Source organism: Anoplolepis gracilipes, unplaced genomic scaffold (assembly GCF_047496725.1).
Source record: "Anoplolepis gracilipes unplaced genomic scaffold, ASM4749672v1 Contig21, whole genome shotgun sequence".
Taxonomy (NCBI): domain Eukaryota; kingdom Metazoa; phylum Arthropoda; class Insecta; order Hymenoptera; family Formicidae; genus Anoplolepis; species Anoplolepis gracilipes.
The window spans coordinates 42,755-186,933 of NW_027328671.1; the positions used below are offsets into that span (position 1 = coordinate 42,755).

At 26.2% G+C, this 144,179-nt stretch overlaps 9 protein-coding genes and 1 pseudogene across 30 annotated transcripts; 3 read left to right on the forward strand and 7 right to left on the reverse strand.

The window, feature by feature from the left end:
- Nucleotides 1–19,438: 19,438 nt before the first annotated feature.
- LOC140675851 (serine/threonine-protein phosphatase 2A 65 kDa regulatory subunit A beta isoform-like) lies at nucleotides 19,439–23,251 on the reverse strand (annotated as a pseudogene).
- A 3,642-nt stretch (nucleotides 23,252–26,893) lies between these two features.
- On the reverse strand, nucleotides 26,894–42,260 carry LOC140675843 (aminopeptidase N-like). Of its 9 annotated transcripts, XM_072910470.1 has the most exons (14): nucleotides 41,924–42,260; nucleotides 40,441–40,542; nucleotides 36,084–36,695; nucleotides 34,108–34,572; nucleotides 33,401–33,587; nucleotides 32,733–32,880; nucleotides 32,469–32,547; nucleotides 31,871–32,256; nucleotides 31,136–31,416; nucleotides 30,065–30,258; nucleotides 29,634–29,948; nucleotides 29,468–29,537; nucleotides 27,235–27,336; nucleotides 26,894–27,086 (listed from the first exon to the last, which is right to left on the reverse strand). In XM_072910470.1, exons 2-14 carry the CDS (start codon nucleotides 40,458–40,460, stop codon nucleotides 26,946–26,948), a joined length of 3,000 nt encoding a protein of 999 aa, XP_072766571.1. In that variant the 5' UTR covers nucleotides 40,461–40,542; nucleotides 41,924–42,260; the 3' UTR covers nucleotides 26,894–26,945. The 9 variants fall into 9 exon arrangements, with proteins under 9 accessions (XP_072766571.1, XP_072766572.1, XP_072766575.1 ...); XM_072910471.1 differs by lacking the exon at nucleotides 40,441–40,542; XM_072910474.1 differs by lacking the exon at nucleotides 40,441–40,542 and having other exon boundaries at nucleotides 36,084–36,173; nucleotides 41,924–42,259.
- Nucleotides 42,261–45,949: 3,689 nt separating this feature from the next.
- Nucleotides 45,950–63,422, reverse strand: LOC140675840 (aminopeptidase N-like). Of its 10 annotated transcripts, XM_072910457.1 has the most exons (16): nucleotides 63,081–63,421; nucleotides 62,563–62,747; nucleotides 61,689–62,444; nucleotides 61,476–61,533; nucleotides 55,318–55,932; nucleotides 53,103–53,567; nucleotides 52,393–52,582; nucleotides 51,847–51,994; nucleotides 51,579–51,657; nucleotides 50,981–51,366; nucleotides 50,246–50,526; nucleotides 49,154–49,347; nucleotides 48,722–49,036; nucleotides 48,557–48,626; nucleotides 46,309–46,410; nucleotides 45,950–46,160 (listed from the first exon to the last, which is right to left on the reverse strand). In XM_072910457.1, exons 3-16 carry the CDS (start codon nucleotides 61,768–61,770, stop codon nucleotides 46,020–46,022), a joined length of 3,126 nt encoding a protein of 1,041 aa, XP_072766558.1. In that variant the 5' UTR covers nucleotides 61,771–62,444; nucleotides 62,563–62,747; nucleotides 63,081–63,421; the 3' UTR covers nucleotides 45,950–46,019. The 10 variants fall into 10 exon arrangements, with proteins under 10 accessions (XP_072766558.1, XP_072766564.1, XP_072766557.1 ...); XM_072910463.1 differs by lacking the exons at nucleotides 45,950–46,160; nucleotides 46,309–46,410 and adding an exon at nucleotides 48,177–48,462 and having other exon boundaries at nucleotides 55,318–55,410; nucleotides 63,081–63,422; XM_072910456.1 differs by lacking the exons at nucleotides 45,950–46,160; nucleotides 46,309–46,410 and adding an exon at nucleotides 48,177–48,462 and having other exon boundaries at nucleotides 63,081–63,422.
- A 2,779-nt stretch (nucleotides 63,423–66,201) lies between these two features.
- Nucleotides 66,202–69,096, reverse strand: LOC140675845 (uncharacterized). Its single transcript, XM_072910479.1, is given in 2 exon segments — nucleotides 66,202–68,382; nucleotides 68,385–69,096. Coding segments are annotated over 2 exon segments (2,577 nt in total). The 3' UTR covers nucleotides 66,202–66,517.
- Nucleotides 69,097–69,226: 130 nt separating this feature from the next.
- Nucleotides 69,227–71,707, reverse strand: LOC140675846 (uncharacterized). 2 transcript variants are annotated; one of them, XM_072910481.1, is made up of 5 exons: nucleotides 71,613–71,707; nucleotides 71,140–71,533; nucleotides 70,965–71,039; nucleotides 70,829–70,888; nucleotides 69,227–70,743 (listed from the first exon to the last, which is right to left on the reverse strand). In XM_072910481.1, the coding sequence occupies exons 2-5, from the start codon at nucleotides 71,462–71,464 to the stop codon at nucleotides 69,233–69,235; spliced, it is 1,971 nt and encodes a 656-aa protein (XP_072766582.1). In that variant the 5' UTR covers nucleotides 71,465–71,533; nucleotides 71,613–71,707; the 3' UTR covers nucleotides 69,227–69,232. The 2 variants fall into 2 exon arrangements, with proteins under 2 accessions (XP_072766582.1, XP_072766581.1); XM_072910480.1 differs by having other exon boundaries at nucleotides 71,140–71,701.
- A 2,160-nt stretch (nucleotides 71,708–73,867) lies between these two features.
- Nucleotides 73,868–85,128, forward strand: LOC140675848 (aminopeptidase N-like). 3 transcript variants are annotated; one of them, XM_072910485.1, is made up of 13 exons: nucleotides 73,877–74,139; nucleotides 75,082–75,696; nucleotides 77,443–77,907; nucleotides 78,428–78,617; nucleotides 79,124–79,271; nucleotides 79,481–79,559; nucleotides 79,774–80,159; nucleotides 80,614–80,894; nucleotides 81,794–81,882; nucleotides 82,104–82,418; nucleotides 82,514–82,583; nucleotides 84,687–84,788; nucleotides 84,937–85,124. In XM_072910485.1, the coding sequence occupies exons 2-13, from the start codon at nucleotides 75,113–75,115 to the stop codon at nucleotides 85,075–85,077; spliced, it is 2,850 nt and encodes a 949-aa protein (XP_072766586.1). In that variant the 5' UTR covers nucleotides 73,877–74,139; nucleotides 75,082–75,112; the 3' UTR covers nucleotides 85,078–85,124. The 3 variants fall into 3 exon arrangements, with proteins under 3 accessions (XP_072766587.1, XP_072766586.1, XP_072766585.1); XM_072910484.1 differs by having other exon boundaries at nucleotides 73,883–74,139; nucleotides 81,794–81,987; nucleotides 84,937–85,120; XM_072910486.1 differs by lacking the exon at nucleotides 75,082–75,696 and having other exon boundaries at nucleotides 73,868–74,139; nucleotides 81,794–81,987; nucleotides 84,937–85,128.
- A 2,837-nt stretch (nucleotides 85,129–87,965) lies between these two features.
- Nucleotides 87,966–99,190, forward strand: LOC140675849 (aminopeptidase N-like). Its single transcript, XM_072910487.1, has 13 exons — nucleotides 87,966–88,115; nucleotides 89,118–89,732; nucleotides 91,478–91,942; nucleotides 92,468–92,657; nucleotides 93,176–93,323; nucleotides 93,545–93,623; nucleotides 93,838–94,223; nucleotides 94,678–94,958; nucleotides 95,843–96,036; nucleotides 96,156–96,470; nucleotides 96,566–96,635; nucleotides 98,737–98,838; nucleotides 98,987–99,190. Exons 2-13 carry the CDS (start codon nucleotides 89,149–89,151, stop codon nucleotides 99,125–99,127), a joined length of 2,955 nt encoding a protein of 984 aa, XP_072766588.1. The 5' UTR covers nucleotides 87,966–88,115; nucleotides 89,118–89,148; the 3' UTR covers nucleotides 99,128–99,190.
- A 5,040-nt stretch (nucleotides 99,191–104,230) lies between these two features.
- On the reverse strand, nucleotides 104,231–106,222 carry LOC140675854 (probable ribosome production factor 1). The gene is made up of 3 exons (XM_072910492.1): nucleotides 105,281–106,222; nucleotides 104,733–104,997; nucleotides 104,231–104,508 (listed from the first exon to the last, which is right to left on the reverse strand). The coding sequence occupies exons 1-3, from the start codon at nucleotides 105,873–105,875 to the stop codon at nucleotides 104,331–104,333; spliced, it is 1,038 nt and encodes a 345-aa protein (XP_072766593.1). The 5' UTR covers nucleotides 105,876–106,222; the 3' UTR covers nucleotides 104,231–104,330.
- A 199-nt stretch (nucleotides 106,223–106,421) lies between these two features.
- On the forward strand, nucleotides 106,422–109,600 carry LOC140675853 (tRNA (guanine(6)-N(2))-methyltransferase THUMP3-like). 2 transcript variants are annotated; one of them, XM_072910490.1, is made up of 7 exons: nucleotides 106,422–106,607; nucleotides 107,185–107,297; nucleotides 107,388–107,916; nucleotides 108,143–108,333; nucleotides 108,630–108,809; nucleotides 108,907–109,044; nucleotides 109,184–109,600. In XM_072910490.1, the coding sequence occupies exons 1-7, from the start codon at nucleotides 106,514–106,516 to the stop codon at nucleotides 109,382–109,384; spliced, it is 1,446 nt and encodes a 481-aa protein (XP_072766591.1). In that variant the 5' UTR covers nucleotides 106,422–106,513; the 3' UTR covers nucleotides 109,385–109,600. The 2 variants fall into 2 exon arrangements, with proteins under 2 accessions (XP_072766591.1, XP_072766592.1); XM_072910491.1 differs by having other exon boundaries at nucleotides 106,423–106,607; nucleotides 108,155–108,333; nucleotides 109,184–109,597.
- A 512-nt stretch (nucleotides 109,601–110,112) lies between these two features.
- LOC140675847 (ero1-like protein) lies at nucleotides 110,113–115,357 on the reverse strand. Its single transcript, XM_072910482.1, has 8 exons — nucleotides 114,830–115,357; nucleotides 114,307–114,510; nucleotides 114,049–114,206; nucleotides 113,212–113,397; nucleotides 113,080–113,126; nucleotides 112,394–112,742; nucleotides 112,029–112,319; nucleotides 110,113–111,275 (listed from the first exon to the last, which is right to left on the reverse strand). The coding sequence occupies exons 1-8, from the start codon at nucleotides 114,953–114,955 to the stop codon at nucleotides 111,224–111,226; spliced, it is 1,413 nt and encodes a 470-aa protein (XP_072766583.1). The 5' UTR covers nucleotides 114,956–115,357; the 3' UTR covers nucleotides 110,113–111,223.
- Between the last annotated feature and the right edge of the window lie 28,822 nt (nucleotides 115,358–144,179).

The window sequence follows — 144,179 nt, forward strand, 5'->3', positions numbered from 1 at the left end:
TCTTTATAATAATCATATATTAAGATATATGAGAAAAGTATATATTCGTCAATTTCGACTACTTTTTGCTCCGATTGTAGGTGCTAAATATCCTTAAATGAATTTTAATTTTTTTTTATTTTTATTTTTGTTACAAAATTACATTGTAAGAAAGCGACGTCCGTCGATTAAACAAATTTTTTACAAGTTTGTCCAAGAATACCGAATTAAAAAAAAATCCTAGCACAATTTTATTAATTATTAGGTATTAAAGAGCAGAGTTTAGGCTTTTTTTTAACGAATGTTCTATAATTTTTTTTCGCCGAGATATTCATTATTAAAGCAAAATCAAGCTATTGACTTTGAACGCTTATAATTAGTAAAAAAATGATCCTACAATAATCATTAATTTAAGTTTTTGAAATGTACAAAAAAAGACATTTAACACTTTGGCCTTTTGTACGAGTAACTGGAATGCTTTTTACTTGTAAATGTTGTAGAGTTTATAAAAATTTTAACGTTTTTTTGTTAACTTTCTAATTGATTTAAATAATTGATTTAAATAAAAAAGATAAAAGTGCAATTTTTACTTAATTTTTAAGTAACAATTACGCTTTGAAAATGAATAATAAAAAACGATCAGAGCATTTTAAAGTGCTAACTTTTTTCTTTAAAATGCTTTTTTTAATGATTATTGAACGGTCATTTTTTTAATTGTTATAAGCGTTCAAAGTCAATAGCTCGATTTTGCTTTTATAATAAATATCTTGGGGAAAAACCATCATAGAATATTCGTTAAAAAAAGAAATTGAAGCTAAAACTCTGCTCTTTAACACCCAATTAATAAAATTGTGCTAGTATTTTTTTTTTAAATTCAGTATTCTTGGACAAACTTTTAAAAAATTTGTTCAATCGACGGACGTCGCTTTCTTACAATGTAATTTTGTAATAAATAGAAAGAATTGAAATTCATTTAAAGATTTTAAAATTAGAAACTTCAAGCTTTGAAACACTTTTTTATTGATCTTATTTCGATAATTTTTAAGAAAATTACAATTATTTGAAAATTGCTTTTTTTTTATATGGAAAAAAGTGACTCTTCAATTATTTTTTTGCGTAGTGTATTTAAAGATGATGTACCTTTTTATATTAAATTTTATACTCTACGAAATAATTTCGCGAGAACATTAATCCAGGAAGTCTATTCTGGGTTTGCGTTAAATATTATCAGGAACATTTGATACATGGAAATCAATATTTATTCAATATTAAGAATAAAATATAATAATTATTCAGAATAAAATAAATTTAAAACATTCATTAAAACAACAATTTTACTTCTTTCTAGGAAAAACGACTTTCGATTAAGATTATTAAATAATAATCTTAATCATTGAAAATCATTTTTCTAGATAGAAGTGAAATTGTTGTTTTAATTTTTAATGAATGTTTTTAATATATTTTATTTTTTATAATTATTATATTTCATTCTTAATATTTATTATACAGGGCGAATATCTCAACGAAAAAAAATTGTAGAACATTCATTTAAAAAAAATTAAAGCTAAAACTCTACTCTTTAACACCCAATTAATGAAATCGTATTAGGATTTTTTTTTTAATTCGGTATTCTTGGACAAATTTTTGAAAAATTTTTTCAATCGACGGACGTCGCTTTTTTACAATGTAATTTTGTAACGAATAGAAAGAATTGAAATTCATTTAAAGATTTTAAAACCAGAAACTTCAAGCTGTGAAAAGTGGTCCTTTAATTTTTTGCGTATTGTATATATTAATGTAAAAATGAATGGTAATTTATGTTTTTAATATATTTTATTTTTTATAATTATTATATTTCATTCTTAATATTTATTATACAGGGCGTCCCGTAAAGATTGAATCAACGTTCGTGAGCAGGTAGAGCGCATTAAATTGAATAGAAAAGTCCTTTACCATTTTGTGATTTTCACAATAATTATTAAAATATTAATTAAAAATGCTCAGCGAAAAGCGCTTGATTCAATCTTTACGAGACACCCTGTATATGGTGTCTCTCTCTAGGGTGTCTATTTATTACATATGATGTTTATTACATATGGTTATTATATATGGTATGGGAAAATATTTTTTATTCTTAATATTTGTTATATAGTATATTTTCTCTAGAAAACTCTGAATTTCTCAGGCTTTTTTTTAATGGAAATTCTCATAGAATTTTATCGAGACTCGAAAATTAAAAAAAAATTTTTTTTTTGATAATTTTGCTTTTATATTGTACTTAAACTAATGATTCGCTAATAAAGCAAAAAAAAAAGATTTTAGATTTTTAAAGTACATTATAAAAATATACCTTTATCTCTGTTTACATAGTAAAATAACAAACTATTGAATACGCAGTATATATTTTTTATTGTAATTACAGTGATAAAAAATGAAAATGTTATCCAAGTGAAAAATATTTATATCAGTTTTGAAAAGCATTGGATAAATAAAAAAAAGAATATATATAATAAAAAATGTTATTTTCTAGAAAATTGCACAAAAAATCCTAAAAATATTCTCTTTACCTGAAATTTTGAATAAAAAACCTAGGAGAATTTTCAAAGATCTTTTACAAAGTTTGAGTAGACAATCCTGTTGAGCTTTATGAAATATTAAAAAAAAAACAGATTCTTTCTTTATTTCTAAATCGAAACCCGTTAAAAGCAGGTTCTTCCATATCGCATAAATTCAATTATCCTCGTCAACAACGTCGCTCCAAGTTGCAAATGCAAAAGAAAAAAATGCGCAAACACAGAGGAGGTATTATTTCTGGCAACGACTAAAAACTCTGACGAGAAACGCCACTTACCTCTACGTTACATCCTCATTCGTGCCCGCGATAAAAAAAGAAACTCCGACATCTCTCGCTTAATGGGATTAGCTTCCTTGCGGGATAGATCCATCCGCATCAAAGAGAGAGAGAGAGAGAGAGAGAGAGAGAGAGAGAGAGAGAGAGAGAGAGATCGGCGTCGCCTAATTAATAAAATAAATCAGCCAGTGCGACGACCCCGGGCATCAGAGGCGAACCTGACTAACTGGCTGACTGACATGGCACCTGACGTCGGCCGATTGTCAAATTACAAGGAGATCGCGAATATCTGATGGCCCATGTGTGTGTATATATATATATATATATATGTACATGATCGGAGGAGGGGTTGGGGAAAAGGGGGGCGGGCGTCGCGACGCCGGCGTCGAGGATCGCGCAGAATCCGACGTGGATCTCCCACCCCGAGTGGCGCGGGCGCCGTCGACCCCTACCCCTTTTTCCCTACCTACCTACCTGCAACCCTTCCGCGATGGCTTGACGTTACGTCATTCGAGTCCCGGACTCCGACGACGGCGATCGGCGTGGTCGGTCCTTCGACTTCCGCTTCCGGCTCCCGCTCGCACGAGACTTGCGAGGACGTGGAAGGATCCAGTTCTGTTACCAGGTAAAGCCACCGGCTCTCTCGCTTCTTATTCCCTCCCACGAGCGTGTTGTAGCTTCAACTTTATATCCGCGGGGCGATATTATATTATAGTTTGGATTAACTGAGTGTCTTTCCATCAGTTTTATATCTGTCATATTTTTCGCGTAGATAACAATCCTATTTATCAAAATTTTAATTTGCCCTCGACGTGTCAGTTTCTTTTCAATTTTGAAAACACTACAAATACACAATTCCCTAATGACGTCATTCTTTTCTTAAATGTCAATGTGTATATATATATATATATATATATATATATATATATATATATGTATTAACTAACATTAATTATCGTGCATAAAGAAATTTCATTTTTTGACATTCCAAAATGTGACTTGTCAAATGTCTGACTGTAGATTTTATTTCTTAGCTGTTTATCTCCAACGCACTCGACTTTATAATTGAGTGCTCTTACACTCTCATACATTCGAAAGAGAGAGAATGGTAGAATTTTAGACATTAATCGATACAGAGTTGAATGAAAATGTGTATTGTGAATGTATAGGATACACATGTGTTAGTGACAAAGGAATTTGAGATCATTTTTTCGAAACCGAGATGAAAGTGAAGAAATTGATAGTGGAAGGCCGTAAGATACCTGTTGCACGTTGCTTCGAAGCAGCTGTGACCGGCAAGATTGTCCCGTAATAAGACGGCACTTTTCCTGAAATAGCTGTTTTATTCAAATATAATGGCATACACACGCACACACGTGCACGTTGTTATTACGTCAAACGTTGTCTAATCTGTCAACCTACAGCTGCGTAGTCATCGTGTGTCTCGAAGCTAAATCTTTTTATTTAAACGCAAAGAACATTTCTGTAGAGAAAATCTGCCAAGACTCCATAGTTTGAAACTGTGATTGATTATCTACCAAACGTATTATTATCTTGGATATGTATTGTATATATATATGTATAAATCAAAATGCATTGATACAACCATTGAAAAATGCATTGAAAAATTGCGGCTTCGACAAATTTCAATTTTTCTTGGTCGATTTTTGTCATCGATCAATGTTTACGCACTTTATGCAATTTTGACAACTGATTTATTTTCTGCAAAATCAAATATTTGCAAAAAGGCTGTTCAAATATTTATAAACTGCAAAGATATTTTAATTTCTTTTTTATGTTTAATAGAGCATTTATATTTTTCTTAGTAGAAATTATTTAATGCAAATAATCAAAGAGAAAGAGAGAGAGAGAGAGAAAATATAAATAACATATTTTTTAAAAATCTGAAAACAGAAATATATCAAGAACTATTAACGGTACTGGAAATGAGAGGATTAAAATTTCTGAATCTCTAAATTTGATAAAAATCACATATTTGCAGGCTGCAAAGTTTCAAGATATTGCTAGGATATTTAAATAGGAGGCCACAAATGGATGACTAACATTGCGGTTCTCATAGATTGCAATATTCGAAAGCTGTAATAGAGATAGAATTTCATATTAATATGATGTTCTATAAGCATTTGATACGTATCGCTTTTGTGGAACACTCATAACGGTTCTTAGATTGCATACAGCGTTCTGATATAATAAATAATGATAAGAGAACAGTCGTTATCAGGATTCGGAAAATGAATATCATGTAAATTTTCCGTATCTAAAATATCTCTTACTTAATTTAACTCTTTAATTCAGTGCAAAAAATAGTGATAGTTCACAATTTTACATTTATAATATGTTTCTAAGATTCCACCTCAAAAGCTTACCATATTTTTCTTCTCATACATTTTTATACTCATTTAAAACATTTTAGAGACGTTTCAAACAGCATGGCGGATGAAAAAAAATAGAAAGTAATATTTCGATAAAAAAAAAAAATCGAGGTAAGTGAGAATCCAGTGGGAAAAGTTCCGAGTGGAAAGGGATTTACTTTTCGTAAGACATCGATTTAAAATTGAACGTGAAACGTAGTTACCGATATTGCCTCTCGACCGGTCGAGAGAGAGAGAGAGAGAGAGAGATTGCGAAAGAGAAAGAAAGAAATCACAACCGGAGTTCCCCCTCATCTCTCGACGTCCGATACGTGCGATGTAATAAAATTATGATCGGCCACTGGCCCTTCCATCCATTCGTCTCAATCATTTCCTCGCGAAGATTGACGAGCGCGATTCCATCCTCCTTGTCTTTCCTCTCCTTGTTTTTCTTCGCCGATGAAATTTACATCGTCACGCGATTGATTCTAAAATCCCACCGCAACCCAATCTGGAAAAATCTGAAATTTTATCGGAGATTTTTTTAAATTTTCTTTGATAATTTTGCTCTTCTATTGCAAGTCAAATGAATTATGTTTAAAATATATATCTATTTCTGTTTATATATATATATATATATTTAATGTGCCAACGAAATATTAAATGTCTAATGCACATTTTTTAATTGCTTAATTTTTAATAATAAAAGAGTAAAAATAGAAAATTGCAATAAAAAAGTCTTTAAAACTATTCTCTTTATCTGGAATTTTGAATAAAAATGGAGGATCAGGAAGAATTTTGTAGAAAATATTTTTACAAGATTTTGAACAGATATAATCGCAATTGTTAATCAACATGCATTTTTATTACAGGACTATGCGAGATTTTTGCTGAAACCTGCGCTGGAAGTGTCTCGGCGACCTTGTGACTTGGAGCTCTTTATGCTTTTGATTGTTGCTCAGAAAGCCTTGTTTACGCTATTGGCTTTCGGGCAATAATCATAATCACGGAAGAGCCGATTATCATCGCTACCTGCTAATTGCGTGTCATCGAATTACAATAAATTTGTATCGTAATTTTATTGCAAGAAAGAAAGTTTTATATCTATTTATAAATTAAAGGCCTTTTCAGACGATCTATAATTCGTAACAAAATTCACAAGACAATTTTATTTATAAATTTTATACGTCACATAACATACAAAAACTCATTTACGATACATGTAAATAAAAAAATATATACATATCAAAACGTATATATTAAAATATGTGGCACATAAAATTATAATTATTGTCTTGAATTTTGTCGTAAATTATAGAGTCTCTAGAGACCTCAATACATTTGTATTGCATTAATTTTGTTTATACGTATAAGCTTAATGTATATTCTTATTATTTTTTAAATATTTTATTTATATAATATATATGAAACAATAAAATATTTATTTATATATATTAATATTTAGAATTTTGTGAATCTAATGAAGGTATTATAAAAAATTATAAATAAATGTTACTATAAAAAATAATAAAAGTATTATATTTATTTTACCTATAAAAATAAGATACATTGCAATCTTCAGATAATTATTAAAACTTTGTAACGCATTTATACGAAGATATATTATTGTACAATATTCGCGAATTCTCTCGAATTCAGTCGTGTGTATCAATCTTGTTCTATCGAGAGTTGCAGCGTGGGAATTCCTTGACGAGCATTATATCGCAGGAGGAAGTGCATTATCCTCAGATAGTTATATGATCCCTTTAATTACGATTATTACCGCGCATTATAAGATACGACGTATGACTAATATTTCTGTAAAGATATGAAAAGTAATTGCAGTTTGGGCTTACGTAGCAAAGCGAGTAATAAGCTAGCAGACAATGGATTACGCTGATAAAATAAATTAGGATTGATATGACAGGCAGTGATATATGTATATGTGACGTCTATCATATCTTCTTGTATTTTTATTTTTTTTTATTCACGCTTTACAGGGTATTCAGTAGAATGTGTTGTCACAAAAAAAAGATCTTTTACGTAAAGATAACGTGGTGTCAGAAAAGGAATAAACAGAAATATTTTTTTAAAGCTTAATTTTCGAGAGAATAATTTTTCTTAAATAAGAGTTTTTATATAAATTTATAAAAAAATATAATTTATATATATATATATATGTATATATTTCTATATATGTATTTTCATATTGATAAAAAGTTTTTACAATTAAAAACTTCATCATTAATCTAGAATTTAGATTTATAGATAAAGTTACACTGTTAATGCAAAGGATTAAAATGATAAAAAAACTATAATGATATTTCATAAGAGAATATATTATTCTGTCATATATATATATATATCTAATATGCACAATAAATTATTATTTTGCAAAATCATTCCTCAAAAAAGAAAATTTTCATATTCAGTTTGGAAAATAATTTTACATAAATGTTCGACAGTATTTCAGTACGAAAGAACAGAATGAGTTTTTGTACAGAAAATCGAGTAACGAATTTGTAATAAACACATATGATATTTTAATTATAACTTTAATAGACGGAAAGCACACAGGGGCAGTCGATATTGATTACGAAATTGTTTAAAAATTTAATCCGGGGGAGTGAAAGAGGATATATATTGTTTCCGCAGATTTTAATGGACCGAAAACTGCGCGAATATTGTTTCAATACTATATATATGTCTAACTTTTGAAATTATAAAACATTATTCTGGAGGGGTAGATATTCCAATCGATGTGTTTTGCTTGCTACTAATAAATATAAAAGGTAGATAATAAACCAAAATACTATAAAGTAGTATGTGTGCGATATACAATATCTCTTTCTTTCTCTCTATATATGTATATAATTTAAATAAATATGAAAGGTAAGTAAACATCTTTTATAAAGCATAATTAAAATGTTTATTTTCATATTGTATATAATACTACAAGAGTAAAATATTGACTAACTTTCATATTTATAATAATTGTTTTTTAGCACCATTTTTTATCACTATTATAATTTCTTCTTATAATTTTATGAATTTTTTTAAATATTATTTTTGTAATATTTTTAAAATTTAAGTTAATTTAATGTTGTAATATACAATGCTTATGACAATAATTATAAAACTTGTTTATAAAATAAATTCGAGAATTTACTTGATAAATTTATTTTATTGTTTATCTTTACATTTATATAGGATATCACAATAAAATTCATTTAAAAATAAAATTTATTTCAAAAATTACGAATATATATGTACATATATATAAAACGTAAGTATCGAAAAATATTCTCCTCTACAACAGAAAATATTTATTTTTATTTCATCAACTTTCCAATAAACTCTCAATATTATTTTTAAATTAACAAATATATAACATAAAATGTTTTAATATTCAAAATAAAATTATTAGCAAAATTACACATAAGTGATATTTTCAATATAAATAGTTTCTTTACTTCTCTCTCTCTCCTCCTCCTCTCTTTCTCTCTCTGTCTGTGTCTTTCCTTTCTCTTCCTGTCGCTCTTTTCTTTCTAATTTTCATAATTTATGATATTCTACTAAAGCTTAAAAATATGTAATTTAGATTATATTTTTCACATTATATATATTAAAAATATATATATATATTTAATAAAATAATACTATAAAATAATATGTCATAGTATACGGTTATACATCATAAAAATAAATTTATATATAGTAATATACATCATAATATATTGTTCTATAAAAAAATCATGTGTGTTATTTTCAATATAAAAATAATCACTTATCTGTTTTTCTTAATTCTTCTCTAATTTCTTTAATTTGTAAAATTCAGCTAAAATTGAAAAAGACATATATCTAACTTAAAAAATAAAAATAAATATATATATATACTGTAATATCCATATAATCCTATAATATATATCATATAATATATCGTACCATATTAAAAAAAACATATTCAAGAGAAAAAAAAGTTTAACACCGTAAATCACTATATCCAATTTATCACGATGTCAGAAATCGCAAAGGATTAATTCTGAAAGTTGCATCGGCCCACGTCTCAGGCGAGTCGGTTCCGCCGAAAGTTTCTTCCGTTTCGCGTTTTCTCTGCGAGATTACACGAATCTCCGATGCGTCTCGATGTCGACGGCGATAGTGTTACGTCACGAGAACTGCCAAAAAGTCGAGGCGCAACGAGGGTTGACAGCCCGAGCAGCAACGAGCAGTTCGCGGCGGAAGGCGGACAATGGTTCCGGCAAAACACAATGCATTATTTAAATTTTAAAAGCCCCTCAAAGTGTCGGCTTAATTCGCCAGTCTTTTAGCCTCACCTTCGTCGTTTTATGCGCGGCCGAAAACCGCGGGAAAGCCAGCTCCTCACACGTGCGTCGACACGTGCGTAGACGTGCATGATGCGCTCTTCCCAGACATGCTACACAATATTTATAAAATACGTACGAAATATTTATAATATTATATTTAATATAATAATTTAATATAATAAAATATTTAATATAATAATTTTTGTAATCTTAGATTGTAATAATTTATTATAAATATCCCAGTAATATTTGAGAAAATATTTTCAAAATATTACTACAAATATTTATTTTTTTTTTACTTACTGTAAATATCATGTACAATATTTAATTTATATTTTAATAATATATAATCGAATACAGTTGTTATGATTTTTTTCTTTTAATATGTATATACAATAAAATATGTATAAAATATTAATATTAGAAAAAATATTTATTAATATTTATCATAAATATCATGCGATGCCTAAGTTATAATTTTGCAAAGATTTTTTTTTCTCTTTCTTTATTCTTGAAATATTGTAATTAATCATAATACTGACATATATATTGTAATTAATCATAATAAAGACATTAATATTATCGTGAGAAAATTGAATAGTAAAATAACTGCCACGTTTATATGACATTTTATGACGTTTATACGACGTTTTAAAGATAAGACGTGAATAATAGAGTTAATTAAGTAGACATGTATAATGTGTGCTTTTTAAATTTTATTATAATATTTTCAACGTTACCTTGTTTATTCTGCTCTTTGCTTATTTTAGCCAAAACCTAACCCTGGCAAACTGAATCGGAAAATGCTTAATCGAGTTACTTCTTACACGAGATATTTTTAAAACAAAAAAAAAGGTAACCGTATTTTCTTAATTACAATACAACTTTAATGAAAAGAATTTCAATAATTTAAATTTAAAAAAATCAATTTTTAAATAAAATTTTCCTAATAATATATAAATAGAATACATTGAATTATATATTTGTAACATACGTATAGTCGCGATGACATTTGTCATACACAATAAGCTAAGTCTAATGAAAGATATTTTTCATCCTAAATGCAATTGTCACCTTTCAGAAAAAAAATTGCAATATATATTCGCCACCGTTAGATTCGCGAAATCTGCATTCGTCGCTGAAAATAGATCTCGTTTTTCCATATAATTGCTAATATAACCAGCGGCGAGAAGTCGCGTCTGTGCACATTTACATATGTGTGTGTGTGTGTATGTCGCGAGAATAATCGAGTATCCTCGCGAAAACACACACATATTTAGAGTGCAGGATACATAGCGAGGATGGAAGCAGGTTGACAGATTGACGTTCGGTCGCGCTTGGTGTTCAACCGAGGGTCCGATGAATATTTCAGGTGCCCGGCTTCACCTGTCAGCCTGCAGGATGCCACGCGGCGCGGCAGCAGGGGAAGGAGAGCAGGGGGAGGGGAAAGGAGAAGAAAGAGCGAAAGAGAAAGAGCGGCTGCTTCTATGTATAGGGGGGCCGTGCCCTGGCGAACTTTCGACCCGAAATGACCTGAGAGAGTCGAAGAAGACGTAGACTCCGCCGCCTTCGCGAGGTAGATTTCCACCTTTTCTCGCTTCCTCTCTCTCTCTCTCTCTCTTTCTCCGTCTTTCCCGTATTGCGATTCGCCATCGGCGATGATGAGTCTAATTCCAGAATGCCGATCGATTGTCTATGAATATCAGAGAATTACGTATTTATTTGTGCACGTGTCCCAGTTCTTAGCGCGCGCCCACCGTTTGAGCCATGGAGGGGGTTGAAGAGAGAAGACGAAGAAGGAGGAAGGGGGATGTACAAATTATCGTCATCGTTACTTCCGATTAAAATTTCAACAGTGTGGTGGTTGCCCCTCGTAACTATTGATACAATTAATTTTACGGTCTGAATAGCGCGTTAATTTATTATATATGTTTACAGTTTAATCTACGTTAATTAATTGAAAAGAGAGAAAATTGTCACATTAATGCAAAACAATGTTAAATAGCTGCAAATTTTTAGTATCGAAAATATTCGAAACCGATATGTCTTCCTCCTCTTCACACCTTCCGTTATCAATTTATAATCAATTTTTTATTAAAATTCAGGCTCTAAAAGCAGATTTACAACGCTTTTAAAATAAACGCTTTATATCTCATACGAGATCTCTACCGCGTTTTTGAATATTAATTTCTCATTGATCTTTCGATGTAACGTTCTATTATTAAAATCTGCCGGAGATTTGCACGTGGAATCGTCCTAAGTAGTTCGCCGATTATTCTTACTTAAGTGCAAATCATATTAGATATAATTATTCCAAGATGATATACGTCAAGACTGATATGCAAATTAGTATACAAGATAAATGATATTTCACGGATGTCTTGTACGACTAATGTCAGATGATTTTGTACGTTGAATCCTACAGTATTAAATTACGATGACAATTTTGATTATGTAAAAGAATAATAAGAACATGATATTTGATCTCAAAAATTTAAATGTCAAATTTTCCCAAAATGTTTGACGCCATTTCGACGAAATTGTAACACAAGTTATATATATTATTATATAATAAAATTCAGACAAAATACATAATATTTATAAAATATATATAAATATTTATAAAAATTATTTGAATATTTTAAAAATACTCTATTTTATAAATATTTTTGTAATCTTAGACTTAATAGATCATAAAGATTTATCATAATATCTCAACATATATTTAAAAATGTTTGCAAAAATATTACTACAAATATTTATTTGTTTACTTATCATAAATATTATGTAAAATATATTTAATTTAGATTTATTATTATATTTATATTTTAATATGTCGAATACAATTTTTAGGATTTTTTTTTCTTAACGTATATAAAGTATGCATAAAATATTTATATAATATTTCAAAAAAATACATAGTTAAAACATTTGTGAATATTTGTCATAAATATCGTGTGCTGTCTGGAAACATAAGTCATATATGTATACATATAAGTATGTAGGAAAAAGATAGAAGGAAAAAATCTGTGATTTATAGTTACTCTCGGATCTTCCTTCTGTCTGAGATTTGGTCTTCTTTCTTACGATGAGGGAACTGAAATATGAGCCTTCACGTCGCGGACGTCCAGCCAGTCCGGTCCGATGAAGTGGAGGAACTGGATTTCAGTCATAGACGGTGAGCGCAAAGTTGAAATTGGCACTTACGATGGACGCCCATTGCGCTTTTGTTGAATATTCATGCGCCATCCGCGGTAAAGGGTCGTCGAACCCGGTCAAAGCCTGGGACCTCGTGAATGAGTCGCCTAAGCTACATTAAGGATCCTTGCCGATTGAAAACAGTGCACGATTTCTGCCAGATATCATCCGCTTCACATGCGGAGGATATATGTATGTAAATCGCTGGCTCGTATGATATTTTATATACATATTAATTTACGTGTCATTATATTATATTATTATATATTAATTTACGTGTCACCATTATTATTTTATTATATTATTATATTTTATCAATGTGTTATATTACGTTTCATAAATATTTATTTATATTTCATATTTTATGAATATTACTTTAAATTGTTCACATTTAATATTTTGTATCAATATTAATTTATTAACGGATGAATTAATAACAGAAATATGTAGAGGATGCAGTAAAATGATTGAAAAATAACTCACTTTTGTAATCATAAAGATTGAAAAATATTTACGTTAACTCATATATTTTTGGGCTCTGACAAACATCGTGCATCAAACTAATTTTTAATTAATTATATATCGCGCGGAGGCCAACAATAGCGCATTTGATCTGTACGCTTTATCCGCTATATCCGTGCGACACTTCTATCGGTATCGAATAAAATAGCAATTGATCGTCCGTCGTCGCGGAATTGTATACTCGGTCGGCGTTAATTTTCCTTAATTAATGAAATAGATTAAAACACGGGAAAGCGCTTTCGAACGCCACCGGACGCGGTCACCGTTAGTTGACAGCGCGAAAAGTCGTCTGCATATCCGATGCAAGTCCATTTATAACGTCTATCGCATCGCTCGAGTTTATGCACAAAAGTGTGCATACATACTTACTATATAAAAATACTTATTGATGTGATATCGGCAAAAAAAAAAAAGAAAAATTTTTGTCTACCTCTAATTGTATCTGATTTGTCATTTGTTTAGCTTATTTATAGAAGAGACATTTTATATTTTTATTGCATTATAATTACTTATATAAATCAAAATATTGATTTTATATATTTAATAGTTTTTCTCGCGCGCATGACGTTTAATAGACTTAAAATCTGAATATTAAAATTTGTAAAATATTATTCGTTTAGGAAAATATTTACTTAAAAAGAGATAATCATAAAGATATCATCAAACTATAATTACACATAAAATATATAAATACAATATATAATATAATTTATACATGTATTTTTTAAAGCAATTATAAAAAATATGAATATGATATAAATAAATATTTACAGAATATTATATATAAAAGAATATTATATATATTGTATATACGAAGATTAAACTATAGCTGCAATTTTAATTTTTCTTTAAACTTTTCTGATAATATACAAGGTGTTAGAAAAGTCTGGAAACGGTCAAATATCTCGAAAAATGTAGAAAATTCGAAAAAATGATTCAGACAAAAGTTGTATGATTTCTAGGGGGACGTAAGATGGTGCCATTAGTTTGACCTTGAAGAGTCATGTGAAGGTCATTTTGAATTTCTTAAATGGAACACCCTATATATTTTTGCATATTCTTGTAGCTTATCTCGAGAGTTTTCCAAAACACTATAATAAAATGTTTCTTCATTAAATACTTTTCGAGTTATAAGGCTTCAAAGTTGCAAAAAAAATACAAGATATCTCGTAAAATATTTATTTTTCGATTATCTTACCCTAATACTTTTATGCACAGAATAATGAGATTTTTTCATATTTTTCATATTTTTCGAGATATTTGACCATTTCTAGACTTTTCTAACACCTTGTATATACGTACTTTCTTAATCAGAATGTAAATTAAAATCATAGGATATCACGGTAAATACAAAAAAAAACACAAATAAATATAAAGCTTATCATATTGTATATATATATATATATATATATATATATATATATATAATACATTATATTTTTATTTTGAGTATATTTCAGTTATCTTTATCATATCTTTCTCTAAAATAAGCGCCAAAAAGAATCTCGTAGTTTAAAAAAGAAATCTTCTAAAGAATAAAGTAGGTTCAGATTCTTGACATGTAAGAATATATATGAAGGGGATATTTACCATTATATTATTTAAGTTACTATTATTACGTTTATATATTTAGGATTATTAACCTCATGATAACAAAAGACGATTTTATAAAAATAAACATTTGTTATTTATTAAAACTTTGACAAATAAAGTATAATTTTTACTTAATTTATAAATAAGGTCTTTCAAAAAATATTGCGAAAATATTCAAAAAATATTATTAAATGTTATTAAAAATTATTAAAAAAAAGAAATAATATCTTTATTATTAAGAGAAATTATAAAGCATACATTTCGAGAATACAATTTTTTCAGTGATATAGAGATCGGGTACACAGACTGGTATTCTTTAACAAAATAAATATCTTTTTTTCCTTCGGCAAAATTTCTGGAATTTTATTGTTTTCCGAGATCAAGATATTTTATTTTTTAATTAATCAATAAATGTAAATAGTAAATAGTGTGTACTTGCTATTTGTTTAAATTATTGATATAAAAATATTGGTGGTTCTGTTATAATTAAATACAATATTTATATTACATATAAACGTTAATGTTTATTTATATCAGAGTTGGTAAATATATTTCCCTGGAGCCTTAAAAGAATTTGTTTTATGTCAATTCGAATTAAAATTCTTTTTTCAGAGTAATTTATTAAAAGTATAAATATTAAATTTAATTGTGACAGAATTAAAGTTTCTATGAAGAATTTTACTTATATAAAGTATCAAGAAATATATTATTGACATATTAAAAAATGAGATTTCTCGAAAACGCATTTCCAGAAATTCTGCCGAAGACAAAATAAGATATGTATTTTTTTTTACAAGGAATATCGATTTGTACTATATTTATATGAGAACCCTACGTATATATTCCTCGAAGATTGATTACACACAGGAAAAAAACCTTGCTATGAATGACGACAAAATCTTTATATATAACTATAACTATTAATATTTGTACGAAATTATGGAGTATGGATCATTTTGAATACAGACACAAAATTGTTTACAAATTCTTGTCTAATTGATCAATTTTGATTTTGATTGGGAGACGATCGACGCGATGCAAGAAAAAATTGGACAAAAATAAATGACCAAGCAATACGAAAAAAACAGAGAGAGAGAGAGAGAGAGAATTTAATTTTTAATATAGATTATAGGAAATTTTGCGAACTCGGAAAGTCTAATTTTAATAAAATTTTGCACACATGTAGGAGGATAAATAGATGAATTTAGAAATGTTCAGTGGGGAGGGGGGGGGGCGATAAAATGCTTTTAAGGGGAAAAGACACCCTACATAAAGCGACTTTCTATTTTCTCAATATATCTCGAAAATTATTGTAGATTAAAAATGTTTTATACAAAAGTTTTATGATGAAAACGTTTCTATTTAATAATATTATTAATTTTTTCAATAAAAAAAATAATTTCTTAAAGATTTTTGAAAATCTCTTTTTAAAAATTATTATTAAGGAAGGATTATACTCCCTTAGAAGCGTTTGCCGCCTCAACTGAAAATTTTTAAATTCGTTTATTTATCTCCCCAGTTTTATCAGAATTTTCCGGGTTCGCGAGAGTCTTGTTGAGATTCAGATTTTATATATATATATTTATGTATATAAATATATATATTTATATAAAGTTCAGATCAACAAGGAAAAGAGTATTTTTGCAAACTAACAAGGGACCCTCGCGAACCCGGAAATTCTGACGTTGAGGAAACTTTAAACACATATAGGGGAGATAAATAAACGAATTTAAAAATTTTCAGTTGGGGCGGAAAACGTTTCTAAGGGGTGTAATTACTCCTTAACAATAATCTTTAAAAAGAGATTTTAAGAAATCTCTACAAAATTATTTTTACAAAATTTTATTAATATTATTAAATAGAAATGTTTTTATCATAAAACTTTTGTAGAAATAATCTCATTAAAGAAACAGTACTTTTACAAAATAAATATAATCTATATTAAAAAATAAATTTTCTCTTTTACTCTCTTGCATTACTCTCTTGGCCATTTATATATTTTTATTTTAAAAAAATTATATATCTATGTATATAAATGCGTTAAGAAGTTCACGTTAAATCGGACAAAAAATTACCACATATACTTTAATGTCAATCGAAACTTTTTGACAAGAAATATACACAAAATAAGGATAGGGTAAAAATGCCAATTATGAGATTCTTTTTTTAGAAGCTTATATTTTCTTTAATTGTAATTTTTAACTCAAAAACTTTATAGCTAGTATACATTTAAATTTTTCACTAGAAAGTATTAATGGCTCAAATGTGTATTTTATTTGCTACAATGATTTTTCTTAGACTTGAAAAATTCGTTTGTTTTGAAAAAGGTTTCCTAATATGAGAATTATATTAGAAAATTGAATGCAAAATACTTTTAATTAAAAACTGTTTTATTAATTATTATCACATAAATATAACACCACATATAACAGCACTTGCTATTATTAATTAAATGCTATAGAACTGTACTACAGAACAGAAAACAAAAACTTTACTTTTTGGCACAAAAAAATTATAAAATATCTTTAAAATATTTTTTATATCTTGTATCTATAAAAATCTATAAAATTAAAACAACATATCTTAGAGATTCAAGTCAAAATTTATCGTCTCAATAAAAGGCACACAAAAAGGTATGGTAATTAACGTTATAAATATTTCAAAATAAAAAACCAATAAAAAAATTAATTGGGGGTCTCACATATTAAATATATATATTAAGAACCCCTCTCATATTATAGGTTACTTTACTTTATACATATTTTTTATTTTACATAGGTAGTGCATATTTGTATTGTAATATTGTTAGTAATTTGGAATCACGAAAAATTGTTTTTATAGTATCATTTATCAACAAATATGTGAATTAGAAATCTATATAATAAAATATATAAAAATGCCGCCAAATATGTTAATATTTTATTATGACCGTGAGAGTAAGTTTGTGAAAATAAAAATTTTTAGGTATTAAATCTCTTATTATTGTTTTAATATTAAGTAATTTTATAATGTATATGCGTTATTTATTTTGTATGTAGATTATTTTTTGATAATAAACTTTTATTTTTGTAATTTATTGTTTTTTTTTTATTTTTGGATTTGCATAAGTAAAATAATGTACAGGGTGTCCTGGTAAAGGTGGACAATCTCTCGTGGGCATGTAGAGCAGGTAAAAATAACCGTACATCCATGATTTTTTTGCAGAGATACACTTCACATGTCAACACTAGAAATGTTAATATTAATTGATGATTTTTTTTTATAACATGTTAAAGATATGTACAGTAAATAGATAAAAAAAATTTATAAAATTTATTACTTATTTATTTTTAAAAAATTTGTAAAAATAGCCTTTTTTCGGTCACAGTAGTTTTTAAATTTTTTATTCCGATCTTCTAAAGAGTAAAAATTAAGTTTCTATTTTTTTTATAATAAATGATTTCTTTTTGTCTATTAAAAGAGTTTTGAATTTCATCAAAATGTACAAAAAACCTCATATAGTTTTTAAGCAAATTGGATTTTGGTGAAATTGGTTGAAACTCTATAGTTTATATGGTGCTGGTCAAGAGTCACAATGGTGCGAATAATTTCTATGAACTTGTTTTGTCGCTACAAGTTTAAAAGTCAAGATAAGCATTATTTCAGTACTATTGAGGAAAAGTAAATAATGTATTATTAAGTAGAACCACACAGTTGATCATTTTTTTAATACAAATATATATTTATAGTACGTGGAAAAAAATATATACATATACGTGTTTTTTATATACAGGATGTCTATAAAATTTGTCTCCATCTTTTATATTTTGGTTCAAAAGTACGAAAAACTAAAAAATAGTTTAAATTAAAATTACACAAAATTGCTAACGTAATTGTTAAATAATTACAATGTTTAATAATAATTTTAAAGTGTATTTTTAAAATTTTTTGAAATAATGCTACTTCATTTCATTTTAAAAGTATACATATTTGTTATTTTACGGAGAATTAATTTTTGATATTATATTTTTAATATATATGACGTAACTTAAACCGCTTGTAAGATTCTTAAAACTTCAAAAGATTTATTTGACTGAGCAAAAATAAATATTTCAAGTATAAAATGTTTATATTTTAATAAAATGAATAAGTTAATGATTATTGCAATTTCTTACAGCCACGATTTAATTACGCTGTGTCTATAACCAATACAAAAAAATTTCTTTCATACAATTAATAAAAACAAATTAGTCTAAGAATTTTCATTTTCAAGCAAATATTCTACCGTTAATGTAATAAAATAATCTTGCTCCATTTTCGATAAACATTTGTAATCAGTAAGGGAAGTACAGTATATTTGAGATATTGTTGGAAATTTGGATATCACAAAAATGGATGTTTTTATAATACCATTTATTAATCAATATTAGAAAGAGAAATAGAAATTCATACAACAAAATATCTAAAAATGTCGCCAGAAGTACTAATATTTTATTATAACGATGGCGAGCTTTGAAAATCAAAATCTTTTTTTGATAAGTTTTAAATCTTTTATTATTTTAATATTAATTATAATTTTTACAATGTTTATGCATTAATTAGTTTAATTTTGACGATTTAATTTTTGTGATTATTTAATGTAATTTTTTCTGATTCAAATCTATTCGGATTTGACGTGAAATGGTATATATTTCTAATTTGGAACACCTAAAGTGCTAATGTAATGTATATGTAATGCATGTAACATATGCTTTAAATATTCAGTAACATTATAACTTCTCAACCAAATCAAGAGATATGTATTTCTTTTACGAAAGATGCTTTAGAGATAACGTGGGAGTAAATTAATAAGTGATGTTTGTAGCCTTTGGGTGCACAGTAAATGTATTTCGATAAAAACACTTATATATGTGATCATTACAAATAAAAAATTTTGTTATAATTTTTTAATTATAATAAGAATAAAATAATTAAGATATTATCAATCATACATCTCTCAAATTTTGATCATTTAGGTATTGGTTAAAAATTTTGGACTATGATTATCTAAAGAGTAAGAAATCTGTTAAGTTTCTATTAAGTTTTTAATACTAAATGATTTGTTTGTCTATTAAAAGGATGTTTTGAATTACGTTAAAAAAGCACAAGTTTAATTCAAGAACTATAAAATAAAACTAATATTTTAAATATCCTGTACTCTACAAAGACTGTGATTTATTTAATATATATATTGGTTTCTAAATAAGGGTGACAAAGTAATCGATGCTATTTGATTGAGCCACTGAGAATGGTGCAAAGCCTCATTTATTTATAATATAATATAGAAAATTGATTCTCTATAAAATAACAATTATGTACTTTTAAAATAAAATCGAGACTGTAATAGTATTGTTTCAAAAAGTGTACTTTTAAAGCAAATTTTATTAAACATTTCGATTGTTTAAAATAATTGGAATTAGCAATTTCGTATCACAAACTACTTTTATATTATTTATTTTTATATTATTTTTATAAAACAAGATGGTCTTCTTATATTTTGAAATGGATTTTTTAAAATACTAGCATAATCTCTGTTTCAAAGTCATGTAGCACAATAATGTAGCTTATATTAATATAGAACAAGCATGTCATTCTGAAGATAGTTCTGATCCATAGCCAAGACTTTGGGTATCACTGTATTCTGTGCCCATTCGGGACCAAACTTTTCTACCAGTTTTTTCGGATTTAAAATAGCAGCTTCCCAAATTGCGTAAACATGATCTACTAACCAAGTCATACACAAAGAATTTAATTTCTCATCAAAAAATTCTACTCCAAGCTGTCCAGCTAACAATGGCATGTACCTAAAATGCCAAATCAGTAGTACAAATATCTTATTGCAAGTATCTTATTCTTTTTTTTTTAATTTCAATTATATAAATTAGATAAATTAATAAAATATAATTACTCGATAATAGCTAGTCGCACATGCCACTTAGAATCTTCAGCTAATTCCACAATGGCAGGTAAGAGAGATTGTGAAAGTTGTTGTATGCCAATAACTTTGTTAACGCATTCTAGGTTGCTAGTAATATGAGTCGCACCTCTGGACATTTATTTCTAAGCTGGGATAAGAATAGAAGTAATAGATGTTCGATTGTGCTGCAAAAATATTAAAATGTGATTATCAATCAATTATTATATTGCAACATCAAAATGTGATTGATTTTTACTTGTGCTTTCCAAGTATAGGACTCAATCCTATGATCACGCTTGCTAAAGCTGACTTTACATGTTGGTTTGATCTGCCACTAATTCTTTAATAATGGGTAATATATTTGTCATTATTATAGACTCCTGATTGAATTGATCAAGATTTTGGCAGAAATTGCGAACTTTATCAGCAGCTGCTGCTTGCACTTCTGCTTCAATATCCTTTAATAATACTTGAAATGTTGGTACAAGATCTGTTTTTGTTATTTCTGGACCAACAGCCTTTTGAAGCTATAAAAAAAATGTTCATAGATAATATATATATTCATAGATAGAGAGTAAAATATTATTTTGTAAGAATACAGTATTTTTAGTCTCAAAAAATTTTTTACTTGTATTTAAATTTTAAACAGTAATACATACATCTGTAAATTTGTCTACCACCACATAACGAACACGTCATGATTGATCACTAGCACACTGCTGAAGTGTAGGCATAACTATTTGTTCAACATCTTCTTGTTGTAACAAGACTGCAATATTAACACGAGCTTCGACAGCCAAAAGACGAACTGAATCCTGTAAAATTATTAGTGCATGTGTGAATATAATCTACAATGAAAAGAAAGAATTGTGAAATTTCAGTTTTAACGAACTTATTTGTTTATCCTGAGCAAGAATAACAAACATAGAAATTAAATCTTATTTAAGATATTTAATTTCCACAACTTTTGCCAATTCACCTAATTTAGAGGTTGCTAAGCATCTTGCCATAGGTGTATCATCCTGGCACAAGCTGCAAAAGTGATTTCGCAATTCCGCTATTCAAGTTTTAATATTAATAATTATAAGTAATATTCAAGTTTTTAAAATCTGTTTTCATATTTTTTTCAGATTTATTCTGTATTAAAAATTTATTCAGCGTAAAATTCATAAAGATCAAATTATTGTACAGTTACCTTTGATGGCTGGACTCACTCTTGGATAGCAAACATTGAACAATCCACATGCTGATGTTCTTGACGTAAACCAGTCTCCTGAAGCTAAGCGCTGTACGAAAAGAACAAAATGCTCTTCCAAATCTGCAGGACTGTGTTAACTTGCAATATTTCTTAAAGATTCCGCCGCTTTATCACGAACCATAGTTTCTTCGACAATAGCCAGAGATTCTAATGGTGGCTAAATTAAAAATTTATGATTTATATTTTTTTGAATAGAAAAATTATTAAAATATATCTGACGCTCAGTAGAACTTGTGTTAAATACTATTCAAAATAAATCCATTGTTATTACCAATAAACAATGCACATATTCTGGCCCACCAATGAGAGGAATAAATATGCTGAGTTGTTCAGCCAATGCAAGGACTTTATCCTCATCGTAAATAGTCTTCATTAAAAATGATATTAACTCACTCCGTGTATGTCCGATACCAAGTGTAAGTGCAATCGCTGATAGTTTCTTGATAAAATTAAGACATAGCTGTAATAAAAAGAATAATATACTACTAATATATATCAATGTATGTAGAAATAGAGCAATTTTCATACTTTAAATGTCCAAATGCAAAAAGTGGTTAAAAATTTAATCAGACTTCTTTCTCATAAACAATTGCACGAACGTGTTCTCAATTGTATTATACGTATTATCTTTGAGATATAGCGCTCACAAACTCGACGAAGAATGTTAGCTTTTTTTTCAAAAATTGCCGCTATGTCGGCAACGCTTTATTTAGCGATTGAATAAGAAAACGAACATTTCGGAAGACGAAGAAATAAAAAAAACTCGCTCTTAATCGTCGTAAGCAACAATTACCTGGACATCTTCGTTTTCTAGCTCGTCGATCAAAACCGCAATCGGATAAAGACTGTCGTCCGTGGTAGAGTCACTCGCTGTCATTTTGCTGCCGGACAAACTGTCAATTTGATGTTTGATGCGCCGCACGTTTGTTAGGCTTTCTCGTGTCGCGTTGATGCGTCGACGACGATGCTTACGTTTTCGGAACTCGAGCTGGATACCGTTTTCAGAATGGCACGTATAATTACAGCATAATTGTAAGGAACGTTTAACAATGCAAAAATTCGCTCAACATATATATCTCACAACTCCACGCGACTCCATGAGTCACTGACACATGACACGTGACACACTGACAATAAGGATGACCCAATTCGCTGGCAGATGGCGACATCTTACGCTCATGAAAGCGCGATCTGTCTGTATTGCTACGCAATTGGGTGTGTAATTTTTTTTCAAATAAAAATCTTTTTATATAGAGCACGTTCGGGGAGACACTATTAGCGCTAACAGCGTCATTCTATCTTTGTTACCCATTAAAAGTTGAACAAAGATAGAACGACGCTGTTAACGCTAATAGTGTATCCTCGAACGCGCCCATATAGTATAGTATACTATAATATTTTCTTCTATAAATATCAATTAATGTTACACTGATTGTTCAGCTTTATATTTAAATTACTTACATAGAGAGAAATGTAATTCCTTTTTATATGCGTAAAAAATATAATTTTTATATTACAGACTCGGGAAAAAAAAGTCCATATACATCTGGCGATATATAGATTTTGTCAATATTTGAGCATATCTTGCCAAATATACAGTCGGACCTCTTATCCTACGATATTTTCGGTCCGGAATCTTCCCCTTAAACCTCTGATCGTACGACAAAAATTTGAGAGTGGGGATATAATTCCCCTTTCGCGGTCGTAGCATAAGAAGATTTTTTGTCGTAGGATAAGAGGTTTCGTAGCATAAGAGGATCATAGGATAAAAGGTCCGACTGTAGTTATATATAATAATATGATAATTAAATAAAATCATATATGATATTATACGACTTTATATTTAATTATCATATAATATCATATATGACTATACTTGATAAGACATGATCAGATATTGACAAAATCCATATATAGCCAACTTTTTTTCCCAGGGAAGTAATTATATAGAGATATATATATGTCACCAAAAATTCGAATGCGTGTATTATCGTGTCAAACATCCATTTTTACGTGATGAACTTTTCAAGAGAAAATATTATTTTTTCGATATATCTCGCGAATTACATCTATTCTCCATAATTACTTATTTAAATAATTTTAAATTCTCGCATCAAAATTATTCAAAACTGCTCGGCGGTTTTCGATAGATTTCGCGTGATCTTGCGTGCATCTAGAAGCACGACTGTTCATTGAGCGGTTATTCATGATTGGTGTAACTTTTAGAATATAAGATAAGAATATATGCTAATCACGAACAGTTGCTCACTCTTCATTTGAGATTCTGCATGCATTCGTTGATTTGATTGACTGATATTAGTTTCAAGCGAACTTTGATAATATTTGCACAAGTAAGCCGACAAAGAGATAATTAAGCATTTTTTAAAAATAAATTGGGGGAATATTTAATAATTTTATGGCACATTAAGATGAGAATTTTAAGAATAAAAAATTAAACAACTATGTCAGATTAAATAATGGATCATCATGAATACTCTCATTCTTCTGAATTATTTATACATTACGCGTCAAGTTTATACTTGAACATGTATTTATAATCAAATTATACTGTGTCTAGTGTCATTACTATCAAAAGTTTGTTTAAAAAATTTGCTTAAGAATTAATCGTAGAATATCTAGTTAGAGTACTAATAAGTCAACAATACGGCGAATTGTCATATTAGTCTAAAAATAAATATCACGTTGAACAGATTAAGGTCTATATACAAAAGTGTGATTAGTAAGTATCAACCAAAAGTTATAAGACTTAAAAGTTTCAGCATTTTGACATAAAATACAAAATATCTTTTAAAATATTTGTTTTTCGATAATCTTACTCTAATACTTTTATGCATAGAATAATGCAATTTGCAACATGCAACTACATACTTTTTTTTAAAGATAACGATGCAGTTTCCTTACACCAATTGATTTGTCTCATTATTCTATGCATAAAAGTATTAGGGTAAGATTATCGAAAAACAAATATTTTAAAAGATATTTTGTATTTTATGTCAAAATGCTAAAACTTTTAAGTCTTATAACTCGAAAAGTTATTAGTGAAAAAATACTTTATCATAGTGTTTTGGAAAGTTCTCGAGGTAAGCTACAAGAATATGCAAAAATATATAGGGGGTCCCTTTAAAAAATTCAAGGCGACCTTTATATGATCTTCAAACGATTATTCAAGGTCAAACTAATAGTACCATCTTATGGCCCCCTCGAAACCATATAACTTTTGTCTCAAACATTTTTTCGTGCGATACGTATTTCTTCGAATATTTAAATGTCTTAAGATAAAAAACTCACCCTGTATAACACTATATATATATCATATTTCTATAAAATATAACACATTACCATCATCCGCGCCAATGGAGCGTCTTTTCAGTTGCGGGCAACAGATATTTGTACCTCAAAGAAATCGTTTATCTGATAATATGTTGGAAAAACTAATGTTTTTAAAAAATAAAAATTTGTAATTTAAGTCTAAACCTTTAATGTATTAAGCTGAAATGTATGCTTATATTTTTTATAGTTTTCTGAAGTATATTATTTTTATATAAATTGTAATTTTGAATATTATCTTAAAAGTATCTAAATAAAACATTCAACTAATTTATTTTTTATTTAGATATATTTAAATTAAGATTATCTTTATTTTATCTCAGATATAGACGCATTATATTTTATCTTATCTATATGTAGATTATTTCAAATTATCTAAGCGCAACACTGGTAGTATGTAATATAGAATAGGAGTGTTCTTTGAGAAAGGTGATTTTTTAAATTTAAAAGTGATTTTTATGTGATCTTGAAACGGCTTCCAGGATGAATGACGTTCCTCTTAAAATTGCAAAACTTTTATATGAGACATTTTTTTTTAAATGCTTTGTTTTTGAGATATAATTTTGTAACATTTTGAACGACTCACACTGTATAGTTTAATCTAGCCATAGCGTTTTGGTACACACATACACGCACACACACACACATGCACATGTACAAGATATAATTATCAGATATACTTTTAATAAACGGATTCTTTGACCAATTTAAAAATAATTTTTTTTTCGAAAATGTCAAAAGAGGTCATCATTATTCTAAAACAAATTAATTTTGTAAAACATTTAATCGAGAATACATTTATTTCAGAATGTATATAACAAATAAATAAACTATTTGTATAGTGAAAATAATAAACTAGATAAGAGAAATATTGATATTATAAAAATTATAAGAAATATTTTGATATTATAAGAATAGAATTGATTATAGGAATATAGGAACCTTTAAACAAAAGTAATAATATTACATAATTTATTATAAATCGGAAAATGCACACGTGGATACATATAAAAAAAAAGTTAACTAATAATATTAAAAATATAAATAAATATTATAAATTCTACAATAATTTTCAAGTTCGTATAATAACTATTAACTAATTAATTAAATATAAATTATGTGACAATATATGTATATTCAAAATCATATTATTAAAATATATTATATATAATATTATTGAACAGTTGTCATTGCTACATATTTATTATTTTATTTATTTTATACACATATATACACATAGACAATAATTAAAAGTAATTCTTATAATAATATATTAAGAATAATATTAACAAAATATTATGCTTAATAATATTAAACTGTAATTATATTTACATGTGTAAATATATATATATATATATATATATATATAAATATATATATATATATATATATATATATATATATGTATGTGTATATATATGAATATGTATATTATATATTTAAGTATAAATATTATTTATATATGATAATTTCTTAATATAAAAACAATATTATATATACATATATTTTGTTGTAATTATGATTATTCAGGATTAATTTCTTTTGAAAACTTCTTAATATTTTAAGGAAAGAAAGAATATATCTTAAAATATTTCTTTATTTCTCCGATTTCAGATAAACGTCTTTGTAGTTTTTTGTAAGCACCCGACATCCATTCTTCCATAATATTTTTATACTTGTAAAAACTAGCTTCAATATTTGCCTAAGTCAGATTATTTTGAATTAATGTAATAAATTTGTGCCATCTTAAAAGACTCACATAATTAAAGGACAAAATACTTGTGACATATATTACAGATATAAATATTAATAGAAAACTTAATATAAATGTAATTTTGAATAAAGTTTACCATTTCAGGGCGAGTTCCATTTTTCTTGTATATACGCATAAAATTAGTTTTGTACGCTTCAATCTCAATGATATTTCCGATAATATTTCTCAAGTTCAAGATCTATGTAAAATAACTTCATCAATATTTATTGTCAATAAATAGTAATTTTATTTAACAAAATTTTTTAAATTTAATAAGATTGTGTAACGGAATAGTATTTCGGCAATTAGCTTAATAAAAGCATAATTTGAAAAACCCTTCTTAATTTTTGACAAAAAATTATTTCCTAAAACTTTGCCAAAAATTTCTCTTATTTAAAATTATATGTATGCCTATATATCATATATGCATATATTTTATTTTAAATATGTTGAAAATAATAAATAATAGTAATTATGCATAATATAGGGTGACTTCAAAGATTTAAATGACCTGGACATATGTTATGACCTCACGGATTTGAATGATCTTAACGTAAAGTGTTATGACATTAAGTAATCGATAGCTTTTAGGCGTCACTTATTGTTTATTAAAAAGTTATAAAAAAAGGATTTTCACAAAATACAATAATTTTCAGATTTTAGGGTACACTTTTAATATGTAAAAATGTATATTAAGCTCGATAATCTAAACTTTTTCAGGTATAAGACCAACATTTTCCCACTCCTTGTACATTTGAGAAGTAAATATATGATGTATGTTATACAAAAATATATGCAACATAATTCAATCTGTACATAACTGTTATACTTATATACGTTAATAATTTTGATCTCGCGTTGCATAAACAGTTCAAAACCCATGTAGAATCGTGCAGTAATAAATCTCGTTTTGCACTGAAAAGAGAGGTGACGTCGTAACAGAATTCGCTTCGCTAAAGATTTTGGAAATCCAGAAAGTAAAAAGTGTGATAAAATTAAGTATGGTTTATTTATTCATGTGTAGGTAATTAGTAAATACTAATATATACTAAAAGCACATTTTATAAAATGTACATAGTTTCGAAAATTATATGAAATTTGTTAAATTTACTTGTTCTTTTGCTTATAACTTTTTAATAAACAACGAGCGACGAATAAAACCTTTTGAATGTTATTCAGGGTCAAGACCCATACAACATATGTAAAGGTTATTCAAATCTCTGAATATGCTCTTAATAGGCTTTTAATATGCATAATTATCATTATTTATCATTTTCAATATACTTATAATAAAATATTATATATATGTATACATGATATATATATATATATATATATATATATATACATATATATGTATATATATATATATATATATATATATATATATATATATATATATACAGATATATAGATATATAGATAATAATTCTAAATGAAAGCAATAAATTTTAGAAGTCGAAAATGCGTCGAAATTAAAAGGGGTTTTTATACATATAAGCATATACTCCTCTCTGAGCAGTTACATTCCTCTAAATAGAAAAGTAAAAATTAGGTTCTTATTTTTTTTCCTTAAATTTTAGACAAGTTAAAAGAAATGAAATTTAATGGACATTTTTTACTAAAAGAAATACTTATATTTTTTAAATTTTCTTGTAATGTTATAAAAGAATAAACTTATGTTTTTTCTTATTAAGCAATCCTTATTCAATTTTTTATTAGGACTTTTTAACAGCCTACAATGTCATCATTTAAAAATATACGTTAGAAAACTTGATTTCTTTAGAAACTTTTTATTTATTTTATTATTTTTGTAAAATCAATAATTTAAGTACAAATTTTGCATGTAAATAAATAAATACAATATTATGCACAATTTTATTCTTTTATTTAATGATGCGAAAAAATTTTAAAAATATAATTAAAAGTATCCTTGTTGCCAGTTGTAACTTACCATCAAATTTCATTTTTTTAATTTGTCCAAAATTTAGGAAAAATAAGTAAAAACTTAATCTTTACCTCTTCTTTTAGAATAGTGTAATTCTCAAGAGAGTGATATAGGAATATATGGTTATATGAAAGATCATTATTATTTTTCAACAAAAAATTATCTTTGGTAGTATATGTGTTACAGACACTTTGTAAATCTTTAAATGCTAACTTATAAAGATTCGGCGTTTTATAAAAAGGCTGAGTTTTTTTTTATAAAGAAAGTTGATTTTACAAAAGCCTACAATATATACATATATATATATATATATATATATATATATACATTAGATATAAATAAGCTTAATAATGAAAAAAATAATCAGGTTTATAATATTTACCGCAATTAATTGTTCTTCAGAATACATATGATTAATAATGGCAATAATAATGGCAAGTCCATTGACACCTCTATAAAAAACAAAAACACACATATAGTTATTATGCGTAATTAATTTTCGTAATTGTAAACAGTATTAGTTCGAAAAAAATACTTTTAGTTATTACCTTGGCGTTAATTTATCAAAATCGTTTAATATTTTCAAAAACACATTATTGTGCTTTACATGTTTTGCAATAATAAAAAAAAAACTAATCATATTTCTCTTGATTTGTATTTCATTATATGTTTCGTTATGTTTGAACATTATTGATTCTAAATATTCTTCTATAATTTCATTTGAAGCACAAGCTAAAAATTCTAAAAGTCTATCATTATTAATATATTTTTCCCTTGAATTGTCCTTCACCATACGCCAAATATGACTCTCTGCTGACATCAAACCTTTACAGTATAACCACTCTTGCCACCACGGTAAAACTCTACAACATCCAAAAATAAAAGTTTGATATAAACATATTTAGCGCTATATTGTATCTTGATTCAATAATTGAATGTACGAATAATGGTAAAAAACTGTAATACTTAGAAAAATTACTTATTTTTATCCGACATATATACAATATGCAAAATCAATTTGTCATAAGCTTTTATGAGGCAATTTGGGTCATCGAGAATACACAACCATTTAATAGCTTCTTGCCTTAAACATTTAGTAAGATCACTTTCCTTAGGCTCTTCTTCGTATTTTATTTTCTCAAGTAGATTGGTCAATATATTTTTTATTTTCTCCTAAAAGTTATCCAAGTCAAATAATTATATCGGTTTATAGTAAGCGTGTAGCGTTGGACATTCAATTTCTGAACAAGTAGATTGAAAGAGAAGCAGGCAGATTGAACAGCCACTGCAAAGTCCTAACATTACATCCCTTGATGTCTCTTCATGTGAAAATAAGTTAAAAAGTTTGAATGTCTAGTTTTGTATGGACACGATTTGAGTGGAACTCTATTTTGTTGGAGAAGAAATGAATCTCGTTTTATCCTCAACATTATCCAACATATTCTACCATCCAATATTATCCCACATTATGTTAACGTAAAATATTTGTGTTTATACGTATAAAAACTTTTGAAGTTACTAAAAAACGCTCGACCAAACAGAATAAATGTATCTCATTTACTGAATCAATATGAATCAATATTTCATTCAGTAAGTTAATTTTTACAATTCCAGTGGTTTTTCATAAACATTCTAGATACATATATTAGTATGTGTGCATGTGTATATATATATATATATATATATATATATATATATATAGCTTATTCTCACTTCTCAAACGTTCACTTTAATTTATTAACATCTGATACTCTTACAAAATTACCGATCGTTTTTATATTACTATACGTACATATTATTTTAAATTGAAATTTTGATAAAAAATTACTTTAAAATATGAGAAAAATATATATTCAAAAATCTAATGTATGTTTAACAATTATAATACAAATCTGAAATAAAAACTTTTCTTAAATAAAAAAGATTTTATCATAAATAAGAATACAGAAAAACATACTTGAACCTTTTTAGCTACATATATTTTATTTTCTTGGAAAATATGACATAAAATAATTTAAAAACTCTTTAACTTATTAATTCTATTATTTACCTTGATATTTTGAACTTCTTTATCTGGAAATGGAAATATGCTCGACATGTGTTCAAAAGCTTTTATCATAGGATACCATGCTATATAATTTGTCTCTTGTCCAAGATAGCTCGTCAAGTTCCAGAATAGGAAAGAATTGAGTTGGCCATTTATCATAAAATAAAATGCATCGTCGATGATTTTAGCACGATTAAGAACATGTATTTTTGTATATTCTATAGAGTTCAAATATTCTGCAATTTTTTGCCAGTTTTCAGGATCGTAATTAACGCGATAGTATCCTGTAGTAAATAATTTTTATATTATTAAATTGTCACTTAATTGATTTATTATATTTATTAAAAAATATTTTTAATTATCTGCATTTTAAATATTTGAGTAATTATCCAAGTATTAAAAGAAGAAAGACAATTTATAATAATTAAGAAAAACATAATTTTAGAGTTATATTTGTAGTAATATTGCGTAGAATGAAACTATATAAGAAATTATAAATCCATTTATATTTATTTTAGCTTAAATAATAACACATGCAAAATTGAATTTATTTCACGTTAATCGATAGTAAAATGCAGAGAATACGTCATACAATATTTTTTAAAATATTATATAATGTTACTATGTATTTATTTATATATTGCGTAATGTTATTAAAAAAGAATATAGTTAACATTATATAATGATTTAATATTTTAATTATGTAGAAATATAATAAATTTGTTAATCAATATTCACCAGTTTGTCGTAAATTTAATATTACCCAACCATTATCTTTCACAGAAACTTGGCAATTTGGCTGGGACGACGACAAAAGTATTAATCTTTTGTCGTAAAGCGGAATTCTAAGCTTGCTAAAATTTGGATTATACTGGGAGGTATAAGTTACAGGTATCCAGAAAGCGTATTTTTTAAGTACTTCATAATTTTCTATTGTTATATTATATACATTTGCTTTATTTGAAATATCTCGCGTTATTTTCAACACAGGATAATTTATAGATTTCATCCAATCATTTACTATTGTTGAAGGAAGCATTAGTTTTTTCTGAGGATATAATTTGCTTAAAATATCTTGCATAGTGAGCCATAAATTTTGGAGAAGATTCTTCGACTTAAACTCACTATATTGGTTAAAAATTGGCATTATTGACACAATAAAATCAGTACTGATCGTAAATTACGTATAAAAAAAATATCAAAGTGTTATTTAATTTATACACTTTATACATCTTACATAATTGCAGTATTTAGTATTTTATATGCTAGGTTCTATAATGTATAAGTAAATAATATATTAAAATGGTGTATACAATATATTTCATAATATACTCACATATTTAAATGTTCATGAACCTTCCGATGAAACATGTTATCGGTAATTACATTCTGCAGCATACGTAATATTAAAGGTGCTACAATTCAAATAATAAAATGTGATTAATATATAAGTTTTCTTAGAAGTCTTTTAACTACATTTTTTATAATTTTTTAAATTTTAATTTACTAATATGTACATATGTAAATATATATATATATACTTATATTCAAATATAATTATTGACTTGATTCATTCAAATACATTTATTGATGTTTTTACCTTTAACGTAACCGTAAAAAGAAGAAAATGCATTATTTTCGGAAAAATTGGCTTCCTTTATAAAAGACTGATTGTCAGTCTCCAAACGAAGTGATTCATAATAAACCTGAACTACAAATAAATCCAACATTTCGGAATTTTCGTAATCCTAAAGCAGAAAGATTTAATATGAGCGAATGAATATTTTGTCGAATGAAATATACACATTTAATGCTTTTATTAAATATAAATTTGTATTTTATCAATATGACCAAATATAGTAAAATTTTTCTATAATAATGTGTAGTGTTTGAAATAGTAGTGTCATTTAAAACTATTTGAAAAAGTCATGTCATTTAAAACCATTTGAAATAATTGAAAATTATGGTATTATTTTTTTCCGCATTGAAAATTTTATAATTTTAGAATATCGAGAACCAATATACAATTTAGTCTTTCCAGATACGACAAAGATTTATAAATAGCTTTAGCAATTTTTATACGACACATTTAATGTTAAAAATCGTTTAAAACCTTTTTATTTTCTTATAATAAAGATTATATCTACTTATACAAATAAAATAATATTTTATTTAACATAAAACCATAAGAAATATAAAAATATATAATATATACTTTATACATAATTGATACATTAAGAATATTACTAAAACAATATAAAAAATTACCATGATAGTATTGATAGCATAAAGTCCATACATAGTAGTAAGACCATCGATTAACCATAACTCAAATGACCAAAATGGATTTACATCAGCAAACCATTGATGTGCCACTTTGCGCCCTATCAACCGCGCTACTTTTATTTTATGCGCAACAGAATCCAGATTTCTATCGTAAATAATATCTGTTTCACTAAAAAATATGAAAATTAAATTTGCAAGAGCTTAGTAATTACAAAAACTTGGCCAAATAATAATTTTGACATATTTTCTGATTTAAAATTAAAAATATCTTCTAACGGATAATATAATCGATATGGTATAATTGTATATTGTTTTTTATATTGTTTTGTACCGATTATATAAAAATTGTGACATAAATTATTGTCATATACGTGATATACATATGTATATATGATGTATTGAAGTCAACCTATAATTATATATATACAGATTATATACAAATTCTAACATAAATTATTGTCATATACGTGATATATATATGTATATATGATTGAAATCAACCTATAATTAGTTATAAAAATATATATATAATAATGTACATGTATAAAAGTTCTACATTAAAACAATTATATTTTAACGTATGTATTACTAATTTCTAATTTTATATTTTTAATTTAATTATTTCTAATTTTGCTTTATATATAAATTGTATTTGAATAATTTGATATTTTTTAAAATTTTTGAATTACCTATTTAACAGAAGGCCCCACATCTCATTGTCATATAGCAAACTATGGATTACCACAAATTGTACTTTTGGTACTTTCAATTTTTTCCATACACCTTCAAATATTATTATTGCTTCGGTTGCTATCGTTTCAGCAAATTCAATATGATCTGATTCAGGTCTCCGCCATGTAATGATTCTAGATCCTATGGTCTCAAATTTAAAGAAATCTGCTGACGAGATTACAACCGTCATGATATAAGTGGACATTGGAGGAGTAGTATTAAAGCATGTCCACTTCATATATATTTCCGTTTCATGCACTTTATATTTGCATGTTTCCTCTTCTTGTGCCGGCATATTTGAAAAAACTTGGTATTTACAATGATGTTTTATGGAAATATTGAAAGTGGTCTTGATTGTCGGTTTGTCCCAGCATGGAAATAATCGTCGGGCTCTAATCGCCTGAAAATGTATTACGTCCGACCTATGACATTTTAATAATATTGTTATAAATAACAATGATTTTTAATAATCAAAAGCATTATATATACAGAGTGTCTGTCCGTAAATGTTCAAACAAATATCGCAGTTGATTGAAGTTAGAAGAAAGTCGAATAAAAAAAGTTTACATGAATTTAAGTCCGTTACATAGTGCACATAAATAAATTTTTGTTTACTCGTGACTTTTTCGAGTTTTAAAGGTTATTTTCATTTTTTTTAACTATCTTAATTTTTTTATGTATATCATTTATTTACAATTTGATAAAAATAAAAATTTGTAGTTACATATTTTTTTAAACACAACTGCGTTTTTTTACACCAATTGATTCATCTCATTATTCCGCACATAAAAATTTTAAGGTAAAATTATCGAAAACTAAATGTTTTGAAGTATTTTGTATTTCATGTAAAAGAACTATAACTTTAGAAACTTACAACTCGAAAAGTACATAAAAAACACTATTATATTATTTTAAAAAGCTTTTGAGATGAACTATAAGAATATAGAATAGGAGTTTTCTTTTAAAAAAATGATTGTTTAAAATTAAAAGTAATTTTTATGTGATCTTGAAACGGCTTCCAGGGTGAATGAAGTTTTCCTTAAAATTGCAAAACTTTTATATAAGACATTTTTTTCTAAAATGCTTTGCTTTTGAGATATAAGTTTGTAATATTTAAAAAAACTCACACTGTAGTTTATTCTAGCCATAGCGTTTTGTACACACAACATACACACACATGCACATGTACAAGATATAATTACTAGATATACCAGATAAACGGATTCTTTGACCAATTTGAAGATAATTGTTTTTTGGCGAAATTGTCAAAAAAGGTCATCATTATTTTAAAATTTCTCATTTTTGCCAATATATCTGCTTACTTAATTGTAAACTTTAAATTAAAATTTTTTAAAAGTTAACTGTAAAATTAACTGAAGAATGTAATTATATATGTTAATCTCTTAACGCCACAAAGTTTAATTTGCGAAAAACCTTTTTTGTTCAATCATAACTTGAAAATTATTAAATTGATGTCTTAATATTTTTGTTAAGGCGAAATTATCTTTAAATTGATTAAAGAAATCATAGCTTTCACATAAAATTTGGTTACGATACACTCTGTTTTATAAATATATATATATATATATATATATATAGAGCACAGGCGCGTAAAAAAGTACAGAAATATTTTATTTTTTATTTCATGCACATATATAATAAAATGAAATAAAGTATAAATTATTGCATACTCATTAAAACTATTCAATTTTCCATGATAATACATTTTTTAAATTTATATATATCATGTATTTAATAATAAATAGGACTGATTAACAATTCAAAAATAGTATAAAACGTTAAGTAATATAAAGTAAAACAAACATAGTAATATAAAGTAATATAAAATTAAATATTATAAAAAGAAATAATAAAAGATACGAGAACAACAATGACAAAAATTTATATTTATTGTACTCTTAATATTACTCACATTTCGAATGAGTCTCCCCTTGCGACTATAGTCTTCAAAGAAGTAATGTTTTCCGTGTTATTAATTGCAGTGACAAATTTTGTAATTAATCTGTAACGTCCACTTAAAGTTTCATTGAAATATAAGATGCAAATTTGCTTATTATTTTTATATTTAATATTTTGCGCACGTAAATATTTAACATTGGCATCTACAGTCTTATTTTGTAAGTCTGCAGTATACATGGATGAATCATTTGTCAACGCTCCAGATAAAAGAATCATTAATGCCGTTGAATTTAAATATATTTCTGTAATTGGACGAGAAATATCGATAATGGCACTTAATTCGCCGTAAAAAACAAAGTTGCCTTTTTTTTTATACGCTTCTATATGTAATTTGTAATCTTGATATTTATATATTTCATGTTCCTGGTCTTCTTTGAAATATGGTATTAACTTGACGTCATAATGCACTGGCATTATATCGTTAAAGTAATCATTAAATGTAATCGATGGGTTTCCCGTGTTTTCATTAATTGAAAAAGTTATTATAGTAATAAATATAAGACCGCTATAAAATGACAGTCTTAGAAATGCCATGCCAATTTTTAGGTATCTATAACAACTGTCCCTGTTGAAAGAAAGACAAATATAAAATAAAATTTAAATAATAAACTTTACTGCAAATAAATTTATAAAGTATTTTTTTAAATTAGTTTTCTTGAGTAATTAGAAATTTTATCCGTGATGAATAACAAACCGATCTACGTATATGAACATGCTATTTTCAAAAGATGATTATATTTTTAGTAAACTAGCAACGAATAATCAACGGAATAGTCAACAGAAAATTAAATTTTTTTCGATTTTTTTGGTATATCTCTTCAGGCATGTACAAATACATACATATATGTGCACGCGCGCGCACGTGTGTATGTGTATGTGTGTGTGCGGGCAACTAGATCAAAGACAATTTGATTTTATATATATTATATATTATACACATTTTTTTTAACGAAATAAACGTTTAATGTTTGTTCATTATTCGTTTAAATATATCGAATCAGTAATCGATTTTAAAGTAAGCTTGCAAATTATTATTGATATTATGAAAAGATATAGAATAAACTTGTGCACGGTATTATATAAACATGGCAATTTTTAACATTGTAAATGTATTATCCAATTTTTTATTATCTATTTAAAAATATATGGATTAAATATATAATTTTTTTTTTTAAATACTTCTCTTTTTTAGTCTTTTTTCTAATTTGAAGACATTCTATAACAATATTATAATAAAAAAAGATTTATGTTTTTGTCAGATATAGAATATATGTACATAAAACTTAAGAATATGTATAGGTTTTGTAAAGAATAAAAAAAAAAGAAATGAAAGAAATTAATAAAATGTTCAACAATTCAACAATTTTGAAAATAATTTTTAAAGGAAATATATCTTTATCGTGTGTTTATATTTTAGTACGATTTAAATTACGTTTTATCTTTTACGTAACTTTAAAAGGAAAGTTATATAATATTATGTTTCTAGTAACTCACTCTGTATATTAAGAATGTTATGTTAATTATAACACAATTCCTTTTCTTATCAGAATTAGTTGCAGTTGATACTTTATCACCGTGAATCGTTAATCTGTACTATCGTGATCTTAACGCTTCAAGAGGTAATCGAAAACTGGCAAGGTCGATGTAATAGACATCATAATAAATACATATATAAATACACATATATTTACAACTTATATGAGGTCATCAAATTCTACAAAATTTAAATTTAGAATTATATTTATGATATTTTATTGAATAATTATGATATTTTAAGATTCATTGATTATGCTAATTTTTGATATTTATTTATGTATTATATATTTTGTTAATTTCATATACAATTTAATAAGCAATGTAGAAAAATAAGTATTTATGTTTTCCTATGTCTATAAATAATAATCTTTACATGTTGAGAATTAAAGATTTTCCATATCAACGTACTTTCATATATTTATTTTTTATGTAATACGTAAATAATATATTATAATTATTCTAATTAGTATATGTTAAAGTCATTTTAATCGCGTTAAAATGCTTTGTGCTTATTTCTATCGTCTATATTAATTATAAAAGCTAAGTATTCATTAATCATACAAACATTTTTTTTACAACGTGAGAAAATAAACCTTTATCGGTTCTTCTTTACTCGTTTTGAATAGGTACATTGAATCAATATTCGAATTAATCTTGCAAATCATTGATTATGTGCCATAACGAAAAAGTATAGAATAAATGTGTGTACAATATTAAAAATTGTAATTTTTAACATTGTAATTGTATTATTTAATTTTCTATTATTCATTTAAAAATATATGAATTAAATATAAAAAATATTTAAAAAGTTTCCGTTCTTTAATCTTTAAATTCTTAATTCCAAAACATTTTATAACAATATGCAATATTATATAAAATGAAATTAACGTTCTTGTCGCACACTGTTGTATGAAAATTTAGAGAATTATATAGGTTGATGAAAAAAAGAAAAACGAAAAAAATAGAAAAAATTAATAAAATGTCAACAATTTTGAAAATGATAACTTAAAAAAAATTAAGATAAAGATTAAGATGTATTAGAAATTAAGATACTCATCGTGTGAGTTCATACTTCAGTACTATTTAAATTATACTCTATATATCTTTTTTATATATATCATTAGAATTGAAATATGATATATCTTTAAAAAGAAAGATACATCATATTTTAATTCTAATGATTCAAAATTCTTGGATATAAAAATGTTATGTTATTTATAATAGAATTCCTTTTCTTACGAGAATTAGTTGCAGTTGACACGGCCACACACTGCAAACCGTTAATAATGTTATACCTATTGTTATATATCTACACTATCAAAATCTTACCGTTCCAATAGATAATCGGAAATAAACAATGGCAATAACATATGTTAGATATTATAATAAATACATCCATAAATAAAATCCTACACAATGTAAGTAGTTTAAAGTAATATTTATATGCATATTTTAAGAATTATTGATTGTGAGATATTTGTGTATTTTATTTTGTGAATTTTGTATACATTTAATAAACAAAAATAAAACAATTTTTATGTCTTCCTATGTCTGTAATTATTAATTTTTAATCTTTACACGTTGGAAAATCTCCATATCAGAGTACTTTCACATATTTATTTTTTACGTAGTCCGTAAATAATACTTTATTATTATTCTAATTAATATAATATATTAAAGTCATTTTAATCATATTAAAATCTCCTGTCGTTGTACGATAACAGAGCTGGCAAAGAGAACATTAGCGTACTATAACGTAAATACACCACGTTATTATTAATTTATTGTCAAAATATTTGAAGTACTATACACACATGTACATACGTGAAATATAAAATTATATAATATTAAAATAAGTATTTTAAAGCATAGATTAATTATCATTTGATGAACGTAATATGTTATAAGACTTTTTGTTACCTAAATTTTAATTGCTTGACTATTATTTCATTGTTTATTTTATTATTATTTATTATTTAATTGTTTTGCGTTCTCACTCTGACTTGAACTTAAATCATCGAACAATACAACAAAATATATTTTAGTCTAAATATTATTAAGGAAGTAATTGTGGCCTATAAGGAAATAATTATGGCAAGTAACAACAACTTAAGAATATTAAAATTATAACTTAAAATTATTAAAATTACGAAAGCTGTATATGTAATTGCAATATCAATATTATGATTGTTATATTAGTAAACTAAAATTTTATAATTTTGTGTTAAAAATTATTCTAAAACAAATTAATTTTGTAAAACATTTAATCGAGAATATATTTATTTCAAAATGTATATAACAAATAAATAAACTATTTGTATAGTGAAAATAATAAACTAGATGAGAGAGATATTGATATTATAAAAATTATAAGAAATATTTTGATATTATAAGAATAGAATTGATTATAGGATTATAGGAATCTTTAAACAAAAGTAATAATATGACATAATTTATTATAAATCGGAAAATGCACACATGGATACATATAAAAAAAGTTAACTAATAATATTAAAAATATAAATAAATTCTAAAATAATTTTCATGTTCGTATAATAACTATTAACTAATTAATTAAATATAAATTATGTGACAATATATGTATATTCAAAATCATATTAATAAAATATATTATATATAATATTATTGAACAGTTGTCATTGTTACATATTTATTATTTTATTTATTATATACACATATATACACATAGACAATAATTAAAAGTAATTCTTATAATAATATATTAAGAATAATATTAACAAAATAAAGTTTACCATTTCAGAGAGAGTTCCATTTTTCTTGTTCATACGTTTATTATAAGTTTTGTATGCTTCAATCTCAATGATATTTCTCATAATATTTCTCAAGTTCGAGCTCTATGTAAAATAACTTCATCAATATTTATTGTCAATAAATAGTAATTTTATTGAACAAAATTTTTTAAATTTAATAAGAATGTGTAACGGAATAGTATTTCGAAAATTAGCATAATAAAAGCATAATATAAAAAACCCTTCTTAATTTTTGACAAAAAATTATTTCCTAAAGATTTGCCAAAAATTTCTCTTATTTAAAATTATATGTATGCCTGTATATCATATATACATATATTTTATTTTAAATATATTGAAAATAATAAATAATAGTAATTATGCATAATAAAGGGTGACTTTAAAAATTTAAATGGCTTATTCGTTTAGTTTTCTAGTTGCTTGTTTATAAAAAAATAAGGTACATAGAAAAAATTTAGTATAAACTTCACATACTGTTAACGTTATAATCGCGATAACATTTGAGTTTTTCGCAACAATGTTGTCGATTATAAATGCAGACATCTATCACGAGCTATCTACCTATCTGTCTATCTATCTATCTATCTATCTCTTTCTCTCTCTCTCTCTCTCTCTCTCTCTATATATATATATATATATATATATATATATATATATATTTATACATATAGAGTATCCGGTAATTTGTAAAAAATCTCTCGTGTACAGATTAGTGATAATAATTAATTTCGCGAGAGATTTCTTATTTCTAAATTAAGTAAAATTAAGATTACATTTAATTCTTAATTTTCTTATTAAGATCTTAATTTTAATATATTTTAAAATAATTATTATGTATGCTTAAAAAAATTTATCAAAAAGTAACATTATTGATATATATTATATAAATATATTTTTATAATTTTTAATATGATTTTCATATAAATAATGGCTTTTACTAGGTAATTTATAAAAACAAATAATTAATAAGATTTTATTATTGTATTTATTATCATTGCAAATTTAAATGTAAATTTATATATATTAATAATTGTCAGAAAATTACTTTAAATTATTTAGGTCAATTCTAATATTTGTAATCTTATAGATACATTTTACATATAGATAGTTTCTTGATAGAATTAAGACGTAGCTGTAATAAAAAGAATAATATACTACTAAGATATATCAATCTATGTAGAAATAGAGCAATTTTCATACTTTAAATGTCCAAATGCAAAAAGTAGTTAAAAATTTAATCAGACTTCTTTTTTATAAACAATTGCACGAACGTGTTCTCAATTGTATTATACGTATTATCTTTGAGATATATCGCTCACAAACTCGACGAAGGATGTTAGCTTTTTTTTCAAAAATTGCCGCTATGTCGGTAACGCTTTATTTAGCGATTGAATAAGAAAACGAACATTTCGGAAGACGAAGAAATAAAAAAAGCTCGCTCTTAATCGTCGTAAGCAACAATTACCTGGACATCTTCGTTTTCTAGCTCGTCGATCAAAACCGCAATCGGATAAAGACTGTCGTCCGTGGTAGAGTCATTTTGCTGCCGGACAAACTAGCAATTTGATGTTTGATGCGCCGCACGTTTGTTAGGCTTTCTCGTGTCGCGTTGATGCGTCGACGACGATGCTTACGTTTTCGGAGCTCGAGCTGGATACCGTTTTCAGAATGGCACGTATAATTACAGCATAATTGTAAGGAACGTTTAGCAATGCAAAAATTCGCTCAACATATATATCTCACAACTCCACGCGACTCCATGAATCACTGACACATGATACGTGACACACTGACAATAAGGATGACCCAATTCACTGGCAGATGGCGACATCTTACGCCCATGAAAGCGCGATCTGTCTGTATTGCTACGCAATTGTGTGTGTAATTTTTTTTCAAATAAAAATCTTTTTATATAGAGCACGTTCGGGGAGACCACTATTAGCGCTAACAGCGTCATTCTATCTTTGTTACCCATTAAAAGTTGAACAAAGATAGAACGACGCTGTTAACGCTAATAGTGTCTGCTCGAACGCGCCCATATAGTATAGTATACTATAATATTTTCTTCTATAAATATCAATTAATGTTACACTGATTGTTCAGCTTTATATTTAAATTACTTTACATAGAGAGAAATGTAATTCCTTTTTATATGCGTAAAAAATATAATTTTTATATTACAGATTCGGAAAAAAAAAGTCCATTTAAAATTGGCGATATATAGATATTGTCAATATTTGAGCATATCTTGCCAAATATACAGTCGGACCTGTTATCCTACGATATTTTCGGTCCGGAATCTTCCCCTTAAACCTCTGATTCTATGACAAAAATTTGAGAGTGGGGGTATAATTCCCCTTTCGCGGTCGTAGCATAAGAGGATTTTTTGTCGTAGGATAAGAGGTTTCGTAGCATAAGAGAGTCATAGGATAAGAGGTCCGACTGTAGTTATATATAATAATATGATAATTAAATAAAATCATATATGATATCATACGACTTTATATTTTATTATCATATAATATCATATATGACTATACTTGATAAGACATGATCAGATATTGACAAAATCCATATATAGCCAACTTTTTTTCCCAGGGAAGTAATTATATAGATATATATATATGTCACCAAAAATTCGAATGCGTGTATTATCGTGTCAAATATTCATTTTTACGTGATGAATTTTTCAAGAGAAAATATTATATTTTCGATATATCTCGCGAATTACATCTATTCTCCATAATTACTTATTTAAATAATTTTAAATTCTCGCATCAAAATTATTCAAAACTGCTCGGCGGTTTTCGATAGATTTCGCGTGATCTTGCGTGCATCTAGAAGCACGACTGTTCATTGAGCGGTTATTCATGATTGGTGTAACTTTTAGAATATAAGATAAGAATATATGCTAATCACGAACAGTTGCTCACTAAGCGCTCACTCTTCATTTGAGATTCTGCATGCATTCGTTGATTTGATTGACTGATATTAGTTTCAAGCGGGTTTTGGTAATATTTGCACAAGTAAGCCGACAAAGAGATAATTAAGCATTTTTTTAAAATAAATTGGGGGAATATTTAATAATTTTATGGCACATTAAGATGAGAATTTTAAGAATAAAAAATTAAACAACTATGTCAGATTACATAATGGATCATCATGAATACTCTCATTCTTCTGAATTATTTATACATTACGCGTCAAGTTTATACTTGAACATGTATTTATAATCAAATTATACTGTGTTTAGTGTCATTCTTATCAAAAGTTTGTTTAAAAAATTTACTTAAGAATTAATCGTAGAATATCTAGTTAGAGTACTAATAAGTCAACAATACGGCGAATTGTCATATTAGTCTAAAAATAAATATCACGTTGAACAGATTAAGGTCTTTATACAAAAGTGTGATTAGTAAGTATCAACCAAAAGTTATAAGACTTAAAAGTTTCAGCATTTTGACATAAAATACAAAATATCTTTTAAAATATTTGTTTTTCGATAATCTTACTCTAATACTTTTATGCATAGAATAATGCAATTTGCAACATGCAACTACATACTTTTTTTTAAAGATAACGATGCAGTTTCTTTACACCAATTGATTTGTCTCATTATTCTATGCATAAAAGTATTAGGGTAAGATTATCGAAAAACAAATATTTTAAAAGATATTTTGTATTTTATGTCAAAATGCTGAAACTTTTAAGTCTTATAACTCGAAAAGTTATTAGTGAAAAAATACTTTATCATAGTGTTTTGGAAAGTTCTCGAGGTAAGCTACAAGAATATGCAAAAATATATAGGGTGTCCCTTTAAAAAATTCAAGGCGACCTTTATATGACCTTCAAACGATTATTCAAGGTCAAACTAATAGTACCATCTTATGGCCCCCTCGAAACCATATAACTTTTGTCTCAAACATTTTTTCATGCGATACGTATTTCTTCAAATATTTAAATGTCTTAAGATAAAAAACTTACACTGTATAACACTATATATATCATATTTCTATAAAATATAACACATTACCATCATCCGCGCCAATGGAGCGTCTTTTTAGTTGCGGGCAACAGATATTTGTACCTCAAAGAAATCGTTTATCTGATAATATGTTGGAAAAATTAATGTTTTTAAAAAATAAAAATTTGTAATTTAACTCTAAACCTTTAATGTATTAAGCTGAAATGTATGCTTATATTTTTTATAGTTTTCTGAAGTATATTATTTTTATATAAATTGTAATTTTGAATATTATCTTAAAAGTATCTAAATAAAACATTCAACTAATTTATTTTTTATTTAGATATATTTAAATTAAGATTATCTTTATTTTATCTCAGATATAGACGCATTATATTTTATCATATCTATATGTAGATTATTTCAAATTATCTAAGCGCAACACTGGTAGTATGTAATATAGAATAGGAGTGTTCTTTGAGAAAAGTGATTTTTTAAATTTTTATGTGATCTTGAAACGGCTTCCAGGGTGAATGACGTTCCTCTTAAAATTGCAAAACTTTTATAGGAGACATTTTTTTTTAAATGCTTTGTTTTTGAGATATAATTTTGTAACATTTTGAACGACTCACACAGTATAGTTTAATCTAGCCATACCGTTTTGGTACACACATACACGCACACACACACACATGCACATGTACAAGATATAATTATCAGATATACTTTTAATAAACAGATTTTTTGACCAATTTAAAAATAATTTTTTTTTCGAAAATGTCAAAAGAGGTCATCATTATTCTAAAATAAATTAATTTTGTAAAACATTTAATCGAGAATACATTTATTTCAGAATGTATATAACAAATAAATAAACTATTTGTATAGTAAAAATAATAAACTAGATAAGAGAGATATTGATATTATAAAAATTATAAGAAATATTTTGATATTATAAGAATAGAATTGATTATAGGATTATAGGAACCTTTAAACAAAAGTAATAATATTACATAATTTATTATAAATCGGAAAATGCACACGTGGATACATATAAGAAGAAAGTTAACTAATAATATTAAAAATATAAATAAATAGTATAAATTCTACAATAATTTTCAAGTTCGTATAATAACTATTAACTAATTAATTAAATATAAATTATGTGACAATATATGTATATTCAAAATCATATTAATAAAATATATTATATATAATATCATTGAACAGTTGTCATTGCTACATATTTATTATTTTATTTATTTTATACACATATATACACATAGACAATAATTAAAAGTAATTCTTATAATAATATATTAAGAATAATATTAACAAAATATTATGCTTAATAATATTAAACTGTAATTATATTTACATGTGTAAATATATATATATATATATATATATATATATATATAAATATATAAATATATATATGTATGTGCATATATATGAATATGTATATTATATATTTAAGTATAAATATTGTTTATATATGATAATTTCTTAGTATAAAAACAATATTATATATACATATATTTTGTTGTAATTATGATTATTCAGGATTAATTTCTTTTGAAAACTTCTTAATATTTTAAGGAAAGAAAGAATATATCTTAAAATATTTCTTTATTTCTCCGATTTCAGATAAACGTCTTTGTAGTTTTTTGTAAGCACCCGACATCCATTCTTCCATAATATTTTTATACTTGTAAAAACTAGCTTCAATATTTGCCTAAGTCAGATTATTTTGAATTAATGTAATAATTTTGTGCCATCTTAAAAGACTCACATAATTAAAGAACAAAATACTTGTGACATATATTACAGATATAAATATTAATAGAAAACTTAATATAAATGTAATTTTGAATAAAGTTTACCTTTTCAGGGCAAGTTCCATTTTTCTTGTATATACGCATAAAATTAGTTTTGTACGCTTCAATCTCAATGATATTTCCCATAATATTTCTCAAGTTCAAGATCTATGTAAAATAACTTCATCAATATTTATTGTCAATAAATAGTAATTTTATTTAACAAAATTTTTTAAATTTAATAAGAATGTGTAACGGAATAGTATTTCGGCAATTAGCTTAATAAAAGCATAATTTGAAAAACCCTTCTTAATTTTTGACAAAAAATTATTTCCTAAAACTTTGCCAAAAATTTCTCTTATTTAAAATTATATGTATGCCTATATATCATATATGCATATATTTTATTTTAAATATATTGAAAATAATAAATAATAGTAATTATGCACAATATAGGGTGACTTCAAAGATTTAAATGACCTGGACATATGTTATGACCTCACGGATTTGAATGATCTTAACGTAAAGTGTTATGACTTTAAGTAATCGATAGCTTTTAGGCGTCACTTATTGTTTATTAAAAAGTTATAAAAAAAAGATTTTCACAAATTACAATAATTTTCAGATTTTAGGGTACAGTTTTAATATGTAAAAATGTATATTAAGCTCGATAATCTAAACTTTTTCAGGTATAAGACCAACATTTTCCCACTCCTTGTACATTTGAGAAGTAAATATATGATGTATGTTATACAAAAATATATGCAACATAACTCAATCTGTACATAACTGTTATACTTATATACGTTAATAATTTTGATCTCGCGTTGCGTAAACAGTTCAAAACCCATGTAGAATCGTGCAGTAATAAATCTCGTTTTGCACTGAAAAGAGAGGTGACGTAACAGAATTCGCTTCGCTAAAGATTTTGGAAATCCAGAAAGTAAAAAGTGTGATAAAATTAAGTATGGTTTATTTATTCATGTGTAGGTAATTAGTAAATACTAATATATACTAAAAGCACATTTTATAAAATGTACATAGTGTCGAAAATTATATGAAATTTGTTAAATTTACTTGTTCTTTTTTTGTTGCTTATAACTTTTTAATAAACAACGAGCGACGAATAAAACCTTTTGAATGTTATTCAGGGTCAAGGCCCATACACAATATGTAAAGGTTATTCAAATCTTTGAATATGCTCTTAATAGGCTTTTAATATGCATAATTATCATTATTTATCATTTTCAATATATTTATAATAAAATATTATATATATGTATACATGATATATATATATATATATATATATATATATACATATATATGTATATATATATATATGTATATATATATATATATATATATATATATATATATATATATATATACATATAGATATATAGATATATAGATAATAATTCTAAATAAAAGCAATAAATTTTAGAAGTCGAAAATGCGTCGAAATTAAAAGGGGTTTTTATACATATAAGCATATACTCCTCTCTGAGCAGTTACATTCCTCTAAACAGAAAAGTAAAAATTAGGTTCTTATTTTTTTCCTCAAATTTTAGACAAGTTAAAAGAAATGAAATTTAATGGACATTTCTTACTAAAAGAAATACTTATATTTTTTAAATTTTCTTGTAATGTTATAAAAGAATAAACTTATGTTTTTTCTTATTAAGCAATCCTTATTCAATTTTTTATTAGGACTTTTTAACAGCCTACAATGTCATCATTTAAAAATATACGTTAGAAAACTTGATTTCTTTAGAAACTTTTTATTTGTTTTATTATTTTTGTAAAATCAATAATTTAAGTACAAATTTTGCATGTAAATAAATAAATACAATATTATGCACAATTTTATTCTTTAATTTAATGATGCGAAAAAATTTTAAAAATATAATTAAAAATATCCTTGTTGCCAGTTGAAACTTACCATCAAATTTCATTTTTTTAATTTGTCCAAAATTTAGGAAAAATAAGTAAAAACTTAATCTTTACCTCTCCTTTTAGAATAGTGTAACTCTCAAGAGAGTGATATAGGAATATATGGTTATATGAAAGATCATTATTATTTTTCAACAAAAAATTATCTTTGGTAGTATATATGTTACAGACACTTTGTAAATCTTTAAATGCTAACTTATAAAGATTCGGCGTTTTATAAAAAGGCTGAGTTTTTTTTATAAAGAAAGTTGATTTTACAAAAGCCTGCAATATATATATATATATGTATATATATGTATATACATTAGATATAAATAAGCTTAATAATGAAAAAGATAATCAGGTTTATAACATTTACCACAATTAATTGTTCTTCAGAATACATATGATTAATAATGGCAATAATAATGGCAAGTCCATTGATACTTCTATAAAAAACAAAACAACACATATAGTTATTATGCGTAATCAATTTTCGTAATTGTAAAAAGTATTAGTTCAAGAAAAAATTTCTAGTTATTACCTTGGCCTTAATTTACCAAAATTGTTTAATATTTTCAAAAATACATTATTGTGCTTTACATGTTTTGCAATAATAAAAAAAAAACTAATCATATTTCTCTTGATTTGTATTTCATTATATGTTTCGTTATGTTTGAACATTATTGATTCTAAATATTCTTCTATAATTTCATTTGAAGCACAAGCTAAAAATTCTAAAAGTCTATCATTATTATTATATTTTTCCGTTGAATTGTCCTTCACCATACGCCAAATATGACTCTCTGCTGACATCAAACCTTTACAGTATAACCACTCTTGCCACCACGGTAAAACTCTACAACATCCAAAAATAAAAGTTTGATATAAACATATTTAGCGCTATATTGTATCTTGATTCAATAATTGAATGTACGAATAATGGTAAAAAACTGTAAATACTTAGAAAAATTACTTATTTTTATCCGACATATATACAATATGCAAAATCAATTTGTCATAAGCTTTTATGAGGCAATTTGGGTCATCGAGAATACACAACCATTTAATAGCTTCTTGCCTTAAACATTTAGTAAGATCACTTTCCTTAGGCTCTTCTTCGTATTTTATTTTCTCAAGTAGATTGGTCAATATATTTTTTATTTTATCCTAAAAGTTATCCAAGTCAAATAATTATATCGGTTTATAGTAAGCGTGTAGCGTTGGACATTCAATTTCTGAACAAGTAGATTGAAAGAGAAGCAGGCAGATTGAACAGCCACTGCAAAGTCCTAACATTACATCCCTTGATGTCTCTTCATGTGAAAATAAGTTAAAAAGTTTGAATGTCTAGTTTTGTATGGACACGATTTGAGTGGAACTCTATTTTGTTGGAGAAGAAATGAATCTCGTTTTATCCTCAACATTATCCAACATATTCTACCATCCAATATTATCCCACATTATGTTAACGTAAAATATTTGTGTTTATACGTATAAAAACTTTTGAAGTTACTAAAAAACGCTCGACCAAACAGAATAAATGTATCTCATTTACTGAATCAATATGAATCAATATTTCATTCAGTAAGTTAATTTTTACAATTCCAGTGGTTTTTCATAAACATTCTGGATACATATATTAGTATGTGTGTATGTGTATATATATATATATATATATATATATATATATATTTATATATATATAGCTTATTATTCTCACTTCTCAAACGTTCACTTTAATTTATTAACAACATCTGATACTCTTACAAAATTACCGATCTTTTTTTATTACTATACGTACATATTATTTTAAATTGAAATTTTAATAGAAAATTACTTTAACATATGAGAAAAATATATATTCAAAAATCTAATGTATGTTTAACAATTATAATATAAAACTGAAATAAAAACTTTTCTTAAATAAAAGAGATTTTAATTTATCTTAAATAAGAGTAAAAAAAAAACATACTTGAACCTTTTTAGCTACATATATTTTATTTTCTTGGAAAATATGACATAAAATAATTTAAAAACTCTTTAACTTATTAATTCTATTATTTACCTTGATATTTTGAACTTCTTTATCTGGAAATGGAAATATGCTCGACATGTGTTCAAAAGCTTTTATCATAGGATACCATGCTATATAATTTGTCTCTTGTCCAAGATAGCTCGTCAAGTTCCAGAATAGGAAAGAATTGAGTTGGCCATTTATCATAAAATAAAATGCATCGTCGATGATTTTAGCACGATTAAGAACATGTATTTTTGTATATTCTATAGAGTTCAAATATTCTGCAATTTTTTGCCAGTTTTCAGGATCGTAATTAACGCGATAGTATCCTGTAGTAAATAATTTTTATATTATTAAATTGTCACTTAATTGATTTATTATATTTATTAAAAAATATTTTTAATTATCTGCATTTTAAATATTTGAGTAATTATCCAAGTATTAAAAGAAGAAAGACAATTTATAATAATTAAGAAAAACATAATTTTAGAGTTATATTTGTAGTAATATTGCGTAGAATGAAACTATATAAGAAATTATAAATCCATTTATATTTATTTTAGCTTAAATAATAACACATGCAAAATTGAATTTATTTCACGTTAATCGATAGTAAAATGCAGAGAATACGTCATACAATATTTTTTAAAATATTATATAATGTTACTATGTATTTATTTATATATTGCGTAATGTTATTAAAAAAGAATATAGTTAACATTATATAATGATTTAATATTTTAATTATGTAGAAATATAATAAATTTGTTAATCAATATTCACCAGTTTGTCGTAAATTTAATATTACCCAACCATTATCTTTCACAGAAACTTGGCAATTTGGCTGGGACGACGACAAAAGTATTAATCTTTTGTCGTAAAGCGGAATTCTAAGCTTGCTAAAATTTGGATTATTCTGAGAGGTATAAGTTACAGGTACCCACAAAGCGTATTTTTTAAGTATTTCATAATTTTCTATTATTATATTATATATATTTGCTTTATTTGAAATATCTCGCGTTATTTTTAACACAGGATAATTTATAGATTTCATCCAATCATTTACTATTGTTGAAGGAAGCATTAGTTCTTTCTCAGGATATAATTTGCTTAAAATATCTTGCATAGTGAGCCATAAATTTTGGAGAAGATTCTTCGACTTAAACTCACTATATTGGTTAAAAATTGGCATTATTGACACAGTAAAATCGGTACTGATAATAAATTACGTATAAAAAAAATATCAAAGTGTTATTTAATTTATACACTTTATACAGCTTACATAATTGCAGTATTTAGTATTTTATATGCTAGGTTCTATAATGTATAAGTAAATAATATATTAAAATGCTGTATACAATATATTTCATAATATACTCACATATTTAAATGTTCATTAATCTTCCGGTGAAACATGTTATCGGTAATTACATTCTGCAGCATACGTAATATTAAAGGTGCTACAATTCAAATAATAAAATGTGATTAATATATAAGTTTTCTTAGAAGTCTTTTAACTACATTTTTTATAATTTTTTAAATTTTAATTTACTAATATGTACATATGTAAATATATATATATATATATACTTATATTCAAATATATTTACTGACTTGATTCATTCAAATACATTTATTGATGTTTTTACCTTTAACGTAACCGTAAAAAGAAGAAAATGCATTATTTTCGGAAAAATTGGCTTCCTTTATAAAAGACTGATTGTCAGTCTCCAAACGAAGTGATTCATAATAAACCTGAACTACAAATAAATCCAACATTTCGGAATTTTCGTAATCCTAAAGCAGAAAGATTTAATATGAGCGAATGAATATTTTGTCGAATGAAATATACACATTTAATGCTTTTATTCAATATAAATTTGTATTTTATCAATATGACCAAATATAGTAAAATTTTTTTATAATAATGTGTAAGTTCATTTAAAACTATTTGAAATAGTCATGTCATTTAAAACCATTTGAAATAATTGAAAATTATGGTATTATTTTTTTCCGCATTGAAAATTTTATAATTTTAGAATATCGAGAACCAATATACAATTTAGTCTTTCCAGATACGACAAAGATTTGTAAATAGCTTTAGCAAAACCATAAGAAATATAAAAATATATAATAAATACTTTATACATAATTGATACATTAAGAATATTACTAAAACAATATAAAAAAATTACCATGAGAGTATTGATAGCATAAAGTCCATACATAGTAGTAAGACCATCGATTAACCATAACTCAGATGACCAAAATGGATTTATTATATCAGCAAACCATTGATATGCCACTTTGCGCCCTATCAACCGCGCTACTTTTATTTTATGCGCAACAGAATCCAGATTTTTATCGTAAATAATATCTGTTTCACTAAAAAATATGAAAATTAAATTTGCAAGAGCTTAGTAATTACATAAACTTGGCCAAATAATAATTTTGACATATTTTCTGATTTAAAATTAAGAATATCTTCTAACGGATAATATAATCGATATGGTATAATTGTATATTGTTTTTTATATTGTTTTATACCGATTATATAAAAATTGTGACATAAATTATTGTCATATACGTGATATACATATGTATATATGATGTATTGAAGTCAATCTATAATTATATATATACAGATTATATACAAATTCTAACATAAATTATTGTCATATACGTGATATATATATGTATATATGATTGAAATCAACCTATAATTAGTTATAAAAATATATATATAATAATGTACATGTATAAAAATTCTACATTAAAACAATTATATTTTAACGTATGTATTACTAATTTCTAATTTTATATTTTTAATTTAATTATTTCTAATTTTGCTTCATATATAAATTGTATTTGAATAAATTGATATTTTTAAAAATTTTTGAATTACCTATTTAACAGAAGGCCCCACATCTCATTGTCATATAGCAAACAATGGATTACTATAAATTGTACTTTTGGTACTTTCAATTTTTTCCATTCACCTTCAAATATTATTATTGCTTCGGTTGCTATCGTTTCAGCAAATTCAATATGATCTGATTCGGGTCTACGCCATGTAATGATTCTAGATCCTATGGTCTCAAATTTAGAGATATCTGCTGACGAGATTACAACCGTCACGATATAAGTGGACATTGGAGGAGTAGTATTAAAGCATGTCCACTTCATATATGTTTCGGTTTCATGCATTTCATGTTTGCATGTTTCCTTTTTTTGTGGCAGCATATTTGAAAAAACTTTGTATTTATGATGATGCTTTATGGCAATGTTGAAAGTGGCCTGGATTGTCGGCTTGTCCCAGCATGGAAACAATCGTCGGGCTCCAATCGCCTGAAAATGTATTACGTCCGGCCTACGACATTTTAATAATATTTTAATAATATTGTTATAAATTACAATGATTTTTAATAATCAAAAGCATTATATATACAGAGTGTCTGTCCGTAAATGTCCAAACAAATGTCGTAATTGATTCAAGTTAGAAGAAAGTTGAATAAGAAAAATTTACATGAATTTGAGTCCGTTACATAGTGCATATAAATAAATTTTTGTTTACTCGTGACTTTTTCCAGTTTTAAAAGACATTTTCATTTTTTTTAATTATCTTAAATTTTTTTATATATGTCGATTATTTACAATATTCTGCGTGAAATTTTATAAAACTATGATGGCTAAAAATTTAATTGTTTAAGTTTACGAAGTAAACATTTATACTTTAATTATACTATACAATTCAAGCATAAAATATTGATTTTTTGATTATCTAGTTTCAATATTTATATGCATAAATAATAAAACGAATCAATTCGTATACAAAGACGCACAGTTGTCTTAAAAAAATATATATAAATTTGCACTTACATATTTTTTTTAAACACAACTGCGTTTTTTTACACCAATTGATTCATCTCATTATTCTGCACATAAAAGTATTAAGGTAAAATTATCGAAAACTGAATGTTTTAAAGTATTTCGTATTTCATATAAAAGAACTATATCTTTTGAACCTTATAACTCGAAAAGTACTTAATAAAAACACTATTATAGTATTTTAAAAAGCTCTTGAGATGAGCTATAAGAATATAGAATAGGTGTGTTCTTTGAGAAAGGTGATTTTTTTAAAATTAAAAGTGATTTTTATGTGATCTTGAAACGGCTTCCAGGGTGAATGACGTTCCTTTTAAAATTGCAAAACTTTTATATGAGACATTTTTTTTAAAATGCTTTGTTTTGAGATATAATTTTGTAACATTTTGAACGACTCACACTGTATAGTTTAATCTAGCCATAGCGTTTTGGTACACACATACACGCACACGCACACACATGCACATGTACAAGATATAATTATCAGATATACTTTTAATAAACGGATTCTTTGACCAATTTAAAAATAATTTTTTTTTCGAAAATGTCAAAGGAGGTCATCATTATTTTAAAACTTTTAATTTTTGTTATTATATCTGTTTACTTAATTGTAAACTTTAAATTAAAATTTTTTAAAAGTTAACTGTAAATTTAACTGAAAAATGTTATTATATATGTTAATCTCTTAACGCCAAAAAGTTTAATTTGCAAAAAACCTTTTTTGTTCAATCTCATAACTTGAAAATTATTAAATTGATGACTTAATATTTTTGTTAAGGCGAAATTATCTTTAAATTGATTAAAGAAATCATCGCTTTCACATAAAATTTGGTTACGATACACTCAATTTTATAAATATATATATATATATATATATATATATATATATATATATATATAGAACACAGGCGCGTAAAAAAGTACAGAAATATTTTATTTTTTATTTCATGCACATATATAATAAAATGACATAAAGTATAAATTATTGCATACCCATCTAAACTATTCACCTTTCCATGAAAATACATTTTTTAAATTTATTCATCATGTAATTAATAATAAATAGAATTGATTAACAATTCAAAAATAGTATAAAACGTTAAATGATATAAAGTAAAACAAAGATAGTGATATAAAGTATTATAAGATTAAATATTATAAAAAGAGATAATAAAGGATACGAGAACAACAATGACAAAAATTTATATATTTATTGTACTCTTAATATTACTCACATTTCGAATGATTCTCCCCTTGCAACTATAGTCTTCAAAGAAGTAATAATGTTTTCCGTGTTATTAATTGCAGTGACAAATTTTGTAATTAATCTGTAACGTCCACTTAAAATTTCATTGAAATATAAAATGCAAATTTGCTTTTCATTTTTATACTTAATATATTGCGCACGTAAATATTTAACATTGGTATCTACAGTCTTATTTTGTAAGTCTGCAGTATACATGGATGAATCATTTGTCAACGCTCCAGATAAAAGAATCATTAATGCCGTTGAATTTAAATATATATATGTAATTGGACGAGAAATATCGATAATGGCACTTAATTCGCCGTAAAAAACAATGTTGCCTTTTTTTTTATACGCTTCTATATATAATTTGTAATCGTGATATTTATATATTTCATGTTCCTTGTCTTCATTGAAATATGGTATTAACTTGACGTCGTAACGCACTGGCCTTATATCGCCAAAGTAATCACTAAATGTAATTGATGAGTTTCCCGTATTTTCATTAATTGAAAAAGTTATTATAGTGATAAATATAAGACCGCTATAAAATGACAGTCTTAGAAATGCCATGTCAATTTTTAGGTATCTGTAACAACTGTCCCTGTTGAAAGAAAGACAAATATAAAATAAAATTTAAATAATAATAAATAATAAACTTTACTGTAAATAAATTTATAAAGTATTTTTTAATATGAGTTTTCTTAAATAATTAGAAATTTCATTCGTGATGAATAATAGACAGATCTATGTTTATGAACATGCTATTTTCAAAATTTGTTGTTTCGTAAATGATCATATTTTCAAAAAACTAGCAACAAATAATCAACGGAAAATTTAAATTTTTTTCGACTTTTTTCGTATGTCTTTTCAGCATTTGTACATACAACATATATAAGCGCGCGCGTGTGTGTATGTGTGTGTATGTGTGCATGCGCACCAGCAAAAACAATTTGAATGTTTTTATATGTATTATATATAATACACTTTTTTTTAGTAACGAGAAAAATTTATCGTTTGTTCATTATTTGTTTAAAAATATATATTGAATCAGTAATCGATTTTAAAGTAAGCTTGCAAATTATTATTGATATTATGAAAAGGTATAGAATAAACATGTACACGGTATTATATGAACATGGAAATTTTTAATATCATAATTGTATTACCTATTTACAAATATATGGATTAAATATTTAAAAAGTTATATATATGAAATATATAAAAATTTTTCCTTTTTTTAATCTTTAAATTTCCAATTCAAATTTTACATTTTAAATAGAAATTTCATTTTCAAATTTCATAACACTACTTTAATAAATAAAATTAGTGTTTTTGTCAAATATACAATATACAATATATGTATATAAAATTGAAAAAAAAAAATATATATATATAGGTTTTTTGAAAAAAGAGAGAGAGAGAGAAATAAAAGAAATTAATAAAATGTGTTCAACAATTCAACAATTTTGAAAATAATTTTTAAAGGAAATAAAATCTTAGTTTATGTGTTTATATTTTAGTACTATTTAGATTGCGTTTTATATGCCTTTTACGTACTTTAAAGAGAAAGCTATATAATATTGTTTTTAGAGACTTACCTTGTATACTAAAAATGCGATGTTAATTCTAATACAATTCCTTTTCTTCTCAGAACTAGTTAAAGTTGATACTTTATCACCGTGAACCGTTAATCTGTACTATCGTAATCTTAACGCTTCAAGAAGTAATCGAAAACTGGCAATGTCGATGTAATAAACATCATAATAAATACATATATAAATACAAATATATTTACAACTTATCAAAGGTCATCAAATCCTACAAAATTTAAATTTAGAATTATATTTGTGATATTTTAAGATTCATTGATAATGTTAATTTTTGATATTTACTTATGTATTATATATTTTGTTAATTTCATATACGATTTAATAAGCAATGTAGAAAAATAAGTATTTATATTTTCCTATGTCTATAAATAATAATCTTTACATGTTGAGAATTGAAGATTTTCCATATCAACGTACTTTCATATATTTATTTTTTATGTAATACGTAAATAATATATTATAATTATTCTAATTAATATAATATGTTAAAGTCATTTTAATCACGTTAAAATGCTTTATGCTTATTTCTATAGTCTATATTAATTATAAAAGCTAAGTATTCATTAATCATACAAACATTTTTTTAACGACGAGAGAAAATAAACGTTTATTGTTTCTTTCTACTCGTTTTGAATAGAACACATTGAATCAATATTCGAATTAATCTTGCAAATCATTGATTGTGTGCCATAACGAAAAAGTATATAGAATAAATGTGTGTACGATATTAAAAATTGTAATTTTTAACATTGTAATTGTATTATTTAATTTTCTATTATTCATTTAAAAATATATAAATTGAATATAAAAAATATTTAAAAAGTTTCCGTTCTTTAATCTTTAATTTCTTAATTTCAAAACATTTTATAACAATATGCAATATTATAATAAATGAAATTAACTTCTTGTCAGTTGCACACTGTATGTATGAAAATTTAGATAATTATATACCTAGGTTTATAAAAAAAAAAGAAATAAAAGAAATTATTAAAATGTCAACAATTTTGAAAATAATAATTTAAAAGGAATTAAGATAAAGATTAAAATTTATTAGAAATTAAGATACTCATCGTGTGAGTTCATACTTCAGTACTATTTAAATGTATACGAAATTCACAAAATAAAATACACAAATAGCTCACAATCAATAATTCTTAAAATATGCATATAAATATAACTTTAAACTACAATTGAGTAGGATTTTATGTATGTATGTATTTGTTATAATATCTGATATATGTTATTGAAATTATTTATTTCTGATTATCTATTGGAACGATAAGATTTTGATAGTACAGATATAATAATAGGTATAACGATATTAACGGTTTGCAGTGTGTGGTAACCGCAATGTCAACTGCAACTAATTCTAGTAACAAAAGGAATTGTATTATAAATAACATAATATTTTCATATACAAGATGAATCATTAGAAATAAAATATAATGTATCTTTTTTTTAAAAGATATATAAAAGATATATAGAGTAGAACTTAATAAACAATTTGAAATAAATCAATTTTTATGTCTTCCTATGTCTGTAATTATTAGTTTATAATCTTTTCACGTTAAAAATTTCCATATCAGAGTACTTTCACATATTTATTTTTTACGTAGTCCGTAAATAATACTTTATTATTATTCTAATTAATATAATATATTAAAGTCATTTTAATCATGTTAAAACTCCTGTCGTTGTACGATAACAGAGCTGACAAAGAGAACATTGGCGCGTTATAACGTAAATACACCACGTTATTATTAATTTATTGTCAAAATATTTTAAAAACTATACATACATGTACATACGTGAAATATAAAATTATAATATTAAAATAAGTATTTTAAAACATAGATTAATTATCATTTGATGAACGTAATATGTTATGAGACTTTTTGTTACTTAAATTTTTGAATTGCTTGACTATTATTTATTTGTTTATTTTATTATTATTTATTATTTAATTGTTTTGCGTTCTCATTCTCACTTAAACTTAAATCATCGAACAATACAACATCAAACAAAATATATTTTAGTCTAAATATTATTAAGGAAGTAATTGTGGCCTATAAGAAAATAATTATGGCAAGTAACAACAACTTAAGAATATTAAAATTATAACTCAAAAATATTAAAATTACGAAAGCTGTATATGTAATTGCAATATCCATATTATGATTGTTATATTAATAAACTAAAATTTTATAATTTTGTGTTGAAAATTATTCTAAAACAAATTAATTTTGTAAAACATTTATTCAAGAATACATTTATTTCAGAATGTATATAACAAGTAAATAAACTATTTGTATAGTGAAAATAATAAACTAGATAAGAGAGATATTGATATTATAAAAATTATAAGAAATATTTTGATATTATAAGAATAGAATTGATTATAGGATTATAGGAACCTTTAAACAAAAGTAATAATATTACATAATTTATTATAAATCGGAAAATGCACACGTGGATACATATAAGAAGAAAGTTAACTAATAATATTAAAAATATAAATAAATAGTATAAATTCTACAATAATTTTCAAGTTCGTATAATAACTATTAACTAATTAATTAAATATAAATTATGTGACAATATATGTATATTCAAAATCATATTATTAAAATATATTATATATAATATTATTGAACAGTTGTCATTGCTACATATTTATTATTTTATTTATTTTATACACATAAATACACATAGACAATAATTAAAAGTAATTCTTATAATAATATATTAAGAATAATATTAACAAAATATTATGCTTAATAATATTAAACTGTAATTATATTTACATGTGTAAATATATATATATATATATATATATATATATATATATATATATATATAAATATATATATATATATATATATATATATGTATGTGTATATATATGAATATGTATATTACATATTTAAGTATAAATATTATTTATATATGATAATTTCTTAGTATAAAAACAATATTATATATACATATATTTTGCTGTAATTATGATTATTCAGGATTAATTTCTTTTGAAAAGTTCTTAATATTTTAAGAAAAGAAAGAATATATTTTAAAATATTTCTTTATTTCTCGGATTTCAGAAAAACGTCTTTATAGTTTTTTGTCAACATACGACATCCATTCTTTCACAAGATTTTTATACTTGTAAAAACTAGCTTCAATATTTGCCTAAGTCAGATTATTTTGAATTAATGTAATAAATTTGTGCCATCTTAAAAGACTCACATAATTAAAGGACAAAATACTTGTGACATATAGTACGGATATAAATATTAATAGAAAACTTCATATAAATCTAATTTTGAATAAAGTTTACCATTTCAGAGAGAGTTCCATTTTTCTTGTTCATACGTTTATTATAAGTTTTGTATGCTTCAATCTCAATGATATTTCTCATAATATTTCTCAAGTTCGAGCTCTATGTAAAATAACTTCATCAATATTTATTGTCAATAAATAGTAATTTTATTGAACAAAATTTTTTAAATTTAATAAGAATGTGTAACGGAATAGTATTTCGATAATTAGCATAATAAAAGCATAATATGAAAAACCCTTCTTAATTTTTGACAAAAAATTATTTCCTAAAATTTTGCCAAAAATTTCTCTTATTTAAAATTATATGTATGCCTGTATATCATATATACATATATTTTATTTTAAATATATTGAAAATAATAAATAATAATAATTATATATTGAAAATAATAAATAATAGTAATTATGCATAATAAAGGGTGACTTTAAAAATTTAAATGGCTTATTCGTTTAGTTTTCTAGTTGCTTATTTATAAAAAAATAAGGTACATAGAAAAAATTTAGTATAAACTTCACATACTGTTAACATTATAATCGCGATAACATTTGAGTTTTTCGCAACAATGTTGTCGATTATAAATGCAGACATCTATCACGAGCTATCTACCTATCTATCTGTCTATCTCTCTCTCTCTCTCTCTCTCTCTATATATATATATATATATACATATATATATATATATATATACATATAGAGTATCCGGTAATTTGTAAAAAATCTCTCGTGTACAGATTAGTGATAATAATTAATTTTGCGAGAGATTTCTTATTTCTAAATTAAGTAAAATTAAGATTACATTTAATTCTTAATTTTCTTATTAAGATCTTAATTTTAATATATTTTAAAATAATTATTATGTATGCTTAAAAAAATTTATCAAAAAGTAACGTTATTGATATATATTATATAAATACATTTTTATAATTTTTAATATGATTTTAAATTAAATAATGGCTTTTACTAGTAGGTAATTTATAAAAACAAATAATTAATAAAATTTTATTATTGTATTTATTATCATTGCAAATTTAAATGTAAATTTATATATATTAATAATTGTCAGAAAATTACTTTAAATTATTTAGGTCAATTCTAATATTTGTAATCTTATAGATACATTTTATATACATATATTCAATAATTTTTCTAAATCTATTTCTCACAATTAAAATAAAAAAAAAAACAGTTTATACTCACCGATATGGCGTAGCAACGAAGTTCCACAGCGTAGTATATAATGTAGTACTCAGGTAATCTATTAAATATACAATATATTTAATTAATGTAAATTAAAGCAAATGTCCAAAGTATATTTTATATCTCAAAAAATAATTATTGTGTGCATTTAACAAAATTTTTCTTTTATTAGATTTTTACAAATAATAAATTATTCATCTGACATTTACTAACAATAACAATTAGAGTAAATCTGGGTGTGATGATCATACCCAGGCAGCAAGCACATGTCATTTTGACATCGAAAACTGGTCATTTCTGGTTCAATGACGTCACGTGATCAAATAATGTCTAATTTAAAACGTCTTTTTGTGTAGTAATGATGGTTTGAAAAACCGTCATAATATCGTCATTCTTAAGTCATTATTATAAATAGCCTAAGTATTATTTTTTTTAACTAAAAACTCATTTAATTTTTTATAATATCTTAAATTATTAAAACAATTTTGTGTATAATTTTGATATTCACAATTCTCTATATCTCAGGGCCCTAACATGAATTTCCTCTATAACCTGGGACTTGATCATGACATTTAATCATGAATCTTTTCCTCTAGCGTGAATTCGTGAAAAGTGTAAAGTTTCATTAATGAATTCAATATTTGTAAATGAATTTTTCATTTTTTACGAATTCACGCTAGAGGAAAAGATTCATGATCAAATGTCATTAAAATGTCACTAATAGGTCCAAAATGGTCATGAAGTCACGTCTTTTTAACGTCTTGAAATGTCATCATCGGTCTGTGACATTAGTCCGTCATTTTTACACCATTACATCACGTCATATTTGGTTCAAACCGACCATATTTTGACATCAAATGTCGTGTCCAAATCTGCAGGACTGTGTTAACTTGCAATATTTCTTAAAGATTCCGCCGCTTTATCACGAACCATAGTTTCTTCGACAATAGCCAGAGATTCTAATGGTGGCTAAATTAAAAATTTATGATTTATATTTTTTTGATAGAATAGAAAAATTATTAAAATCTATCTGACGCTCAGTAGAACTTGTGTTAAATACTATTCAAAATAAATCCATTGTTATTACCAATAAACAATGCACATATTCTGGCCCACCAATAAGAGGAATAAATATGCTGAGTTGTTCAGCCAATGCAAGAACTTCATCCTCATCGTAGTCTTCATTAAAAATAATATTAACTCACTCCGTGTATGTCCGATACCTAGTGTAAGTGCAATCGCTGATAGTTTCTTGATAGAATTAAGACGTAGCTGTAATAAAAAGAATAATATACTACTAAGATATATCAATGTATGTAGAAATAGAGCAATTTTCATACTTTAAATGTCCAAATGCAAAAAGTAGTTAAAAATTTAATCAGACTTCTTTTTTATAAACAATTGCACGAACGTGTTCTCAATTGTATTATACGTATTATCTTTGAGATATATCGCTCACAAACTCGACGAAGGATGTTAGCTTTTTTTTCAAAAATTGCCGCTATGTCGGTAACGCTTTATTTAGCGATTGAATAAGAAAACGAACATTTCGGAAGACGAAGAAATAAAAAAAGCTCGCTCTTAATCGTCGTAAGCAACAATTACCTGGACATCTTCGTTTTCTAGCTCGTCGATCAAAACCGCAATCGGATAAAGACTGTCGTCCGTGGTAGTCACTCGCTGTCATTTTGCTGCCGGACAAACTGGCAATTTGATGTTTGATGCGCCGCACGTTTGTTAGGCTTTCTCGTGTCGCGTTAATGCGTCGACGACGATGTTTACGTTTTCGGAGCTCGAGCTGGATACCGTTTTCAGAATGGCACGTATAATTACAGCATAATTGTAAGGAACGTTTAGCAATGCAAAAATTCGCTCAACATATATATCTCACAACTCCACGCGACTCCATGAATCACTGACACATGATACGTGACACACTGACAATAAGGATGACCCAATTCGCTGGCAGATGGCGACATCTTACGCTCATGAAAGCGCGATCTGTCTGTATTGCTACGCAATTGTGTGTGTAATTTTTTTTCAAATAAAAATCTTTTTATATAGAGCACGTTCGGGGAGACCACTATTATCGCTAACAGCGTCATTCTATCTTTGTTACCCATTAAAAGTTGAACAAAGATAGAACGACGCTGTTAACGCTAATAGTGTCTGCTCGAACGCGCCCATATAGTATAGTATACTATAATATTTTCTTCTATAAATATCAATTAATGTTACACTGATTGTTCAGCTTTATATTTAAATTACTTACATAGAGAGAAATGTAATTCCTTTTTATATGCGTAAAAAATATAATTTTTATATTACAGATTCGGAAAAAAAAAGTCCATTTAAAATTGGCGATATATAGATTTTGTCAATATTTGAGCATATCTTGCCAAATATACAGTCGGACCTGTTATCCTACGATATTTTCGGTCCGGAATCTTCCCCTTAAACCTCTGATCCTACGACAAAAATTTGAGAGTGAGGGTATAATTCCCCTTTCGCGGTCGTAGCATAAGAGGATTTTTTGTCGTAGGATAAGAGGTTTCGTAGCATAAGAGAGTCATAGGATAAGAGGTCCGACTGTAGTTATATATAATAATATGATAATTAAATAAAATCATATATGATATCATACGACTTTATATTTAATTATCATATAATATCATATATGACTATACTTGATAAGACATGATCAGATATTGACAAAATCCATATATAGCCAACTTTTTTTCCCAGGGAAGTAATTATATAGAGATATATATATGTCACCAAAAATTCGAATGCGTGTATTATCGTGTCAAATATCCATTTTTACGTGATGAATTTTTCAAGAGAAAATATTATATTCTCGATATATCTCGCGAATTACATCTATTCTCCATAATTACTTATTTAAATAATTTTAAATTCTCGCATCAAAATTATTCAAAACTGCTCGGCGGTTTTCGATAGATTTCGCGTGATCTTGCGTGCATCTAGAAGCACGACTGTTCATTGAGCGGTTATTCATGATTGGTGTAACTTTTAGAATATAAGATAAGAATATATGCTAATCACGAACAGTTGCTCACTCTTCATTTGAGATTCTGCATGCATTCGTTGATTTGATTGACTGATATTAGTTTCAAGCGGGCTTTGGTAATATTTGCACAAGTAAGCCGACAAAGAGATAATCAAGCATTTTTTAAAAATAAATTGGGGGAGTATTTAATAATTTTATGGCACATTAAGATGAGAATTTTAAGAATAAAAAATTAAACAACTTTGTCAGATTAAATAATGGATCATCATGAATACTCTCATTCTTCTGAATTATTTATAAATTACGCGTCAAGTTTATACTTGAACATGTATTTATAATCAAATTATACTGTGTCTAGTGCCATTCTTATCAAAAGTTTGTTTAAAAAATTTGCTTAAGAATTAATCGTAGAATATCTAGTTAGAGTACTAACAATACGGCGAATTGTCATATTAGTCTAAAAATAAATATCACGTTGAACAGATTAAGATCTATACAAAAGTGTGATTAGTAAGTATCAACCAAAAGTTATAAGACTTAAAAGTTTCAGCATTTCGACATAAAATACAAAATATCTTTTAAAATATTTGTTTTTCGATAATCTTACTCTAATACTTTTATGCATAGAATAATGCAATTTGCAACATGCAACTACATACTTTTTTTTAAAGATAACAATGCAGTTTCTTTACACCAATTGATTTGTCTCATTATTCTATGCATAAAAGTATTAGGGTAAGATTATCGAAAAACAAATATTTTAAAAGATATTTTGTATTTTATGTCAAAATGCTAAAACTTTTAAGTCTTATAACTCGAAAAGTTATTAGTGAAAAAATACTTTATCATAGTGTTTTGGAAAGTTCTCGAGGTAAGCTACAAGAATATGCAAAAATATATAGGGGGTCCCTTTAAAAAATTCAAGGCGACCTTTATATGATCTTCAAACGATTATTCAAGGTCAAACTAATAGTACCATCTTATGGCCCCCTCGAAACCATATAACTTTTGTCTCAAACATTTTTTCGTGCGATACGTATTTCTTCGAATATTTAAATGTCTTAAGATAAAAAACTCACCCTGTATAACACTATATATATCATATTTCTATAAAATATAACACATTACCATCATCCGCGCCAATGGAGCGTCTTTTTAGTTGCGGGCAACAGATATTTGTACCTCAAAGAAATCGTTTATCTGATAATATGTTGGAAAAACTAATGTTTTTAAAAAATAAAAATTTGTAATTTAACTCTAAACCTTTAATGTATTAAGCTGAAATGTATGCTTATATTTTTTATAGTTTTCTGAAATATATTATTTTTATATAAATTGTAATTTTGAATATTATCTTAAAAGTATCTAAATAAAACATTCAACTAATTTATTTTTTATTTAGATATATTTAAATTAAGATTATCTTTATTTTATCTCAGATATAGACGCATTATATTTTATCTTATCTATATGTAGATTATTTCAAATTATCTAAGCGCAACACTGGTAGTATGTAATGCACTATGGTGCGTCAAAACAAACCCCCACCACCGATCTTTCGGGCGCGCGTGGCTCTTTGCGTCAACAGCTCGCGCGATTATCGCTTCGGTCGCGATGCATTCCTGCATCATTTCGAGTCGCTTTATTTTATCATATGTATATATATATAAAATAAAAGTGTGCGGTTCTGGCGCAGTGAGTTTAAGAGTCTGCTCACTATGCCTAAGATTTCGGGTTCAAATCCGAACAGAACCATCGAATCTTTATTCGATGTTATTTGATCGCCACCTTTCGGAAGGTGGCGATCCTCTTTCAACAATAAAAGTAATGAAACTGCTTATACGTAAAATGCGAAAAAGGAGAGGGTGAAAAAAATAGATGATTTAAAATAAAAATGCTCACTTTTATTGATACAGATTTTTAGAAAAATCAATATTCTTATATTAATTTACATTATTTTCTAATACAAATGTGGAAAAATACAGGGGTCTTAAACTAGAGAAGAATATTATTATTTTTGTATGTATCCGTACGGTAACGAGCAGCGATTATTAATAAATCGGCGTTTTAATAATACAGGCGCGCATACTTTAGTTTCGTCCCGCGTTACGATCTCATGAAACGCGGTACGACGAATCGATTTGAAATGAAGGAGTATTGAATTTTCCGTTGACACTTCTTCGGACTCTTCATTTTCACATACTCTTTCTTTAGTTAATAATAAATTTCTTATACTGTTAAAATTTACTAAACGCGAATTTTCATAATTTAGGTTTATACCCTTTACTTTACAACATTCGCGTGCTCGACCGTCTGGTGTACGAACAACGTAGGCATAAAATTTTGGGCCCCCGGACACGAATGCCTCGATATAACTACCGCGACCGTAGCTTTCGAGCTCATCCGTCATATCGCCCAAAAAGTTTCCCGTACGAGGTTCATACTCATTCGGATTACCGCTGCTCACATAAATACACGAATCGGTATCATAATATAAAACGCGACGATCTAATCGCTCTAAGTATGAATATAATTTTAAACGTGCCTGTGCCGTCGTGTACGCCGCTATCACTACATTAGTCAACGGAGAGGGAACGACCGCCTCTTCTCGCAATCGCCACGAAACATATATTACCTCATCGTTTACGGGTAATATGTCGGTTATTTCGTGCTCGGCGCTCGTTAACAGTGTCAAAAAATGTTGTCGCGTTCTGACAACCTTGGTATTCGGCAAATTGGGACGCTGACCGAATTTACCCCAAAAAGAATTTAAACACAACTTTGTGACCGAGCGTAAACCGGGATTCCGAGCAACGTTGCGTTTATCGAGTACGACACCTTCGGTTTTTTCGTACTCCCGTAAATATCGCTCTTTAGCTACGTCGTCGTTTTCCCCGCATTCGCTCGGCCAACCACTGGCTTCTTGTTTGAGTTGTAAAAAAGTATTTATGTATTCGACGAACAGTCCACCTTGCCGTTTCGTACTGTCAAGTTGAGTAACCTTGTATTGCCAAATTTCGTTTACCGCCGTCACGATATAACCTTTTTCGACGGCCTTGCGTAATTCGCAGGATACCCACGTACCTTCGAATTCACGCTCGCTGATGTTTTCATGCGTGCAGGTCTCTTGCGAAAATGTTTCGCAACAACTGCGACATAGGGCAAAAAGCAATTTTCCGCGTACGTGATACGGAAGTACAGGATGAAATAGTTCGCGCGGAGGAAGCACCGTGCACCTTATGAGACCCTCGAGCTTGTCAAAATTATAATTTGGCGCTTTACCGATTAAAACGGAACATTCATTACCGACATAAATATCTGGATGTCCAATCGGAAAAGCACCCGTTTTTAATATATATGGGTACAGAGAACATACATCCACGTAACGTATTTTCTCTGCACCCGTAATCTCATATCGTGTCACGATATTTCCTGTGCGTCCTCCGAAAAATGCGTCACGAGGATCGAGCGGTGGCGTTTCCACTAATGGGTGATTTTCAAGATAATTACACATTTCGCGATTATCCCGCATTTCTCGATCAAAAATGCACTCCCACTTTTCTATGAGCGAGTAACCACGTTGACGAAGTCGCCACGAGATCGCAAGAGTTCGTTCGTAACTCGAGTCGATTGTATCCTTACAATCTGATGTCGAAAGCGATCTATCGCGATTCGTAGGAAAGCAGGAAGGACACCCGTGCCAAAAACATCCGTGAAATTGTAATACGTGACGTTGCTTCGTTCCCTCATTAGACGTTTCATAATATCCATCGACGAGCGTGCCCTCGATCGTGCGATGTTCGCGCGCACGCCCAGCGTGGGTTATAGAATGACCGAGTTCACGTTCCATTCATATTAACCATTGCAGGGCTTTCGCGAATAATTGCTCGCCTTTCTGTAGCCTCCCATTGGAATGATACCTATCGTATTCGAGCGTAAAAAGTTTTTCCGAAAAACAGTCATGCACGTCGAAGCAATAGTCGTGCATTCCTCAAACGGACATACATTACCGCGATCTAAGAAAATTTTCCTGAATGCCACGCACGCTCGTCGAAGTATATCAACGTCGGTTCGACAATATTGTACAATCTCGCGTTGGAAATGAAACACGCTGTTTTTTTGCGTCATATTCGTGTGCCATGCAAGAAAGCGTTCGCGCTCTTCTAGTTTCATCGTGTCCGGAGAATAATAATGCACGTCGGGTAACGGACCGACGTACGTTTGATTTTCGCGAGTATTAAACAAATGCGGAAAAATACCCTTATCCGGGGTATCCTGTAGTCCAAAAGCTTTCGGTAACTCGGATAATCGCATCGGCATATAATTGATACTATCGATAAATTTCGTACGTCCTACCTTTAATTCTATTATTTTTGATCCGTTTAAAATTAGTCTCGGCTCTAGGTTGTTACAATTTTCTACGATATGTTGCAAGATAAATTGGGCGTCGAACGCTTTCGCATTATGCGCTATACAAATAAGATGCTTGAAACATTTTGTCGTTCGCGTAGCAAAATCAACAAATTGTTTTACCGGTTCGTGACGGAATACGAATTCGCGTGTTCCGCACCAACGGCATCGCACCCTCATGTCGCTTTCTTGAACGCACGCTTCGCAAATCTGTTGTGCCACGCAAAGAGTAGGAACGTGTTTTTTTACGTAGGTTGTACCTTCGAGCGTCTCATCCTGTCTCGTTTCAAAATCGTAAAATATAAAAGCTACTCTTTTACTCTAGCCCTTTTTTGCGAATGTTTGTTTCTTCATCGGGTTGTGTATCCGTTATCGGCGCCGTCGACGGTTCGATAGTCGATCTGTTTTCGCGATTAAGAGGCTGCATGTAACATAAATGATTTCCATCCTTTGGTGTTCGACATAATTTACAATACGAAAGTCCGCATTCGTGTTTTATTCTCGATTTAACGATGCGACCACATTCCCCGCAAAATCGTACAGCGTCACAAATACTCGGGGTTGATTTGCCGTCAAACGATTTTTCACTACGATGACGCTCGAAGCACACCGCCCCGAAAAATGCGCGATTACATACGTTACATTTAAGGATTTCCACGTCTGTTTGATTACACGGCGGCACAGTTAAACATCGCGAGCACTTATTTGAGCAGCGGTGACCGTTTGTATTCCAGAACCCGACATTACACGGTGCGCAATAATAGTTACATCCCGCGGCGGATTTTAAATTTAAAATAGTGTTATAATGCCGCGAATGTTCGTAATACATAATGTTTAGAGTTAACGTGGGTTCGCGTCTGAGGGAAGCGAGTATCGCGGTACCGTCGTACATAGGTTTTCCACCACGAGCAAAAGTATTAAAATCATAAACAATTATCGCGATATTGTCAACAGCGAGATGTTGTTGGAAACGTTCGATTTCTCGAATTCCGCATCCCTCCTCCGGTATCACGACACCGGCATTCCTCGTTAATTGATTCGCCAACTCTTTCTGTAACGAGGATTGAGGTGTTCTTACCGCGTTCCATTTTTCGTGTAATTCCCCTGCACGCAATTTACCGCGTTCGCAATAAATTCGCGCTGCTACGAGAGCACGGGGAAAACACAAATTATCGGTATTTTTTATCGATAATATCGAACGCTTTACAACAACATTTTCGCGTGTTAATCTGACTCGACCTCGTCCCGAAGGTACTGTCACGTTAAAAATGCGAATATTAAAGTGTTCTGCGATATCGAGTCCCCCTGCGCTCTGTGCTAGCGAACTCACGAGTTTCCAAATATCCTCGCTGTTCAAGTCGCGCGCAGGGCGAAAGGATATCCCGGCAGGACCATGCGTTAAATTTGGCGAATCGAACGTTAATCCTACGTAATCGTTGGGATTGCTCGAACGTAAAGCATATCCGTGAATTTCCTGAAATGCGTTTTCTAATGAACGATAAATATTACCACCTTCAAGCATCGGGCGTATCGCGAAACTCGCTTCCCTTCCAATTACACCGAATTTTCGAAAATGCCGCGTATTTTCCGACAGTAAATCTACATGATTAAAATTAATATCGCTGATCTGAAGACGTTCATGTTGTTGCTGTTCATCTTCCTCCGCTTCTCCCTCTTCTGTCTCTGACGAAGAGTTAGGAAGATTTTCGCAGACGCCTTTCTCTTCATTGTTATCAGTTGTATTATCACTTATTGTGTCCCCGATATCGCAAGAGTGAGATGCTTCCGTAGAACTCGCTTCTTCAGTTGGTCCTCCGCTTCTTTGCACTGACGAAAAATAAAATTTTAATAAAATAAATTTACCAATTTTAAAATTATATGCTTGTGCTTATTTTTAAAAATTGTATCTTACCTGATGTTGATGTAATATCCGAAGTTGTTTCGTGAGCATTTACATCAAATCGAATTTTTCCTAAAAATTAGTATTTTATCAGTACCGATAGAATTTTTGTAAAGATTAAATAAGATTATTTTTTACACAAACTCACGTGCAAACCGCGTCTCGAGCTCTTCTTCAGACCGACGTTTTCGACTTCCTGCGTCATTCGCGGTGTTGGCCTGATCTATAAATTATTAGAAATTTGAAAAATTTCTGTCATCGTATGTTTTGATACTTGTTACATTACAAATACTCTAATATAAAATAAAAAAACATTTACTCACCGGTTAATCGGATTCTTCTGTAATTAAATAACAGAAAGTCTACATAACCTCCTACATCCTCCTCCTTGTGATTAACCGCCTCACGTTTTTCAATTATTTCACCCGCGATATGTAACAATTCTTCATAACCGTTGAAATGACCTAATTTATACAGTAGTCCGAGTAACGTATTCGTACTGTCACGCGCAAAAGTTTCAAAAACTGACAAATTAATTTCTGCCGACTTGTCTGATAACCGGGATAAATATCGGTTACGATTTAATGTAGACATCAAATTTGATCCTATAATTATGCACTGTGATATCACTGCTTTGAGCTCTGCCATTCCGATATCACGCGTACTTTTAACCCAGGATATAAACGTATATATACGAAATAAGGCTCGGATTAAATCCTAAAAATATTAATAATTAAACAATTATATATAACAAGTACACAAATTTTTTAAGTTTTTTAAAGTAATCGGATTTTACTCTTTCTTTGGCAGAGTTTCCGTAGTCAGAATGTAATAATTTATATTGCTTTCTTTAGCAGAGTACACTTTTAAACCTATTACACAAACGATTGATGTAATACTAAAGTAAGTAATTTTAAACGCAATTACTTAGCACTACAATTGAGCTGTGGAGGGGATTATCGTCGATGCAACAGATTCCAAATGCTAATGTACGGCTGCTGATTCATCATTTCAGATTTCAATCTAATGAAATCGTACTTGAATGTTCTAAACGTACGTGATAGTGTCAAAGATAAATCCCAGCTGCATGTAATTTGAAACTGCAAATCTTCCGAGCGCCAATATACAGCTAGTCTGATTTTCATCTTCTTATTAAATCTTATTAAAATGTTTAAAGTGTACGTGACAAATCGCAAAAATTGTCAAGATTAAATGACAACTACATGTAATTTGAGACTGCAAATCTTCCGAACACCGATGCAGCCATCATTTTGATGAAATCTTACCAGAATATTCGACATGGGTCAGAACGTACGTGACAAACTACAAATTTTTGAGATGACGTATCATTCTTAGGTGGCAAAATTGTAACCAATGTCTGATGAAATGTACACGACAATCGCCAAGATAAATACGTCAGTATATGATAAAAAGAGATGCTTCAGTTGTAAGTATATCCGAGGAAAAATGAGTATAGTATGGTCATATACATAATTAAATATGAAAATATTTGATAACACATGTAATTTTATATAATTTTCATATATGATAATATCCGAAATTTTGCACAATATGATCTTATATGACTATATCTTTATCTAATCATATTTGTTTAAATCTGATTAGATATGAAAACAGATCTAACTGAATGTGATTATATAAAGTGTTATAACCCCAGAAAAGGCTATATATTAGATATATATATATATATATATACATATGATAAAATAAAGCGACTCGAAATGATGCAGGAATGCATCGCGACCGAAGCGATAATCGCGCGAGCTGCTGACGCAAAGAGCCACGTGCGCCCGAGAGATCAGTGGTGGGGGTTTGTTTTGACGCACCATAGTGCATTACATACTACCAGTGTTGCGCTTAGATAATTTGAAATAATCTACATATAGATAAGATAAAATATAAGCGTCTGTATCTGAGATAAGATAAAGATAATCTTAATTTAAATATATTTAAATAAAAGATAAATTAGTTGAATGTTTTATTTAGATACTTTTAAGATAATATTCAAAATTACAATTTATATAAAAATAATACACTTCAGAAAACTATAAAAAATATAAGCATACATATCAGCTTAATACATTAAAGGTTTAGAGTTAAATTACAAATTTTTATTTTTTAAAAACATTAGTTTTTCCAACATATTATCAGATAAACGATTTCTTTGAGGTACAAATATCTGTTGCCCGCAACTGAAAAGACGCTCCACTGGCGCGGATGATGGTAATGTTGTCTAATACATCTTAATCTTTATCTTAATTCCTTTTAAGTTATCATTTTCAAAATTGTTGACATTTTATTAATTTTTTCTATATTTTTCGTTTTTCTTTTTTTCATCAACCTATATAATTCTCTAAATTTTCATACATACAGTGTGCAACTGACAAGAACGTTAATTTCATTTTATATAATATTGCATATTGTTATAAAATGTTTTGGAATTAAGAATTTAAAGATTAAAGAACGGAAACTTTTTAAATATTTTTTATATTTAATTCATATATTTTTAAATGAATAATAGAAAATTAAATAATACAATTACAATGTTAAAAATTACAATTTTTAATATCGTACACACATTTATTCTATATACTTTTTCGTTATGGCACATAATCAATGATTTGCAAGATTAATTCGAATATTGATTCAATGTACCTATTCAAAACGAGTAAAGAAGAACCGATAAAAGGTTATTTTCTCACGTTGTTAAAAAAATGTTTGTATGATTAATGAATACTTAGCTTTTATAATTAATATAGACTATAGAAATAAGCATAAAGCATTTTAACGCGATTAAAATGACTTTAACATATACTAATTAAAATAATTATAATATATTATTTACGTATTACATAAAAAATAAATATATAAAAGTACGTTGATATGGAAAATCTTCAATTCTCAACATGTAAAGATTATTATTTATAGACATAGGAAAACATAAATACTTATTTTTCTACATTGCTTATTAAATCGTATATGAAATTAACAAAATATATTATACATAAATAAATATCAAAAATTAGCATAATCAATGAATCTTAAAATATCATAAATATAATTCTAAATTTAAATTTTGTAGGATTTGATGACCTCATATAAGTTGTAAATATATGTGTATTTATATATGTATTTATTATGATGTCTATTACATCGACCTTGCCAGTTTTCGATTACCTCTTGAAGCGTTAAGATCACGATAGTACAGATTAACGATTCACGGTGATAAAGTATCAACTTTAACTAGTTCTGAGAAGAAAAGGAATTGTATTAGAATTAACATCGCATTTTTAGTATACAAGGTAAGTCTCTAGAAACATAATATTATATAACTTTCTTTTTAAAGTACGTAAAAGATATATAAAACGCAATCTAAATAGTACTATAATATGAACACATAAAATAAGATTATATTTCCTTTAAAAATTATTTTCAAAATTGTTGAATTGTTGAAAATTTTATTAATTTCTTTCATTTCTTTTTCTTTTATTCTTTACAAAACCTATACATATTCTTAAGCTTTATGTACATATATCTGACAAAAACATAAATCTTTTTTTATTATAATATTGTTATAGAATGTCTTTAAATTAGAAAAAAGATTAAAAAAGGGAAGTATTTAAAAAAGAAAATTTTTATATTTAATCCATATATTTTTAAATGGATAATAAAAAATTGAAAAATACATTTACAATGTCAAAACTTACCATGTTTATATAATACCGTGCACAAGTTTATTCTATATCTTTCCATAATATCAATAATAATTTGCAAGCTTACTTTAAAATCGATTACTGATTCGATATATATTTTTAAACAAATAATGAACAAACGATAAATTCTTCTCGTTACTAAAAAAAAGTGTATTATATATAATACATATAAAAACATTCAAATTGTTTTTGCTGGTGCGCACGTACACATACACACACATACACACACGCGCGCGCCTATATATGTTGTATGTACAAATGCTGAAAAGACATACGAAAAAAGTCGAAAAAAATTTAAATTTTCCGTTGATTATTTGTTGCTAGTTTTTTGAAAATATGATCATTTACGAAACAACAAATTTTGAAAATAGCATGTTCATAAACATAGATCTGTCTATTATTCATCACGAATGAAATTTCTAATTATTTAAGAAAACTCATATTAAAAAATACTTTATAAATTTATTTACAGTAAAGTTTATTATTTATTATTATTTAAATTTTATTTTATATTTGTCTTTCTTTCAACAGGGACAGTTGTTACAGATACCTAAAAATTGACATGGCATTTCTAAGACTGTCATTTTATAGCGGTCTTATATTTATCACTATAATAACTTTTTCAATTAATGAAAATACGGAAAACTCATCGATTACATTTAGTGATTACTTTGGCGATATAAGGCCAGTGCGTTACGACGTCAAGTTAATACCATATTTCAATGAAGACAAGGAACATGAAATATATAAATATCACGATTACAAATTATATATAGAAGCGTATAAAAAAAAAGGCAACATTGTTTTTTACGGCGAATTAAGTGCCATTATCGATATTTCTCGTCCAATTACATTTATATATTTAAATTCAACGGCATTAATGATTGTTTTATCTGGAGCGTTGACAAATGATTCATCCATGTATACTGCAGACTTACAAAATAAGACTGTAGATACCAATGTTAAATATTTACGTGCGCAATATATTAACTATAAAAATAAAAAGCAAATTTGCATCTTATATTTCAATGAAATTTTAAGTGGACGTTACAGATTAATTACAAAATTTGTCACTGCAATTAATAACACGGAAAACATTATTACTTCTTTGAAGACTATAGTTGCAAGGGGAGAATCATTCGAAATGTGAGTAATATTAAGAGTACAATAAATATATAAATTTTTGTCATTGTTGTTCTCGTATCCTTTATTATCTCTTTTTATAATGTTTAATCTTATAATACTTTATATCACTATCTTTGTTTTACTTTATATCATTTAACGTTTTATACTATTTTTGAATTGTTAATCAATCCTATTTATTATTAATTACATGATGAATAAATTAAAAAAATGTATTATCATGGAAAGGTGAATAGTTTAGATGGGTATGCAATAATTTATACTTTATGTCATTTTATTATATATGTGCATGAAATAAAAAATAAAATATTTCTGTACTTTTTTACGCGCCTGTGCTCTATATATATATATATATATATATATATATATATATATATATATATATATTTATAAAACTGAGTGTATCGTAACCAAATTTTATGTGAAAGCGATGATTTCTTTAATCAATTTAAAGATAATTTCGCCTAACAAAAATATTAAGACATCAATTTAATAATTTTCAAGTTATGAGATTGAACAAAAAAGGTTTTTCGCAAATTAAACTTTTTGGCGTTAAGAGATTAACATATATAATAACATTCTTTAGTTAAATTTACAGTTAACTTTTAAAAAATTTTTATTTAAAGTTTACAATTAAGTAAACAGATATAATGGCAAAAATTAAAAGTTTTAAAATAATGATGACCTCTTTTGACATTTTCGAAAAAAAAATTATTTTTAAATTGGTCAAAGAATCCGTTTATTAAAAGTATATCTGATAATTATATCTTGTACATGTGCATGTGTGTGTGTGTGCGTGTATGTGTGTACCAAAACGCTATGGCTAGATTAAACTATACAGTGTGAGTCGTTCAAAATGTTACAAAATTATATCTCAAAACAAAGCATTTTAAAATAAATGTCTCATATAAAAGTTTTGCAATTTTAAAAGGAACGTCATTCACCCTGGAAGCCGTTTCAAGATCACATAAAAATCACTTTTAATTTTAAAAAAATCACCTTTCTCAAAGAACACACGTATTCTATATTCTTATAGCTCATCTCAAGAGCTTTTTAAAATACTATAATAGTGTTTTTATTAAGTACTTTTCGAGTTATAAGGTTCAAAAGATATAGTTCTTTTATATGAAATACGAAATACTTTAAAACATTCAGTTTTCGATAATTTTACCTTAATACTTTTATGTGCAGAATAATGAGATGAATCATTTGGTGTAAAAAAACGCAGTTGTGTTTAAAAAAAATATGTAAGTGCAAATTTATATATATTTTTTTAAGACAACTGTGCGTCTTTGTATACGAATTGATTCGTTTTATTATTTATGCATATAAATATTGAAACTAGATAATCAAAAAATCAATATTTTATGCTTGAATTGTATAGTATAATTAAAGTATAAAAGTTTACTTCGTAAACAATTAAATTTTTAGCCATCGTAGTCTTATAAAATTTTACGCAGAATATTGTAAATAATCGACATATATAAAAAAATTAAGATAATTAAAAAAAATGAAAATGACTTTTAAAACTGGAAAAAGTCACGAGTAAACAAAAATTTATTTATATGCACTATGTAACGGACTCAAATTCATGTAAATTTTTCTTATTCAACTTTCTTCTAACTTGAATCAATTGCGACATTTGTTTGGACATTTACGGACAGACACTCTGTATATATAATGCTTTTGATTATTAAAAATCATTGTTATTTATAACAATATTATTAAAATATTATTAAAATGTCGTAGGCCGGACGTAATACATTTTCAGGCGATTGGAGCCCGACGATTGTTTCCATGCTGGGACAAGCCGACAATCCAGGCCACTTTCAACATTGCCATAAAGCATCATCATAAATACAAAGTTTTTTCAAATATGCTGCCACAAAAAAAGGAAACATGCAAACATGAAATGCATGAAACCGAAACATATATGAAGTGGACATGCTTTAATACTACTCCTCCAATGTCCACTTATATCGTGACGGTTGTAATCTCGTCAGCAGATTTCTTTAAATTTGAGACCATAGGATCTAGAATCATTACATGGCGTAGACCCAAATTAGATCATATTGAATTTGCTGAAACGATAGCAACCGAAGCAATAATAATATTTGAAGGTGAATGGAAAAAATTGAAAGTACCAAAAGTACAATTTGTGGTAATCCATAGCTTGCTATATGACAATGAGATGTGGGGCCTTCTGTTAAATAGGTAATTCAAAAATTTTTAAAAATATCAATTTATTCAAATACAATTTATATATGAAGTAAAATTAGAAATAATTAAATTAAAAATATAAAATTAGAAATTAGTAATACATACGTTAAAATATAATTGTTTTAATGTAGAATTTTTATACATGTACATTATTATATATATATTTTTATAACTAATTATAGGTTGATTTCAATCATATATACATATATATATCACGTATATGACAATAATTTATGTTAGAATTTGTATATAATCTGTATATATATAATTATAGATTGACTTCAATACATCATATATACATATGTATATCACGTATATGACAATAATTTATGTCACAATTTTTATATAATCGGTATAAAACAATATAAAAAACAATATACAATTATACCATATCGATTATATTATCCGTTAGAAGATATTTTTAATTTTAAATCAGAAAATATGTCAAAATTATTATTTGGCCAAGTTTATGTAATTACTAAGCTCTTGCAAATTTAACTTTCATATTTTTTAGTGAAACAGATATTATTTACGATAAAAATCTGGATTCTATTGCGCATAAAATAAAAGTAGCGCGGTTGATAGGGCGCAAAGTGGCATATCAATGGTTTGCTGATATAACAAATCCATTTTGGTCATCTGAGTTATGGTTAATCGATGGTCTTACTACTATGTATGGACTTTATGCTATCAATACTATCATGGTAATTTTTTTATATTGTTTTAATAATATTCTTAATGTATCAATTATGTATAAAGTATTTATTATATATTTTTATATTTCTTATGGTTTTATGTTAAATAAAATATTATTTGATTTGTATAAGTAGATATAATCTTTATTATAAGAAAATAAAAAGGTTTTAAACGATTTTTAACATTAAATGTGTCGTATAAAAATTGCTAAAGCTATTTATAAATCTTTGTCGTATCTGGAAAGACTAAATTGTATATTGGTTCTCGATATTCTAAAATTATAAAATTTTCAATGCGGAAAAAAATAATACCATAATTTTCAATTTTTTCAAATGGTTTTAAATGACATGATTATTTCAAATAGTTTTAAATGACACTACACATTATTATAAAGAAATTTTACTATATTTGGTCATATTGATAAAATACAAATTTATATTGAATAAAAGCATTAAATGTGTATATTTCATTCGACAAAATATTCATTCGCTCATATTAAATCTTTCTGCTTTAGGATTACGACAATTCCGAAATGTTGGATTTATTTGTAGTTCAGGTTTATTATGAATCACTTCGTTTGGAGACTCACAATCAGTCTTTTATAAAGGAAGCCAATTTTTCCGAAAATAATGCATTTTCTTCTTTTTACGGTTACGTTAAAGGTAAAAACATCAATAAATGTATTTGAATGAATCAAGTCAATAAATATATTTGAATATAAGTATATATATATATATATATATATATATATATATATATATTTACATATGTACATATTAGTAAATTAAAATTTAAAAAATTATAAAAAATGTAGTTAAAAGACTCCTAAGAAAACTTATATATAAATCACATTTTATTATTTGAATTGTAGCACCTTTAATATTACGCATGCTGGAGAATGTAATTACCGATAACATGTTTCATCGGAAGGTTCATGAACATTTAAATATGTGAGTATATTATGAAATATATTGTATATATCATTTTAATATATTATTTACTTACACATTATAGAATCAAGGTATATTAAAATATTAAATACTGCAATTATGTAAGTTGTATAAAGTGTATAAATTAAATAACACTTTGATATTTTTTTTATACGTAATTTACGATCAGTACTGATTTTATTGTGTCAATAATGCCAATTTTTAACCAATATAGTGAGTTTAAGTCGAAGAATCTTCTCCAAAATTTATGGCTCACTATGCAAGATATTTTAAGCAAATTATATCCTGAGAAAAAACTAATGCTTCCTTCAACAATAGTAAATGATTGGATGAAATCTATAAATTATCCTGTGTTAAAAATAACGCGAGATATTTCAAATAAAGCAAATATATATAATATAATAATAGAAAATTATGAAACACTTAAAAAATACGCTTTCTGGGTACCTGTAACTTATACCTCTCAGAATAATCCAAATTTTCGCAAGCTTAGAATTCCGCTTTACGACAAAAGATTAATACTTTTGTCGTCGTCCCAGCCAAATTGCCAAGTTTCTGTAAAAGATAATGGTTGGGTAATATTCAATTTACGACAAACTGGTGAATATTGATTAACAAATTTATTATATTTCTACATAATTAAAATATTAAATCATTATATAATGTTAACTATATTCTTTTTTAATAACATTACGCAATATATAAATAAATACATAGTAACATTATATAATATTTCAAAAAATATTGTATGACGTATTCTCTGCATTTTACTATCGATTAACGTGAAATAAATTCAATTTCGCATGTATTATTATTTAAGATAAAATAAATATAAATGGATTTATAATTTCTTATATAGTTTCATTCTACGCAATATTACTACAAATATAACTCTAAAATTATGTTTTTCTTAATTATTATAAATTGTCTTTCTTTTTTTAATACTTGGATAATTACTCAAATATTTAAAATGCAGATAATTATAAATATTTTTTAATAAATATAATAAATCAATTAAGTGACAATTTAATAATATAAAAATTATTTACTACAGGATACTATCGCGTTAATTACGATCCTGAAAACTGGCAAAAAATTGCAGAATATTTGAACTCTATAGAATATACAAAAATACATGTTCTTAATCGTGCTAAAATCATCGACGATGCATTTTATTTTATGATAAATGGCCAACTCAATTCTTTCCTATTCTGGAACTTGACGAGCTATCTTGGACAAGAGACAAATTATATAGCATGGTATCCTATGATAAAAGCTTTTGAACACATGTCGAGCATCTTTCCATTTCCAGATAAAAAAGTCCAAAATGTCAAGGTAAATAATAGAATTAATAAGTTAAAGAGTTTTTAAATTATTTTATGTCATATTTTCCAAGAAAATAAAATATATGTAGCTAAAAAGGTTCAAGTATGTTTTTCTGTATTCTTATTTATGATAAAATCTTTTTTATTTAAGAAAAGTTTTTATTTCAGATTTATATTATAATTGTTAAACATACATTAGATTTTTGAATATATATTTTTCTCATATTTTAAAGTAATTTTCTATCAAAATTTCAATTAAAAATAATATGTACGTATAGTAATAAAACGTACGTATAGTAATATAAAAACAATCGGTAATTTTGTAAGAGTATCAGATGTTGTTAATAAATTAAAGTGAACGTTCGAGAAGTGAGAATAAGCTATATATATATATATATATATATATATATATATATACACATACACACATACTAATATATGTATCCAGAATGTTTATGAAAAACCACTGGAATTGTAAAAATTAACTTACTGAATGAAATATTGATTCATATTGATTCAGTAAATGAGATACTTTTATTCTGTTTGGTCGAGCGTTTTTTAGTAACTTCAAAAGTTTTTATACGTATAAACACAAATATTTTACGTTAACATAATGTGGGATAATATTGGATGGTAGAATATGTTGGATAATGTTGAGGGTAAAACGAGATTCATTTCTTCTCCAACAAAATAGAGTTCCACTCAAATCGCGTCCATACAAAACTAGACATTCAAACTTTTTAACTTATTTTCACATGAAGAGACATCAAGGGATGTAATGTTAGGACTTTGCAGTGGCTGTTCAATCTGCCTGCTTCTCTTTCAATCTACTTGTTCAGAAATTGAATGTCCAACGCTACACACGCTTACTATAAACCGATATAATTATTTGACTTGAATAACTTTTAGGAGAAAATAAAAAATATATTGACCAAGCTACTTGAGAAAATAAAATACGAAGAAGAGCCTAAGGAAAGTGATCTTACTAAATGTTTAAGGCAAGAAGCTATTAAATGGTTGTGTATTCTCGATGACCCAAATTGCCTCATAAAAGCTTATGACAAATTGATTTTGCATATTGTATATATGTCGGATAAAAATAAGTAATTTTTCTAAGTATTACAGTTTTTTACCATTATTTGCACATTCAATTATTGAATCAAGATACAATATTATAGCGCTAAATATGTTTATATCAAACTTTTATTTTTGGATGTAGAGTTTTACCGTGGTGGCAAGAGTGGTTATACTGTAAAGGTTTGATGTCAGCAGAGAGTCATATTTGGCGTATGGTGAAGGACAATTCAACGGAAAAATATAATAATAATGATAGACTTTTAGAATTTTTAGCTTGTGCTTCAAATGAAATTATAGAAGAATATTTAGAATCAATAATGTTCAAACATAACGAAACATATAATGAAATACAAATCAAGAGAAATATGATTAGTTTTTTTTTTATTATTGCAAAACATGCAAAGCACAATAATGTGTTTTTGAAAATATTAAACAATTTTGATAAATTAAGGCCAAGGTAATAACTAGAAATTTTTTCTTGAATTAATACTTTTTACAATTACGAAAATTGATTACGCATAATAACTATATGTGTTGTTTTGTTTTTTATAGAAGTATCAATGGACTTGCCATTATTATTGCCATTATTAATCATATGTATTCTGAAGAACAATTAATAGCGGTAAATATTATAGACCTGATTATCTTTTTCATTATTAAGCTTATTTATATCTAATGTATATATATATATATATATATATATGTATATATATATATATATATATTGCAGGCTTTTGTAAAATCAACTTTCTTTATAAAAAAAAACTTAGCCTTTTTATAAAACGCCGAATCTTTATAAGTTAGCATTTAAAGATTTACAAAGTGTCTGTAACACATATACTACCAAAGATAATTTTTTGTTGAAAAATAATAATGATCTTTTATATAACCATATATTCCTATATCACTCTCTTGAGAGTTACACTATTCTAAAAGGAGAGGTAAAAATTAAGTTTTTATTTATTTTTCCTAAAATTTGGACAAATTAAAAAAATGAAATTTGATGGTAATTTTCAACTGGCAACAAGGATATTTTTAATTATATTTTTGAAATTTTCTCGCATCATTAAATAAAAGAATAAAATTGTGCATAATATTGTATTTATTTATTTACATGCAAAATTTTTACATAAATTATTGATTTTATAAAAATAATAAAACAAATAAAAAGTTTCTAAAGAAATCAAGTTTTCTAACGTATATTTTTAAATGATGACATTGTAGGCTGTTAAAAAGTCCTAATAAAAAATTGAATAAGGATTGCTTAATAAGAAAAAACATAAGTTTATTCTTTTATAACATTACAAGAAAATTTAAAAAATATAAGTATTTCTTTTAGTAAGAAATGTTCATTAAATTTCATTTCTTTTAACTTGTCTAAAATTTAAGGAAAAAAATAAGAACCTAATTTTTACTTTTCTATTTAGAGGAATGTAACTGCTCAGAGAGGAGTATATGCTTATATGTATAAAAACCCCTTTTAATTTCGACGCATTTTCGACTTCTAAAATTTATTGCTTTCATTTAGAATTATTATCTATATATTTATATATTTATATGTATATATATATATATATATATACATATATATGTATAAATATATATATATATATTATGTATACATATATATAATATTTTATTATAAATATATTGAAAATGATAAATAATGATAATTATGCATATTAAAAGCCTATTAAGAGCATATTCAGAGATTTGAATAACCTTTACATATGTTGTATGGGTCTTGACCCTGAATAACATTCAAAAGGTTTTATTCGTCGCACGTTGTTTATTAAAAAGTTATAAGCAAAAGAACAAGTAAATTTAACAAATTTCATATAATTTTCGACACTATGTACATTTTATAAAATGTGCTTTTAGTATATATTAGTATTTACTAATTACCTACACATGAATAAATAAACCATACTTAATTTTATCACACTTTTTACTTTCTGGATTTCCAAAATCTTTAGCGAAGCGAATTCTGTTACGACGTCACCTCTCTTTTCAGTGCAAGACGAGATTTATTACTGCACGATTCTACATGGGTTTTGAACTGTTTACGCAACGCGAGATCAAAATTATTAACGTATATAAGTATAACAGTTATGTACAGATTGAATTATGTTGCATATATTTTTGTTTAACATACATCATATATTTACTTCTCAAATGTACAAGGAGTGGGAAAATGTTGGTCTTATACCTGAAAAAGTTTAGATTATCGAGCTTAATATACATTTTTACATATTAAAACTGTACCCTAAAATCTGAAAATTATTGTAATTTGTGAAAATTCTTTTTTTATAATTTTTTAATAAACAATAAGTGACGCCTAAAAGCTATCGATTACTTAATGTCATAACACTTTAAGATCATTCAAATCCGTGAGGTCATAACATATGTCCAGGTCATTTAAATCTTTGAAGTCACCCTATATTATGCATAATTACTATTATTTATTATTTTCAATATATTTAAAATAAAATATATGCATATATGATATATAGACATACATATAATTTTAAATAAGAGAAATTTTTGGCAAAGTTTTAGGAAATAATTTTTTGTCAAAAATTAAGAAGGGTTTTTCAAATTATGCTTTTATTAAGCTAATTGCCGAAATACTATTCCGTTACACATTCTTATTAAATTTAAAAAATTTTGTTAAATAAAATTACTATTTATTGACAATAAATATTGATGAAGTTATTTTACATAGGTCTTGAACTTGAGAAATATTATGGGAATTATCATTGAGATTGAAGCGTACACAACTAATTTTATGCGTATATACAAGAAAAATGGAACTCGCTCTGAAATGGTAAACTTTATTCAAAATTACATTTATATTAAGTTTTCTATTAATATTTATATCTGTAATATATGTCACAAGTATTTTGTCCTTTAATTATGTGAGTCTTTTAAGATGGCACAAAATTATTACATTAATTCAAAATAATCTGACTTAGGCAAATATTGAAGCTAGTTTTTACAAGTATAAAAATATTATGGAAGAATGGATGTTGGGTGTTCACAAAAAACTACAAAGACGTTTATCTGAAATCGGAGAAATAAAGAAATATTTTAAGATATATTCTTTCTTTCCTTAAAATATTAAGAAGTGTTCAAAAGAAATTAATCCTGAATAATCATAATTACAACAAAATATATGTATATATAATACTGTTTTTATACTAAGAAATTATTATATATAAATAATATTTATACTTAAATATATAATATACATATTCATATATATACACATACATATATATATATATATATATATTTATATATATATATATATATATATATATATATTTACATATGTAAATATAATTACAGTTTAATATTATTAAGCATAATATTTTGTTAATATTATTCTTAATATATTATTATAAGAATTACTTTTAATTATTGTCTATGTGTATATATGTCTATATAATAAATAAAATAATAAATATGTAACCATCACAACTGTTCAATAATATTATATATAATATATTTTATTAATATGATTTTGAACATACATATATTGTCATATAATTTATATTTAATTAATTAGTTAATAGTTATTATACGAACATGAAAATTATTTTATAATTTATAATATTTATTTATATTTTTAGTATTATTAGTTAACTTTCTTTATATGTATCCACGTGTGCATTTTCCAATTTATAATAAATTATGTAATATTATTACTTTTGTTTAAAGATTCCTATAATCCTATAATCAATTCTATTCTTATAATATCAAAATATTTCTTATAATTTTTATAATATCAATATCTCTCTTATCTAGTTTATTATTTTCACTATACAAATAGTTTATTTATTTGTTATATACATTCTGAAATAAATATATTCTCGAATAAATGTTTTACAAAATTAATTTGTTTTAGAATAATTTTCAACACAAAATTATAAAATTTTAGTTTACTAATATAACAATCATAATATGGATATTGCAATTACATATACAGCTTTCGTAATATTAATATTTTTAAATTATAATTTTAATATTCTTAAGTTGTTGTTACTTGCCATAATTATTTTCTTATAGGCCACAATTACTTCCTTAATAATACTTAGACTAAAATATATTTTGTGTGATGTTGTATTGTTCGATGATTTAAGTTTAAGTGAGAATGAGAACGCAAAACAATTAAATAATAAATAATAATAAAATAAACAAATAAATAATAGTCAAGCAATTCAAAAATTTAAGTAACAAAAAGTCTCATAACATATTACGTTCATCAAATGATAATTAATCTATGTTTTAAAATACTTATTTTAATATTATAATTTTATATTTCACGTATGTACATGTATGTATAGTTCTTAAAATATTTTGACACTAAATTAATAATAACGTGGTGTATTTACGTTATAACGCGCCAATGTTTTCTTTGTCAGCTCTGTTATCGTACAACGACAGGAGTTTTAACATGATTAAAATGACTTTAATATATTATATTAATTAGAATAATAATAAAGTATTATTTACGGACTACGTAAAAAATAAATATGTGAAAATACTCTGATATGGAAATTTTTAACGTGAAAAGATTATAAATTAATAATTACAGACATAGGAAGACATAAAAATTGATTTATTTCAAATTGTTTATTAAGTTCTACTCTATATATCTTTTATATATCTTTTAAAAAAAAGATACATTATATTTTATTTCTAATGATTCATCTTGTATATGAAAATATTATGTTATTTATAATACAATTCCTTTTGTTACTAGAATTAGTTGCAGTTGACATTGCGGTTACCACACTCTGCAAACCGTTAATATCGTTATACCTATTATTATATCTGTACTATCAAAATCTTATCGTTCCAATAGATAATCAGAAATAAATAATTTCAATAACATATATCAGATATTATAACAAATACATACATACATAAAATCCTACTCAATTGTAGTTTAAAGTTATATTTATAGGCATATTTTAAGAATTATTGATTGTGAGCTATTTGTGTATTTTATTTTGTGAATTTCGTATACATTTAAATAGTACTGAAGTATGAACTCACACGATGAGTATTTTAATTTCTAATAAATTTTAATCTTTATCTTAATTCCTTTTAAATTATTATTTTCAAAATTGTTGACATTTTAATAATTTCTTTTATTTCTTTTTTTTTTTTTTATAAACCTAGGTATATAATTATCTAAATTTTCATACATACAGTGTGCAACTGACAAGAAGTTAATTTCATTTATTATAATATTGCATATTGTTATAAAATGTTTTGAAATTAAGAAATTAAAGATTAAAGAACGGAAACTTTTTAAATATTTTTTATATTCAATTCATATATTTTTAAATGAATAATAGAAAATTAAATATTACAATTACAATGTTAAAAATTACAATTTTTAATATCGTACACACATTTATTCTATATACTTTTTCGTTATGGCACACAATCAATGATTTGCAAGATTAATTCGAATATTGATTCAATGTACCTATTCAAAACGAGTAGAAAGAAACAATAAACGTTTATTTTCTCTCGTCGTTAAAAAAATGTTTGTATGATTAATGAATACTTAGCTTTTATAATTAATATAGACTATAGAAATAAGCATAAAGCATTTTAACGTGATTAAAATGACTTTAACATATTATATTAATTAGAATAATTATAATATATTATTTACGTATTACATAAAAAATAAATATATGAAAGTACGTTGATATGGAAAATCTTCAATTCTCAACATGTAAAGATTATTATTTATAGACATAGGAAAATATAAATACTTATTTTTCTACATTGCTTATATTAAATCGTATATGAAATTAACAAAATATATAATACATAAGTAAATATCAAAAATTAACATTATCAATGAATCTTAAAATATCACAAATATAATTCTAAATTTAAATTTTGTAGGATTTGATGACCTTTGATAAGTTGTAAATATATTTGTATTTATATATGTATTTATTATGATGTTTATTACATCGACATTGCCAGTTTTCGATTACCTCTTGAAGCGTTAAGATTACGATAGTACAGATTAACGGTTCACGGTGATAAAGTATCAACTTTAACTAGTTCTGAGAAGAAAAGGAATTGTATTAGAATTAACATCGCATTTTTAGTATACAAGGTAAGTCTCTAAAAACAATATTATATAGCTTTCTCTTTAAAGTACGTAAAAGACATATAAAACGCAATCTAAATAGTACTAAAATATAAACACATAAACTAAGATTTTATTTCCTTTAAAAATTATTTTCAAAATTGTTGAATTGTTGAACATTTTATTAATTTCTTTTATTTCTCTCTCTTTCTTTTTTCAAAAAACCTATATATATATATTTTTTTTTTTTTCAATTTTATATACATATATTGTATATTGTATATTGTATATTTGACAAAAACACTAATTTTATTTATTAAAGTAGTGTTATGAAATTTGAAAATGAAATTTCTATTTAAAATGTAAAATTTGAATTGGAAATTTAAAGATTAAAAAAAGGAAAAATTTTTATATATTTCATATATATAACTTTTTAAATATTTAATCCATATATTTGTAAATAGGTAATACAAATATGATGTTAAAAATTTCCATGTTCATATAATACCGTGTACATGTTTATTCTATATCTTTTCATAATATCAATAATAATTTGCAAGCTTACTTTAAAATCGATTACTGATTCAATATATATTTTTAAACAAATAATGAACAAACGATAAATTTTTCTCGTTACTAAAAAAAAGTGTATTATATATAATACATATAAAAACATTCAAATTGTTTTTGCTGATGCGCACGCACACATACACACACATACACACACGCGCGCGCCTATATATGTTGTATGTACAAATGCTGACAAGACATACGAAAAAAGTCGAAAAAAATTTAAATTTTCCGTTGATTATTTGTTGCTAGTTTTTTGAAAATATGATCATTTACGAAACAACAAATTTTGAAAATAGCATGTTCATAAACATAGATCTGTCTATTATTCATCACGAATGAAATTTCTAATTATTTAAGAAAACTCATATTAAAAAATACTTTATAAATTTATTTACAGTAAAGTTTATTATTTATTATTATTTAAATTTTATTTTATATTTGTCTTTCTTTCAACAGGGACAGTTGTTACAGATACCTAAAAATTGACATGGCATTTCTAAGACTGTCATTTTATAGCGGTCTTATATTTATCACTATAATAACTTTTTCAATTAATGAAAATACGGAAAACTCATCGATTACATTTAGTGATTACTTTGGCGATATAAGGCCAGTGCGTTACGACGTCAAGTTAATACCATATTTCAATGAAGACAAGGAACATGAAATATATAAATATCACGATTACAAATTATATATAGAAGCGTATAAAAAAAAAGGCAACATTGTTTTTTACGGCGAATTAAGTGCCATTATCGATATTTCTCGTCCAATTACATTTATATATTTAAATTCAACGGCATTAATGATTGTTTTATCTGGAGCGTTGACAAATGATTCATCCATGTATACTGCAGACTTACAAAATAAGACTGTAGATACCAATGTTAAATATTTACGTGCGCAATATATTAACTATAAAAATAAAAAGCAAATTTGCATCTTATATTTCAATGAAATTTTAAGTGGACGTTACAGATTAATTACAAAATTTGTCACTGCAATTAATAACACGGAAAACATTATTACTTCTTTGAAGACTATAGTTGCAAGGGGAGAATCATTCGAAATGTGAGTAATATTAAGAGTACAATAAATATATAAATTTTTGTCATTGTTGTTCTCGTATCCTTTATTATCTCTTTTTATAATGTTTAATCTTATAATACTTTATATCACTATCTTTGTTTTACTTTATATCATTTAACGTTTTATACTATTTTTGAATTGTTAATCAATCCTATTTATTATTAATTACATGATGAATAAATTAAAAAAATGTATTATCATGGAAAGGTGAATAGTTTAGATGGGTATGCAATAATTTATACTTTATGTCATTTTATTATATATGTGCATGAAATAAAAAATAAAATATTTCTGTACTTTTTTACGCGCCTGTGCTCTATATATATATATATATATATATATATATATATATATATATATATATATTTATAAAACTGAGTGTATCGTAACCAAATTTTATGTGAAAGCGATGATTTCTTTAATCAATTTAAAGATAATTTCGCCTAACAAAAATATTAAGACATCAATTTAATAATTTTCAAGTTATGAGATTGAACAAAAAAGGTTTTTCGCAAATTAAACTTTTTGGCGTTAAGAGATTAACATATATAATAACATTCTTTAGTTAAATTTACAGTTAACTTTTAAAAAATTTTTATTTAAAGTTTACAATTAAGTAAACAGATATAATGGCAAAAATTAAAAGTTTTAAAATAATGATGACCTCTTTTGACATTTTCGAAAAAAAAATTATTTTTAAATTGGTCAAAGAATCCGTTTATTAAAAGTATATCTGATAATTATATCTTGTACATGTGCATGTGTGTGTGTGTGCGTGTATGTGTGTACCAAAACGCTATGGCTAGATTAAACTATACAGTGTGAGTCGTTCAAAATGTTACAAAATTATATCTCAAAACAAAGCATTTTAAAATAAATGTCTCATATAAAAGTTTTGCAATTTTAAAAGGAACGTCATTCACCCTGGAAGCCGTTTCAAGATCACATAAAAATCACTTTTAATTTAAAAAAAATCACCTTTCTCAAAGAACACACGTATTCTATATTCTTATAGCTCATCTCAAGAGCTTTTTAAAATACTATAATAGTGTTTTTATTAAGTACTTTTCGAGTTATAAGGTTCAAAAGATATAGTTCTTTTATATGAAATACGAAATACTTTAAAACATTCAGTTTTCGATAATTTTACCTTAATACTTTTATGTGCAGAATAATGAGATGAATCATTTGGTGTAAAAAAACGCAGTTGTGTTTAAAAAAAATATGTAAGTGCAAATTTATATATATTTTTTTAAGACAACTGTGCGTCTTTGTATACGAATTGATTCGTTTTATTATTTATGCATATAAATATTGAAACTAGATAATCAAAAAATCAATATTTTATGCTTGAATTGTATAGTATAATTAAAGTATAAAAGTTTACTTCGTAAACAATTAAATTTTTAGCCATCGTAGTCTTATAAAATTTTACGCAGAATATTGTAAATAATCGACATATATAAAAAAATTAAGATAATTAAAAAAAATGAAAATGACTTTTAAAACTGGAAAAAGTCACGAGTAAACAAAAATTTATTTATATGCACTATGTAACGGACTCAAATTCATGTAAATTTTTCTTATTCAACTTTCTTCTAACTTGAATCAATTGCGACATTTGTTTGGACATTTACGGACAGACACTCTGTATATATAATGCTTTTGATTATTAAAAATCATTGTTATTTATAACAATATTATTAAAATATTATTAAAATTCGTAGGCCGGACGTAATACATTTTCAGGCGATTGGAGCCCGACGATTGTTTCCATGCTGGGACAAGCCGACAATCCAAACCACTTTCAACATTGCCATAAAGCATCATCATAAATACAAAGTTTTTTCAAATATGCTGCCACAAAAAAAGGAAACATGCAAACATGAAATGCATGAAACCGAAACATATATGAAGTGGACATGCTTTAATACTACTCCTCCAATGTCCACTTATATCGTGACGGTTGTAATCTCGTCAGCAGATTTATATAAATTTGAGACGCTAAGATCTAAAATCATTATATGGAGGAGACCCAAATTACATGATATGAAATTTGCTGAAATGATAGCAACCGAAGCAATAATGCTATTTGAATTTAAATGGAAAAAATTGAAAATACCAAAAGTGCAATTTGTTGCAATCCATAGTTTGCTATATGACAATGAGAACTGGGGCCTTCTGTTAAATAGGTAATTCAAAAAGTAGAAAAAATATTAATTTATTAAAACACAATTTTTATAAGAAACAAAATTAGAATAATAAAATTAAAAATATAAAATTAGAAATTAGAAATACATACGTTAAAATATAATTGTTTTAATGTAGAATTTTTATACATGTACATTATTATACATACATTTTTATAACTAATTATTGGTTGATTTCAATCATATATACATATATATATCACGTATGTGACAATAATTTATGTTAGATTTTTTATATAATCAGTATATATATAATTATAGGTTGACTTTAATACATCATATATATATATATATATGTATATCACGTATATGACAATAATTTATGTCATAATTTTTATATAATCGGTACAAAACAATATAAAAAACAATATACAATTATACCATACCTATTATAATATCTGTTAGAAGATATTTTTAATTTTAAATCAGAAAATATGTCAAAATTATTATTTGGTCAAGTTTATGTAATTACTAAGCTCTTGCAAATTTAATTTTCATAATTTTTAGTGAAACAGATATTATTTACGATAAAAATCTGGATTCTGTTGCGCATAAAATAAAAGTAGCGCGGTTGATAGGGCGCAAAGTGGCATATCAATGGTTTGCTGATGTAATAAATCCATTTTGGTCATCTGAGTTATGGTTAATCGATGGTCTTACTACTATGTATGGACTTTATGCTATCAATACTATCATGGTAATTTTTTTATATTGTTTTAGTAATATTCTTAATGTATCAATTATGTATAAAGTATTTATTATATATTTTTATATTTCTTATGGTTTTATGTTAAATAAAATATTATTTTATTTGTATAAGTAGATATAATCTTTATTATAAGAAAATAAAAAGGTTTTAAACGATTTTTAACATTAAATGTGTCGTATAAAAATTGCTAAAGCTATTTATAAATCTTTGTCGTATCTGGAAAGACTAAATTGTATATTGGTTCTCGATATTCTAAAATTATAAAATTTTCAATGCAGAAAAAAATAATACCATAATTTTCAATTATTTCAAATGGTTTTAAATGACATGACTATTTCAAATAGTTTTAAATGACATTATTATAGAAAATACACATTATTATAGAAAAATTTTACTATATTTGGTCATATTGATAAAATACAAATTTATATTTAATATAAGCATTAAATGTGTACATTTCATTCGACAAAATATTTATTCGCTCATATTAAATCTTTCTGCTTTAGGATTACGAAGATTCCGAAATGTTGAATTTATTTGTAGTTCAGGTTTATTATGAATCACTTCGTTTGGAGAATCACAATCAGTCTTTTATAAAGGAAGCCAATTTTTCCGAAAATAATGCATTTTCTTCTTTTTACGGTTACGTTAAAGGTAAAAACATCAATAAATGTATTTGAATGAATCAAGTCAATAAATATATTTGAATATAAGTATATATGTATATATATATATATATATATATATATATATATATATATTTACATATGTACATATTAGTAAATTAAAATTTAAAAAATTATAAAAAATGTAGTTAAAAGACTCCTAAAAAAGAAAACTTATATATAAATCACATTTTATTATTTGAATTGTAGCACCTTTAATATTACATATGCTGCAGAATGTAATTACCGATAACATGTTTCACCGGAAGGTTCATGAACATTTAAATATGTGAGTATATTATGAAATATATTGTATACACCATTTTAATATATTATTTACTTACACATTATAGAATCAAGGTATATTAAAATATTAAATACTGCAATTATGTAAGTTGTATAAAGTGTATAAATTAAATAACATTTTGATATTTTTTTTATACGTAATTTACGATCAGTACCGATTTTACTGTGTCAATAATGCCAATTTTTAACCAATATAGTGAGTCTAAGTCGAAGAATCTTCTCCAAAATTTATGGCTCACTATGCAAGATATTTTAAGCAAATTATATCCTGAGAAAAAACTAATGCTTCCTTCAACAATAGTAAATGATTGGATGAAATCTATAAATTATCCTGTGTTAAAAATAACGCGAGATATTTCAAATAAAGCAAATATATATAATATAATAATAGAAAATTATGAAACACTTAAAAAATACGCTTTCTGGGTACCTGTAACTTATACCTCTCAGAATAATCCAAATTTTAGCAAGCTTAGAATTCCGTTTTACGACAAAAGATTAATACTTTTGTCGTCGTCCCAGCCAAATTGCCAAGTTTCTGTAAAAGATAATGGTTGGGTAATATTCAATTTACGACAAACTGGTGAATATTGATTAACAAATTTATTATATTTCTACATAATTAAAATATTAAATCATTATATAATGTTAACTATATTCTTTTTTAATAACATTACGCAATATATATATAAATACATAGTAACATTATATAATATTTCAAAAAATATTGTATGACGTATTCTCTGCATTTTACTATCGATTAACGTGAAATAAATTCAATTTCGCATGTATTATTATTTAAGCTAAAATAAATATAAATGGATTTATAATTTCTTATATAGTTTCATTCTACGCAATATTACTACAAATATAACTCTAAAATTATGTTTTTTTTAATTATTATAAATTGTCTTTCTTTTTTTAATACTTGGATAATTACTCAAATATTTAAAATGCAGATAATTATAAATATTTTTTAATAAATATAATAAATCAATTAAGTGACAATTTAATAATATAAAAATTATTTACTACAGGATACTATCGCGTTAATTACGATCCTGAAAACTGGCAAAAAATTGCAGAATATTTGAACTCTATAGAATATACAAAAATACATGTTCTTAATCGTGCTAAAATCATCGACGATGCATTTTATTTTATGATAAATGGCCAACTCAATTCTTTCCTATTCTGGAACTTGACGAGCTATCTTGGACAAGAGACAAATTATATAGCATGGTATCCTATGATAAAAGCTTTTGAACACATGTCGAGCATATTTCCATTTCCAGATAAAGAAGTTCAAAATGTCAAGGTAAATAATAGAATTAATAAGTTAAAGAGTTTTTAAATTATTTTATGTCATATTTTCCAAGAAAATAAAATATATGTAGCTAAAAAGGTTCAAGTATGTTTTTCTGTATTCTTATTTATGATAAAATCTTTTTTATTTAAGAAAAGTTTTTATTTCAGATTTATATTATAATTGTTAAACATACATTAGATTTTTGAATATATATTTTTCTCATATTTTAAAGTAATTTTTTATCAAAATTTCAATTTAAAATAATATGTACGTATAGTAATAAAACGTACGTATAGTAATATAAAAACGATCGGTAATTTTGTAAGAGTATCAGATGTTGTTAATAAATTAAAGTGAACGTTTGAGAAGTGAGAATAAGCTCTATATATATATATATATATATATATATACACATACACACATATTAATATATGTATCCAGAATGTTTATGAAAAACCACTGGAATTGTAAAAATTAACTTACTGAATGAAATCATATTGATTCAGTAAATGAGATACATTTATTCTGTTTGGTCGAGCTTTTTTTAGTAACTTCAAAAGTTTTTATACGTATAAACACAAATATTTTACGTTAACATAATGTGGGATAATATTGGATGGTAGAATATGTTGGATAATGTTGAGGATAAAACGAGATTCATTTCTTCTCCAACAAAATAGAGTTCCACTCAAATCGTGTCCATACAAAACTAGACATTCAAACTTTTTAACTTATTTTCACATGAAGAGAGATCAAGGGATGTAATGTTAGGACTTTGCAGTGGCTGTTCAATCTGCCTGCTTCTCTTTCAATCTACTTGTTCAGAAATTGAATGTCCAACGCTACACGCTTACTATAAACCGATATAATTATTTGACTTGGATAATTTTTAGGAGAAAATAAAGAATATATTGACCAATCTACTTGAGAAAATAAAATACGAAGAAGAGCCTAAGGAAAGTGATCTTACTAAATGTTTAAGGCAAGAAGCTATTAAATGGTTGTGTATTCTCGATGATCCAAATTGCCTCATAAAAGCTTATGACAAATTGATTTTGCATATTGTATATATGTCGGATAAAAATAAGTAATTTTTCTAAGTATTACAGTTTTTTACCATTAGTCGTACATTCAATTATTGAATCAAGATACAATATTATAGCGCTAAATATGTTTATATCAAACTTTTATTTTTGGATGTTGTAGAGTTTTACCGTGGTGGCAAGAGTGGTTATACTGTAAAGGTTTGATGTCAGCAGAGAGTCATATTTGGCGTATGGTGAAGGACAATTCAACGGAAAAATATAATAATAATGATAGACTTTTAGAATTTTTAGCTTGTGCTTCAAATGAAATTATAGAAGAATATTTAGAATCAATAATGTTCAAACATAACGAAACATATAATGAAATACAAATCAAGAGAAATATGATTAGTTTTTTTTTTATTATTGCAAAACATGCAAAGCACAATAATGTGTTTTTGAAAATATTAAACAATTTTGATAAATTAAGGCCAAGGTAATAACTAGAAATTTTTTCTTGAACTAATACTTTTTACAATTACGAAAATTGATTACGCATAATAACTATATGTGTTGTTTTGTTTTTTATAGAAGTATCAATGGACTTGCCATTATTATTGCCATTTTTAATCATATGTATTCTGAAGAACAATTAGTTGTGGTAAATGTTATAGACTTGATTATCTTTTTCATTATTAAGCTTATTTATATCTAATGTATATACATATATATACATGTATATATATATATATATATATATATATATATATATTGCAGGCTTTTGTAAAATCAACTTTCTTTATAAAAAAAAACTCAGCCTTTTTATAAAACGTCGAATCTTTATAAGTTAGCATTTAAAGATTTACAAAGTGTCTGTAACATATATACTACCAAAAATAATTTTTTGTTGAAAAATAATAATGATCTTTCATATAACCATATATTCCTATATCACTCTCTTGAGAGTTACACTATTCTAAAAAAAGAGGTAAAGATTAAGTTTTTACTTATTTTTCCTAAAATTTGGACAAATTAAAAAAATGAAATTTGATGGTAAGTTTCAACTGGCAACAAGGATACTTTTAATTATATTTTTAAAATTTTCTCGCATCATTAAATTAAAGAATAAAATTGTGCATAATATTGTATTTATTTATTTACATGCAAAATTTTTACATAAATTATTGATTTTATAAAAATAATAAAACAAATAAAAAGTTTCTAAAGAAATCAAGTTTTCTAACGTATATTTTTAAATGATGACATTGTAGGCTGTTAAAAAGTCCTAATAAAAAATTGAATAAGGATTGCTTAATAAGAAAAAACATAAGTTTATTCTTTTATAACATTACAAGAAAATTTAAAAAATATAAGTATTTCTTTTAGTAAGAAATGTCCATTAAATTTCATTTTTTTTAACTTGTCTAAAATTTGAGGAAAAAAATAAGAACCTAATTTTTACTTTTCTATTTAGAGGAATGTAACTGCTCAGAGAGGAGTATATGCTTATATGTATAAAAACCCCTTTTAATTTCGACGCATTTTCGACTTCTAAAATTTATTGCTTTCATTTAGAATTATTATCTATATATCTATATATCTATATGTATATATATATATATATATACATATATATGTATATATATATATATCATACATATATATAATATTTTATTATAAGTATATTGAAAATGATAAATAATGATAATTATGCATATTAAAAGCCTATTAAGAGCATATTCAGAGATTTGAATAACCTTTACATATGTTGTATGGACCTTGACTCTGAATAACATTCAAAAGGTTTTATTCGTCGCTCGTTGTTTATTAAAAAGTTACAAGCAAAAGAACAAGTAAATTTAACAAATTTCATATAATTTTCGACACTATGTACATTTTATAAAATGTGCTTTTAGTATATATTAGTATTTACTAATTACCTACACATGAATAAATAAACCATACTTAATTTTATCACACTTTTTACTTTCTGGATTTCCAAAATCTTTAGCAAAGCGAATTCTGTTACGTCACCTCTCTTTTCAGTGCAAAACGAGATTTATTACTGCACGATTCTACATGGGTTTTGAACTGTTTACGCAACGCGAGATCAAAATTATTAACGTATATAAGTATAACAGTTATGTACAGATTGAGTTATGTTGCATATATTTTTGTATAACATACATCATATATTTACTTCTCAAATGTACAAGGAGTGGGAAAATGTTGGTCTTATACCTGAAAAAGTTTAGATTATCGAGCTTAATATACATTTTTACATATTAAAACTGTACCCTAAAATCTGAAAATTATTGTAATTTGTGAAAATCCTTTTTTTATAACTTTTTAATAAACAATAAGTGACGCCTAAAAGCTATCGATTACTTAATGTCATAACACTTTACGTTAAGATCATTCAAATCCGTGAGGTCATAACATATGTCCAGGTCATTTAAATCTTTGAAGTCACCCTATATTATGCATAATTACTATTATTTATTATTTTCAATATATTTAAAATAAAATATATGCATATATGATATATAGGCATACATATAATTTTAAATAAGAGAAATTTTTGGCAAAGTTTTAGGAAATAATTTTTTGTCAAAAATTAAGAAGGGTTTTTCAAATTATGCTTTTATTAAGCTAATTGCCGAAATACTATTCCGTTACACATTCATATTAAATTTAAAAAATTTTGTTAAATAAAATTACTATTTATTGACAATAAATATTGATGAAGTTATTTTACATAGATCTTGAACTTGAGAAGTATTATGAGAAATATCATTGAGATTGAAGCGTACAAAACTAATTTTATGCGTATATACAAGGAAAATGGAACTCTCCCTAAAATGGTAAACTTTATTCAAAATTACATTTATATTAAGTTTTCTATTAATATTTATATCTGTAATATATGTCACAAGTATTTTGTTCTTTAATTATGTGAGTCTTTTAAGATGGCACAAATTTATTACATTAATTCAAAATAATCTAACTTAGGCAAATATTGAAGCTAGTTTTTACAAGTATAAAAATATTATGGAAGAATGGATGTCGGGTGCTTACAAAAAACTACAAAGACGTTTATCTGAAATCGGAGAAATAAAGAAATATTTTAAGATATATTCTTTCTTTCCTTAAAATATTAAGAAGTGTTCAAAAGAAATTAATCCTGAATAATCATAATTACAACAAAATATATGTATATATAATACTGTTTTTATACTAAGAAATTATTATATATAAATAATATTTATACTTAAATATATAATATACATATTCATATATATACACATACATATATATATATATATATATATATTTATATATATATATATATATATATATTTACACATGTAAATATAATTACAGTTTAATATTATTAAGCATAATATTTTGTTAATATTATTCTTAATATATTATTATAAGAATTACTTTTAATTATTGTCTATGTGTATATATGTCTATATAATAAATAAAATAATAAATATGTAACCATCACAACTGTTCAATAATATTATATATAATATATTTTATTAATATGATTTTGAACATACATATATTGTCACATAATTTATATTTAATTAATTAGTTAATAGTTATTATACGAACATGAAAATTATTTTATAATTTATAATATTTATTTATATTTTTAATATTATTAGTTAACTTTCTTTATATGTATCCACGTGTGCATTTTCCGATTTATAATAAATTATGTAATATTATTACTTTTGTTTAAAGATTCCTATAATCCTATAATCAATTCTATTCTTATAATATCAAAATATTTCTTATAATTTTTATAATATCAATATCTCTCTTATCTAGTTTATTATTTTCACTATACAAATAGTTTATTTATTTGTTATATACATTCTGAAATAAATATATTCTCGAATAAATGTTTTACAAAATTAATTTGTTTTAGAATAATTTTCAACACAAAATTATAAAATTTTAGTTTACTAATATAACAATCATAATATGGATATTGCAATTACATATACAGCTTTCGTAATATTAATATTTTTAAGTTATAATTTTAATATTCTTAAGTTGTTGTTACTTGCCATTATATAAGAGTCAAACGCGGATGTGAATGCGTCGATTTCGCAGAAAATAATAGAAAAATTATTTTATAAACTTCACATACTGTTGACGTTATAATTGCGATAACATTGAGTTTTTCGCAACAATGTTGTCGATTATAAACGCAGACATCATGATTTATCTATCTATCTATCTATGTATATATATACATATACACCGGAAATTCGTAAAAAATCTCTCGTGTACAGATAGATCGGATCAAACTGAGTAAAAAAGTCCTTTACCATTTTGCGATTTTCGCAATAATTATTGAGAAATATGTATATATATGTATACATATAATATCGTTCGCTGAGTGTTTTTAATTAATAGTTTAATAATTATTTCGCAAATCGCAAAATGGTAGGGGACTTTTGTGTTCAGTTTGACCTGCTCTATCTGCCCTAGAGAGGTAGGGCGGTAATTACCGGACATCCTGTATATATGTGTATACATAGCTCGTTTATATACTTAAATTATAATTATCTTAAATATCTTGTTTGTTTTTTTATACGAAAAAATTGTAAGGAAAAGATTGCACTACTCGAGGGGGTAATTATGATGAGAGAAAAAGTTTTTTTTTAAGATTATTTTTTCAGAGATTTAAAGATTCAGATAATTTTTTAAAATAAAACTACCCTGATTTTTTTATGAATAGATTTCTATTTTTATAAATCGATTCCTTAAAATATTCCGCGTAAAAAGTTATAAAAATATGATGGCCAAAAATAATAGTTTACGAGATATTTTATACTTTAATTTGATATAATTTCATATGTATACTATGAAATATCTCGTAAGATATTCATTTTTCGATTATCTTATTTCAATACTTTCATACACAGAATAATGAAAGGAATCAATTGGTATAAAGAAAACACATAAGCACTTGTTTAAAAAAAAATATAAAAACAATTACAATTATTTTTTTTAAAACAACTGTGTTTTCTTTCCACCAATTGATTCCTCTCATTATTCTGTGCATGAAAATATTGAGATAAGATAATCGAAAAATGAATCAGTTGTCATAAGTGTAGAAAAAATTAGTGGCAATAACTTTTGTAATGTTCCTTGGGTACAGTTACCGTTAGAATGCTTTTACTACACATAATTTACCGTATACAGAATATCCGGTAAGAAAGTGACTGAATATGTAAAAAATGGGACCTTGTTTTATATGGTAAGAAGGAAATCTATATTGGATCGTACAATTAATGATAACAGTACAATTGTAGATAATTATATCCTTTATTGAATTTTGTTTTCTTAATAATTTTTTTGTAACACAAAAAGCGTAAAACCCAAATTTCTGGTAAATTTTATTCGTAAATATGATATTTTATCATAAATATCATAAGAATAAAAAAAATTATATTTCAAAACTGTATCATATAAAATAATTAAAATCCTACTCTAATGAAATAAAAAGAGATAATAAAGAATTAATCATATATCATTCAATTATCATTTTAGTTTTGTATAATGTACGTGTATGTATGCAAACTTACTTTTTACATAACAAACATTTCAATCCCCTCTTTGAAATCTTCTTCAATGTTTAAAAAAAAATACAAAAAATGACGACTTTTGCAAACAATCAACAATACAAACAATAATGAAAGTTAGAACTACCACACATAAATTATTATAATATAAAACAATTTTAAATATTATACATATATAATCATGCATTATTAAAAATATTAAATATAAAACCATATTATAATATTTTGATTATTTCAAATTTCTTTTGTTTGTACGTTACATTTTGCTGGTTTATCTAGAACTTTTATTACTATAATTTATTTTTTGTTCTATATATGTTGGAATGACTTGTTGTATTTTGCTGGTTTTTTGCGAATATAATCATCACCTTTTGAATCTTTTACAACACTGAAGAGGATCCCGAAACAGGAATCAAAACGTTTAGCATGTTAAAAGTAATTTTATAATTATTTTCACGTTACATTATAATAATATATGCTATATGCACATGCACTTAAATTTGCAATTTGATCCTATTTGACTTTGTTTTTCTTTATTTTATTATCATTGAGTCTTTACAATTTAATTTATATTTTTTGTTAAATTATTAGATGCATTATTATTTTTTAAATCAAATATTCTTCTTTAAATAATAAAATTTATTATTTTTTATTTTGTTATTTTGTTTATTTATATGATATTTATATAATATAATTGTAAGATTTCTCGTATTAGTATAGTCATGCAATTCAATCTTTAATTTTATTTTATATCAATTTCACGTAAAAAAGTTTCAATCAATTTAAAAAAATACGAGGTCAATAGAGATCAATTTTTGTCTGATTTGACAGTTTTTGAGTAGTTAACTATCTTTACTAATATATATATATATATATTGCTACTCTTATCCAAATAATTAACATTATTTTTATTTATATTTAATACAAAGAATTAATAATTACAGTATAATAATTGAATAATTTAGCGCATTATTATTATTATACTGTTATTATTTGTTTTTATTTTTTTGTTTCAATTATTTTTATACTCTGGCCGATAATTGTAACTGCTCTTTGTCCATTTGATTATTTTTGTTATCTAAACTCACTGAAGATGGTTGAAAAAATTCGACCGAAACATTCGCTTTTCCTTAATATTTATATCAATAACAAATTTTTTTTGAAATACATGATTATTCTATTTTAAGAAGATTGGTATTTTATTCCTCTATATGTCAATTCCGATTCAATTATAATTATTTGTATTAAATATAACGAAGATGTCAATTATTTAAACAATAAGATATAAATAATGATTCGCTAAATATGTAGTTATAATTATTTCTCAATTCTTTAAATCTATTAATAACTTATAGATCCAATTATTGCAAGTTGTGAGCCAATTCTCGAGTCAACAATATGTATATTGCAATTAAGACTGGCAAATTTTTATAAAAACTGAATCAGTAATTATTTCAACTTAAATTATATTGTGTACAATCAAATTTCTAATTCGTCATTTTAATCTATAATCTTTCCTTCCTATGATAAATAACAAAAAACTAAATCCATCCAATTTATTAATAAGATAATATTAATAAAATGTAGATATTCTTTAAATTAATAAATTAATTCATGAATAAAATTAATCGGAATTTGGTGTGTTTGGCTTAATAATTTATGACATTCATTCATATATATCGTGTACAATACCAGATATATTAACTTATTATTGATATTTATGTATCTATTATTGTGACACAATGTTTCTAGAGAATTGTGGATACAATTTCATATGAATTCCTCGACAATTAAATGTAAAATATATTTCATATAGTAGACTGCCATTTCATATAGTAGACTTCAAACTTGCTATTCAAGGACTCCTTTATTGATGTTACATTATTGATATGGGGTAAAAATTAATTTTTTTAAATTTTATTTCTTTTCTTTATATAATCATAACTTTTAAATATTTTCTCAAACTTTTTTTAAAGAGAATAATTTTCTTATTTTATATTAAAAATCTACAGTCTTTCGAGAAGTAAAAATAAATATACAAAATTTCTTCACAATTTCTTCAATTTTTGTTGGAAAATGCTCTATAATTTGGATCACTGTTATTACTAATTTAAAATAAATAAATAGCTTTAATGAAATGTAAATTTTTGTTATAACTATATATACGAGATTTAAATAATGTTAAATATTAATTAGAATTATTGAAATAAAATAAAATTTATTTCTCTTTTAAGCTATATATATTAGTATAAACTATTTTAGACTAAATTATAAATAGAATATTTTATTATATTATAGGCTCTCTCGAGACAAATTCTATGATGATAAAAATGATTTATTTCAAATTTTATAAGCAGCTAATGATTCTGAGAACGACGACGATGTAAATTTTTAAGTTACAATTTATATCTTGCATGGATATACTTAATGCTTTATTATATTATTTTGTATATTGTTCTAAGAATATCTGAGAAAAATTTTTATATTTTAATAAGATACTTAATAAAATTTTTATTTTATTAAAAGTGTACCTAAATTTCATTTTTCAATATTTTTAAAATCATGACTTTGGTAAATTTTTGTAATATATTCAATTTTATAATACAAATATTCTCACATATTTTTATATAAGAAATTAATAATAATTTTATATAAAGAAATTAATAAAGTTTATTTGTTTCACATATAATCGTAATTGATTTTTTTGATAAAACATTTCCTGTCTAACTGATTTCAACATAAAAATTTTACAAAAAGAATTTTCTTCTACTCGTCTCCATTTCATGTCTGCGACCCTGTATAATCCATTCGTAATCGCCATATTTACTGTCAAACGTTCCATGTTGCAATGATCTTAACTTCAAAGTAAATCGTGGGCCCATTTCTCGTAATCTCGGTTTTCCAGTTTTTAGATTAAATTCGTACCTGCAAATGTATTCATATTAAATTATGTAACAGTTTACATTAATATTAATCTCTATCAAATATCACAAAGTTCTTTTAGATAACATAAAAATTATTGTAAGTAATAATAAAGTATAAATAATGCTTACAAACACATATACATACATAAAATTACATAAAATTGACTGAATATTGTTATGAAATTTATTAATATATACTATTAAAAATAGCTGCTATAAAATTACCTATGGTGTCTGAAAAATATATAATCCCTCTGATTATGAAATGTCACAACTCTCCTGCCTTTAAACTCTGGCTGATAATGAAACAACGCTCCTAGCATTCTACCAATAGTAAATCCTAAACGTGTGCTAAAGTTATTTAGAATAACTTCTGGCCTATGTTCCGTAATTTCCTTATGGCTACGCTTCAAATCTGTCGTTATTTTGACATTACTGAGTTTGAAGTGTGCAGTAGGACCATCTGGCAGGTGAATGATCAACATTCCATCTAAAAAATGTATAAGGAAACTCTTTAAATATGAAAACAATTTAAATTGTATTTAATTGTTATATTTAATATTTCATAAATTATATTTAATATAGATTCTATAATCAATATATAAAAACTTATCAAATCTTTGTAACTTTTGCAGCTCTCTAAAAAATGTCTAGAGTATAATAATCTAGAATATAATAGTTTAGCTACGAAGTTTTTTGTATAATAAACATATATAGCTGATATTATTGAAAATTTTACGTATCAGAATGATCATATAATTTTATAAGCATACTTGGTTTACATTGATCTTCGTTAACAATTATTATATCTGTAAAATTCCTGGCAGTAGCACTCTTCACTATCTTCTTGACACCAGAACGATTCCTGTACAGCGAAAGGGAGTTAGGTATCATCCTCGTGAGCTCTCTGCCAAAAATTCTCGTCTTCCTATTTGGATTATCAGCGTATGTGATGAGAACCTTGGGCTCGTAATCCTGTCTGTAGTAGCTAGCAAATTCATCGTGTTCACATTCGACTTTAAGTTCCTGATTCGCCTCATCATTCAAATCACTGGATGCAATCATAGTCTCATCCTTCTCTCGTAGACTCTCTATTGTGTGAGGTACTTGTTTTGGAGCACCTTCTTGTATCCTCGCCTTCTTGGCCTCCTTTTTCGCCTTCAGTTTCTCCTTCATTAATTGCTGGCATTTTTTATATCTTACAGCTTTGCACTTAATGTGGTTAAAATTATTTTCACAAGGCAGCAGAACCTCTGACGTTTTACCTGCTGAGGTGCTTAATTCATTTTGATCTTTATTGTTTGTCTCGTCAACCTTCTCTTTAGGTCGACTCAAAGGATTTCTTCGTAAATTATTTTTTATTTTCATGGCACTTTTCTTATTTTAAAATTGTATTATATATATCCAATTTTAACCTTTCTTCTTTTACCTCTTTCCAACACCTCGTGCCTCGTGCCCCTCGTGGACGTTCAGTAACTTTACGCCGCAGTGTTGTTCTCGGGGCCGATTTTTCTCACGCATGCGCATTGAATGTGGTTTCAGTAATGTATATAATTTAGAAGAAAAGAGGAAATTTCACGCTTCGTACCGAAAAACTTTCACTCAATACATTAACACTTAGCACATTAACTTTATTTTCATTTTACGTGTCCGCGTCTTATTTCTGACATCACCGATCTAGCCTAATCACTCCGGATTCCGCCAAGACTTGCGCCCATTTGTAACCATGACATATACATTACTGGGTATCTCTATATTACGCCGCGCATGCGCGAGAAAAAGTGGCCTCGAGAACAACACTGCCTCGGTCCGCGAACTGTCAAGCCAATAAAATTGCCGTTTTTCTGTGAAAGCTGCCAGCTGATTGGCGACACATTTCTTGAAACTAGAATTCGGATCGAGGCTTTTTTTACACGATAAATGAGAGAAAGAGAGAGAAATACATACACATATCTTTTCGAAGGACCAAATATCAATTATACATACTAGAAAAAAAAGATTTCATTATGAGCGATTATAACTCTTTGAAAAAACTCTTTTTAGAGTCCATTGACGTATGTAATGATAATATTTTTACGATTGGAACCACTGTAGATACAGGTATAGATTGTAAATTAAAAAGCGACACGTGTTTCTTAATCCTAACCTATTTTTTGAAAAATCAAAAACAAAATTCATAAAAAGTATTTGTTTAATGAAAACAAACATTGTTTTGATTAAAATTGAATTAAAATTTGATATTCCTTGAAACAATCAATTGCATAGATCGATACAACGCTCTAGATTCTGATTTTTTTCTTTTTTTATTGACTTGTTACAATTTACGATACATCTTTGTTTTCTTTTTTATTAGGCTCAGATTGAATAAGAGAAGAGAAATGTCTATTAGTAAATCTCTACACTTGTTTTTTTTAATTTATTTCATTTATTGATAATTTCTTTGATCTATTGAATTCTAAAGTCATCAAATTAATTCTATTTTTAGAAAATTTTAATTTTATTAATAGAGAAAAAAATATGATATTTATTGTTTAAAATTAAAAATTTGTATATGTATATATTTGCTGTTTTTTTGAAAAAAAAAAGCTTCCAAACATATATATATTTGTCATTCTCAAAGAATTAAATTTAATTTATATAATCTATTTAATCTAATAAATTGTCTGATTGATAATAGGTTTTGAATGGGAGGCAATTGATGAATGCAAAGAAAAATTGGGCAAAGATGTACAGATGGTTAAGCAACGTGGAAGAATTTACTTTAATATAAACTGGGACCAATTTGCAAAAGTACTTTTTTTGCAGATTATATATATATATATATATATTAAATATTTTTATATTTATAATTATGATGTATTTTTTATTGTTATATTATAGGTTCAGCAAATGAGATCGATAGATAATGTATTCATAGTAGTTGATATAGGAAGACTTTCTTTTACCAATGACAAAGAAACAGATTTAAAATCTGTACATAATTATGTAGTGTCAAACTTGGATAAGAAATGGGAGAAAGTTCTCAATGCATGGAAATGTGCAACAAGATTTATGGGCAAGCTTTACCCAACGATTGAAGAGTATATCACAGTTAAAGAACAAGCTTTTAAAACCAAAACAGAGGCATTGGAGATACATGATGAAGAGAAAGGAGAACACGAATCATTGGAACAGGACATTTTGGAGAAAAAAGAAATAGAAAATAAAGGAAAAAAAAGAGGTCAAAATCCTTCCGAATCTAAAGAAAATGATATACTTAAGTACAGAGTAACATGCGAGAGGACTGGTAAACATGCGTTTGAGTCTAAGGATATTGCCAGGATTACTGGAGAAATAGTGCAGGACAAGTATCACTGGATAGTTGATTTAACAAAGTATCATTTAGAAGTTGTCTGCAAATTAATTGATGGTACGATAAATTAGATAAAATTAGAAGAATTTTAACGGAAAATACATTAAATTTCTTAACAGTATGAAATATATATTAATAATGATTAAGGCAAAATGTTGTATTAACTAATTAAATTTAAATTAATTTATATTATTAATTTTATTTTTTATTTGTCATTTAATTTTTTATTTAATTTAATTTTATTGACATATATATATTTATTTATAATTTATATATATTTAAGTTAATATTTTAGATTTGTTGATAACACATTTGCGTGTAACACACGAATCCAAGCATCGCAGAAATATTGCAAGTTTTGGGCCAACTACTCTCAGATCAACTATATGTTATAACTTGCTGAGATTGGCAAATCCAAAGCCAGGAGACATAATAGTAGATCCTATGTGTGGAGGAGGTTCTATTCCTGTAGAAGTCTGTACACAATAATAGATTAAAAACCGCTTTAACTAAACTCCAATTAATGGAAGATTAATTCATTTAATTTTAGAAAAATTTACAAGCAAATGTTTAATTAATTTTCTGATTTAGTCTTTCTTTATATATGTCAAGTATAATAATTTTAATAATTCTTTTCATATTAATAAAATGTAGAAATTTGATAGGACTGAACTGCTACATGTGATTAAATTAATTAGAGTTTAGTTGAAGTGTGATTTTAATAGTTTATTGATATTCATTCACAAACAAGAAATTATCAATTTTTTCAGGCAACATTAGCTTACCCATGCTCGTATGTCTTATGTGGAGACAATGATTCCAGAGCTGTGGATAGAACCAAATCTAACATGAATGCCTCTACAAATGGTTGCAAAATAGATCTCATACAATGGACTGCTTCAAAATTACCATTTAAGGATTCATTTATTGATATTATTGTCACTGATATGGTATAAAAATTAATTTATGAAATTTAAATTTATATTTTTAATATTTTTATGTTTTTCTTTAGACAATAACAATTTTCTTTCTTTTAATAATTTATAGCCCTTTGGTAAAAGAAGTGGAAATAAGTCTTACAACAAAACTCTTTACAAGCATTTTTTGCTGGAACTCGGACGAGTAGTGAAATTGTCACATGGACGATTGGTTCTGCTTACATATGATAGATATAGCTTTAAAGAAGTAAGGTTTTTTTTGGTTATAACTATGTGTGTGTGAAAATTAAGTAAAATAAAATATTAAAGTAATTAAAGGAATAAAATAAAAATCAAATATTTTATTATAAAATCTAGAGACAAATTTTGCTTTATTTTTATTTTAGGCCTTGCAGGCAGCAGGTGATTTATTTTGGATGACAAAAACGGTTGGTGTAAACATAGGTGGTCTTCAAGCTGTAGTTTATGTCTTGAATCGTACGCAGGTACTTCACGATCGCTTCAAACCACGTATGTTTAAACAATATAATCATACGAGAGATAATAAAAACTTAACACATCTCGCCAAACATTCTTCGACCAATTAAACAGATATTCTAGATACTAGATAGTTTATAAGCATTGTGATATACATTCATATTTTTATATGAAAAATTTAATATAGTTTATTTGTATGTTGATATATAAGAGTAATGGATTTTTTTAGACCAAACATTTCCCTTTCAAATAATTTCAATGTAAAATTCATAAAAACTTTTTTCTACTTGTCTCCATGTATACAACTTTTGGGTTATTTATTTTAATTAATATTTAAGTTCTTTAATTTTTTATTATATAATTCTTTAAGTGTCATGACTTTGTATTTTGGAATTATATAGATTTGACCAAAATATACAATTTTATAAAATTTATTTTTTTTTATTAAAATTATATTAAAAGCAGCTGCTATAAAATGATCTGTGACGTTTATGGAATATATAATCTATTTTATATATTATCTGAAATATCAATTTTATTTTCTTTAAATTTTATAATTGTGAAACAATGCTCTTAAAGTTCTTTTCTTATTAAATTTTTTGTAATAATATGTTTGAATAAAGAATAAATTATATATATATATTTCAATTTTATATATTACAATTAAAAAGAAACTATAAAATAAGATATATAAAAGGATATATAAAATAAGAATATAATATATATTTTTCTTATTAAACATAATTTGACATATTGACTATATTTCCATAATGCAAATAGAATTTACACATATTTAATTAGAAATTTAAGTACAGTTTTGATTATTGCAAGCCATATATATATCGGAAATTTTTTTTATATTTATTTAAATATTTATATACTTATACAAATGTTTGTTTTTATTATGAAAAATAAACTATACTACTATGAATAAAATTTTGTCATGTTAATTACAAAAATATGTATTGTATCATAAACAAAACCCCAACTTCATAAAGTAGAATATAGTATACATAAATTTAAGTTGTATGTATATAGTTGCTTTAGATAAAATATTTATCACAGACGCGCGGAGTCAAAAGCTACGATATAAATCGGAAGAAAATATCAATTCAGACAATGTCATACTAAAGGTCTAAATTACATTTTTTTTTCGCATATATCTGGATTGTGTGTGTGTGTGTGTGTGTGTGTGTGTATGTATATATATATATATGTGTGTGTGTGTGTGTGTAATCACTTGCATCAATAATTTTTTTCCTTCAGTTAAATAGCCTAATAATTTTTTTTCTTTTTCTCTTCTTATATTATTATCCTATTCAATGATATCAGAAGAATACACTTGATTATCAATTTGTATAAGTAAACACTGGTGCAATTGGTCTTGACATACATACGAAGAGAAGTCTGAAGTAAGGTCCTACACTCATTTACTTTTTTAATACTTTATTTTCATTTAAGTACTTATAGCTCTCAAATGAAAAATAAAATATTAAGTGAATGAGTTAGAAATCTTATTTTCTGACTTCTCATATATATTTACATATACGTATGTATGTATATACATAGCTTTTACATATAGCATTGGAAGAAATATTTACAAATTTAATTAGATCTAACGTTTGAACTGCAGTTTCAAAATTATATAAGTATAATTGAATAAATGATTCCAATAGAATAGCAAATTCTTGTTCTATAAAAAAGATAAAATGCATAAAACTTGATATAAAATTCCGATTGATTCTATATATATTATTTAGCTATGTAAATATATAATAACATCAAAAACACTTATATTAATATGCATTCAATTAAATTAGCGCAACAAAATCCACTCTTCCTCTATTCTATAAATAAAAAAAAAACAAGATAAAAAATCTGTGTGATGTCTTTACGTGATGTTGTTGAGTAGTACTGAAAAGTTTTTAATTATAAGCTGATACTATATGTTATCTCATCATCCTACGAAATCTGTCCAATTCAAAAATACTTTCTGATAATCTGCAAAAATTGAGAACATTATTAATAAATTGCTTAATTACCTAATTAATAAATTACTTTATTAATAAATTTACTTTTCTATAACAGAATGTCTACTCAAATCTTGCAAAAAAATTTTCCAATCTTCTTCAGGTATTTTTGTTCAAAATTTTAGATAAACAGAATATTTTAAAGATTTTTTTATATAATTTGCTAAAATAAATTTTTGTATTGTATACGTTTTCTAATGCTTTCCACTCATTCGAAGGAAAAATACAAAACTACTTAAGTTTCAAGTGTTAAATTTATAAATATACTAAAATAAATGAATAGTTTTCGTAAAATGATAACATTTTTCATTTGCATAATATATTCATTTCTTTATCACTAAAAATTACATTAAAGAATATGCACTGTGTTGTATTCAATATTTTGTGAAAACATTAAATATACAAAAATAAATATATATTTTTATTTATATAAATATATTTGTTTTTATTGTATAATTATATTTTATTATATTTGTTATATAAATATATATTTTTAATATAATTTGAACATAATATTGACAACTTTACTTATCATTGCTGACTATTTAATATAAGAGTAAAATTATCAAAGATAAAATTTTTTAAAAATTCTCCGAGTTTCAATGAGCTTCCACAAAAATTCCTTAGTTTTTTAAGATACAAAATGTCTTTAAGAATTTTAGAATTTTTATGTTTTTCCAGAGAGTAGACACCCTGTATGATATATATTAAAAATGAAATATACCTTCCAAAAGCATTCACCAAAGCAACAATTTCACTTCTTTCTAGGAAAAACGACTTTCGATTAAGATTATTAAGTGTTTGTTTTCTGTCGAATTTTCCTGAGAATAATATCTTTAACGCAGTACCCAGACCTTGAATTTGCAGTTTACCCCACAGTTTACATTTATCACATCCTACACAATCCATAATACGTGAAATATTTCTGAAATGTTGTCTAAATTCTTCTTTTAACAATTGTGCTTCTGTTCCACCAGTAAACATAACAGTTTCATTAAAATGTTCCGAGAATGATCTGCAATAGATCATCAATTTTATTATTTTATTTGTATTGTAACAAATAAAATATACTTTTATAAGAATACTTACTTGATTACATTCAGTATATCATCCATAGCCAATCTTGTATCTTCATCATATATTTCATTACCTGTATAATATTCTTCTCTTTCTAAATAAGGGGCAGCTTTAGCCAGAGCTCTTAATTCAAGTAAATAAGTAAAATACAAATTCTTTAACCAGTTTGGACCTTCACCACCTGTTGTTTCAGAAGAAAATCTTCTTTGCAATTCTTCTAAATTAGGACCCCAATGATTTTCAGATGACACTTGTAAACCATCTTGAGAGACTAATAAATATTTTGAACATAAATGTATATTAATGCTAGAATGCAAGCCAGATATAACTCGGTAAAAAACTCGTTTCTCTAAACACATTCCTGAAACATAATACATATATTTATATTGAAAAAATAAATATGCAAAGTTTGATTTATACATATAACTGTTTAACTTTTTAATATCCTCTTTTCAGATTAATTAAAATTCTATTTTATAAATAATATATATATATATATATATATATATATATATATATATATATATTATATATTTAATATTATTATATAAATAATACCATTATATATATAATGTAAATAACATTCGTTTTATTATAAGAACAAATATGTTGAAAAATATACAAATATTACATACTAAAACAAAATATATCTAATTTTTTCATACAAAGTTAAAAAAAATATAGGTGACAAGACTTACCATTCATCTTAGAAGATTGTATAAAAATGTGAGGTGAGTTTTCAGGTCTGCAATATTAAACCAATAAATTATTATAATGAATATGACAGTGATAAAGATACAAGTAACATTTAGTAAATTATAGTTGTATACCTAAAACAATTTTCCTTGTAAATACTTCGCCATATTCTGTGTGCGCTTCTTCCTTTATATCCTGTATATCTTTCAGGATTAAGTAAAAGATCCACATATTCTCCATGACTAGATTCTTTTACACAAAAGTTGTCTTGCGCATCGTCATGTCGTTGCCATCGTTCAAATTCTTTGTAATTTTCTGAACTGCAATAAGATTTATATTTTATCTCGGACTTTTACTTATATTAAATATATTTAAATATATTTTTTAAAAACTATATATTAATAAACATATATTTTTTAATAATAATATAAAAAATATTATAAACTATATTATATGATTTAAATACTGCACGAATCCATAACAAAGTCTTACATTAACTACATTTACATTAACCAAGGTCGATTGATAATGGAATATAAACAATCATTAATATCTAACTTTATTGCTTCTTTAAACGATGGATTTAAATCTTTTGTCTTTAAATTATTTACTAATATGAGATATACTTGATTCTTTGTATATCATATAATTTACTGTATAATTTATGATTGTTAATACCCATTATCAATAGATTATAATAGTTACTACAAAAGCGATAAGAGCATACAACTTTGTTAGTGGCGTATGAACTTGTGCAGTGTTCGGATCATTTTCTTGGCTCTCAACTAGTCCAATTTCCTATTAATATAGTCACACTGTAGCCATCAATTTATATTAATATCTTTGATTTATATTAACTATATTATTAAAAATATATTTTTTAATATAAATTTTAATATAAAAATAACTATACACACACACACATACACATATATATTATTTATATATATATTAATATATTTTTTTATTACCTAATTGTTGTGTTTAAGAAACCAAGTTCCATGTTATGATCTCTCGAGTTATGTCTGCAGTCAGTAATCTGTGCATCTGATCTGTATTTATCTACTGGATTTTCATTAAAGTAAATATCTCTTGGAATCTCTCCCTTTAAACCCTCTGGTATATCATTCTAAAATAGAGTACAAAAAATACAAAAAAATTAAAATAATTCTTATTTAAAATAAAATATATTTAGTATAAAAAAGAAAAAAAAGAGAGAAAATTCTTACATCTTGACAGGGAAGCACGTGACAATCACGAATAGCACATTTGCTATCGTCTGCCCAGAATGGGCAATTTTGGTTCAAGTTTACTTTATAAAACCTAAAGTAATCTCTGCCTAGAAGGCTTTGAATTCTCGGATATATTTTCATATTGTTAAAATAATCCACTGTATCTATATTACAAGTACAATCATCTATAGATCCTTTCAACTGAAATTTTAATTGCAACTCTTAGAATGTATATGCATAGCACTTATCACATAATATACATGCAAAAATATAATTTTTAATTATATTAAAATATTTTGATGTATTAAATATATCAATATAAAATATATTAAATATATCAATATAAAATTAATAAGACATTTTAACTTAATAATACTATTAATAGAAATATTATTAAAACAGAATTATTATAAATTACAAAAATGAATAAAAATGTACAAAAAAATTCCAAAAATGACATAAAGCATAAGTTTTGTTTTTTTGAAAGGTGAGGATATGAGAAAAAAATGACATTTAATACCTTGCAGAAACATTGGTCATCTGTCTTGGAGTTAGTTCTAAAATAATTTGCACCTACTTGTAGGTGAAAAAGTAAAATCATTAGGAATAGCCAATAGAGTATTCTCTCACTGTATCCAAGATTCATTTTACACACAAAGGTCGCTGATGCGACTGATTTGTCGCACCATTAATTAGGACGTGATAAAAAGTGGTATCTTAAAATATTGGATCGAAACCTCGAATCACATAAATCTGTTACTCATGTATCGCATGGGACATAAAAATCTAATGATTCGATGAATATAAAACAATATTGCACGTTTTACCATATTATAGTTATTCGAAGATAAATCTCGACTAAATAAATGACAACCCCAAAGATCGTATAATGTACACAGTAGAAACGCAATAATGCACGTAATTCCTATCAATTCTATGATATATCAAGGAATTTCTCGGATTATCTTACTACGTTATAGCACGTTATACAGTGGATATATGTGTAACTGTTATGCGACATGATGTTATATACACGTGTATATATATATATATATATATATATATATATACATGTCAAATGTAGGAATACGTGGAATACGTGGGATAAGTTGATTCGCACGAGATGTATAAATAGCTTAGTTTACACCGAGCACTTGATACGCGTACTAAGTACTATACTAGCCAATCATGGCCAGTCTTCTAAAGAATGGAATGGCTATGATTGGCCAGCAGTATTTAGTACGCGTATCAAAGTATGTCGGTGTAAAGAAGGCCTATAAGTGATTAGTAGAGGTCATTGCACACGTGAAAACACTTTAGGGTGTGTTCGAAAATATGTATAATGCGTACGACTACTGACCAATAATCTCACACGGTGAAATGTGATGCAAGAGTAGACATGTGACAGAGATATTAGATATAGGCCGGTATTTATAGTCCGTTCTTATATATAAGATCATCTTAAGATGTGTTTTTAGTCGACTTAAGAGACTACGTTCAGCCAATCAGATAGCCGAATAGAATTTTAAGATCTTACTTAAGACGAGCTTGAATATAAGAATGGACTATGAATACCGGCCTTAGGTCGGTATTTATAGTCCTGTCTTATATTTAAGGTCGTCTTAAGATCTCGTTCAACCAAAAAAATGATGTTATACGGCTACTTCATTAGTTGAACGGGATCTTAAGACGATCTTAACTATAAGAACGGATTATGAATATCGACCCTATTCAGACAAACTTGCATAGATACATAACCATATGCATAAGGAATTAAATTGGTCCATTTCCTTATGCATTTGGGGACACTTACACAGAAGATCTATACATTCTTTATAATAAAACAACAATTAGATGAGTTAAAATATTCGTATGATTTAAGGGTTGACAGGACCGACGAGAAAATTCCAGCGTCACTATCACCAACATTGAGAAATGAATTCTTATTCAATGTTTGGTGTATGTCTAAATACGTACAAACATCATTGCATTTTAAGAAAGACAAAGATGACGTTATTGTCTTTCATTGTCTCTCCTTAGCAAGCGGTGCTGCCAACTCAATTTCTTACAATTAGCTGCACTTGCACTTTAGGTACAGATACAATATTCTATTCGGTAATATTTTGCCTCGAAGAAGTTATATTTCTTTATAAAACTTTTTTTGCTACATTCCTTGTAAAGTTTATTACCCCGCTAAAGAGCCGGATTTTGCATTTTGGCTTTTAAAAAATTTATAATAATTACAATCGGTGCACCTGGTCTGTGTACTTCATTCACGATCAGTATACCTTATTCATGTCAATTTTATGAAATTTTATTTTAAGCCTTTTTTCCAAAAAATCGCTCTTTAGCGGGCTGCGAGAAATCCTCCTGAATAAGAATATCATTGTTAAATATGATTCTTTCTTAATTTATAGCCGAAATATCGTCGAAAAGAATTTGTAGTTCCGAAGTCTCCGCATGAGGTCTCCACCGTGGATCCTCTCGACCCTAATTATAAGTTATTTAAAAGGGTCGAGAGGACGGAAAGTACGAAACATATTTTATTACATATTATTAACTGCAACTGCGCTTGATCTTTTTTCCCTTTAACATTTAATATAAAGTAATATATATACGTGTATATACATATATATATATATTAATTTATTAATTTATTATTTATTATTTATGGAATTATTAATGTTAAAAGATTTTCTCAACCTACTAATGTAAAATCTTATAAAATATTTAAAAACACAGGAAAACAAAGAAAAAGGAAAAAAATAATAAATTAATTATTTTAATAAATTATTTAAATTATTAAAAAATAAATGTTATTGTGTTATAATTTCTAATAAAATATGTTTTGTTTAATTAATGTTATTAAATTAATCTTTTATTTGCAAAGTTTCTTTTTTGATAGAAGTCGTCTAAGAAATTAATAAACATTATTTTTGAGAAAAACAGAGAAAAAATAGTTTTAAAAAATATTAAAATTTTTTTTTCTATTATTAATATTTTAGAATGAGTATATATTATGTCTGTAAACTCTTTTTCTTATCAGAGTAATGTAAAAAACTAAAAAATGTAATTTTCGAAAAAAAAAATTGCACAAAATGGTCTTAAAAAATCAAAGTTATATGAATCCCCTCTTCGCTCATGGCTCAAAAAATTTGTATTTAAGTCTAAAATGTCATCAATTTTTTAGAAAAAAATCAAAGGGGTCTCATTAAGGAAAAAAAATAATTTCGACTAAAACTGACTAAAACAATGTCAAATTATTTTTAAAAATTTTTTCAATATTTTTTTTCGAAAACTACATTCAAAAACAAAAAAATGACCACCTGATAAATGCCAATATCTTTATTCTTCTTAAAGTAATAACTATTTGAATTTTTTTATTAATTTCTTTTCTTAATTTATAACTCGAGTATGGATGGAGATAAAAATCTAAAAAGAATCGTGGAAACTACTTTCAATAAGTGCAAAAACATAAATAAAAATGAAGCAAATAAAAAATGTTCGCGGAAAAAAGGGGTCGATTTTGTATGGAATGCTCCATATATATGTATGTATGTATAAAAAATGCTCATTTTATTTCACATAAAATTTAATGTTTTAATGATTTCAATAAAAGTACTTTAATAAAATATATATGTGTATATTACTCTAATAATAAATATTAAAATGAAAAAATGAAAAAAAAAGATCATACGCAATAATGTGTCGTACTTTATTGAGACTTACAATAATTAATATGGATCTAGCATGGACATACAATCGTTTTATATACCAATAAAATATAATATATATGAAACATTTTTTCTAAACCTTTGTTCCAAAATTGTATTCGGCGTAAGAAAATCTCTTTGCATACAAATGTAGTTGCAGGGATAAAGCTATAAAAAGCTACGTGGGCTTTTGAAAAATTCAAGACGACAGATCTAATACAGCGGGTTTAATATCATTGTATAAAATTGAATCTCGTTAAAATCAGCTGATTTTCTCATATTTATGACATACCGAATAAAAAAATGTAATAACGAGATTTAATTTCATACAATGATATTGGACCTGCTGTATTTTAAATCTGTCATCTTGAATTTTTCAAAAGCTTACTTGACTTTCGATATACAGTACCGGCCAAAAATATATCACCTTTAGGATTTTTAAGCATAAATTTAATTTAATTTACTTACTTACAAAATTAATTTTTTATATTATTAAAATTAAGTTTTTATATTATTTTATGAAAAATATTTTATTCGGTAAATTGTATTTACTATCAAAACATATATTATAATATTATAAATATCCATGCACTTTGAATAAAATTATACTCAAAAATACTAAAGGTGATATATTTTTGGCCGGTACTGTAGCTTATGCCTGCAATTATTTGTGTGCAAGGAGATTTTTTTACGTCGAAGACAATTTTGTAACAAAGAGTGATCCGGTTTAGAAAGAATGTCCTATATGTATATATAATTTTATAATTAAGAATAAAAAATCAAATAATTTTTATTTCATATTTTGTTAATTTAAAAGTAATTATTGGATTAATAAGTTTTATTTGCGATTAAAAAATGACACTATACATATAAGACATAAGTACGACATAAATCGGGTAATTTTTAATTAGATTAACCATACATATTAATTAAAAATAATCCGATTTATGTCATGTTTGGTGTCGTTTTAATCATAAAAATCTTATTAATCCATTGAAATTATTTTCAAATTGATAAAATGCGAAATAAAAGTTTTAGTTTTGATTTTATTGCATGAGACCTTCGATGCTGGAGCTCGAGAAAAGCGAGAGAGAGAACGAGTAAGGAGCAAGCGAGATGGCCAACATCAAAGAGAGTTCCGAGGTCTCGTCGCGGACCTCTTTTTATCTTCAATCTTTCGTATCGTATTTCATCTTACCATAGAAAATAAAATTTTTATGCATTTTATCGCATTTTATCGCGCGCGCGCGGGTCCGAAAATAATTGTAATGGATTAATGAAATTTTTGCGATTAAAATGACATCAAACACGATATAAATTGGATAATTTTTAATTACATAAATAATAAAAATATATTAAACAATTCAAATTTAGTATATATATACCGTTCGTTATATTAGATAAATCAACAATATGTACAATAACGGCTTTACGAACAATAGTAAACAAAAGTTCTTATATTAATAGTTTAATATCATTTCCTTTCTTACAAAATTTCTTTGGTGGGACGTTTCGACGATAACTGTTGTCTCTTCATCCACCTTACATTAAATATGAATATATAATGAAACAAAAACTGAAAACTAGTGTGTCACTCCATTTTAACTATTAAAACTTGATTTTGATTTTTTAAAACTGATTATTATTTATGAGATGTTAATATTGAACTGAAAAATATATTAATTATTTATCAATTTATTCAAAATCTATAAGTTTAAGACAAAAATGTTTCAGACAAAAGTTGTATGGTTTCGAGGGGGACCTAAGATGGTACCATTGGTTTGACCTTGGATAGTCGTTTGAAGGTCACGTAAAGGTCATCTATAATTTCTTAAATGGAACCTACTATTTTTCATTACATATTCTTGTAGCTTATTAAAAACTTTCCAAAACACTATAATAAAATATTTTTTCATTAAATGCTTTTTGAGTTATAAGGCTTCAAAGTTGCAGTATTTTGACATAAAATACAAGATATCTTGCAAAATATTTATTTTTCGATTATCTTTACCCTAATAATAAACTTTTATAGACAGAATAATGAGACAAAACAAAGGGGTAATTAAAACACATAATTATGTTAAAGTAAAAATGTGTAACTGCTAGTTGCAAATTCAAATTTTTTCTTAAAGATAACTATGTGTTTTCTTTACACCAATTGATTCGTCTCATTATTCTGTGCATGAAAGTATTAAGGTAAGATAATCGAAAAATGAATATTTTACGAGATATCTTGTATTTTATGTCAAAATACTGCGACTTTAAAGTAATTGAAAAATAATAATTGAAAAATTTCAATTACATTTCCTTAAAATTTACAATTATACAATTTGATCTTTGACATTTACTCTGCCATACTTGATTAGTTGACTGTTTTCATTACTCCTTGTATTTTTATGACATATCGAATTGCCTTATTAATTATGATTTTTCCCATTGTTTCTATTTGTTAACATTTGATTTCGGAAATCCAACGAGAATAAATAATTTTAAACTGTTCGGACCGTTTTGATACATTGTTTACTTTATGCTAAAGGCTTATAGATATTCAACTTAACCGAATACGAATTTGGACCTTCAAATCCGCTATTTGGATGTACCTTGACACATGGGATATCATCGTGAACTTTTTACATCTAACGATTGACATATGCGCTTATTAATTGTTCTTGGTTAGCTCATATATATATATATATATATATATATATATATATATATATATAATAATGTACACACACAATGTAGACTTATTTGTACTTGCGAGATTTACTGCGTAGTCTATTCTTCATATATTGTTTCATTGCGCTGAAGAAGACTTAAAAATAAGTCGAAACATTCGCACGTAACTACATATTTAAATTTGTTTTGTTCTTCGCGGAATTATTATTGAATTATGTCTAATTTCCGTTTTATTTAATAAAGTAGCTCCTTGTTTTGTACCTACAAAGTATCAACATATATATCTTTATTCACATCATGTTTACCTTTAGCTCTTTAAGCCTATTTGTTCTAACCTGTTATAATTTATAGAGAGCTTATTTATTATATTTAATAAATATTGTCAAAGTCATGAGACCCTGAGTAAGGTTCTAAAGGTTTTAATCGGCGCCCGTTATTTATTAAAATGTTCCGCTGTCCCAATCAACTGATGCTGTCTATGGTAAAATATTAAGCTCTTTTTGTAGAGCTATTCTATTTGTCGAAGACTATTTATCATCATAACGTGACAGATCAATTAACAAGCGACATCAATACTTAAATGTCCATGTGAAAACCAAGTTTTCTTTAAAGCACTTATTTTGAAATTACAAATTATTCGTTTACGTTTATGTCCTTTGGTTTTTTTATAATAATGTTGCGTACAAAATGAATAGTAAATGATCGATTATAGTTTAACCGTACAATATTTTAACAACGTGGATATTTTATTTTTTTACGAATTACATTCTTCGCGCACAAATATTCTAACAATTCATTATATTTTCTTGTCAAGGCAAGAAATACATAAAATTTAATTTTCTAATATTTTAATGTTAACAGTATAACGATTTCTTCTATACTGATTCATCATAACATTCTTTTTAATGTCAAGTTCGCGAATGTCAACAACGTAGGAGTAAGATGTTATTGATTGAAATTGCTGAAAGTAACAAACTTCCCAAATAGCACATGTTCGTTTTATAAACGTTTTATAACGTTTTCTAAACGCATCTTTTCGTATTAGATACGTTTAGAAAACGTTTATAAAACGGACAGTGCTACCTGGGTTGCGCGAGTGCGAGAAGTAAAATTTTAGTAAAAAAGATAAAAAAAGACGACTTATCATTCTCAGCGATACAATATAACAATATATAATAATATAATACGAAAACATGGACACACGGTGTCCGAAAATTATATATTGTTCATTATATATTTTTTTTGTTAATAACTTTTTAATAAACAACGAGCGCCGGCTAAAACCTTCAGAAACTTACTCATTGTCAGGGTCATGAATCTCGATAATATATGTCAAGATCATTAATATCGGAAGGTGATCTCTTATTCTGTATAATTACTTACGAAATTTCGCTCTAATTGATATCAATTAGAAACGATATTAATTTATTTATATTATATTTACGGAGATATCGCTTATTTGAAACATCAAGAAAAAACAAGTATCATAAAAGTGTTTTGAAAAAGTCAAAAATGTATGTAGAAGTAGTTTTTGTAATAAAAAAGACTAGATGTAAGGATAGAACGCAACGCGTCAGCACCACTGCAACTATGTAGTAAAAATCAAGTCAGTGAAAGTGATTTGAAAAAGCTGAAACTTGGTATAACGATATATTGAATATAATTTATAAAAAAAAGAATAAACAGTTAGACCTTGTTTACATAGCACCGACGCCGTTAGCAATCCATAGAAGGAAAGATTTTAAGCGCGTGCGGTTATAATGCGGTCATTAGACAAGATATATTTTTTCACCTCTGATATTTAATTAAACAGATAATAATAAGAAGAAAATATTATTAATAAAATGTATAGTAATAAATAGTAATGAAATGAAATTCTAATAAAAACTCGAAAACGACGGTTACTTTCATTTGTTTTGAAAGAAGCAGATCTACCCAAAAGAGTGTCAGTTGACGATTGTCAGTGTTAGAGAACACGTGGTTTTAGTGTTTTAAATATTTCGAAATAATATGAAGCAAGAAACTAGTCCTATCTGTGTAATTTTCATTAAAAAACTGTTTTTTTAAATTTTAATTATTGTTACAAATTCGAAGTTTCTAATGGAAGAGTTGTAAAAACTGTCGATGAAAATTTTACATACACAGCACACGAAGAGGCCGACACCAAAATTATTCATCACGTTTGCAATATTAATTTTGATGCAAATATATTGATCGGATACATGAAAGCTTAGGAAATTCTTTGTGTGCTTCCTTCCCAGGTTTTTATGCAACAGATTGCGACTATAATCCGACATTTTTCAGAAAGAGGAAAAATAGTCCTTTTGATTTAGCTAAAAGGTCCACCGAATTTCAAGAAGCTTTTATAAATATAAACAGCTTACATGATAATAACTTCACAGACGTTTTTAAGAAAATAGAAGCATTTGTTTGCCGTTTATATGGTTTAAAAAACAAACAACTATCAAAGCTGGCTAATAAGAGCACTATGCAGATATTAATGCGTCTTTAGAAATTATTTTTTCCGCGAAAATTTATTCGATCTGCGATGTTAAAAAATGTTTTCTCAGAAAAATTAATTTTTTAAAGACGCATTAATATCTGCGTAGTGCTCTTATTAGCCAGCTTTGATAGTAAATAGTTTGTTTGTAAATATTAAGAGCCTTATATATTCGAAAAAAAGTAAATTAGGTTAATGAAGCTTGATTTGCTATTCTTTCAAAAACGTATATGTTCAAAGATGCCAATAATGTTTTTAAAATAAAAATATAAAATAGTCCCCTTCCCAAAAAATTTTACGCTCCGTCTAGATATTTATACGTCAATGCTCAGGAGAGCATTGACGTATAAATACGTATCAATCAGTACGTATCAATCAGCTTGTTACTTTTTCCTCCCATTTTTATATTCGGATTTCAAACAATAATCAAAGTAAGCCGATGTTGCAATAACGTGAACATGACAAACTTCAAGATAAATAAAACTGTTAACGTGACGATCACAAAATATTATAGTAAACAAATCTTGGTGGCTTTTTTATTTTGTCACTCTTAAATATATGATTTTTAAGAATAAATATTGTATTAAATAGAAAATTGATTACTTTTTAATTAACAACTAATCTAATTAATATATATAAATATATTTTCAATTTTAAGTATAATGAAATTTATAATATATTTTATTTTATTTGTACAAAGCAAATTAGCCTTATAGATGAGGTGTATAATGTAATAATTTTTGGTATTAATTTTGAAAGACAGCATCTATGTATACTTTCTTTCTTTCTCGAGTATAAAAATAAAAAGTACAACATTTCGTGGGCTAATATTTCATTAAGCCTCAAAACATATTTATTTACTTTTGATCATATAAAAAATTATAATTAATCAATATTTACATAGGCACAGTACGAAATTAATAAGAAAAGATTATTTTAAAACATAAATGTATTTACGGTAATAAAAAATAGAATTTTATCATTGTTTATCTTATGTAAATATATCAAAGAATTACAACTCAGTCGCGGAGAGCACAGCAAGTGCATTAAATAATTTATAACAACTTTCAATTAAAAATATTGCGACCACTGATAACAGCATGCAGAAAGAGACACCTAATAGCAATAATTACAACATATTTTATGATATGGTAGCATCACTGTAAAAAGATATCGACTCTGCACCATTGTGCCGTTCTACCCCACGTTCCCCTATTGATTTTCCGGCTCAGCTCAGAGAGTCTATCAGTATTTCTTCAAAAACGGACGACACAGACATCACGGACACAACAATATTTATATATTTTATATTATATATTTATACTTTTATTATATTATTATGTTTTTATTATATTTTTTACTATATTTTATTATATTTGTTCTTATTTTTAAATTATATTTTTTTATAGTAAGTCGATATTTTATCTGTTCATGACAATGAAAATCATTTTGTTTAAAAGTTTTCTATGTTTGTCTTAAAAATAAAAAAATAAATTGAATATATTTAATCAGGTTAAAACCATTTGTCATTGCATATTTTTAAATGCATTTTTACATCATTCCATATATTGCGAAATATTATGTTTTCTTTTGTTTAATGCATAAATGCCAAAAATTATGCACGTCTCATATAGAGACTTTTGTCTTGTATTTTGTACTTTTTCCTCAGGTCAAAAAATAAGTAGCATGAGAAGACTACTCGTTCTAAACGAAGAAGTAATTAAAAAATGAATTCTTCAGATAGAACTGCGAGCAGGTTTCCTATCTAGTTGGAAGCGCCTAGTAAGTGTGTCTACTAATCAAGAGTGGTACATTATTTATCAACAAAGCATGTACTCTACTCAACTAATTTTCTACTTTAACTCTTTGTTAATAATAAAAATATTTTTCTACTTTAACATTATATTATTATTAATATTATATTTTATTTTGTGTCTAATATTAATTAATCTTTAAATAAGATTATCACATTTTTATTATATTTTTATTATATAATAATTTTATATTATTTTATTATAACAAAATATGTATAATATAAAGATATATGTATAATATAGAGAATCATATTTATATAAAATTAAAACTAAAGCTCATGAAGTGTATTCGCCACTCGCATGTGCGTTAAATTGAAATTAAGAGTTTGAAATTTATGAGATAACTAAAACATGCATCTGAATAAAAATTAAATATAATAAAAATATAATATTCACCAAGCCCGAGCCACAAAATTTATATTATTTAGTTTAGTGATAATTTTATATACTCTTCGAGCAATTCTTTATTATTCTCCAAAAATTTGCAATGTATGTACATACGCAGCACATGGAAACTGCTTTTTTAATTCTGCTTTGCATGTCGACAAAGTAGAAACATCTAGTATGAAATAAGTGTTATGGGGGAAACGATCTTGTTTTCAGTAATCAGCCAGTCTTCTAAGCATTGACGTAGGGGAAAGTCGCCGATATTGTACCGGCTCTTAAATTGTACCATTTTTATATTTCATACAATCCGATGGCTTAGCGTCATATGTGTATCATGCAAGGTATTTCTAACACTACTAAGTTAGGACACGAAAGTATATATTGCTGCGTGAAACCATCTAAATATAAAAAGCAAGTGAAGGTTTTTCTGATTTTAGAAATAGGTTTTATCCACCTTTACTTAAGGTATTTAAAAAGTTTCAATAAGTCTATTAATTAAGCTGTTTGTCATTTTTATAGCACATTAAAATTGTCATATTTACATGGCTTAATTTAAACATAACTTCACTCTGTACCTATTTTACTGCCATAATGTGAAAAATATGGTTAGTCTCCTAAATCGTACCACATATTGGTTGCTTATATTGTACCGGTACGATTTAGGAATTTTTCTTCTTTTTTACAGAATGAGTACTAAAAAAAAAATAATCAATGTCAAAAATGGGTACACGAATCTTGTGTTAATATTTCCAAAGAATATTACATCTGTGATTTTTGTTCTTAAAGCTTGTTCTAGAAAGAAGCTTACATTATTTCTTGTTTTAGTTAAAAAACAGATTTTTTATTATTAAAATTTTATTAAAAGATATTTTAAAAATATTTTATTTTTATTTATAATTTCTATCATTTATTTATTTCTTAATGTTTATTTTTCAATTTAAAAAATATTTTTTTAGTTTTTTAGTACAAAATATACGAACTGTGATTCAAATTAATTTTTTAAGTTTAGTTAAGTTTTTAAAAACAAAATTTTTTAGTTTTGTAATTTCAATGTTTAATTTTTAAAGAAAAAATATATGTTTTTAGTTTTTAGTACAAAGTGTACAAACTAATTCAAAGTTAATTTCTTACAATTAGTTGTTTTTAAAAGTAAAATTTAATTTTTGTAATTTTAATGTTAAATTAATTTTTAATTAAAAAATACTTTTTTCTAGTTTGTAATACAAATTATAACTGAATATTACATGTATTTATTCAAAATGTTTGTATTTTATTTTTATTCCTTCACAATTTTTAAATAAATCATATTGGTACGATAAAAGAAACCTAGTACAATTTAAGAGATACCGTGGTACAATTTGAGTAACTAGTTGCCCAAATTGTACCATTTGCAGAGGTTTTAAAAAAGAAGTATTCGCACTAGATATCGTTAAACAAAAAATTTCAAAAAAATATAGAATATCAGAAACAGATCAAAGATAAATCCCGATTAGTTGTTAACCCATTTTTATTAAGTTTTTACAATTTATAAAAAAAATTTGAAAACTGGTTCAATATAGACAACCTTACCCTATAAATATCTAGACGGAGCGTAAAATCAATTTTTTGGGAAGGGGACTATTTTATATTTTTATTTTAAAAACATTATTGGCATCTTTAAACATATACGTTTTTGAAAGAATAGCAAATCAAGCTTCATTAACCTGATTTATTTTTTTAACCATATAAATGGCAAACAAATGCTTCTATTTTTTCAAAAACATCTGTGAAGTTATTATCATGTAAGTTGCTTATATTTATAAAAGCATCTTGAAGTTCGGTGGATTTTTTAAGTAAATTAAAAGGTCTATTTTTCCCCTTTCTGAAAAATATCGTATAATCAACCTGTTGCATGACCTGTTGCATTGATTCCCTAACCTGGGAGGGAAGCACACAAAGAATTTCCTAAGCTTTTATGTAACTCAGTTACATTAATAATTCATTGGTTATTTCCAACACTGACTTCCGTTCAAATTTTCAAATTTATTTTTCATATTTTGCATATTCTCAAGCATAATAATAAGAATATCTGTATCCGAACATATAATCAATGCATTTGCATCATAATTAACATTACAAACGTGAATAATTTTGGTGTCGGCCTCTTCGTGTGCTGTGTATGTAAAATTTTCATGTTTTCGTGTTATATTGTATCGCTAAGAATGATAAGTCGTGTTTTTTTATCTTTTTTACTGAAATTTTACTTCTATGTTCGTGCACACACACACAACATGCACGCGCGCGCATTCGCGCGTTTCTTATTTTCAGCAATTTCAATTAGTAACATCTTACTCCTACGTTGTTGATATTCGCGGACTTGACATTAAAAAGAATGTTATGATGGATCAGTATAGGAGAAATCGTGGATAAACTTTCGAATAGGACATATGTCCGATTTTCTTGAAACTACGGATACTTGCGTATTTTAACGTGCTGATTACAAATATGACAGTGAAAGTTGACACAAATTTTATTTTCATGGTGAAAACCATTAAAAATTGTCAAAAATTGGCGTTTATAACGAGCAAAACGAGATGATGGCGAGGGGAATAAGAAAGGGGAAGAGCTTTATGAAGGGAGAGAAAACGTCGATCAATCTGGGTTACGTAATGGAAGAGAGTACGCGGGCTCCTGGTTCCAGGATTTATTATTTTGTCACCAAACCCGTCCTCGTCCTTTGCTAACTAATTAATGTTTTATCTCTCTCTCTGTCTCTCTCTCTCTCTCTCTCTCTCTCTCTCTCTCTCTCTCTCTCTCTCTCTCTCTCTCTCCCTCCCTCTTTACCTTTTCTACGTTTAATTGCACAGAAAAAAAGAATATTCTTATTTTGACAATATCTTTAATTTCAAAATATAAACCTTGAAACAAGATTATATTGTGTTAAACAAAGACGAGAACATTTTATATAGTTCAAATGTAACTATTATAATTATCTTGATACACAAGAAAAATATATTCTTGTTATTTAAGAATAATTTTCTTGAATGTAGAGGAAAAAATGTTGGATAGAAAATAACACATGTTTAAATCGAAGATTATAATTTTCTTAAAGTTAAAAAAATTATTTTATTCTTGAAATGACAATCGTAGTATTGAAATAAGAGTATAATATTGTAAAAATTTAAGATTTTTAAATTTTTCCAAGAAGATTATAAATTATTGCTTATATATAAAACAATGAGCGCGTTTATATGAGTATATAAGTTTTGATTTGACACTTTTTTTCCGTGTGGGGGCCTCTTTTATCGACCCAATCATAGGACGTCCTGGTAGAATTCTTTTTCATGTAAGAGACGCATCGACGTTTCCAAGCTTTCCGAAAAGATGAGAATTAAGGGGTTTCTAGGGCGAAACGTCAAAAGTGCGAGATGATGGGGAGGGGGACGAAAAGGGGGAGGAGGCTCACGAAGGGAGAGAAAACGTCGATCATCCTGTTAAGACTTGATTTATTTGTCATTATTTCTCCTAGGGTGTTATAAAGTTTGATTACTTACAAGGGAACTGTCGGAAGTGTCCCTCACCGATTTTAATGAGCTTTGGATATGTTGTAGAACATACAAAAATATTAAATCCATATTTTTTTTTTTAGCGGCGTATCTCAACGTTTAGAGGTTGAAACAATCCCTCGAAGAATAACGAATTTTTCGTTTTTAGCGAATATCTTTGAAATTATAGGACATATGAAAAAATGTTTTATACGAAAGTTTTATGGTATTTTGTACTCTTTACAATAGTATAATTGTATTTTACAAAAATGTCAAATTTTTTAATTTACCCCACCCCCACCCCTTATTTTGCAAAATTTAAAAAATTTTTTAAGAACAAAAATTAAAGAGTATCGAAAGTCAAATTCATCCATGTATAATAATATGTGGGTTCCACGAATCAATTTTGAGAAAACAAGATGATAACTTCGTGCTATAGGCGCTGCGCTATAAGTTGTGTTGCGTTATTTCTTTAGTTGCGACACATTCAATAAAAGACTCTTGTGTATATATTTATGTTGTGCATATATTGGAACATAAAAATAGATTAATCTTAATGACATAATACGCAATGTATTACACGAAATAAAGCATAGATGTATATATGTATATATATATATTTGCATATTTTGCACACAACACAAACGAACAAAATCAGGTAAAAATAATATATTCATATAACTAATCTATTTTTCTAAGGTCTAAATAAAGACCAAAACGTTTGTATAATCAAAATTTCTTAATTTGAAATTTTTCTTTTCTTTTTTTTGCGCACCTATACCGTTCGGCTCCTAAAGCCCTTTCATTTTATTTTTAATCTTTAATTAGAGAGTCTTTAGTCTTTATTCCATTAATGTACATATAATAAAAGTAACATATGTAAGTATGTTTAAATATTGCAAGAATTAAAATAGGGCTGTGATGCATAAAATAAAAATAGAGATTATTTTACCTCTGCAGACATAAGCGTATATATATTGTTTTTAAGCAATAAAACTACAAAGTCATATAATACCATCCGAGATGACATTTGCGGAAGTCAACTCAATCAGTGTTAAAGATAGTGCAAAGAAAAATAGATTGATTATATAAATATATAATTCCATACATAATAAATAATAAATTATTTAAATTATTAAAAAATAAATGTTATTGTGTTATAATTTCTAATAAAATATGTTTTATTTAATTAATTTTTTATTTGCAAAGCTTCTTTTTTGATAGCAGTCGTCTTAGAAAAAAATAAACATTATTTTTGAGAAAAATAGCGAAAAAATAGTTTTAAAAAATATTAAAGTTTTTTTCTCTATTATTAATATTTTAGAATGAGTATTTATTATGTCTGTAAACTCTTTTTCTTATCAGAGTAATGTAAAAAACTAAAAAATGTAATTTTTGAAAAAAAAAATTGCACAAAATGGTCTTAAAAAATCAAAGTTATTCGAATTCCCTCTTCGCTCATGGCTCAAAAATTTTGTATTGAAGTTTAAAATGTCATCAATTTTTTAGAAAAAAATCGAAGGGGTCTCATTAAGGAAAAAAAATAATTTCTATTAAAATTGACTAAAACGATGTCAAATTATTTAAAAAAATTTTTTTAATATTTTTTTTGAAAACTACATTCAAAAACCAAAAAAATGTCCACCTGATAAATGCCAATATCTTTATTCTTCTTAAAGTAATAACTATTTGAATTTTTTTTTATTAATTTTTTTTCTTAATTTATAACTCAAGTATGAATGGAGATAAAAATCTAAAAAAAATCGTAGAAACTACTTTCAATAAGTGCAAAAACATAAAAAAAATGAAGCAAATAAAAAATGTTCGCGGAAAAAAATGGTCGATTTCGTATGGAATGCCCCATATATTGTTATGTCCCCGTATTCTACAATAATAATAATAATTACTTAAACAACATTCAAAAAAAGAGCATAAACAACGATTTTCTTAATTCATTACCTTATGTTCCATATATCTCAGAGAAATTCAAACCTCTGATAAAGAAAGATGTATCCATATAAAGAAATCAGTAGACGCGTTATATGTAGAGCAGACAAAACGTACGTTGAACACACGTATCAAGCAGCATAAGAGACATATAAATTTAAATATCGCTCAAAAATCAATGATAACGAAACATAGATTTGATAAGGGACATGAATTTGACTGGAATAACATTCAAATTCTTGATAAGGAATCCTGCTATAAAAAAAGATTGACTTCTGAAATGTTGCATATAAAAAGACAGAAGGCAGATTTGAATTATACAGAGCGACACGAAAAATTTACATCCTTCCTATCTCTCTATAATTGAAACGCTCAAAAAATTTTAAACTTTGTAATTATCGTACTGTTCTTTAATTTTTATAAAAACAACACATGATATGAAATAACAAGGTCGTCAATCTCGGTATATATATATACCGAGATGTGCAAAATGGGTATCCAAATTTATTTGAAATAGAAAATGCAAAATAGTTTTGCAACATTTCCATTTAAAAATGCAAAATACAAAATAATTTTTAAACATCCACTTAAAATAGGAAATGAAAAATAGACATTTTTAAAATGGTTTTTTAAAATAAAAATGACATTTTTAAAATATTTATATTCTTATATTTATTTATACTCTTATTCTTATTATCTATCTATTAGATTAGATTAAATTTTATACTATCCGTTCTTATTTTTTACGTGAAATTAAATCTGTATTCTAGCATCACTGCATGATTACGATTGCATGAATGGGTGACATTGATGACAATAGCTTGGTTATACACACAATGACTAAATTACTAAATATTTAATCTAGGATTTATTTTACAATGAACAAATGTAATGCAATGTTACATAAACATCCATTTATTGATATTTACAACTAATATTATCGATATCTCGATTAATTTTTGAATTTGTAAAAAAATTTATTTGAAATAGAAAATGGATAATGAAAACTATTAAAATGGAAATGTGAAGTGGCTTTTGAAAACATGTATTTTAAATGCAAAATATAAAATAGACATTTTACATTTTACATTTTACATAAATATCTTTCTGATAATCTTTTAAGATGTCTTAGCAATTTTAGGATGTCTTTTAGACGTCTTTAAGACGACATAATGTTGTCTGAGTAGAAACGGAAAGTTAAAATTTCTTATCCTTGAATGCTTAATTAATAAGAATTTTTAACTTTTTTATTTCTGTCTTACTAAAACAAAAATTACATGATTGATTCTCTGAAAAATTATCGTCACATTATCAATGCGGTTAATCACGGATGACAAATCGATGAATATAGGTTGTCATCATGTTGCTGTCAAGTCTCTTGTTTGCTGATAGCAATCGATGTTACTATATTGCTATCAGTTTGCTGTTCTGAGAATTAGAAATCACGTGAGCTCAACCAGACAAGCATAATGCTGTCGCACTTTGTCCCTAGTTTTTCAAAATTAGTTGCTGCAACGGTTATCGCCAACATAATTGCAAAATCGGAACATTTGGCTATCTGGATCCAGGGTAAATATTTGTATATTAATTAATAAATGCCTTATACGAAATAATTCGATTCATTTAGTTGAATGACAACTTACAAACAATTGTTAGACATAGAACCCCATTACAATAAACGATTGATTTCTAAAATGCTGCACATTAAAAAACAACACAATAGCCTTAATTTGCAGACAGACACGGAATACCTGCCCGACATATACAGGGTGTCCGGTAATAATCGCCTCACCGTTCATATACAGGTAGAGCAGGTCAAACTGAGTAGAAAAATCCTCTACCATTTTTCGATTTTCGAAATAATTATCGAGAAATTAATTAAAAAAGATCGGCGAATCCGCGCGATCCCGTGTAGAAATTTTCTCTAGTAAAACTGTTTTGGTTCTAGCGCCAAGCGAGTTTTTCTGTACTAGTTTATCTAAACGGACGCTGAATAAAATCTAGCTCGAAGAACTCAAGAAATGACATTTTATCTAGCGTTTATCCGTATAAACTATACGTGAAATGTAATCGGTTCTTCATCTAGCATCTAGCTAGCGCTAATACGTAAAATGAAATTTATTAGCTTAATGATGGTGCTACTGTAGTTCAGTCCATATGCTATCAATTTTATCGCATATGCTGTTAACCTGAAAATCAGGAGATAGCTGGTGAATTTGAGATTTATAAAAGTGTATATATATAGATGCGAAGTGATGATTGAAGACGAACGAAAACGTCGACTAATAAAAGAAAAAGTAAAGAAATATCGTGCTATACGAGCTGATGTCGACGATATATTAGCGAAGCGATCTCGAAGTCATTTTTGTACCGGTAAGTCAATTTTCGTTTTTAAAGTCTATTTTTTTATTTCAAAATTATTCTTGTTAATAATTATTAACAGGACATATTTTCCAATAAATTATTATACACGATGCAATAAGAAATGAGCAAAGTATGGGAGCATTTTTATTTTATCGTGATCAAGAAAATGAAGCTAACACATCACATAACTTTCATCAAAGTAACTTTGTTCTGGAAGGATCATAAAATGTAAGGATAGAAGCAACACATCAAGCAGATATCATCGAAGATTCAATGAGAGCAGACATTAAAGAACATGATCGAAATAGACAATCTTCATTATCAGAAGACGATGAAGAACAACTCAGTGATGTGTGCAATTTAAAAGAAAATGCAGAATATGAAGGTGCAAAAATTATCAAAGAAAATTGTAAAGTAGTCGATGAAATTACACAAATACGAAAGTGGGCAATTTTGAACAATATTCGACAGAAAAGTTTAGATGATCTTTTAGGTATTTTGCAAAGAAAATTATTACCACACTTCCAAAATCAAACAAAACATTTTTACAATCCCAGACTGCAATGTATAATATCGAAGAAATGGAATCAGCCGATTGTAGCATCGGACAATTTGCATATTTTGGAATTGCAGCAGGTCTCAAGAGATGTATTTGACAAGACTTACATAAGAACAACAAAATTTTACTTCAAGTGAATGTTGATGGCATACCATTGTTCAAATCGAGTACAAAACAATTTTGGCCTATATTATGTAAAGTCTTTTTTAATCCTGATATGTATCAACCGTTCACCTGTGTGAACCTGGCACTCGACTTTTACAAAATTAATTTTTTTTTATGGAAAATGATAGCATTTTGTTTGTAGTTGTTTGTAGTAACGTTAATTTCGTTTGTGGTTCAATGGATTAAAAAATATAAAAATTTAAAAAAATGACTTGCACCCGACTTTGCGACATCTCAAATCCGCTTGCGGGGCTCGATTCAGAATCGTTTGTAGTTGTTTGTAGTGCTTTTGCTTTCGTTTGTAGTTGCACCGTTGCCGAAAAATAATTATTTAAACATTTTAAAAAAATAATTTTTTTTAATTTTAAAGATATCGCAAATCCGCTTGCGGGGCTCGATTCAGAATCGTTTGTAGTTGTTTGTAGTGCTTTTGCTTTCGTTTGTAGTTGCACCGTTGGCGAGATGTAATTATTTAAATAATTGCTTAAAAAATAAATTTTCTTAATTTTGAAGATATTGCAAATCCGCTTGCTGGGCTCGATTCAGAATCGTTTGTAGTTGTTTGTAGTGCTTTTGCTTTCGTTTGTAGTTGCACCGTTGGCGAGAAATAATTATTTAACAATTGCTTAAAAAATAATTTTTTTAATTTTAAAGATATCGCAAATTAAAAAAAATTAAAAAAAATTATTTTTTTCTAAATGTTTAAATAATTATTTCTCGGCAAAGGTGCAACTACAAACGATTCTGAATCGAGTCCCGCAAGCGGATTTGAGATATCGCAAAGTCGGGTGCAAGTCATTTTTTTAAATTTTTATATTTTTTAATCCATTGAACTACAAACGAAATTAACGTTACTACAAACAACTACAAACAAAATGCTATCATATTCCATAAAAAAAAAATTAATTTTGTAAAAGTCGGGTGCCAGGTTCACACAGGTCAACCGTTCCCTGTTGCAATATATTGTGGAGATACTAAACCGATGAGTGTTCACAATTATATGCGAGAGTTTATAAAAGAAATAAATCACTTACTTAGTGGAGGAATCGTAATTAATTGCCATCGATTTGAAGTGGAAATCCATTCATTTATTTGTGATACACCAGCTCGAGCGTTTTTAAAGGGTACCAAGGGAAATGAAGGGTTTTGGGCCTGCGAACGATGCGAGATTAAAGGACAGCGTATTAACGGTCGTACTATCTACTCAGATATAGATTGTCCTAGAAGAACTAATTGGTCTTTCCGACATCAAACTCAACCGGAACATCATAAATATGAATCGCCACTCCTTGACATCGAGCCTCCATTAAACCTTATAATACATTTGTTCTAGACTATATGCATTTGTGTTGTTTAGGAGTGATGAAAAAGCTCACTGAATATTGGATATTTGGAAAAATGCAAACTCGACTACAGCGAAGGAACATGTTAGAAGTAAGACAAAAAATCCAATTATCAAACTTAATGACTCAGTTACAGAAGTGCGTACCATCCGAAATCCAACGAAAAACAAGATTGTATAAAACACATAGCGCAATGGAAAGCTACTGAGTATCGATTCCTTCTCTTATATAGTGGTTCTGTTATACTTAAAGATATTCTTAAGCCTCGTTTATACAAACACTTTTTGCTACTTCATGTTGCAGAATCTTGTGCAGTAATGAATATGCATTTATTTTTAATAATCATTCAAAAATATATTTGACGAGTTTCTTTCAAGCTATGAGCTACATTTACGGTTCGCAGTCTCAAATAATTAATGCGCACAACCTCATTCATATAGCAGATGATGTGCAAAATATGAATTGCACTCTAAACAACATTATTGTTGGCCAAATAGCACCGCAAATAGCGTTATTTGACGAACAGTACAAATTAACACTGCCATTTAGCACGTATGAACGATTCAATGAATTTGATGGAAACATTCGTGAGGACAAAAAACACCGAGATTTCTTTGTAAATACTGATATTAGATTATTTAATTATTGTTCGCAAAAACTTTTGAGTGAAACTATAATAGCATTTCTTTTTTCAGATTCAAGTATTATCACAAAAATTTGATAATGACAGAAGCCTTACTAAAAATATCACGGCGATATTGAAAAAATTTATCTCAAAAGATGTCGCTATAAAATTCAACGCGCAAAAAAAAATATACGGAACATATTTATTTAAAGATACTTATTTTTGTAAATGTTTACAAAGTAAGATATAAAAACCACACACACACATTCTAAATATAATAAAAAATTAAATACAAATATGATAAAAATTAAATATAAATATGATGAAATACATAAAAATAAAAATAATTTTATTTCCAATTTGCAGTCATGATTGATGATGATGAAGTGAATAAAAATCTGATACCGCCAATTTCGGACAAAGCTTTTTTGACCCACCTCGGAGCGGTATTAGCCAACGTAAAGGATTGGGATGTGTCACGACCTCGCTCATCACTAAACATATCTTAATATACATAAATAATCTAATTATTCTTATTATTTTTTATAATATATATAAATATTATGTAAAGTTGTATTAAGTTTGTATAAACTGAAAATATATATTATAGATTAATATCTGTTAAATAAATTGTTCACATTGTTCAATCAATATATATCATACCAATTATATATTAAGGTTACGTTCCAATACGTCCTCTTCGAGAAAATTTTATTCAATATAATATAGTATACGTTATAATACGTGTACTATATATTGTATTTTGAGTAAAATTTTCTTCGAAGAGGACGTTTTGGAACAACAATCGGTATAAAATATAAAAAGTAAAAATAATCAGTCGCTAACCAGCGCTTTGAAAAAAGTGCTGTTTAGCGTCTCGATAGTTTTACTGTCTAGTGGATAAACTTCGAAACACATAGAGCTAGCCATTAGCCACGTTTATTAGCGTGGTGCTAGATAGCGTCTAGGAAAACTGGCTAGCTTCTATCCATTCATGAGTTGAAATTTCTACACGGGGAGTAAAACGGGCGCGGCGAGAAGGCCGTCCCACCGCTACGCGGTCGCTAGGCATGCTACACATACGCATCCATTTCCAACCATTTCCACCGTAGAAAGCTCCTCCTCATTCAATGAGTGGCTAGTAACCGCGTAGCAGTATGGATGGGCCTTCCCGCTGCGCGCTTGTATTTGCCCGAATTTGTCAATCTTCGTTAATTAATTTCTCGACAATTATTTCGAAAATCGAAAAATGGTAGAGGATTTTTCTATTCAGTTTGACCTGCTCTACCTATATATGAGCGGCGAGGCGATTATTACCGGACACCCTGTATAATACTATTATAAAGAATCTCTCTGCCCCGCCCCGCCACTATGAACAGACATAAATAGCGTGTTCACAGTCAAACAGCGACATTTGTTTGCCAGTTTCTTAACATTGTTGTACTACCGAGAAAACCGTCATCTATTCCTTATATAAAACATTCAATATGTAAGTTGAATTTATTCTAAACTACTAACTACATTCAATTATCATTTTACTACATTGCCATATTCAAAGTCTTTAAATTTATTATACTTATTTATTTTATTATTTTAAAATTAAAATAAATTTTAAAATTAAAATATATTTGAACTTCTAGATTTAACTGGTAGATAACTGTTGCTGTTATACTTAAAATCTTTATATCATATATTAAAAATAGCGTTCATTCTCAAGGAATAAAAAAAAATTTTTCAGACTTGTACACCTATTAATTTAATCTGGTGTGTCTTTTCTTTAACTACAAGTACGAGATGCTTGCTGTTCGTTGTCACAGTGTTATACACCGCGCATACCGTCAGATTAAGACAAAGAATTTTGATATTTGGTTTTCATCTTTATTTAAAAAACTTTTTATATCCTGACTAATTTGTATTAGACGAAAATTCTGACTATGTACTTTATTTATTTTTGCGCTTATTGCCCGCTGAATTTTTACGCTGAGGAGGGCTTGAAAAATCAGGCCGAAACGTCCGTACTCATTTTTATTTATTATTATTCAACATTTTAATCATAGGCATTGGAGAGCTGGTGTATTTGTTAAGCAAGAAATTGAGGGATAAAATATAAATTAAAGGGAATCAATAATATAAAGAAAAACATCATGTGTTTTATGCATATAACCAGAACACCACAAGCGCGCGCTATTCATTGTCCATATACGCTATAAATTTGAATATTTTTTTGAAAAAGAATGTGTGTGTGTGTATGTGTGAGGGAGGGGAGAGAGAGAGAGAGAAGGGGGGAGAGAGAGAGAGAGAGAGAGAGAGAGAGAGAGAGAGAGAGAGAGAGAGTGTGTGTGTGTGCGTGTGTAATTATTATGTAATTATTTTATTATTAAATATTAGTATTTATTTAACGTTTTTATAAAATTCCTAAAAAAACTAAGTAACTCCTTTATCTGTGTAAGAATCTTCGTAAAAAAGTATCTTTTATCCAAAGATAAATTGTTTTATATATTATTATATATATTATTTATATGAATTAGTTTATGCATATTTATTGTATGTATATATAATATTATATAATATTTAAAATGTATATAATAATATATGAGTGTCTGAGACACCTCTTTTATCTCAGAAACAAAGCATTTTAAAGAAAAAGAGTTTTTATAAAACAAATTGATTTGTCTCATTATTCTATGCATAAAAGTATTAACGTAAGATTATCGAAAATTTTTAATATGTATAAATTTAACAATATAATTGTATGTAATATTAAAAAGAATAAGATTAAATATTATTAATAAGATTAAATTTCATTAATTTTATTTTAAATAATATTTAAATTATTACTTTATTAACTAATTATTTAATTAATATTGTATCTTACTTTTTATCTTCTCTGGCTTCTTTTCTATTTATTCTTTATTTTCTTTTATTCTCTTTTTTCTTATTGCAATCTTCGCCTTCTTTAATTTTAAATAAAATATTCTTTTTTTTCTTTTCTCTCTTACTTTTGTCTATTATTTTTCTTCTTTTTAGTACTGTAAATAAAACATTTTTTATATATTATTAATAGTAATGTTATTACCTAATAATATCTTCCTTTTTTCATGCTCTCTCTCTCTCTTTCTCTCTCTCTCTCTCTCTCTCACTCTCCCTTTCTCCCTCTCTTTCTTTCTCTCTGTCTTCTTGTTATAATAATAATTTTTATTATTTTAATACATATCTTTTTAATTTTTATATTAATATAATACATGATTTATACATATATATATATATATATATATATATATATATATATATATATATATATACATATAAATCATGTATTATATTAATAATTAATAATTAATCCATATATTAATTATATAATAATTGTATTATAATATTAATATTATGTACCTTTTCCTTGCTTCTTCTCTCTCTCTCCCTCTCTCCCTCTCTTTCTTTCTCTCTGTCTTCTTGTCTTTTCCTTTTCTCTTATTTCTCGTCTTAATTTCTTAATTTCTCTTTCTCTTTAAAATACACAAAGCAATTGTCAAAATTCGCAGTTTTGACAGTTTTGACAGCTGCAAAAGCGAATGAAGCATGTCACAGCAGACGAAATGCTTGACAACCAAGAACCAATCGGCATCGCGGAAAAGAGGCAACAATACACTTCGAGATATTTGAGAAGACTTCGAGAATTGCGAGAATACCGTAACATGCCTTTTTTACTAAAGGGATATTAGAAAGTTAATCTTACTTGAAATGAATTACAAAAACGTACGTATCAGATCATTACCGTCTTATAGATATCCAGATTTTAAAACCTACAAAAACTTATTACATCTCAGTAACGTCACAAAAAATTTTCATAAAACAAACCATAATTTAATCATCACCCGCGCAGACAAAGGCAACATCACAGTTGCCCTAGATAAAGACAATTATATTCACAAATTAGAAGACCTTCTTAATGATGACAACACTTATGAAATGATAAATAAAGATCCTACTAACAAATTAATCTCAAACTTACATGATATACTATCAAGATGGAAAAAGAATGGATATATAACACAAGCCACCTATAGGTCATTATCTTATAGTGAGGGATCACTTCCTAGAGCTTATGGGTTACCCTAGATCCACAAACCCAACTGCCCTTTCAGAATTATCGTTTCATCGGTTAATACCCCACTTTACAATATAGCGTCATATTTACAGAAAATTATGATTAAAGCTTTCCAGTCTCTCACAGTTTCATTAAAAACAGTTTTGAATTAGTCGATAAAATAAAAAATGTTAATTTAGATAATGCATATAAACTTATCTCACTTGATGCAACGTCTCTTTTTACTAACATTCCTTTTGAACTAGCTATAGAGAGTGTCTCCAACAGATGGAACTATATCAATGAAGAAACTGAGCTGCCGATGTCAGAATTTTTAACGGGAGTTAAATTTGTTTTGAATTCCACTTACTTCACGTTTAAGAACAATTTCTACCGACAAACATTTGGGACTCCCATGGGTTCTCCTTTATCTCCCACCATTTCTGATATCGTTATGCAAGATATTGAAAATTAAGCACTTAATACCATAAATTTCAGAATACCTTTCTATTATAGATACGTAGATGATATCATCACAGCAGTACTGGTTGACCAAATTGATTATATTCTAAATGTTTTCAATCCCATAAATCTAAGATTAAAATTCACAATAGAGGTTGAAAACAATAACACCATTAATTTTCTCGAGATTGCGATTAGCTCATTGAACAACAAACTAGAATTTGATTGGTACCGTAAACCCACATTTTCAGGCAGATATTTACACTTCTTATCACTCCACCCAGATTGCCAAAAGAAAGGCACAATATATGGCTTAGTGGACAGAGCCTTTACGCTTTCACATCCTAAACATCATCATAAGAATATCATTTTAATCATTAACATCTTGATAAAAAATGGTTACTCACTAAAATTTATATTTGAAAACATCAACCAACCACTCTTCCATCTAACTAATAAATTTAAAAACAATACCACAGACTCAAATAACGATAAAGAACGGGCATCATTTTTTACATTACCATTATTTACCCGGTATGACTGATAAGTTTAAGAACATCTTGAAAGATACTAACACTAAATTAGCATATTTCAGCATTAACAAACTTAATTCCATTGTCAAGGCACACAAAGATACTATCTCTAAAAATTCTAATACTAACGTCATTTATAAAATTGATTGTGGTGACTGTGATGCTTCGTACATATGTCGGACAGACGAGTAGGAAGCTATCAACAAGAATCAAAGAACACAAAAGAAATATTAATTGCAATATTAATAGTCGGTCTGTCATTACGGAGCACAGACTCAACCACAGTCATGAATTTAAATGGGATAACGTTAAGATCCTCAATAAAGAAACGATTTATAATAAAAGAATAATCTCTAAAATGCTTCATATAAAAAGACAACGCAATAGCATTAACTTACAAACGGATACAGAATGCCTACCGGAAATATATAACGATGTCATTAAAAATCTATCAAAACTTTGAAAGTCATATACAGAAATAAATAAATATTTCGAACTGTTTGTGCTTTCTATCATTTATATGTCAACCGTAACTCCGACAGGACACTGTTTTTTAAAAACGAGCTATTTGTATTGACATCACTTCTGACGAGATTTCTCAAAAAAATGTAGGTTGTTTTAACGTATAACAATTTGTACTATTATGACCAATGCACATTTAATACGAATATATTGGACTCACGTACTACATTTTAACTCTTGACATTTAATGACTCATAATTTTCAATTGTAATTTGCAATTTTAACACGGAACACTCAACTTTATTCGATATGACTCATACTCTCATTTTAACATGATCGTTACGTAATGATACCATTAATTTATAATTAACGTCTGACAATCTCTTCTTCTCATATTCATTATTTGAGAAAGATCGTTAAACTTAAAAAACACGCGTTTTGATGTACATCAAACATTATTGTCATAACGAATTGATTCGACATACACGCAACATTTACACCGATTGTTTGATTGTGAAATTTATAGATACTAATCTACAGAAGTAAATTTCAATTACTCCAACGTCCTATCGTGGACTCCAAAACGAGCAATGGACCACGATACTCGGAAATCATTGGTGAGCGTACCACGCCCAACGATAATAAAGTAAATACGTTTTATTTGTTCCTTGATAGATTTAAATTGTTAATTTAAAAACACAAATATGTACCGTCCAAAAACTAACTTTAGTTCATTAGAGAAATCTTTCATTTTGATTTAGTTTGTAAGTGTTTAGCGCTGAAGATGGCTTGAAGACAAGCCGAAATGTACGTTTTTGTAATTCACTTCAAGTAAGGTTAACTTTCTAATATTATATGTATACATGATGTTTTTCTTTATATTATTGATTCCCTTTAATTTATATTTTATCCCTCAATTTCTTGCTTAACAAATACACCAGCTCTCCAATGTCTATGATTAAAATGTTGATTTTTATAGAGTTTAGTTATCTTAGATTTTATTATTATTGTTCATTTTATTGTACTTCCTACATCTGATTCTAAAGATTTCTGTTGCGCCCGTTCATAAAGCATTTTTATTTTATTTATATATTGCTCATTTGTGTAACAATAAAGTGTCTATTTATTTAGTTAATGTACAGGGTGCTTCCACGACATACAGATCAGTAAGTCGGGTTGCCTATCTGACAATCGACAGGGGCATGCTTTACCAACCTCGCAGAAAAAAATCAATATGCGCACCGGCATAAATGGTGTCCATCGGTAAATGTGTATGTACGTACGTGTATGACAACCGAGAGCGTCACATACACATGCAGCGTGTACGTACGTGTCACTTGAAGCGCGGCGGAGTTCATGCAGCGGAGGAGAAAAAAGTGGGAGGCAATCCGATGTTGCATCCTTAGCGCAAGCCGCACGATCGAGAGAGAAAGCATGACAAGACGTGATGCCGATTAGTGGTGTCTTGTAGCACTGCCTCACTCACTCTACGCTTGAATGCAGGAGAAATGAGCGAGAGAGCTATAGGACACCGCGTTGTCTCTATATGCGTCTCGTTCGCTCTCGCGCTTATGTCATGCTTTCTTTTTTATTCTTTTAAGAAACGTGGCTAAACTCTGCGCATCGAATGCCGGCATTCGTAAAATTATAATTATATTATATTAATATTAGAAGTTCAGTTTCACATATATCAAAAAAATATGATTATTCTAATTAAATATTAATTTATTTATGATTGCGTATTTTTTTTTCTATTTATGTAAAAAAATTTGCTAAAAAATATATATATACATGTATCATTATGAGTAATTTTGAGATTCACTAGAACAGTAATTGTAAACTTGCATCCGTTTGTAATTAAATTTACAATTACTTATAAATAAACGTGTAGAAATGATAATTCGTGATATAAAATATTTTTCGTAATTGTATTATTACAAAACTCAAATTTTAAATTCCCGATAAAAAATTTCTTATGTATAGTTATACAGAATTGAATATTATTATACAGGATTCAACACAATTGTGTAAAAATATGTATAATTATTATAGATGACACCGTATAAAACGTTACGTATATTTATATATAAATGGATTGATAGCTACAATTAGAATTATGTATATGTAAGCTTATACATACTTATACACAATGCCTGCAACATTTTATGTATAATTATTAATAATTATATATAATCATATATAAAATGGACAAATTTCGTATATAAATTTGTTTAATTAGATACGACTATTTTTGTCTGATTATATATAAAAATTTTTTACCGGGTTTATAACACAATATCGATATCTGATCGAATTCATGGTTTGTCACAAATGAACCAACGAGCATTTAACTGTAAATTTACAATACTTATATAAAAATGTAACTAATTTAGGGAAGATAACGTTATGCTGCGTAATATTACAAAAATTTAGATATCTTCATAAAAAAGTTTTTTAAATATTAATGATTAAATTATACATATATTAATATTAAATATTAATTTAAAGTAAATTAAAAACTCTATTTATTTTCTCTCTTTTTTATTTATTTTCATAAATACATATATATATATTTTTATATATAATTATATATAAAATATAAAATAAAAAAAAAATATATATATATATATATATACAGCGTGGACCATTTTAATCCATCCAGTCGAATATCTCGAAAACCAAGCCCGGGAGAGAAAAATGTTTCAGACA

Excerpts from the sequence above, each read along its gene's own strand:
- LOC140675843 (XM_072910470.1), bottom strand. The coding sequence starts at position 40,460 with ATGGAACTCTCTCTGAAATG. Across the intron at positions 33,588-34,107 it reads TGGGGCCTTCTGTTAAATAG|TGAAACAGATATTATTTACG; the intron begins GTAATTCAAAAA and ends CATATTTTTTAG. Across the intron at positions 31,417-31,870 it reads ATTAAATTTACGACAAACTG|GATACTATCGCGTTAATTAC; the intron begins GTGAATATTGAT and ends TATTTACTACAG.
- LOC140675840 (XM_072910456.1), bottom strand. The coding sequence starts at position 61,770 with ATGACCAGTTTTCGATGTCAAAATGACATGTGCTTGCTGCCTGGGTAT. Across the intron at positions 49,348-50,245 it reads AAGAAGTTCAAAATATCAAG|GATAAAATAAAAAATATATT; the intron begins GTAAATAATAGA and ends GATAACTTTTAG. Across the intron at positions 48,627-48,721 it reads TTTGGTAAATTAAGGCCAAG|AAGTATCAATGGACTTGCCA; the intron begins GTAATAACTAGA and ends TGTTTTTTATAG.
- LOC140675846 (XM_072910481.1), bottom strand. The coding sequence starts at position 71,464 with ATGGCAGAGCTCAAAGCAGTGATATCACAGTGCATAATTATAGGATCA. Across the intron at positions 70,889-70,964 it reads GCTCGAGACGCGGTTTGCAC|GAAAAATTCGATTTGATGTA; the intron begins GTGAGTTTGTGT and ends ACTAATTTTTAG. Across the intron at positions 70,744-70,828 it reads GGATATTACATCAACATCAG|TGCAAAGAAGCGGAGGACCA; the intron begins GTAAGATACAAT and ends ATTTTTCGTCAG.
- LOC140675848 (XM_072910484.1), top strand. The coding sequence starts at position 75,113 with ATGGCATTTCTAAGACTGTCATTTTATAGCGGTCTTATATTTATCACT. Across the intron at positions 75,697-77,442 it reads AGGGGAGAATCATTCGAAAT|GCCGGACGTAATACATTTTC; the intron begins GTGAGTAATATT and ends AAAATGTCGTAG. Across the intron at positions 79,560-79,773 it reads GTTCATGAACATTTAAATAT|TGAGTTTAAGTCGAAGAATC; the intron begins GTGAGTATATTA and ends TAACCAATATAG.
- LOC140675849 (XM_072910487.1), top strand. The coding sequence starts at position 89,149 with ATGGCATTTCTAAGACTGTCATTTTATAGCGGTCTTATATTTATCACT. Across the intron at positions 91,943-92,467 it reads TGGGGCCTTCTGTTAAATAG|TGAAACAGATATTATTTACG; the intron begins GTAATTCAAAAA and ends CATAATTTTTAG. Across the intron at positions 96,037-96,155 it reads TATATGTCGGATAAAAATAA|AGTTTTACCGTGGTGGCAAG; the intron begins GTAATTTTTCTA and ends TGGATGTTGTAG.
- LOC140675854 (XM_072910492.1), bottom strand. The coding sequence starts at position 105,875 with ATGAAAATAAAAAATAATTTACGAAGAAATCCTTTGAGTCGACCTAAA. Across the intron at positions 104,998-105,280 it reads CGAAGATCAATGTAAACCAA|ATGGAATGTTGATCATTCAC; the intron begins GTATGCTTATAA and ends TACATTTTTTAG. Across the intron at positions 104,509-104,732 it reads ATATTTTTCAGACACCATAG|GTACGAATTTAATCTAAAAA; the intron begins GTAATTTTATAG and ends ATACATTTGCAG.
- LOC140675853 (XM_072910490.1), top strand. The coding sequence starts at position 106,514 with ATGAGCGATTATAACTCTTTGAAAAAACTCTTTTTAGAGTCCATTGAC. Across the intron at positions 107,298-107,387 it reads ACTGGGACCAATTTGCAAAA|GTTCAGCAAATGAGATCGAT; the intron begins GTACTTTTTTTG and ends GTTATATTATAG. Across the intron at positions 109,045-109,183 it reads ATAGATATAGCTTTAAAGAA|GCCTTGCAGGCAGCAGGTGA; the intron begins GTAAGGTTTTTT and ends TTTTTATTTTAG.
- LOC140675847 (XM_072910482.1), bottom strand. The coding sequence starts at position 114,955 with ATGAATCTTGGATACAGTGAGAGAATACTCTATTGGCTATTCCTAATG. Across the intron at positions 114,511-114,829 it reads ATGACCAATGTTTCTGCAAG|TTGAAAGGATCTATAGATGA; the intron begins GTATTAAATGTC and ends TTAAAATTTCAG. Across the intron at positions 114,207-114,306 it reads ACGTGCTTCCCTGTCAAGAT|AATGATATACCAGAGGGTTT; the intron begins GTAAGAATTTTC and ends ACTCTATTTTAG.